The sequence below is a fragment of the Hylobates moloch genome, unplaced genomic scaffold (genome assembly GCF_009828535.3).
Source record: "Hylobates moloch isolate HMO894 unplaced genomic scaffold, HMol_V3 SCAFFOLD_8, whole genome shotgun sequence".
Taxonomy (NCBI): domain Eukaryota; kingdom Metazoa; phylum Chordata; class Mammalia; order Primates; family Hylobatidae; genus Hylobates; species Hylobates moloch.
The window spans coordinates 26,296,318-26,440,139 of NW_026652283.1; the positions used below are offsets into that span (position 1 = coordinate 26,296,318).

Genomic DNA, 143,822 nt, shown 5'->3' on the forward strand with positions numbered 1-143,822 from the left:
TTTAGACAGAAAATGCAATTTAATATTTAGGATCCTGGTTGTGTGTTCCCATAGAATACCATCGCCCCATCAGAAGTTCAGAAGTGGACTAACCATCGAGTGATGGAGTGGCTGCGCTCCGTGGACTTGGCAGAATATGCCCCCAATCTCAGAGGCAGTGGTGTTCATGGTGGGCTCATGGTAAAGTTTTGATTTAATTTAAAATTGACTTACTTTGCTTCCTTTAGTCTAGTGAGTAGGATATTATCAATTTTTGCTCATCATAATCCTAAAGTCATCTGACTCAACCCTCCTGCCCTATTTCTAGTAAATCTTTACTTTCAGAGTATTCGTATTGATATCTTATAACTCTAGATTGAATTTAAAGCCGCTTCTCTTTTATTGTCCTCTTTCACGTTGAATAACATGTAGCTGCTTTCTCTCGTATGATCGTGTTTGAAAACCCCTGCAAGGATGCAGATTGTATTTCTGCACATTGATGTTGCATAAGGAGTTGGCTGCCATAGACAGCACCCCAGAGAGGCAGAGCCCTACTATCGGGATGCCTGAAGCCTGGATTTCAGGACCAGCTCTATCACTCACTAACTTGGGCAAAATGGAGAAAAGATATGTAAATTAAAGATCAAAGTCCATACTGTGTCTACCTCACCAGGCTGTTGAGAGGATCATTGGAGATAATCTAAGAGAAAGAGCTTTGCAAATTATAAAGCACAATACAAACATGTATGATTTGTGGTGACTTTTGACAAGCTTATTTTTTTTAACAGGTTCTAGAGCCTCGTTTTAATGTGGAAACAATGGCTCAGTTATTGAACATCCCACCCAATAAGACTTTGCTGCGAAGACATTTGGCCACTCATTTCAACCTTCTGATTGGGGCTGAGGCACAGCACCAGAAGCGAGATGCCATGGAGCTGCCGGATTATGTACTTCTAACAGCTACTGCCAAAGTGAAGGTTGGTTTAGGCTCATACGGTTTAATAATTGCTTGGCGCAAAGGCAACATTTTGTCTGTTACCTGGTTATTCTGTTTTCTGGGGTTTACTAAGTTTTGTGGATGGGTTCCTTACCAGCAGATGCAGGAATCCTCAGCGCTTAGTTGTCTTGGGAGAAAGATGTTGGCCAAGAGACAGTTCATAGATAGCAGAGAGCTTTATTGAAGGGAAATAGGGAGCAAAGAGCTCATTGTAAGAAAAAAAAAAAAAAAAAAGTACAGGGGCTGATCCTGCAGGGAAAACAGCAGGGTCGCAGTAACAATGTTTATTTAAAGGGACAGTACACTCCAAAAACCGAGGCACAGCGGGCCGCTGAAAGAGAATGAGCCCAAGAGTTCTGCGTTGGGTTTTTATGATGTCCAATTTTTTCTTGAAGCTCTCACCTCTGTGTTAAGTCTCAGCCTTTTTTATCTCGTTTTCCAGCTCCTGCCTTAAGTCCTTGCCTTTTCCCTGCCTAGTTGCCATCCCAGGCTTGTGGGACCCTCCATTACTATAGTTGGTGCGCATGTGTGGGCCCGGTGTTGGCTGTAATTCTGCCTAAAGGCTGCATTGCTCATTCCCGCCGCCCCAGGAAGGTTGTATAACAGTCAAATCTATACGTACTGTGCCTGCGTTTCTCTTAGGAATTCTCCTTTGACCTCTTCCCCTCTTTATCAGCATGCAGCTAGCTACATTCTGGCAGGTGAACTGCAGAGTGAGTGATTACTGGGCGTCTAAAAGGGGAGTTCCTTTCTCCATAGGTATTTCCCCTCCTCTCTGCTCAAATGGAGCATGATGTTTTGGGTGGTTTCTGGGGTGCGAGATTTTCCAGACCTGTCTTTTCTCAGGGGCTTTCCCTCATGTCTAGCTATCTGCCCACTCTAAAGTTGAAGGAACAGTTGACCCTTGAAGAACATGAGTTTGAATTGCACAGGTCCACTCCTACTCGGATTTTTGTTTTTTTCAAGCAAATGTGGAGGGATGCAAAACCCACACATAGGGAGGCCCGACTTTTTAGGTACACGGGTACTGCCAGACTTGAGTATGTACAGATTTTGGTATACATGGGGGTCTTGGAACTAATGCTCTGTGTATACTGAGGGACAACTGAGTATATATCTTTTAAAAGTATAATAATTAAGAGAATGCACCCGGATAGCTCAGTCAGTAGAGCATCAGACTTTTAATCCGAGGGTCCGAGGTTCATGTCCCTTTTTGAGTGCTCTCTCTTAGGTGGGCATGGTGGCTCATGCCTGTAGTCCCAGTGCATTGGGAGGCCAAGGCAGGAGGATCACCTGAGTCCAGTAGTTCAAGGCTGCAATGAGCTATGATTGAGCTATGAGCATGCCACTGCGCTCCAGCCTGGGCAACAGAGCAAGATTCTGTCTCTAAAAATAATAGTAATGATGTAATCAAATTATTCTTGCCATATTTTGTTTATCACAGTGACTATTCAGCTATTTGGCATGAATAAGAAGAGTAAGATTAATTTCCTGAGATTCATAACAAGGGTCATTTATCATCGCATCATTTATATGCCTAGGATGCCCTTTCGTTTTTATCCAAATTTAAACATCCAGATACTTTTCTCTCTACCATGGGGTAAATAATTAAATTATACATATAGGAGGGAGGGGGCAATGCAAAATACATGTTATCAGGCCTTGATTATACGAATTTTATCAAATCCTTTGGATGTTTTTGTTTGCTTTTCTTTTAAAGCCAAAGAAACTTGCCTTTAGCAATTTTGGGAATTTGAGAAAGAAGAAACAGGAAGATGGTGAAGAATATGTTTGTCCAATGGAATTGGGACAGGCATCAGGAAGTGCATCTAAGAAAGGATTTAAACCTGGTTTGGATATGCGCCTGTATGAGGAAGATGATTTGGACCGGTTAGAGCAGGTAAATCCAACACTATATACCTTTTTTCAAGTGCTTCCATCATTCAGACACTAAATGGGAACTTTGTATACTGTGTCTGATCGAGGACATTTCCTTCAAATAACTAAAAATACAGATAATAATAAAATAATAGTGAACACTTAGAGATCACTTATATCTTCCAGCTACCATCCTAAGCACTTAATGCATACTATGTTTATGGTAACCTTAAGACATGGACAGCATTGTTCTTCTCATTTTGGAGATAAGGAAACTGAGGCACAGAGAGCTAAGTAACTTGCCCAAGATCCCCAACCCGTCTCTTTGGCTCCAAAGCCTGTGATATTTACCTATATTTTGCCATCTCTGTATTAAAACATGTTAGGAATGGACAGGTTATTCTACCTAGCCTTTTCAGATTAAAGTCGTGGGACCGCATATTTCCCCTCTAATCAACAATGCTTTGCTACTGTTAGCAAAGGCATTAGACTAGCTGTGTCAGTAAAGTGTCTCTTCTAATTTTTCACTTCCGGTTGCAGTGGTGAAAGGAGATTATCACCAGAAGTGTTCTGTTGCTCTTATCCCATTCAGTGCTATTTGCATTATTTCTTCTTAGACTTTTGTTCCTCTTGCTGCACGTTCCCTGAAATTGTGAAAACACTTATGTCATGTTTTGGTTTGTTCTTTGCAGATGGAAGATTCAGAAGGGACAGTGAGACAGATAGGTGCATTCTCTGAAGGCATCAACAATCTGACGGTGAGTTTGTGAAATGAATTGAAAATGTTATTCTATAAATGTCTTTTATAACAACCCCAAAGGACCACATGTCTCTTGGAGAATGTGTAGTTCTGAGCTCTTGGCTCTCAGCGTGACTCCCTGTCTCCTTGTTTTCCAGCACATGTTAAAAGAAGATGACATGTTTAAAGATTTTGCTGCCCATTCCCCCAGTGCCAGCATTACAGATGAAGACTCAAACGTTTGACCGTAGCACCTGGATGAACATCAGGAGTGCTTAGTCTTTCTCCTACTTGCTTTTCCAAACACTCACAGTATATACAACAGGCAGCGGATTGTCTATTGTTTGTTGTTCCAACTTCTGCTGTCGAGAAGTTTAAACAGAAAGCAGGAGTAATGTGCCGATTCTGAAGTCGCCACAAAAAATAAGACACTGGTGAATGAGAGTATAATTGTTTTTCTTCTATTTAATGTAAAAATCTGTGATATATTATATTTAAAGTGTTGCATTTAAGATGAGTATTTTACTGGAGGGTTTCCATTCACATCCGCAGTATGGAGGACTTGGGGGACAGTAACCAGGATGTGAATGATTTTGTTACATCAGTGTTCACTGTAGCCACCTAAGTAGGACATTATATGATTTCAGAATCAATATGTGGAACTTCTTTAAGCATTCAGTGTGCCCACTAAATGCCAGCCACACCTCCACTTGCCTCTTATTGTCTTATTTTTATATATTTTTCTAAATATATGTATATATACAGTACATAGAAAATAGAACTTTTATTTTGTGACCTAAGGACGATGGTGAAAAGATCACGTTTTCAAAACAATCTGGTGATCAGAATGTTCATATACCAGCTGGTTTCTGAAAAGGTCAGAATGATCTTTCTCCATACTGACTTTTAACAATGTTGATCATTGAGGCTAAATTAATATATATGACATATTCCTTTTTGATGACACCACAAAATTGTTGAACAGTTTAAGAATTTCAACCTTAATCTTGGATCCCTTTACCTCATATGGAAGAACTTGAGGGACATTAGTATACTTTTTTTAAGATGGAGTCTCGCTCTTTCGCCCAGGTTGGAGTGCCATGGCATGATCTTGGCTCACTGCAACCTCCACCTCCTGGGTTCAAGCCATTCTTCTGCTTCAGCCCCAGGTAGGTGGGACTCCAGGCATGCACCACCATGCCTGGCTAATTTTTGTGTTTTTAGTAGAGACGGGGTTTCACCATATTGGCCAGGCTGGGACTCGAACTCCTGACCTTGTGATCTGCCCGCCTCAGCCTCCCAAAGTACTGGGATTACAGGCATGAGCCAGCACGCCCAGCCTGTTATTTTTTATTTTTTATTTTTTAGTGACAGAGTCTCGTTCTGTTGCCCATGCTGGAGTGCAGTGGCGTGATCATAGCTCACTGCAGCCTTGAATTCCTAGGCTCCAGTGATCCTCTCACCTCAGCTTCCCTGATAGCTAGGATTACAGGTGTGTGGCCTCCCACCCCACCCCACCCTTCACACCTGGCTGATTTTTCAAAAATTTTTTTTGTAGAAACAGGGTCTCACCATGTTTTCCAGCCTGGTCTCAAACTCCTGTCCTCAAGTGATCCTCCCGCCTCAACCTTTCAAAGTGCTGGGATTACAGGTGTGAGCCACTCTGCCTGGCCTACCACTAACTTGAATACATTCAGAATCACCTCCTCTCCCCAAAATTTGTAGAAATAGTTTTTGAGGAGACCAAAAGCAAAGCAGAAACCTTGACAGTATTGTTTCTTTTCTCTTTGTTAGCTATGTCGTTACATCAAAATACTAAGTCTGCCTAAACATATTCATTGTACATTTCTCAGGCTATCAATGAATGGAGGTTTTTAAAAAGTTGAATATTTGTCTGAACATTGTATTTCAAAGTTCAAAAAAATAGAGGCTGCAAAATTCATTTTATAATGGCTATTTTGTGATGATAAGATGTAGTTCATGTTTTTCTGTAGCACTGGGCCCAAATAGTCTTTGTAAAGAAAATCGCTGCAGCAAAAACTGTTACTGTGTTTATTATATTTGTAGAAGTATTAGAAAAACATTCTATTTTTTATTCAGTGCTACATAATTACCCATGGTAGCCAACCCTACAAAAGACAGGTTTTCACAAATTGAGGTGGAGGTGGGCAGTTCAGTATCTGCCATTGGACTTGATTATAAACCGTATTTGAATATCAGTGGTATTATCTTTTAAGTTGTCAGCAGGTTACCAAGCTATTCATTAAAGAACTTGTAATCTCAAATTACTATTTATTCATAACAATTGATTTGATGCTAATAATAATTTTCTTTAAACTGTACCATTCATTATGTGATAACTGTATTGAACTTACTTTATTTGGATTTTATTTTAATGTGACTAGATGTCACCACTTGAAAAAATCAATTTGTTCTTAGAACCTGGTTGAAAATACCAGGAGACTGTTACAGATGCCAATTTTTTTTTTTTCTGTTACCCAGGCTGGAGTGCAGTGGTGCGATCTCAGCTCACTGCAAGCTCTGCCTCCTGGGTTCACGCCATTCTCCCGCCTCAGCTTCCCGAGTAGCTGGGACTACAGGTGCCTGCCACCATGCCTGGCTAATTTTGTTTTTGTATTTTTAGTAGAGACGGGGTTTCACCGTGTTAGCCAAGAAGGTCTCAATCTCCTGACCTTGTGATCTGCCCGCCTCGGTCTCCCAAAGTGCTGGGATTACAGGCTTGAGCCACCATGCCTGGCCCAAATATTTTCTATTCAGGATGGTATAACCTAACTGATAGTATGTGATAAGGTTAAATTTTTTTATGATGTATTTTATTTACAAAATATCATACACTGCTGGTGTTATCATATGAAAGGAAATAAAGTCAATTGATAATTGCCTCATTTTTATTGCTCTTATTTCATTTTCCATTGTTCATAGTAACAGGCTTTGTTTCTGATACAGAAAATAATACAATCTCCTTATAAACTGCCATAAATATGTTTGAATGGAGTTTATAACATGTATCAACAGATAGGAATTTGAGGCCTTTGTTTGAGAAGCTTTTGTAGAAAAAGCAACTGAGCTGGGGAATGCAGAATCATGGCAGAAGGTAAAAGAAACAAACAAACAAAAAAGAAAATAGGAAAAGCAAATGGAAATGACTCACCTACATATTGGAAGAAGTTAGTTGTAGAAAGAGGTGTATGGATATTTAAAAAACTAACACAGGGCTGGGTGCAGTGGCTCATGCCTATAATCCCAGCACTTCGGGAGGCCGAGGCGGGAGGATTGCTTGAACCTAGGAGATCGGGACCAGCCTGGGCAACGTGGTGAAACCCCACCTCTACAAAAAATACACAAAAGTTAGCCAGGTGTGGTGGTGTACACTTGTAGCCCCAGCTACTCAAGAGGCTGAGGTGAGATCACCTGAGCCCTGGGAGGTTGAAGCTGCAGTGAGCCATGATTGCACCACTGCACTCCAGCCTGGGTAGCAGAGTGAGATCCTATCTCAAAAAACAACAGCAAAAAGAACTAACGTGATATGTTTGCTTCAACTAAAACTTGGAAAGAGGAAACATGTTGGAAGAGATGACCAAAGATTAAAAGTAGAGTGAATATAACCTAGATAGAACAGATGTTTTGTGTGGAATTTAGTATCTTAACTTAATAAACCAGCAGGAACTGTATGAACACAACACACCCAACTGACAAACAGAGAGAACTAACATGTTTATTTAGCTGTATGTATATATGCTTAACTACACCCGAGGAAGCTGTAGAGTTAGAAAAACATGAACCATTAACAGATGTGACCTCCTTGCAGAACTTTTACTTTGAAAAAGAAGTACTTCTGAACCAGAGTCACATGTTTGATAATTTGGATACAGAGAAAATGGGGCAGAAAGCATCACAACAGTTGGCTCTGAAGGACAGCAAAGAGGTGCCCGTCGTCTGTGAAGTGGTCAGTGAAGCTATAGTCCATGCAGCTCAGAAACTGAAGGAGTACCTTGGATTTGAATATCCTCCAAGTAAACTCTGCCCAGCTGCAAATACTCTGAATGAGATCTTCTTAATCCATTTCATCGCTTTCTGCCAAGAAAAGGGAGTTGATGAGTGGCTGACCACCACCAAGATGACCAAGCATCAAGCCTTCCTGTTTGGTGCAGACTGGATTTGGACCTTTTGGGGATCTGACAAGCAAATAAAGCTTCAGCTGGCAGTACAGACTCTGCAGATGTCTTCACCTCCTTCTGTGGAATCTAAGCCTTGTGACCTTTCCAATCCAGAATCAAGGGTAGAGGAGTCTTCCTGGAAGAAAAGTAGATTTGATAAGCTGGAAGAATTCTGTAAGTTAATAGGAGAGGATTGCCTGGGTCTGTTTCTCATCTTTGGTATGCCAGGAAAGCCTAAAGACATCAGGGGAGTTGTCCTGGACAGTGTCAAAAGTCAGATGGTGAGGAGCCATCTGCCAGGAGGGAAGGCTGTGGCTCAGTTTGTCCTGGAAACTGAAGATTGTGTCTTCATCAAAGAGCTGCTCAGAAACTGTCTGAGTAAGAAAGACGGGCTGAGAGAGGTGGGCAAGGTTTATATTAGCATTCTGTGACTTGGATATGTATTATGTGACTGGCCTGTAAGAGGAAAAGAAAAAAAGATTCTAATAAGCGAGCTTACCTATTTGCAGCATTCCAGCATGGGACTTTTTTTCATTTGTTTTCCCTTTGATTGAAAATGATTACTGGGATCAAAGTACATTCATGTCACAATTACAGAGAGAGAGAAGAAGAAAACCCTGGCTCTACCTATGATTTAAAAACAGTTCAGGAAAAGTTATAATTTAGTTTAATATTTCATTCACTTATTCAACAATAAAAATGGAAGAGAGATAATGAAGTCACATTTAAAGTTTGATTTGCAAAAAAAAGAAGTGTCTTTGTTTGAAATAATAAGTCTAGCACTCAAAAGTATAAAATGTGTTTTTGCATCTGTTGGTGGGAGATGGGTAGGGTAAAGTATTGGGTAAGGCTACAGAGCAGGTTTAATTACATTTGTAATACCAGTTTCAAGCCAGGCACAGTGGCTTACGCCTGTGGTCTCAGCCACTCAGGAGGCTGAGGTGGGAGGATCACTTGAGCCCAGGAGTTTAAGGCTACAGTGAGCTGTGATTGCACCACTGTATTCTAGCCTGGGGAGCAGAGTGAATCCTCATCTTTAAAAAAACAAACAAAAAAAAAAATAACAGTTTCGGTTCAGGACTCCTGAGCAAAACTCACAGTGTTCTTTTCCTCTAACACTTACCTTATTCCGTCTTCTCCCTAGCTGCTGTCTCTGCACTAAGAGGACTTTGATGGGATTTACTTTGAGATTCACTTTACTGTTAGCTCTGCCTATGATTTAAAAACAGTGACCTATAAAACTATTCTTTTAATAATACTTGTTTAGCCTTTGCAGTAAGAAAGGTGTATTCACATATAATAACCATTTTTGCTTAAAAGCCAGTGTGGAATTACAACAGTACAAAGAGGAATCGCCATTATTTATTGTACTTGTAAGTCAAGTCAGATGTTTTGCATATATTAGCGTGATTTGCATGTGTCCTCCATGACTCTAAGAGGTTTCTATTTGCCAAATCAAAGAGGCGAGATAACTCATAAATCCATTCAGTGGCTCGTAACAAAAAGGTAAAGTCTGCCCAGTTACAAAGCCCATATTCTACAGTCGTGTAAAGAAAATTCCCTGTAAGCCTATAAATTATGTTAAGTAAAAATCAATTGAAAAAAAAAAGAAGAAGAAAAGAAAATTATTTGGCCAGGAAAGGTAGCTGTGATCCCAACACTTTGGGAGTCTGAGGCAGGAGGATTGCTTGAGCCCAGGAATTCAAGACCAGCCTGGGCAACATGGTGAAACCCCATCTCTACAAAAAATACAAAAAGTCATGGTGATGTGTGCCTGTAGTCCCAGCTACTTGGGAGGCTGAGGTGGGGGGATTGCTTGGGTCCAGGAGTTCAAGGCTGCAGTGAGTCGTGATCGCGCCACTGCACTCCAGCCTAGGCAACAGAGCAAGACCGCATCTCAATAAATACATAAAAAGAAAATTCTCTGATTTTAAACTACTGGAATTGCCGAGACAACAAAAATGTTCACCTGCAAAAATGCTAGCTAGTTGCTGTTGCTCATTTTTCCTCCATTTCCTGGCCTTAATCTGTGGCTACTTTTCCTGTTGTTGAACCGCCTGTTCACTGATATGCAGCCATTAGAACATGGGCTGAATCCTTTCAACTGCATCCAACCTCTTAAAATCGTTTCTGTTTCTGACAGTCTTCTTATGGCCTTGGCCCTTTCTGTGCTTCGGAATTTAGGGCATGTTCCTGTGAGGCTAAATTAAGACATGTGAGCACAATGTGGCGTCATGCAGGTATTCCAAAGTAAGAAATACATTTGTTGCTGTGATCTGTGTAACTGAAGCATGTTGCAGTGCACTCTGAGAGTTTGTCCTACATCGGTTTGTAAACTGCTGACTGCAAGCCACCAAATTGATATCATGACCATCAATAGGTCACAATGCAGAGTTGTAAATACTTTGTCATGGTAGAAGGACTGAGAGCTTTCAATTTTAGTTGAGGACAAACCTGCTTAAAATCGCAGCTCTTTTATTTACACTTATCCAACCAAACCTCTGTGCTGGTTATTCTCAGTTCAACCTCCACATCTACTCCCCACCTTGTCTGCCTTCTTCTGAGTTCTGACTGCATCACTCTGGCTTCCATCCAGTGGAGAGCACGAGATCAGAAAGGGGACAGATCTGGAATGTATTAGCCCAACTCTCCCTGCCTCACTACGACACTTGGTTCCAGACAGCTCCTGTCCAGCTGGCCCTTCTCTGAGACTCCAGCTCCCTCCCCTTCCCCTCTCAGGCCATTGTCCCTTCCAGGGTGCTTCATCATTCTTTGTTAGTTCCTTGCACCCTGCCCCCACCCTGTAGATGTCCTTTTTCCTCAGGTAGACTTGAGGGTGCCATTTGATTTCTTCTGGAGCCCTAATGCCTCCTGATTTTCCTATCTAAAAACTGGAGATGACAATACCCACCTCATAGAACTGCTATTCGTTAAAAAATTAAGAATAGTCGGCCAAGCGTGGTGGCTCACACCTGTAATCCCAGAACTTTGGGAGGCTGAGGCAGGCGGATCACGAGGTCAGGAGTTCAAGACTAACCTGATCAACATGGTGAAACCCCATCTCTACTAAAAATACAAAAATTAGCCATGGCACGTGCCTGTAATCCCAGCTACTCAGGAGGCTGAGGCAGGAGAATCGCTTGAACCCAGGAAGCGGAGGTTGGAGTGAGCTAAGATGGCACCACTGTACTCCAGCCTGGGTGACAAAGAGAGACTCCGTCTCAAAAAAAAAAAAAAAAAAATCAAAAGTGCTTAGTACAATAATCCAAATCCACTCTTTGATTCTTTATCCAGCCCAGTAAACGGATCCACAGTGAATTTAAAGGCGTGTCCTTAACTTCAATCTAGATTTAGGCTTAAGAGCATGCCCTGTTTTCTTTCCATTGAGCCTGGTGTTCTTCAAATTAAAATACGCCTTGCAATATTGGGGAACAGCAACCCCCAAATCCCTTCTCTTCAACTTTATCTCCCAAAGAATTCCTGGGGGAAAGCGGGGAAGGGAGCATTCATAATCCCCATGATGCCTGCAGCTTCAGGAAAGAAGAAAATGATGTATATTCTCTTCAGCCTCAAGAAATGGCTTTGTTTTCCCTCCTATCAATGTTTATTCACCCCCATAGCCCTCTCCTTGAGGAACTTGGAATAGGAAGAACATCTCTGTGGCCTTGTAGTTGTCCTTCATTAGAAACTGGTATGAAAGAGTGTTTAATAAAATGGAGTATTGATATATACAATTACTTGTCAATTAAAAATGAGTTTTTTAAAAGAAGGTGAGTATTGGCAGAGATGTCTGTTTCCTCTTTTTGGTAGTGAAGTCTCCAATAGCATAGAGTCAAGCTCAGCTTTTGCAATTTGGGTTAATATATTGCAAAAAAAAAAAAAAAAAGGCTTAAAAGTGTAAAAATGGAAGATAGATTAATTCAAACATAATTGCTGAGTGCCTATTACATGCTGGGCTTGTTCTGTGCCCTGCCAATCCAGCAGTACAAAGAACAAAGTTCCTAGTCTCAGGGAGTTTCTATCTTAAAGGTGGAAGACAGACAAACACGTGCAGATGTTTAAATGCATATTTTCAAAACATCTCACGCCTGTAGTAATCCCAGCACTTTGGGAGGCTGAGGCCGGCGGATCACTTGAGTTCAGGAATTTGGAACCAGCCTGGGCAACATGATGAAACCCTGTCTCTACTAAAAATACAAAAATTAGCCCGGTGTGGTGGTGTGTGCCTGTAGTCCCAGCTACTTGGGAGGCTGAGGTGGGAAGATCGCTTGAGCCCAGGTGGAGGAGGTTACAGTGAGCCCAGATCCAGCCACTGCACTCCAGCCTGGGCACAGAGTGAGACCCTGTCTCAAATAATAACAATCAATTTTAAATAACATCAGGAGTAATGTAAAGAAAAAGCATGATCAGAGACTAAAGACTGTTAGGAGGTGCTGTTTTATATTGGGTGGTGAAGGAAGGCCTCAGCGAGGAGAGGGCAATTAGCTAGAGATCTGAAGGAAGACACTGAGCATCAGTGCAGACATTTGGGAAAGGGTGTACTAGGCACAAAGAACTGCAAATGCGAAGGACCTGGAATGGGAGTAGATGTGAATGTGGATAGCAAAGGAGGCTGACGTGGACGGAGCAGAGTGAGCTGGAGGCGAGAGGTGGGAGATGTGTTTGCAGAAGTAGCCAGCAAACTGATCAAGCTGGTCAAACTTGTAAGCTGAAGTAAGGACTCAACTATTCTGAGTGATGGGGGAGAGAAATGTCTTGACTGACCTGTACCTTGAAAGCCTCACTTGAAGCCAGGCATGGTGGCTCAAACCTGTAATCCCAGCACTTTGGGAGGCCAAGGTGGGTGAATCACTTGAGGGCAGGAATTCAAGACCAGCCTGGCCAACATGGTGAAACCCCGTCTCACACAAAAATTAGCCTGGCTTGGTGGCAGATGCTTGTAATTTCAGCCAATCGGGAGACTGAGGCAGGAGACTCGCTTGAACCCAGGAGGCGGAGGTTGCAGTGAGCCAGGATCGTGCCGCTGCACTCCAGCCTGGGTGACAGAGCAAGACTCTGTCTCAAATAAACAAACAAACAAACCCTCACTTGATTGCTGAGGGGAGACTTGATGGTAGAAGAAAAAGAGGAGAAACAGAACCCAGGTAAGCAGCTAGGAAGCTGTAGTCATCTAGATGAGAGAAAAAGGTGGCCTGGACCACACTCGTACAGGAGGAGGTATGAAGAGGTCAGATTTAGAATGTAGTTGAAGGTAAAGTGTACAGCATTTGCTGATGATTGGATGTGGGGTTTGAAACATGTAACAATTAGATGCTGTATTTCCAAATGTCTTGAATAATAAGAATATACGCAAGGACAGAAATAAATTCGTCTTTGACTTTCCTTTATCCAAAGAAATCAGAAGATGGAGAAAAGCATTTTAGAGAAACAGCACCAGGTTACGTGATTGCCAGGCGTGCACTGCATGACTGGGTGCCTCACTGAGGAAAAAGTAACTCAACATGGGCAAAGCAGATCCCAAGAGGCAAAAATGTCATTATACGCATTCTTTATGCACACTTGTCAGAAGGAGCACAAGAAACAGCACCCAGATGCTTCTGTCCTCTTCTCAGAGTGTTCCAAAAAGTGCCAGAGAGGTAGAGGACTGGGTCTGCTAAAAACAAAAATTTGAAGACTTGGCAAACTCGGGCAAAAGACCCATTATGAAAGAGAAATGAAAACCTATATCCCTCCAGAAAGAGAGGCAAACAACAACAACAACAACGACAACAACAACAAAGCCCAAGAGGCCTCCTTTGGCTTTTTTCTTGTGTTCTGAGTATTGCCCCCAAATCAAAAGAAAATATCCTGGCCTATACATTGGTGGTTTTGCAAAGAAACTGGGAGAGAGGTGGAATGACACTGTTGCAGATGACAAGCAGCCTTATGAAAACAAGGCTGCGAAGCTGAAGGAAAAATATGAAAAGGATATTGCAGCAGACTGAGCTAAAGGAAAGCCCATGTAGCAACAAAGGGAATTGCCAAGGCTGAAAAAAAAAAAAAAAAAAGAAAAAAAAGAAAAGAAAAAGAAGAGGAGGATGAGGAAGGAGAAGAAGATGATGATAAACAAGTTGGTTGTAGCAGTTTTTTTCTTGTCTATAAAGCATTTAACAACCACTGTATACAACTCACTCCTTTTAAAGAAAAAACAATTGAAATGTAAGGCTGTGTAAGATTTGTTTTTAAACATTACAGTGTCTTTTTTGTACAAGTAACAGACTACTGAATGTCTCTTTAGATTGCCCTGTCCTGGTGATATTTTTAATAGACACTAACCTTGCCTGGTATAGAATGGGGGTTGTAATTGGCATGGAAATTTAAAGCAGGTTCTTGCTGGGGCACAGCACAGATTAGTTATATAGGAGGATAGTTTTTTTATCTTCGTTTTTCTCTGATGCAGCTTATACGATATAGTTGTTATTCTGCTAACTGAATACCACTCCATAATTGAAAAAAAAAGTTGCAGCTGTTTTGTTGACATTCTGAATACTTCTAAGCAAATACAATTTTTTTAATTAAAAAAGCATTTTAGCCCTTTGCCTTCAGTAAACTGGGCATGAATAGGCCCAGGTGGCATCTTTTAAAGTGTTAAGCAATAACGGTTCCCCCATTCAATGCTTCTGGGAGGTTATAGCACTCAGTCAATTAATGTTTCCTTGGTGTATAGCGACCCCTGTCTGCAGGAATGCTGTGTGGCGCACACTCTCAAGGAGGTGATGTAAAGAATAATGCAACTTGGAATCAGATGTGGATTTGAGTTTCAATGCTCATAAGAGCAGAGTCAAGTGGCTCAACTCTTTGCTTCCTTATTTGTAAAAGGAGAATGTATTCAATTACAATCGTGCATTGCTTAATGGGGATATGTTCTGAGAAATGCATTGTTAGGCAATTTCATTGTTTTGTGAACATAATAAAGTGTACTTACACAGACCTAGACAGTACAGCCAACTACACACCTAGGCTATGTGGCATAGCTCCTAGGCTACAAGCCTGTACAGCATGTTACTTTACCGATACTGTAGGCAACTGGAACACAATAGTAAATATTTGTGTATCTAAATATATCTAAACACAAAAAAAGGTACAGTAAAAATAAGGTATAAAAGGTAAAAAACGGTACACTTATATGGGGCACTTACAACGAATGGGGCTTGCAGGACTGGAAGTTGCTCTGGGTGAGTCAGTGAGTGGTGAGTGAATGCGAAGGCCTAGGACATTACTATATGCTACTGTAGACTTCACAAACACTGTTCACTTAGGCTGTGCTAAATTTATAAAACAATAAAGTAATTGTGCTATGGTATCACAATAGCCACAATGTCACTAGGGAATAGGAATATTTCCGCTCCATTACAGTCTTATGGGACCACCATCATATATGCACAGTGGTTGACTGAAACGTCTTTATGTGGCACATGACTGTAACTCAAAGGAGACAAAATATTGTGAAAATATTTTATATACTGAAGTGTAAGCTTACCAAAATTTCAGAGAACCCAGTATAAATTGTAAGTACTCATGTTATAAACAGCTGAAAGCCACAAGTCAGACTCACCATGTTTTTTTCCTAAGTGAAAATTAAAATGTGAAGCTTTTGTTGATTTTAAAAATACTGATACTCATTTAATTTTTTCAAGCTGTATGCTTGGGGTAAAAATTCAAGTACAGAAATAGAGAAAGTGAAGTCTTCAGGAGTGTCTGCTCCATCCTCATATGCACTGCCTCAAATTTGCTATTGACTCTTCCAGAGTTTGTATTGCAAAAATAAAAATAAAAATATAATATACAAATGAGATTATATAATCCATAAATGCCTCACAACCTGCATTTTAAAAAACTTAACAATATATTGTAGACAATTTTCTATGCTAATAGATTTATATCCACTTCATCCTCGTTAAGGCTGACACCAGTGGTTTTCCATCTTGCCTCAATATTAGATTCACTTGAAGAACTTAAACAAAAAACAAAACAAAACCCTAGTGCTCCAAACACACCTAGACCAATTAATCAGCGTCTCAGAGGGAGTCTAGATAATTTTTTTTTAAATCTCCTGAGGTTATTCTAATGTTTAACCAGGATTGGGGCCCGTGTATCTTAAGTAGTGATGCAGGATTTTTCTCGGCTCCTTTGCTGGACTCCCAGCAGGGGGCGCGCTGTCTACTAGGCCAACCACACTCAGCGCCTCGTGGGAGGCAGCGCATGAGTGAGTGAGTCCAGGGTCCAGCCTGCCACTTGGCCACCACAGGAGAAAGCTTTGTGCAGAGCCTGCAGCCAGACCAGTGGTGTCACCCTGAGGGGAATGCAGTGGCACCCAGGCAAGGATGCCTGAGACCCCAAAGCCCCAGAGGGGGTGTTAGTGTGCTAATTAGCTTTTTTAGTTCTGCCATCCACAGCCCGATGGACGGCAGCATGTTAGCAGCTCGGTTGGCCCCTGGCCCCCTCACATGGGGTGGCTGTCCTCTGCTGACCAGGGCAAAGGGTCAGTGTGACAGCCTTTCTGGGTATCCACACTTGGATCTCAAGTTCTTGTCTGGCATCCAAGAAAAATTAGGTCACCCTTGACAATTGAACGATAGTGAAGGCAGAAAATTTTATTGAGTGATGAAAAAGCTCTCAGCCGAGAGGGGGGCTGGAGATGGGATGGGAAGGGCTGTTCATCTTCCCCTGAGGTCAGGAGGTCTCTTCCCTGAAGTTAGGCCATCTCCCACCTCTGCCAACTGAGTCTGGGGTCTTTACAGGCACAGGATGGCGGTGGGGTGGACGGTAGGTAATACTGGAAAAGGCAACATTTGATTGGTTAAAATACATTATTCAGCAAGAACCAATCAGGAGAGAGTGGGCAAACAGGAATAGAAGTTCTCACTCTGGTCCATGGGCTTCAGGCTGTTTTTGGCTTGAAGGTCAGGTTTCACTGGAGACCCACCCCTGTCTGCCTAGGATTTCTCTGCCTCCTGCCTCTATTAGTAGTACGCTGCATTATATGAATACACCATAATAGATTTAACCAATACTGTTTTGATGAACACTTAGGTTGCAAGGTCTCTGTACCTATTCCTTATATTTGCATATTGTCTACCATACTTGTGAATAGACATACTTTGTTCATCTACTATAAAACAAGTTAGTTTTGAAGGCCGGGTGTGGTGGTTCCCGCCTATAATCCTAGCACTTTGGGAGGCTGAGGCGGGCGGATCACTTGAGGTCAGGAGTTCAAGAGCAGCCTGGCCAACATGGTGAAACCCTGTCTCTACTAAAAACACAAAAATTAGCTGGGCATGGTGGCACATGCCTTTAATCTCAGCTACTCGGGAGGCTGAGGCAGGAGAACCACTTGAACCTGGGAGGTGGAGGTTGCAGTGAGCTGAGTTTGTGCCACTGCACTCCAGCCTGGGTGACAGAGCAAGACTCCTTCTCAAAAAAAAAAAAAAAAAAAAAAGTTAGTTTTGATTAAAAGTAGCTTTTTAATACAAAGGACAAATGCTTGAGGTGATGGATACCCCATTTACCCTGATGTGATTATTATACATTTTATGTCTGTAACTATACATATCATATACCCCATAAATATATATACTTACTATGTATCCATAAAGATAAAAAATTAAAAAGTAGCTTTTATTGAATTAATCCAGGTTTAAATATAATAAAAACTCATTGTAAGACAGCTCAATATTTAAAATTGTTCTACAAGGACCAGCTACATAATTTGTAGGTTCCAGTGCAAACTGAAGATGCAGGACTCCTTGTTAAAAAAAAGTATTAAGAATTTTAAGACAGCCGTTAACTCGTCATTTAGCATTAGGTATATCTCCTAATGCTGTCCCTCCCGCCTCCCCCCACCCCACAACAGTCCCTGGAGTGTGATGTTCCCCTTCCTGTGTCCATGAGTTCTCATTGTTCAATTCCCACCTATGAGTGAGAACATGCGGTGTTTGGTTTTTTGTCCTTGCACATTGTGCACATGTACCCTAAAACCTAAAGTACAATAAAAATAAAAATAAATAAATAAATAAATAAATAAAAAGAATTTAAAGACAGCAACAGCAAAGCATTAAGCCAAGCGCAGGCCCTTCTAAGTGCACTTTGTATGTCTATGAAGCCAGCCTAGCTTCTATGATGTGTTAGATCACATGGTCATAAAGTTTGAAGAAAATTTTTGTTTGTTGGTTGGTTTGTTTGAGACAGGGTCTCACTCTGTCACCCAGGCTGGAGTGCAGTGGCACTAGCTCGGCTTTCTGCAACCTCTGCCTCCTGGGCTCAAGTGATCCTCCCAACTCAGCCTCCCCAGTAGCTGGGACTACAGGCACACATCACCGTGCCTGGCTAATTTTTGTATTTTTTGTATAGACAGGCTCTTGCTGTGTTGCCCAGACTGGTCTTAAACTCCTGAGCTCAAGTGATTCCCCCATCTCAGCCTCCCAAAATGCTGAGAGTACAGGAGTGAGCCACTGCACCCAGCAAAGAAAATATTTTTATCATGAGTGAATGATTACCCCTCTAAGATCCTTGCCAACTGAAAAATTATGTAATCTTAGTAACCCCTATGCGCAAGATAGTACATGCTTTACTCTTTACACTGCACGAGACAGATATTTTTGCTGGTTGATAGCATTAATAGCATTACAAACGAATTTTTAACTTTTACTATAGAATGAAACTTACTGTACTTGATGCCAGGGAAAACAATAAGTATTTTTCTGGCTCCTCTAGCTCTGGTCATCTATCCACTTTAGTTTTAGGGAGAGAGTACAACAAATGATAGAACACACAGCAAGGTAGAATGGGGACTTATGTCTTTAATATCTTGCTCAGAAATTAAGAAATATTGTTAGAGTAGGTAGCTAGTCATGAATGACCAGGGCAGGAGAGGGCTCCCCTTACTTACACACACACACACACACACCCCAGGAATTTCAGGCGACCATCAGGTGACGGTCAGGTGGTTATTAGCTGTCTTTCTAAAACAATAATTGGTTGCAGCCAGCACCAGGGAAAAGCAGTCTCCCAATAGATACAAAGAACCTGAAACTAGTGATCAGCAACTTTCCAGTAAGATCTCAGGAGCTGGGTGAGTGTGCGCAAGCGTGCACATTAAGAGGCAAAATGGCAGAATTTAACTGGTATTTGATCTTCTAGGGACGTTCAACTGGTAATGGAAGAACGCCTCAAGTAAGCATGTAGACAACTCCAGTAAACACACTATGCATGCTCCCCTCCCAAGTCCTGGCAAGCCACTGTGCATGCAGACAGCCCACCCCAAGGGAAAAATCAGGGGAGAAGGGACACAGACCCCAGAAGTATACCAACGTATAAAACCCTAAGTCAAAGGTCAAATGGGGTACTTGACTTTCAAGTCGCCCACTTGGCCCTCTTCCCAGTGTATTTCCTTTCTTTTGTTCCTGCTGTGAAGCTTTTTAATAAACTTTCACTCCTGCTCTAAAAGTCGCTTCAGTCTCTTCCTCTGCCTTATGTTCCTCGATCAAATTCTTTCTTCTGAGGAGGCAAGAACTGAGGTTGCCGCAGACCTGTACAGATTTGCCGCTGGTAACAGTATGAATATGATCATACTCCTTTTGTGCCTAAATTTCTATGGGATAGGACTTGCACTTTACTAAAATATACAAACTCACAAGAAAAACAGGCTGTTGCATTGACCCCACGCTTAATGCCAATGCCCACCATTTATATTTATGCCTTTAATCACGACTGTCCTTAGAAAAATATTATTGTTCTCATTTTCCTTGAAACTGAAACTCAGAAAGATAAGGTAGATTTGCCCAAAATCATAAAGAACCAGAGCCTGGATTCAAACCTCACCTCCATCTGATTAAAAAGGCCATGCTTTTGATCTTAAAAATAGTCCAAGGAGAGGCGAGAACTCCATTGGAATATGGCGGCAGAAGGTGATGTGATGCGTCTACCAGCCAAGGATTGCCAGCAACCATTAGAAGCTAGGAGAGAGGCAGGGAACGCATTCTCCCTCAGAACCTCCAGAAGGAACCAACCCTGCCAACACCTGGATTTTGGACTTTCCAGACTCCAGGACTGTGAGAGAGGAAATTTCTGTTCTTTTAAGTCACCCAGTTTATGGTACTTTGTTCCAATCCCCTAGGAAACTCATACATCATGCTTCTATTTTGGAACAATAACAGGATGGCAAAAGTCCAGAAAAGATGAAGATGATGAATATTACAAATACTTGTCCATCTCATGCTATTTATCCCCCTCCCATACCTTACTGATTGATGTCCATGGCACACTCAATGTTCACAGCTAGAATATTCTTGGACACCTGCATACCTCTGCTCTACTGGTTGTATGCTTACCAAGACTCGGTTTTGTTTATTTCTAGTTGTTTTTACTGTTATAATTTTGTCACTTTGAGACAAAATAGGGAAATAGGCCAGACCCATGCCTGTAATCCCGACACTTTGGGAGGCCAAGGCAGGAGGATCACATGAGGCCAAGCGTTTGAGACCAGCCTGGGCAACATAGCAAGACCCCCAACTCTACAAAAAACTTAAAAATAGAAAAAATAGGCCAGGTGCAGTAGCTCACGCCTGTAGTCCTATCACTTTTTGGGGAGTCCAAGGCAGGAGGATTGCTTGAACCCAAGAGTTTGAGACCAACCCTGGCAACACAGTGAGACCTCATCTCTAGAAAAACAATTTTTTTTTAATTAGCTGGGTGTGGTGGTGCGTGCCTGTAGCCTCAGCTACTTGAGAGGCTGAGGTAGGAGGATCACTTGAGCCTGGGAGGTCAAGGCTGCAGTGGGCCACGGTCCTGCTACCATATTCCAGCCTAGCAACAGAGCAAGACTCTGTCTCAAAAATAATAATATTAATTAATTAATTAATTAAAATAATTTTTAAGATAATGAGAAAATAGAGAATTTATTTTAATTTATTTTATTTTTGAGACGGAGTTTTGCTCTTATTGCCCAGGCTGGAGTGCAATGGCGCGATCTCGGCTCATCGCAACCTCTGCCTCCCGGGTTCAAGCGATTCTTCTCCCGAGTGGCTGGGATTACAGGCATGTGCCACCACACCCGGCTAATTTTGTATTTTTAGTAGAGACCAGGTTTCTCCATGTTGGTCAGGCTGGTCTCAAACTCCTGACCTCAGGTGATCCACCCGCCTCGGGCTCCCAAAGTGCTGGGATTACAGGCGCGAGCCACCGCGCCCGGCCGAGAATTGTTTTATTAAGGCTTGTATGTTAATTCATCCTAACGTAGAAAATAAGAGTGTTCATTAAAGGTTTATTTTCTAGGTCCTGATGAGTTCTGACTTTCTGTATTTCTAACCTGATCTAACAACAAGCTAACCATATATAGCTAAAAGTTATAGGCTATGTACACGCGGTGTTCACTGTATGCCAATGCTGTACACAAATATTTGTCTATGCTAACTTGTCTAAGATCATACATCCCAGAAGTGGTGAAGTCAAGTTTGAAACCCAAGCACTCTGGCTCGGGATACTGCTTCTCTCCCCTTAGCGCATATTACTGGCATTAGTTGAAGATTTCTTTAATCCAAGTAAATGTAGAAAAGCAGCAATTATAAATAACAGGAGTCCCTCGGGTAGACCGCCTGACTCTTGGATCAACTGAGGTTCCACCCAGACCACGCCCGCCTTCAGTGTGCCGCAGCCCCCATCCCTACGGTCTTTATCTGCAATTCTCTACGAACTGATTCACTCGATTTTTAAGGATTTTTTTGTTTTCTTTTCATTACTTCTTTCAGTTTGGGGGAATCTTCCCGCACATTTGACTCGGCTCTGGGTGCGTAGACCACCGTGTTTCCTCTTTCTCCAGCCTAGGGCGGTGCCAGCCCAGGGAGCCTGCGCTCAGCGGCCCCAGGCCCGCCCCTGACACTGAACGGCGCTTGTCCCCTCCGGCTTGCCGTCCTCGCAGCCATGGCGGCCGCCGCGCTCCCGGCATGGCTGTCTCTGCAGTCGAGGGCAAGGATTCTGCGTGCATTCTCCACCGCCGTGTACCCGGCCACTCCGGCCCCGACACCTCGCCTGCGTGAGTGTCTGTCTCGTCTTCTCCGGGCTTTGGGGGAGCTGTAAGAGCGGAATACCGGCCCCATGAAGGGTGCCGCGGTGGCTGAGCCAGCGCCGCCCGGGGGAGGCCAGTGCGTCCGCTGCCAGGCCCGTCTGGTAGGAAAGCCGTGGACGTAGGTCTGTGCTCTGCGCCCGCGTTGCCCGGCTTCTAGCCTCCTGTTTCTGCCCTGGGTGCTCTGGGAGTTTGCTCAGAAAGCTTACATCCCCCTTCCCCGTGACCTGCTCCTGTGTTGCCCCCGTCCACAGCCCCTGGCACAGGTTACTGGTGCTCTGTGTTGTTTATCGGGCATCGGCAATACTGAACCATGGATTTCCCCAAACAGTAAGAGAGTCATACGGCTGGGCTAGGACAAATTGCTGCTCTGAATTCCAGGCCACCAAATGGGCGGCCTTCATTCAACAGGCGTTGATGACCTCCATTTAACAGAGATTATAGGGATGCTTGATAGCGTGTTTACTCCGGAGGAATCTAGTGGAAAATACAGATTTATTAGCAGAGAAGTGCTATGTAGAGTGAGAGGCGCTGTGATAGAAGTGTGGCTAGAGTGACGGGAGCGTTGAGGAGGACCTGGCGTGAGTCTAATCAATCACCGGATCCTACCTGTGCTACTTCCTGTTATATCTCTAATTTACTCTCATACTACCAACTGTCTGGTTCAGGTGACCATCTCATTTCTACAAGTTTCTTTTCCGTTTCGTGTTTCCCCTCTTGCTCTCCTACATTGAATTCTCACAACAGCCAAATGAAGTTTTCAAAATTTAGATCTTGTCTTGCTGCTCCCATGTTCAAGATCTACAAATGGTTTCCCATTGTTTTCAGATAAACTGTAAATTCATTAATCCTTTATACTGGCTCTTCATGGGTCTAATAATTGTCTATTTTTAAATTTTCATTCTTTCATTCTTGGAATACTTAACTCCTATTGTATACTATGCAGTGTTCTAGACACTCACCGGAGATACGGCAAGGTGGGGAAGTCAATAGTATAAACAACCAAACAACTAAATAAGATGTCAGATAGGGTTTAATGCTATGAAGAAAAATAAAGCAGAGTATTGAGAACGATGGATTTGGGGGGAGTAGTGGCCACAGGGTAGTCAGGAAAGATCTTTCTGAGGAAGTCACATTTGAACAGGGCCCCAAGCCATGCAGAGATCTGGGGAAAGAGCCTTTGGGGTATGGGGAACTATAAGTGCAAAGGCCAAAAGTTGAGAACAATCTGAGGGGTGTGATCAAGGAACGGGAAGAAGGACAATGTGGCAGGAGCTAAGTGTGAGTAGAGGAGAGTGGTAGTATAAGACGTCAGAGAGTTAAGTAATGATCTGATTCTCAAGAGTTTGTAGACACTTCATTTGGATTTTTGGCTTGGGTTTTATATCGGAAGGCTTGGAACAGGGAACTGATATAATGTGATTTACATTTTTAAAAGATCACTGGCTGCTTTACTGGGGTAAGAGTGGAAGCCAAAGATCTGTTTGGAGGCTGTTGCAGTAATCCAAATGAGGTGATGGTGACTTGGATAGTAATAGTGGATTGTATTTGCGATGTATTTTGAAGGTAAAGTTCATAGGATTTACTGATGGATTTGATGTGGGGCTTGAGGACAAGTCTCGAAAAAATCCTGTTACATTTTTGTCCTGAGCAATTGGATGAATGATGATTCCATGTACACGAGTTGGGAAGACTGGAAGAAGAAAATCAAAAGCCCTGCCAAGGGGCTGAGTGTGGTGGCTCATTCCTGTAATCCCAGCACTGTGGGAGGTGGAGGCCTGCAGATCCCTTGAGCCCAGGAGTTTGAGACCAGCCTGGGCAACATGGCGGAACCTCGTATCTACTGAAAATACAAGAAATTAGCCAGGCTTGTTGGCGCATGCCTGTAGTTCCAGCTACTCCAGAGGCTGAAGTGGGAGAATCACCTGAGCCTGGGAAGCCGATTACAGTGAGCCGTAATCGCACCACTGCCCTCCGGCCTGGGTGACAGGAGTGAGACCCTATCTCAAAAGAAAAAAAGCTCTGCCAAGGATGCATTATAGTTAAGAAGCCTGTTAAGTGTCTTCAGCCTCTTTTCTCTCTGTCTCTCTCTGTTCTGTTCTTAAATTTCAGCCATAGTGAATTTGTTCACTTTGATTTTCCATGTGCTCTCACTCTGTCAGAACACTGTTTCTCACTTTCTTGTCTTCATGGCTACTCCTGCTCATCTTTCAGGTTTTAGCTTAAAGTTCACTTTCTCAGGGAGATTTTCCCCAACTGTATTAGGGTTTTCCAGAGACACAGAACGCAGATGTAGGATAGGATAGATGTAGATGTAGATGTATAGACATATGATGGGATTTTTTAGGGGAATTGACTCACCCCACAATAGGCTGTCTGCAAGCTGGAAGCCCGTGTCAGTCCAAGTCCAGAAGCCTCAGAACCACGGAAGCCATGTAATTTTCAGGCCAAGACTGAAGGCCTAAGAACTCAGGGGGCTGCTTGTGCAAGTTCCTGGAGTCCAAAGGCTGGAGCACCTGGAGTTCTGATGTCCAAGGGCAGGGAAAGAGTGTCCCAGGTCCAGAAGAGAGAGAGAGAGAGAATATATTCTTCTTTCATCTGCCTTTTTGTTCTCTCTGTGCCCTCAGCTGATTTGATGCCCACCCACATTGAGAGCAGGTATTCATCACTCAGTCCACTGAATCACATGCCTGTCTCTCCTGGAAACATCCTCACAGACATGCCCAGAAATAATGCTTTACCACCTGTCTATGTATTCCTCAATCCAGGCAAATTGACACAAAGTTAACTATCATGGCTGGGCACAGTGATTCACCCCTGTAATCCCAGCACTTTGGGAGGCCGAGGTGGGTGGATTGCTGGAGCTCAAGAGCTTGAGACCAGCCTGGCAACATGGCGAAACACCGTCTCTACAAGAATTAGCCGGGTGTGCTCATACCTTTAGTCCTAGCTACTTGGGGTGCTGAGGTGGAAGGATTGGCTTGAACCTGGTAGTTGGAGGCTGCAGTAAGCCGAGATTGCACCACTGCACTCGAGAGTGAGATGACCTTGTCTCAAAAAAAAAAAAAAAAAAAAAGAAAAAATTCACCATCGCACAAACTAATTGACTAGGTTTCGTTCCCTGCTGTATGTATTCATAATATTTATCATTGTTTATTGAAATTATTTGTTAAAAAGTTGTTTTACTTGACAGACTTTGTAAGAGTCATTTTTTAGATGATGAATTCACTGTATCAGCAATTCAAATAACTATAGGATTTTCCTTACTGGGGCTAGGCTTGGTGGCTCACACCTGCCCACTGCACTTCGGGAGGCTGAGGCAGGCGGATCACTTCAGGTCAGCAGTTTGAGACCAGCCTGGCCAACATGGTGAAACTCCGTCTCTACTAAAAGTACAAAAATTAGCCAAGTGTGGTGGGGTGTACCGGTAGTCGCAGCTACTCAGGAGGCTGAGGCAGGAGAATCACTTGAACTCCAGAGGTAGAGGTTGCAGTGAGCTGAGATCACACCACTGCAATCCAACCTGGGTGAGACGCCGAGACTCCCTCTGTTTCCAGTTTTTAGTCTTCATTAAGATGATTTTGGTCCCTGAGCTTACCAAAAAAAAAAAAAAAGATTGTCTCATTGTTATGTTACTGAATACCTTAAATTGTGTTAGAATAATGGGATCATGATTGATCTTGAACAACTAACTTGACATGATAAAATTCTCTTTAACTTTTGTGTTATCTTTTATGTACAGCGGAAAGAACATCCGGAAATGAAAGGCCACCAAGAAGAAAGGTAAAAAGTTCATATACTCTACTATCTTAATGGTGTCTGGAGTTCTAAAATGAGGCAGATATTCATTATAAGGCAGAAGGGTGTTGCTAGAGAAGACTTCACAAGGTCATGTTTACTGGGTGGTTAGTCTTTGTTTTTTGTCAGTACCCAGAGAATAGATCATCTTTGAGAGGTTGACTTATTGAGGAACTCCCAGGAAACAAGTGTATAAACCAGAATATGGAACAATTTCTAATGCTATCTTAAGTCCTGCAGCCTGGGACTTATGCATTAATATAACTAGTTTGTTTATTTATTTATTATTATTTATTTGAGATAGAGTTTCCCTCTTGTTGCCCATGCTGGAGTGCAGTGGTGCAGTCTCGGCTCACTGGTACCTCTGCCTCCCGGGTTCAAGTGGTTCTCCTGCCTCAGCCTCCCAAGTAGCTGGGACTACAGGCACGCGCCTCTATGCCTGGCTAATTTTTTGTATTTTTAGTAGAGAGGTGTTTTCACCATATTGGTCAGGCTGGTCTTGAACTCCTGACCTCAGGTGATCCACCCGCCTCAGTGCTGGGATTACAGGTGTGAGCCACTGCGCCTGGCCTCCCAAAGTGCTGGGATTACAGGCGTGAGCCACTGCACCTGGCCGTATTCTAACTAGTTTGGTCTCACCCTGTGGACATTTGGATTCCTTACTTCTAGGGAGGAATCTAAACTATAAGGTCAGTTGGTGAGCATAGTGTCAGAACAAAGACACATTAGTTGGAAGTTAAATGGTATCAAATTACAGTCATTTAAGAGCAGTCATTTCCTCAGGACTATTACCTGCTTTTAGGGTATCGACTACACTGGTTTTGATATTGCGTAGGTGGGGCATGGCTGAATTTTGCCACTATAAACCCTATTTTTGTATGTGGGCCATCCCCTCATATTTGATGCCATTAAAAATAAATGTTAATGTGATTGACTAAGCTATCAAGTACTAGTTTTTCTCTGGGCCTAGGAGACATAGAATTTTTCATTATGTATTTATTCAATCAGCTTAACCCTAATTATTATTTTTTCCTTTTCTTTTTACTTCCAAGTACTTAATGCTCCCTCATGTACTACTGACTTCCATCGAAGAAGTTTGAAAAATTATTTCAGAATGTATTGTTAATTCACCCTTTCATAAGCAAAATGTAAAAATTTTGCTAAAAGTCTAGTTAAAGAAATTTTTAGTGAAGAAAATGTGATATTAAAGGGGATCCTTGCCAGAGGGTTTGAAGAAACAGTGCAGAGATATTTAGGTAGATTTAGTGTTGTTTTTTCAATTTGGACAGCAGCAGCATTGTGGGAAGTCAGATTTTACATACGTTGCAATTTTGCTTCTATTGTAATTGTAGCTTTTCGCTTTAAAATTAAAATTCTTTAAAAATTAAAGAATGTGTTTATATTTAAAATACTAAACGATTTTATATTTCTTAGGCATTACCTCCTAGGACAGAGAAAATGGCTGTTGACCAGGACTGGCCTAGTGTTTACCCAGTTGCAGCACCATTTAAACCCTCTGCAGTACCTCTTCCTGTTCGAATGGGTTATCCAGTAAAAAAGGGCACGCCCATGGCAAAGGAGGGAAATCTAGAACTTTTAAAGGTAAGACAAATTGCTGATTCATTGGCTCAGACTTATGTAGAAATAAATGCTGGTCTTCTCCCCTATTTCCACTCTCTTATGCTTCACGGTTCAGTATATAGCAGCTTACTATATTTTAATTTAAATTTTCAAAATAGTATAATAGGTTTATTATTATACAACACCAGATAATAATAGGTGTTGTATTTTGATTATCAATGGTAAAGAATACTCAAAGAATCCTAGGCATTTAATAATGTAATTAGTTGGCTGGGCGTGGTGGCTCACGCCTGTAATCCTGGCACTTTGGGAGGCCGAGGTAGGCAGATCACTTGAGGTCAGGAGTTCAAGACCAACCTGGCCAACATGGTAAAACCCCATCTCTACTAAAAACACACAAAAAATTAGCCAGACGTGGTGGTGGGCACCTGTAATCCCAGCTACTTGGGAGGCTGAGAAAGGAGAATTGCTTGAACCCAGGAGGCGGAGGTTGCAGTGAACCGAGATGGCGCCACTGCACTCCAGCCTGGGCGGTAGAGTGAGACTCTGTCTCAGGAAAAAAAAAAAAAAATGTAATTAGTCAATCTTGTGGCTTCTCTTGTGACCTTTTTCTGTTGTATCTCTTCTTTTTGGAGACAGGGGTCACTATGTTGCCCAAGCTGGTCACGAACTCCTGGGCTCAAGAGATATGCCTGCTTCAGCATCCCAAAGTGCTGGGATTACAGGTGTGAGCCACCACACCCAGCCTATCATATCTTTTCTATATTGCATCTTTCCAGTAGAATTAAGAAAAATGAAATAATTTGAGATTAAGAATTGGGAGGTGAAACTTCCAGTTTAAAAAGAGGAATTTAAATTTTTTCTGTCCATAAAGGTAAAATATTATTTAGTATTATTATTATAGTCTACCAAATTTAACTTTATTGCTTGAAGCAAAATAGGTTAAGGCGAATGCTTTGTTTGATAGCATGTATAATTATTTATCATGAGTGTTTTAAAGAAAATATAAATGCTTAGTCTGGGAATGCATATCTTAGATGGTTTCTTAAACACAGTGAAAGTTATACAAAGGACAATGAACTGTTTTCCATTAGATGAGAGTCTTTGAAAAACAAAAGTTTGCTAAAAGGTGATGAGAACAGGGAGAATGGGTACTCTGTTGCTGGAGACAGGGGTAAATGCAATTTGGAAATGGGAATGTGAAGACACAAGAAAGCATACATCAAGGAAAACAAATGTTTTCTTTGAATAAAAGAAGATAATTTTGTTAGACTGGATTAAGAAAATGTGGCACATATACACCATGGAATACTATGCAGCCATAAAAAATGATGAGTTCATGTCCTTTGTAGGGACATGGATGAAACTGGAAAACATCATTCTCAGTAAACTATCGCAAGGACAAAAAACCAAACACCGCATGTTCTCACTCATAGGTGGGAATTGAACAGTGAGAACTCATGGACACAGGAAGGGGAATTTTGTTTAAAGAGGTCTTTGGAGAATCACTGGGTGAGAGATTAGCGGTATATTTGCAATAATGCTAATGGTTGTAAATGACATTTTAATAAACATAAAAATCCAAACATTTAATGCATGCCATTTATTTGTAGTAATGGTGTCATTGAATAAGCTTATTAACTGAGCTAATATATGCAAAGTGCATAGAACTGTGCCTATGTAAGTCCATGCAAATTGTCTATTGTTTTTTCCTTTTATGATTTTTGAGTTTTATATGTTCATGTTTCAAAAATAAAAGTCTATCACTGATCTGTTAGAAGTAGCCCCTCAATACTAGGGTTTATAATTTTTAAAATGTATAAAAAGGAAAAAACCAAAAAGTACAGTAAATGAAGCTGCACACCCCCAAATCCCAGTTTTCAGTGCCTGTTTTCTCTTGATTAAAACGATGGTTTCTGGCCAGGTGTGGTGGCTCACACCTGTAATCCCAGCACTTTGGGAAGCCAAGGCAGGCAGATCACTTGAAGTCAGGAGTTGGAGACCAGCCTGGCCAACATAGCGAAACCCCATCTCTACTAAAACTTCAAAAAAATTAGCCAAGTGTAGTGGCGCATGCCTGTAATCCCAGCTACTCAGGAGGCTGAGGCAGGAGAATCACTTGAACCCAGGGGGCAGAGGTTGCAGTGAGCCGAGATCGTGCCACTGCGACAGAGCGAGACTCTGTCTCAAAAACAAAAAACATTGTTTTCTGATCAGCCCTCAAGATACTTGGCATAATTCGTGGAGTAACTTTTGGCTTGTTTAAATTTTCTTTCCAAATGAGCCTTTAAGCTCTTTCAGATGTTTAAAAATTATTCAAGAAATGACCTAATAAATGCTAATTATTTATTTGAAGGAATCAAATCTCTGACCTTTCCTGAATTTTCATTCACACTATGAATGATTCAGTAGCCTTTTAATGTGTCATCATAAGTATATTCCTAACTTCATTAAACTATCCAGTTAAGATTTGCTAGCTTCACTTATTAGTTCATAAAATGTTTATTATGTACAAAGTTGAAATACTGTCATGCTATGCAGTCCAGGGGAATTGGGATGATTAAACAATGATCCATATCCTGGCCGGGCATAGTGGCTCACACCTATAATCCCAGCACTTTGGGATACCAAGGTGGGCAGGTCACCTGAGGCCAGGAGTTTGAGACCAGCCTAGGCAACATGGTGAAACCCCGTCTCTACTAAAAATACAAAAATTAGCCGGGCATAATGGCACATGCCTGTAATCCCAGCTACTTGGGAGGCTGAGGGAGGAGAATTGCTTGAGCCTGGGAGGCAGAGGTTGCAGTGAGCTGAGATTGTGCCACTGCACTCCAGCCTGGGTGACAGAGCGAGACCCTGTCTCAAAAAAAAAAAGAAAAACAAAACAAAAAAGAGATCCATGTCCTTAAGTCCTTTCAGTTTTATAAAGGAAATATACATGTATACCTGTAGATTTGTGGCAGGAAGAATACTATAAAAATGATGTTTAGTTTTTTTCATTATGATTGTCATTATAAGATGCTTGGTAAAAGACAAAAGATTTATATTATCTGAAGACAAATCCAGGTGCCACTGTAAATTACTTGGTGCTGAATCTATATTTTAAGAAATGTATTTCTTGAATTGACAACATCTGTGACAGAAAATCAATATTGTAAAAAAACAGATTTTATTTACTACATGTTTTATTGGGCCTGTGATTTAGTTTTATGAGAAGATTATCTTTTTCATGTTTTTAAGACATTTAGCTAATTTATCCTTTAAATTTCTCTATTTAAGATTCCCAATTTTCTGCATTTGACTCCTGTAGCAATTAAAAGGCACTGTGAAGCCCTTAAAGGTAAGTGGTTATTTTCTTATATGAATTTTATATTGACTTTGAACATAAATTTAAGAATCTCTGTTCTGATATACTGTATAGCCTTATATTCAAGTTGTTTTCAGTGAATTGTTACAGGTCAAGTCTGCAAATTGTTTTTGCTAACCACTACAAGGTATTAGGAATAATAATTAGAAACCATGATCCTTGTTCACAGGTAAGTTAGGGACTTACTGTTGAGTTTTAGAAAACAGTAAGTTTTCTTTAAGGCTGAGTGTGGTGGCTCACACTTGTAATCCTAGCACTTTGGAAGGCCGAGGCGGGCAGATCACCTGAGGTTAGAATTTTGAGACCAGCCTGGCCAACATAGTGAAACCCTGTCTCTACTAAAAATACAAAAAAATTAGCCCTGCATGGTGGCAAGCACCTATAATCCCAGCTACTCTGGAGGCTGAGGCAGGAGAATTGCTTGAACTCAGGAGGCGGAGGTTGTGGTGAGTTTAAATCATGCCATTGCACTTCAGCCTGGGCAACAAGAGAGAAACTCCATCTCAAAAAAAAAAAAAAGAAAGAAAGAAAACAAACATACATATAAGAAGACTGAAGTAAATGTTGCAGATACTTCACAGAGAATTATCTTGAAGAAATTATTTAAAATTTTAAAAAATTAGTGACACATGCACGTGGTAAATCAAATAGTAAAAGAGCTTATGATGAAAAAGCACTAGCCTTATGTGCTTTCTTTACCATCCCCAGCCCCTCATTTATGTATGTATATATGCTTATATTTATAATAAATACTCTATAGTATATATATTTATTTATATATGCTTACATACTCTCTGTAGTGTGTATGTGTATTTATAAAATAACAGAAGTAATCACTGGAATATGATTACACCTTCAGTTCTGGATTTATTGATTTTGAAAACCTATTGATTTCTAGGTATAAACATAGATTTCATGTACTTACTACTTCTTCTCCTTTCTACATGCATGGAGGTAAAGGCAAATAACATTTTTTAACTCATGGTTCTGTGTATGCTTTTATAATTATGTACATATTCTAATTTAAGTTCTGATTGGTAGTTATGATTAGATTTATTCAGGAGTTGATATCTTTGGATAAAGTCTTAATATACTCATGCTGATTTCAAGGTGTTGTATATTACATGCTCAGTATACTTATTAAGGCTTTTCAGGAAAGAATATGAAACCTAGAAACACTTCACAAGTATCCTGATTATGTTGGGAAGGAGATGTGGAATAGTAAACATAATTATGATTAAATTTGAGCTTTTGAAAGGGCCTTCCATTTAAAAATGTAAGGAAGACCATATAAAGAGGTCCTAAAACATAGGAATAATAACCTTACTCTTGAAATGAGGGAGGAAAAATCTGTTGCCTTTTATTTATTTTGTCTTCTACTTTAGGACATTGGGCTGCTTTTCTATCCCTTTAGAGTATGTGTTTCTCTATGCATTTGTGCTTGGAATTAGACTAAAACTGATCACTTCCAAATTTGTGTCCCAGGCTGGGCATGGTGTCTCACACCTGTAATGCTCGCACTTTGGGAGTCTGAGGTGGGTGGATTGCTTGAGCTCGGGAGTTCAAGACCAGCCTGAGCAATGTGGTGAAATCCCATCTCTACAAAAAAACGCAAAAAAATTAGCCGGGTGTGGTGGCACGTGCCTGTAGTCCCGGCTACTCGGGGGCCTGAGACGAGAGGATTGGAACCCAGGAGGTTGAGGCGGCAGTGAGCTCAGATCACGCCATTGCACTCCAGCCTGGGTAACAAAGTGAGACCCTGTCTCAAAAAATAAAATAAAATAAAATAAAATAACAAGTTTGTGTCCCGTTTGGCACAAATCATGTATTAGTATTTGATCATCTGTAAAGCCAGTTAACAAATGGCATTGCACTGTGAAAAATTCCATGTTTCTTCTTTTTAAATGTGACAGGGCATGGTAGCTCATGCTTTTAATTCCACAGCACAGCACTCTGAGAGGCCAAGGAGAAAGGATTGCTTGATCCCAGGAGTTTGAGACCATCCTGAGCAACATAATGAGATCATGTCTCTACAAAAATATTAAAAAATTAGCTGGGGTGTGATGGCGCATGCCTGTGGTCCCAGCTACTCTAGGCTGAGGTGGATGACAGAGTGAGACCATGTTGCAAAAAAACGTAAAAATAAAAAAGTTTTAAAAAAGTAAATGAAAGGCTTTCATACAGCACATTCAGAAGAGTGGCATTATATTTTATAGTATTTAAATGAGTGTCTTAATCTGTCCTTAATTATCCCTTTACACTTGCTGCTGGCCTCCGGATTTAGATTGCATCTTCCGTGTAACTCAAAGGCTTTTCAAGTACTTCTCAGTTTTCTTTCAAAATAGGTCAGTTCAGATTTTATATCTAACTTGCAAATGGAAAATCTGAAGCACAGGAAAGTTAGGTAATTTACCAAAACTTTAATAATCAGTGGCAGAAGTTAAATACAAACCAAGGTGTTCCAAAGTCTCGTCTATTGCTCTACCTATCAGATGAGTAAAGGCTAATAGGAGTCTATTATGTATTTTCCATTTGGCTGTCTTTTTTTAGACATATAATTTAGGTAATTTAATTTTAAAACTGTAATTATCATTTGATGATTGAAATGACTTATTCACAGTTTAAAAAAAAAAAAGTAAAAGAAAAGAGAGTCAGTGCAAACCCAAGAGCTCACAAAATTCCCCAAACTAGTCTCTCTTATAAAGTGCTTGGCAGTGATGCATCTTATAGTGCAGGATGTTGGAATAAGTTCATGATGGGAATGAAATTCAGCCTCAACAATCTTGCTCTGTTTGTGTTTTTTTCAATGTTACAATGATGTTAATTGCAAAGATACTTCTTTCCCCTCAAAATGACCGGGTAGTGATCTTTTAAACAGTGTTCAAGGAATGGAGTGAACTGTATTTAATTTGTTACCGTATTTAGTCCCAGATATCAGAGAGTCTTTGTAATCCAGAGTGACATTTTGCAGACTGATTTTAAAGCCTAAATGAGAGCAAAATATTGTTCCTATTATAAGAAAATTGTTAGCCCAAGGAAATGTTATTGGCAAAATAGTTCTCACTGTCTCTTATATTATCACCTAGAAGAGCTCCCACATCTGCCTGTGATTATGACCAGCCTCTTCTGCAGTTGTGCTTGTTTGGAAGAAGCATGGATCTATGCAGTCTAATATGTTTGACCCAAGAAACCAGTTACTTTTAGCTGTTCTTAGAGTGAGGCTGTTTAAGAAATGAGATTTCCATTGTGGACAGCCTTATAGTGCCAGAAGTTTTCATCTCAAGCTGAAAGTTCTCTGCCATGCTAACTTGATTGAAACAGGGCAAGATGAAATCAGCTCTGATACCTGGGGGAGGCTGGGAGCTACTCTTTTCCTTTAAGTTTTTTTTTTCCCATTCGGGGCCTGAGTTTATACTTCTGTGTTATGAAAATAGAGAGGCATGTTCACAGTGCTTGGAGCTCCTGTTGTGGCCTAGGTCTCAGACCCAATCCCACTTCCTCTCTATGCTGTCTTGCCCAAATATGAGGACAAGGCTTTCTTCTTTCCGTTTAACCCCATTGGCACATAGAAGTCACACAGAAGAAATATCAGTTCTTATAGGAATCCATTTAAGGGCTTAGGCTTTTGTACCTGTTTGAGTTGAGGTTCTATTCAGCCAAATTTCTAGACGACTGTTGACTCCATCTTAATTTCTTCTTAGGGCTATTTGAGAGCTTTCAGTTCCTTTCAGCTGATCTTTAGTAACCTTTAGTAATTAATATTATCTGTTACTTTTTTGAAAACAGTAATGCTGTGGGCACTATGAACTGTTTGCTTTTATGGTATGGAGGAAGTAAACTGTCCAATAACAGATATGTGCAAAGCTTATAATAAGCTTCCATCAAGGCACAGTTCCCTTTTAACTGAAAATAACACTACCACCAAACCTGAAATATCCAAAGAATTCTCTAATTAAATTGCTTAATTTAGGATGTACCTAATAGGAAAAGGGATAAGGGATGATAGTATATATATGTAAAGTGCAGAAGAGAATCTGTTCTTTGGTGTGACCTGGCGATGATCTCAGTAATTTGGTATTGTCTAGTAGTATGCATTACAATGAGAATTTACTTGCAAAAGTGTAATTGAAATTATTTCTTTTATTCTCAGATTTTTGCACTGAGTGGCCAGCCGCACTGGACAGTGATGAGAAATGTGAGAAGCATTTTCCAATTGAAATTGACAGCACTGATTATGTTTCATCAGGACCATCTGTTCGGAACCCCAGAGCACGAGTAGTAGTCTTAAGAGTAAGGGTTTTTTTCGTTTTTTTGTTTTAAATAAGAATCATTCTAATACATTATTTAAAGATGTCTTTGGTGGCTGGCACAGTGGCCCATGCCTATAATCCTAGCACTTTGGGAGGCCAAGGTGGGAGAATTGCTTGAGCCCAGGAATTTGACACCAGCCTGGGCAACATAGCAAGAACTTATCTCTAAAAATAAAGAAAGAAATTGATATGTGTGATTATAAAACTGTAATATTTATCACAGAAATTTTGGAAAATACAAGTTTTAAATTATACGCCAGGCACGGTGGCTCATGCCTGTAATCCCAGCACTTTGGAAGGCCGAGTCAGGCGGATCACCTGAGGTTAGGAGTTCGAGACCAGCCTGGCCAACATGGTGAAACTCTGTTGCTACTAAAAATACAAAAATTAGCCGGGCGTGGTGGTGGGCACCTGTAATTCCAGCTACTCAGGAGGCTGAGGCAGGAGAATTGCTTGAACCCGGGAGGCAGAGGTTACAGTGAGCCGAGATCGTGCCACTGCACTCCAACCTGGGTGACAGAGCGAGATTCCATCTTGAAAAAAAAAAAAATTATAAAATTGCCCGTAAATCTACCATTTGTAACCACTGTTAACTATAGCAGCTCATTTTAGTATATAGTCACACCCTGCCTTTGTGTATATTAATGGGATGATACTGTATGTGTTCAGCAGTCTCTTTCTTACTTAACAAGAATTAAACATTTCCCAATAATATTAAACGTTCTTTAATTTTAATTTGAATTTTTTTTGAGATGGTATCTGACAGACAGAGAGTAGTGGCACTAACATAGCTCAATGTGGCCTCCAATTTCTGGGTTCAATTGATTGTCCTGCCTCAGCCTCCAAAGTGGCTGGGACTACAGGTGTGAGACACTGTGCCCAGCCCATTTTCCTAAATTTTTTGTAGATACAGGGCCTCACTTTGTTGCCCAGCTGTTCTTGAACTCCTGGGCTCAAGTGATCTTCCCACTTCTGCCCCCCAAAGCACTGGATTTATAGGTGTGAGCCACTGCACCCAACCTAATTTAATTTTAATGGCTACGTAGAATAACGTGTAAATGAGAGACTGTTATGTACCAAGACAGTCTTTGAATCTGCGGGTATAATGTTGATCACTTCAAACTTAGCCTTTTTTCTGAGACTGAAGTGTGATACATAAATAATTTCATAATATGGATGTACCATAATTTAAGTTATCTGTATTATGGAACCTTTAGGCTTTTTAATGGTTTTCTTTGTTAGAAAAATGTTTTAATGAATGTTCTTAGGTATTAATATTTGTATGTATTTCTAATGATATTCCTAAGATAACTTCCTGAAAGGAGAACTATGAGGTCAAAGGATATAGCTCTTGAAGTTTGTTGACATATATTGTAAAATTCCTGCAGGAAATGTAAAAAAAATATAACACCAGCAGATTGTGAGAAGGCCTGCTTTCCTGTGCTCTCACCAACCTACATATTACCTGTCAACTAGATAGGTAAAAAATTGTCTTATATTTAAAATTTGTATGTCTTTGAGTACTAGTGAGGTTGAGGATTTATTCCTTTGCAAAACATGTATTTTTGGTCATTTGCCCGTTTTGATGGTGTATTAATTCCTTGTATACTTTTTTTTTTTTTTTGAGACAGGGTCTTACCCTGTCACCCAGGCTGAAGTGCAGTGGTGCCATCTCGGCTCACTGCAATCTCTGCCTTCCGGGCTCAGGTGATTCTCCCATCTCAGTCTCCTGAGCAGTAGCTGGAACTGCAGGCGTGTGCCACCATGCCTGGCTAATTTTTTTTGTATTTTTTGTAGAGACAGGGTTTTGCCATGGTGCCCAGGCTGATCTCAAATTCCTGGACCCAGGCGATCTGCCTGCCTCGAGCTCCCAAAGTGCTGGGATTACAGATGTGAGCCACTGCTACCGGGCCATTGTTTCTTTTTAATGATGGCTTTATTGAGACATAGTTCACTTGCTATAGAATTCCCCCCTTAACCATCCTCAAGCCCCTTTTAGCCACTAATCTACTTTTTGTCTCTGTGGATTTACCTATTCTTGACGTGTTATAGAAATGGAACCATGCAATATGTTTTCTTTCACTTAGTGTAATGTTTTCAATAGGTTTCATCCATTGTAGCATGTGTTATTTTATCATTTCTTTTTATTGCCAAATATTTTATTTTATGAATATACCACATTTTATTCATTCATTAATTGGTGGACATTTGGGTTGTGTCTACTTTTTGGCTGTTATGAATAATGCTGTTGAACATTCATGTACAAGTTTTTGTGTAGATACGTGTTTTCCATTCTCTTGGGTATATACCTAGCAGTGGAATGACTGAGTTGCATGGCACCTCCATATTTAACATTTTGAGGAACTGCCAAACTGTTTTTCAAAGTGGCTTCACTATTTTACAATTTCACCAGCAAGTCTGAGGCTTTCTGTTTCTCCACATCCTCACTGATCATTGTTACTACCTGTCCTTTAGTTTTAGCCATTCTGATGGGTATGAAGTATCTTATTGTAGTTTTGATTTGTGTCTCCCTAATAACCATCTTTTCATGTGCTTGTTGACTATTTGTATATGTTTGGAGAAATGTCTGTTCAAATCCTTTGCCCATTTTTTAATTGAGTTGTTTATCTTTCAATCGTTGAGTTGTAAGTGTATTTTATATATTCTGGACACCAGTCCCTTCTCAGATATGTGATTTGCAAACATTTTCTTCATTCTTTGGGTTGTCCTCTTACTTTCTGGATGGTTTTTTTTTTTTTTTTTGAGACGGAGTCTCGCTTTGTCGCCCAGGCTGGAGTGCAGTGGCGGAATCTCGGCTCACTGCAAGCTCCACCTCCCAGGTTCACGGCATTCTCCTGCCTCAGCCTCCTGAGTAGCTGGGACTACAGGCACCCGCCACCATGCCCGGCTAATTTTTTGTATTTTTAGTAGAGACGGGGTTTCACCGTGTTAGCCAGGATGGTTTCCATCTCCTGACCTTGTGATCCACTTGCCTCGGCCTCCCAAAGTGCTGGAATTACAGGCGTGAGCCACCACACCTGGCCTGATGGTGTCTTTTTTTAAGCACAGAAGTTTTAATTTTGATGAAGTCCAATTTATGTAAGTCATGTGCTGCATAATGATGTTTTGGTCAGTGATAAACACATACACAACAGTGATCCCAAGAGATTATAATACTGTATTTTCACTGCACTTTTTCTATGTTTAGATATGTTTAAATACACAAATACAATTGTGTTACAATTGTTACAGTATTTAGTACAGTAACATGCTACACAGGCTTGTAGGCCAGGAGCAATTGACTACACCATGTAGTCTAGGTGTGTAGTAGGCTGTACCACCTAGGATTGTGTAAGTACACAATGATGTTTGTACATGACAAAATCACCTAGCCATGTCTTTGTCAAAAAATATTGTTAAGTGGCGCATGACTGTATTTTTCTTTTTGTCTCTTGTGCTTTTGGTGTCATATGTAAGAAATCATTGTCTTATTCAAGGTCATAAAGATTCACTCTTGTGTTTTCTCCTAAGAGTTTTATAGTTTTAGCCCTTACCTTTAGACCTATGTCCTATTGTTTGTTAATTATCATACAGTTGTTCCTCAGTATCTGTTTGGGATTGGTTCCAGGACCGCTTGCAGATACTTAGATCTGTGGTTGCCCAAGTCCCTGATGTAAAACGGCATAGTATTTGAATATTGAATATAACCTAGTACATCCTCCTGTATACTATAAGTCATTTCTAGATTACTTATAATGCCTAATACAATGTAAATGCTATGTAAATAGTTGTTATACTGTATTTTAAGAATATGCATTTTAAAAATTGTATTGTTATTTTTTCTGAATATTTTCAATCCACAGTTGGTTGAATCCACAAATGTGGAACCCGTGGAGACAAAGGGCTATCTGGATATGGTGTGAAGCCAGGGTCCATCTTCATTCTTTTGCATTCCTTTTGCATGTTGATCCAGTACCATTTTTGAAAAGACTATTCTTTCCCCATTGAATGGTCTTGGCACCCTTGTCAAAAGTCATGTAGTTATCTTTTAACTTTTCACTTGGCTACTTTACCAAATTCTCTTTTTTAAATTTTTTATTATGAAAATTTTCAAATATATGGACAAGTAGAAAGAGGCTAATATAATAAACACCCATACACATGGCATCTTGGTTTAGTAATTAATATTTTGACAAATTTGCTTCATACACACATATACACATCTAAGTACCTTAACATTTCTGACACCTAATGTTTCACACTAAAATACTTCAGTGTGTTATCTCTAAGAATTAAGGAGATGTTTCATATTTAATCCCAACACTATTAACACATGTAACAAAATTGTCAGTAATTCCCAAATATCATCTAAAATATCTACTCCACACTCAAATTTCCCCTATTGCCTTACAGAATGGTATTTTTTAAGCTCTTTTATTGAAACCAGAATCCCGTCAAAGACCATTGTATTTGGTAATGATGTATCTTATGTCATCTGGAATGGCAAACAACCCCACCTCCCTCCCTTCTTCCTGATGAATTTGACTTGTTAAAGAGACAGGTATTTTATCCTGTAACATTTCCTACCTTCTGAATTTGCCCCATTGCATCTGGATGTCATTTACCTTATTTCTTTATCTCCTGTATTTCACATAACCTGAGTGTTATATTTAAAGAACTGATAAGATTCCAGTTAAATATATTTGGCAAGAATACTTTATAGATATTGCTATGTATTTTATGTTGCATCAGGGGCACGTAAAGTCTGGTGGCCTCATTCTCGGTATGCTGAAATTGAGCACTTGGCTAAGAAGCTGACAACCTAATCATTCCTTTGTGAAGATTTTTGTTTTGCTTTTCCCTTGAACAAGTAATCTGTGGGTGGATATCAAGTAAAATCATTATTCTTTTTGATCCTTGAAGTATATCTGTCTTAACTTTGGCCAGTGGGAACTCTTTTAAGTTGGTTCCTGTGTCCTTTTGTTACAATCCTTTAGCATTTGAAAGTTTCCTTGTATTTTGACACAAGATGGTTCAGGCTCATTTTTATAAATTTCTTATCCCGGACCTGGAATCAGCCATTTTTCAAGGAGCCCTAATACCTGCCAGTGGACAATGGTGTTTACAGACCATAATCTGGATGCTAGGACTTCTCAGCTGATTCTTTCAGAAATTGCTCAAGAAATAATCGATAAATAATGGTAGTTTTAATTCCGCTTTTCAAGTATCCGTAGCTTGTTTTTTCTTTTTGTCTTTTGCATTAGATAAAATTTCTGAAATCATATTTCTGTAGTCCCTTACGCTGTTCCATACTTTAATTGTCTGTGCCTCTAGTGTTTAACCTCAAGTATGAGATAGGATTTCAATGAGATAACAGTGTTTATTATGTTAATGGTGTATCCTATTCTTAGATTACTAGCATTTATGAAATTACCTGCTTTGAATTATTGAAGTCATAAATTACATCAATAGGTTTTCAATATACTGATGCATTTCTGAACCCTGGTCAGTTCATAGTGTATCATTCTTTTATTCTACTGCTGATTTGCTATGCTAGAATTTTACTTAGGATCATTTGTCCGGATGCCATATTGCTTTGGAGAAACACGAGATCCCTGCTGTTACTCACCTGGACCATGCCACGTGCCATTGCACTTCCAAGTGTCTGCCCTAGGAACTTCTAATTTAGTATTTGAAGCCACTGTTTGTTTCCTTTGTCAAAGAAATCTTGGTACACATGGCATATCTTTTTCACACAGCGGTCATGGAGCAGTTTACCTGATACACTTTTTTTAATTAAACTTTTTATTTTAGAATAGTTTTTAATTTACAGAAAGGTTCCAAGAATAATAGAGAATTCCTATGTATTTCAGACCCAAGTTCCCCTGTTGTAAACATCTTAAAATATACTATAGTATGTTTGTCACAACTAGTGAATTAATATTGATACTGAATCAATATTGAATTTATTGTTATTAAAGTCCCTACTTTGTTCAGATTTTCTTAGCTTTTTTCTAATACCCTTTTTCTATTCCAGAATCCCATCCAGTTTACTATATTACGTTGAGTCGTCATAACTTCTCAGGTTTCTCTTGGGTGTGATGTTTCTCAGACTTGACTTGTTTTTGATGACCTTAACAGTTTTGAGAAGTACTAGTTGTATATTTGGTAGAATGTCTTTCAACCTGTTGTGTGTTTGGAGAGAAAAACCCCAGAAAAAAGTGCCGTTCTCGTCACATCATATCAAGGGTATAGGCTATTAAGATGATTTGTTTTGTTTGTTTTTTTGCGACAGGGTCTCATTCTGTCACTCAGGCTGGAGTGCAGTGGCACAAGCACAGCTCACTGCAGCCTCGACCTTCCCAGGCTCTGGTGATCCTCCCACCTTTGTCTCCCCAGTAGCTGGGACTACAAGCACAAGCCACCACGGCTAGCTAGTTTTTGTATTTTTTTGTAGAGATGAGTTTTTGCCATGTTGCCAGGGGTTTTTGCCATGTTGCCAGGGCTGGTCTCGAACTCCTGGGCTCAAGTGATACTCTCACCTCAGCCTCCTAAAGTGCTGGGATTACAGGCAGTGAGCCACTGTGCCGGCCATGATTTGTCAGTGATGATGCTAATCTTCATCACCTGGCTGAGGTAGTACTTGTTCATTTTCTTCACCATAAAATTATACTTCCTCCCCTCTTTCCCATACTGTTCTCTTTAGAAGAAAGTTACTATGCAGAGCCCACACTTAAGGATCAGGAGGTTTGCTCCACTTCTTTGAGAAAGAAGTGTCACATAAATTATATACAGTCCTTTTATATGGCAAATTTGTTCGTTCTCCCCTATTTAATCATTTATTTATATCAGTATGGACTCATGGATATTTATTTTACACTATGTGTGATAATCCAATAAAACATTATTTTTTTGCTCAAATTGTTCTGAGTTTAACCATTGGGAACTCTTTCCACTGGCTCTTCTGTTCCTTTGCCATGCCCCCATCATTTGTTTTTAAGCAATTTCTTATTTTCTGGCACTACAAAATGCTCTGGGCTCTTTCCCTGTCCCATTCCTAGAATCAGCATTTCTCCAAGGAGCCCTGACTGATGTGCTTTTGATTTGTTTGGAGGGTGACTACTATCTCTTTGAGGTGCCTCCTGGGACCCTCAAAATATTAACTTTTATACTCTGTATAGCCTGTATTTTAAGCCAGAACATTCGAAGTACACTGAAGAAATGTGTTGAAAATCTATGCAACCATTTTTGCATTACGTACTAGCAAATAAACCATCTTTAATTTCTAGATTTTTCCGTTTTCCTCAGTGATACTGTTGATTGATTTGTAGTTTTCTTTCTTTGCTAGGTTTCAGTATCAGAGTTGTACCAATTTTTTTCTTTTTTTCTTTTTTTTTTTTTGAGACAGAGTCTCGCTCTGTCGCCCAGGCTGGAGTGCAGTGGTGCAATCTCGGCTCACTGCAAGCTCCGCCTCCCGGGTTCACGCCATTCTCCTGCCTCAGACTCTCCGAGTAGCTGGGACTACAGGCGCCCACCACCACGCCCGGCTAATTTTTTGTATTTTTCGTAGAGGCGGGGTTTCACCGTGGTCTCGATCTCCTGACCTTGTGATCTGCCCACCTCGGCCTCCCAAAGTGCTGGGATTACAAGCGTGAGCCACCGGTGCCTGGCCACCAATTTTTTTCTTAATTTAATATAACTTTATTTTTTGAGACAGGGTCTCACTCTGTTGCCCAGGCTGGAGTCCAGTGGCACGATCTTGGCTTACTGCAACCTCTGCCTCCATGGTTCAAGTGATTCTCCTGCTTCAGCCTCCCAAGTAGCTGGGATTATAGGAATGCTCCACCACACCCAGCTAATTTTTGTATTTTTAGTAGAGACGGGGTTTCACCATGTTGGCCAGGCTGGTCTCGAACACCTGACCTCAAGCGTTCTGCCCTCCTTGGCCTCCCAAAGTGCTGGGATTACAGGTGTGAGCCACCGCACCTGGCCTGTACCATCTTTATAAAGTGAATTATGAAGCTTTCCAATCTTTTTTATTTTGTAGAGCAGTTTAAATATCACAACAATATACTAAGTTCTTAGATTGAAGCTGTTTTTAAATCACAAAGACAGTATATGTTTACTGTATAAAATTTCAAAAATCCCAATAAAAGAAAAAAAAGAATCGAAAGTTCAGCCATGCTTTTACCATTCCACAGGTTCATATTTTTAAGAACATATTAAATGTTACCTATTTTTCATAATAATGGTAACAACCACAACCAACAGTTGTTGAGCTCTGTTGTGTGTTGAAAAATCTCTGAACTGAGAGTCAGAAAACCTAGATCCTAATTTACGTTATTCACCTCAAGTTTTGTGGGCCTCCGTCTTCAGTCCTAGAATTGACATCCGATGTCCCTACTGGTTCTAAGTTTGCTTATTTTATTTCACACAAAAATAATCTCATTGCTTTATTTGAAGGATGGCACCAGATTTCATTTCTTATATCATGCTTTTCCTCTTGTCCTCTCTGTGCCTTGTGCTAGCCTGTGATGCCTTCATTGCTCCCTTCTACCCCTTCTGCTGACTTCATGTCTGCCCTGCTAGACTCTGCACTCCACCTGCTGGCTGTTGAGGCTCAGTGGTGGTGTCCTGGATGTGCCGTGTAGTTCAAGGGTAAACGTAGGTCAAACAGGTGGACTAAAGTACATGCAGTCCAGCATGATTAAAGCAATATTGTAAAGGTAGTCAACTGTTAGAAACTACTATTGGACATACTGAAATTTTTTAATTCACAGAAAAAAAAAATTTTGATAGTCATAAAAGTTTAGGATTAAAAACAACTTATATATAACTTTACTTCAAAAGTGCTTTATTCTATTAATCTCATTTATTTCTGACAAAAATTCTGGAATTAAGTGTTCCTGAGGAAACTGAGTCTCAGGGAGGTAACATGATTTGTTTAAGGTAACATATTAAATGGCAAATCTACAAATCAAACCAATTCTTGTCTTTTATGTAATACCAGCATTCTTTAACTAACCACATCGTACTTGCATATAGAGAAAATATTTCACAAGTTTAGACATTTCCAAATTTATGTAGCTCTTTTCGTGTTAAAATGTAGGCATTTGAAGATATATACATATAACCAACACCTTCTGTGATTTGAAATATCAGTGTTATTTTGGGGATAATGTTAACAATATTATATTGATTCTTTGAAATGTTGCAACTGAGGGCAAAATATCTAAGTACTTTGAATTTTGATAAAAGACAGTGAATGCCACTCAGCCCAGGTTAAAGTATTAGCCCAGATTAAAGACTACAATGTTGCAGTGCCTTTGAGTGCTACCAGGTGGCGTGAGTGCACCACACAACTGTTCCTGAAATATTTATGATTTTTGGCATAAACTCCGTATAGTTATTGAACATTAAAATGTTAATGTTAATGTGAGTTTTCAATTAATGTGAATGTGATCTTACATTACGTTGTTACCGTAATGATCAGCTTTGCTGCCTTTTTTGGACCACTTCTTATATAAAAAGCTAGAATACTTTAAGCTTTTGAAACTTTTAAATTTATTGTTAAACATTATTATGATTTCATTGAAGGGAGGTTTAAAAAAGGCAAAATCACAACATTCTCAGTATTCTAATGTAAAAACTATTCATTTTTCTCTCCTTATTCCCTCTTTATACATGCATATGTACATATATTTGTGTATTCGTAATCGTAATAAAGGTATATTTTATTTTTTGTAAAAAATTTTTCATATTGGTTTTAATCAGAGTATAAAATGGCTTATTTTATTTATCAAGTCAGTAACCTGGTAGTTGATACATTCTCTTTCCAGAAAACTGTGGTGATTCACATTGTCTACTTGAGAGTTAATTGTCAGTATTCATATTACTTGAGTTGTTTTTAAAAGTGCATTCATATTTATGTTTTCTCTACTTCAAATACAAAAATACACAGTGCTTTAAAAAACAATATATCCTCCCTTTAAAAAATTTATGTATTGGTTCAGCAAATATTTGTTGCATGCATTTTAAGTGTTAAGCCATTGCCAAGAACGAGATAGCATCATTCTTGCCCTCAAGGGTTTCAGATCAGTGGGAAAAAGATGGGAAAATAAATAGGCTACTATACTATGATGTCTTCAGGGAAGCGTACAGAGTTATTGAAGCTACAGAAAACCAAATAGATTTCAAAATCCTATTGAGCTTTTTTCTTCTTGATACAGTTACAGCTCTTTTTTATTCTTAATGCTCTCCATAGAAGATTAACCTATACTTTACCTTATTTAACTGTATTCTGGTGTGTAACCTAACCTATCTTCTTTTTTTTTTTGAGGCAGAGTTTTGCTCTTGTTGCCCAGGCTGGAGTGCAATGGCGCGATTTTGGCTCACCACAACCTCTGCCTCCTGGATTCAAGTGATTCTCTTGCCTCAGTCTCCTGAGTAGCTGGGATTACAGGCATGCGCCACCACATCTGAGTAATTTTGTATTTTTAGTAGAGATGGGTAACTCCATGTTGGTCAGGCTGGTCTCGAACTCCCGACCTCAGGTGATCCGCCCGCCTCGGCCTCCCAAAGTACTGGCATTATAGGCATGAGCCGCCGTGCGTGGCCTATCTTCTTGTATGAAACATATTCATCTCTAGATAATACCTTTAGCCCATGCCCTTATTCTCTGCAAATTAAAAAGTGTGTTCATTTGTTCTAGCACTTCCCAAAATACATCTAAGGAAGACTAGTGTTATGAACCATCATCCCTTGAAAAGTGGAATCTGAGGTCAAATAAATTTGAGAATCATTGCATATTAACCCTGCATTTTGAAATTTCAAGAGGCTTATTAGCATATTATCTGTTCTAAAAAATGCTACCTTAAAAAAACCAATTTACCTCGGCATTTCCTAAACATTTTCAACAGAAAGAGCCTTTTAAAGAAATTCTTCTTAGCCTGTGGGACTAGTGTTAACATTTTGAGAAACGTTGAGCTAAATGAATTTTTCAAGTGTTTTGGATCCTTCCCTGGTGCTGTATTCCAGCTTCCATGAGATATCTGTAGCTTTTGAAAAAAGCTTGTTGCAATGGTACAAGTCTCATAATTGCATGGTAGAACTTGTTGTCATGATAGAAATTTCTTAAAGCCCTTGTTTTATCTATTTATTTCTATATTCCAACTTTACTAACGCCAATTGAGTTTAATTCTATTAGTGCTACTCATAAGCACCATAATTTCTTTTTTTTTTTTTTTTTTTTTTGAGACGGAGTCTCGCTCTGTCACCCAGGCTGGAGTGCAGTGGCGCAATCTCGGCTCACTGCAAGCTCCGCCTCCCAGGTTCACGCCATTCTCCTGCCTCAGCCTCTCTGAGTAGCTGGGACTACAGGCGCCCGCCACCACGCCCGGCTAATTTTTTGTATTTTTAGTAGAGACGGGGTTTCACCGTGGTCTCGATCTCCTGACCTCGTGATCCGCCCGCCTCGGCCTCCCAAAGTGCTGGGATTACAAGCGTGAGCCACCGCGCCCGGCCAATAATTTCATTTATTTACCAGATATGTCATTAGTTCTTTCAGGGAAGGCGTTAATGCCCAGAACTTTCAAAGAACTTCAAACAGTGTGTTGCCTTCCCTTTTTCTGTTTCCATGAGTAAGATCAGGGTTTATAATATGTCCCAACTGCTTGCTCTGTATAGAAAGGAGTTTGGAAAGCTTTCTTTTTAGTGGATTTAATGTTAATAGGAATAACATTGCTATCTTTTTTTCACGAAACAATTATATGAAATTATTTTTTCAAATAACTTTTCTTATTTTTAAGGTAAAGCTTTCCAGTTTGAATTTAGATGACCACGCAAAGAAGAAATTAATTAAACTTGTAGGAGAGCGATACTGCAAGACCACAGATGTGCTTACCATCAAAACAGATAGGTAATGGGAAAAAAGCTCAGCCGACTGGTCACATGTATTTCCCCATTGTCCTCCAATTCCTTGGCAGTCCTTTTTAAAGAAACTATTGAAGATGGGGGAGGGGGTAGCCTTTTCTTATTAAGCAGAGTTCTCTAATTCGTATTTTTAATATCCTCACACTAGCCTACTATTGCTGTGATCTTTATGCAGAGGCATGCTTAGCTAATTTAATGTTATTTTTAACCTTGATTTTAATATTTCCATGTATATAAAACTCAAGAGAGAGATTAGAAGAAAAAAGTGTGATTTGCTAGTGATTAATGCTTAAGCAGGCTTTTACACATTCAAAGCATATAAAAATCTTGTAGTTCAAAAGTAAAATTGTTAAATGATCTATGGATCTATGTGGAAATTGATCAAGGCACATTTGTAAATAATCAAAATCTCAGAGCCAGGACAGATGTTTATAAAGGCAATATTAAATTTATCATATATGAATTTATAAATTGGGTCATTTTTATTTGAAGTAAAGAAAGGTTATTGGTATGTTTTCACTAAATGGCTATTTTATTTTTAGAATTATACTTTAGCTGTTTCCAAATTATGTCAAAATATAAAAGACCCACTTTTAGAGATAAGTAAGTGGGCCGATCTCCTGTCTTCCTGCCCATCCCTGTTTGAAAGCATTTGGAGGTGTCAATATCGACTAGGTCTCATAATTTGCAGTGGTGGGAAGAAGGAGCCTGACACACATGCAGAGATTGCAACAGTGTGGAGGCAGAAAAAGCTTGGGACCATGGTTTGTGATTATTACCATATGGGAGAAAGTAGATTTGAAATACATTAGGAATAGTCCTTTTACTATCTTTAGATAATGTTGGCTTTTCTAGTTCATGCAACTTTAAAAAATGCCTTTAAAATGTTATTGTTTGAAGTTCTGTGAGTATCCAGTAATGTTGCTTTTTTTCTTTTTTTAGCTAGTTTTACAAGTGTTAGTGTGTGGGTATGTTTTATGGTAACTAGAGTAGAGGACTTAAATAACTTTAAGTACAGAATAAGCAGTATAGTTGAAGTTATTTGTCGTATGATGGTTTTATTTGATAGTTAAAGAAATTGGAAGTAATTGTATCTTTTTGTATATTATTTTATTATCCTTAAAGCTCAGTGTGTCATCTCATGTATGTAGAAGTTTTACCTAATTTTAAGTTATTAGTTCCATTTTAAATACAGCAGCAACATCACAGCATTGAATAGTGTAACTCATTTTTAAAAGAATCAGTGTAACTCATTTTTAAAAGAATCAGCTCTAGGAAAACGAAGATTAATATCTATCATCTTTCTGTATCTACTTCTTATTTTTATTTTTAAATTTTTTTAGAGATTGAGTCTCACTCTGTCACCTAGGCTGGAGGTCAGTGGCACAGTCATAGTTCACTGAAGCCTTGAACTCCTGGGCTTATGCAGTCTCCTGCCTCAGTTTCCCAGGTAGCTAGGACTACAGGTGCGCACCACCATGCCTGGCTAATTTTTTAATTTTTGTAGAAACAGGGTTTTGCTGTGTTGACCAGGCTGGTCTCAAACTTCTAGCCTCAAGCAACCCTCCCGCCTTGCCCTCCGGGATTACAGGCATGAGCTACCATGCCTAGCCCTATGTCTACTTTTTAGATGAACTCATCAGATATGTTCATGCTATCTGGCAGATTCTTGGCACTGAGGGGGTGAAGGGAACTTATACTGGACACAATCATAGTAAAAGTAGCGTAAAGCTATTGTGATATACAGATAACTGCATTACTAATGAAAACAAAGAGATACTCGAAATTAAGTTAAAATAACACCGGTATTTAGCTTCCTCAAGTAATGAACTACAAAGACTATTTTTATTCCAAAAACAGTTTTGCTAAAGCAGAAAAGGAATACCTGAAAACATTATCTTCTGTATTTAGTATATTGCATATTTTGCAAATTATTCTGTATACTGAGTTTTTAGAATTTTGACTTCTCCCGCTTTCTCTTTAATAGGTGCCCTTTAAGGAGGCAGAATTATGATTATGCGATGTATCTACTAACAGTGTTATACCATGAGTCTTGGGTAAGTGTGTATGAATATTTAATGATTTTGTCATTGTAATTTAGGTGATGTTAACCTTTCAAAATACTCTGTGTGGCAAGTACTCAATTGAGTATTTTGTGAACTGCTAAATAATCTAAGTATGTATGAAATGTCATAGGTAGCTTCTACTGACTTTAAAAGTAAAGGTCTTGAAATAGGATTATTCAGTTCATCTCAGGACCTTGCTAAAATCATATTCCTAAAATGCCTTGAAACTTCAGAGTTTCTGACTTTGTTTTTGTTTTTTTTTTTTTTTTTTGACTTTGGGTGAAAGTTGTCAGCTATGAAGAGAATAATAATTATCTGTATAATTTGAGAATTTATAATTCATCCTCTTTAAATAAACTGCAGAGCAAAACTTTATAGAAAGGTATTTTAAATGTTTATTGAAATTTTTATTTAACACATAACATTTTGTGTGAAGATTTGACTGTTATACATTAGGTACAACTAAGGGCAATTAATTATAGCTTGAGTATTCTTTATCCAAAATGCTTGGGACCAGAAGTGTTTCAGACTTTAGATTTTTTCAGGTTTTGGAATATTTGCATATTAATATATAGCTATCTTGGGGATGGGACCCAGGTCTAAACAGGAAATTCATTTATGTTTCACATACACTTTATACACATAGCCTAAAGGTAATTTTACACAATATTTTCAGTAATTGTGTGCATGAAAATTTTGACCATGCTCCATCACATGAGATCAGGTGTAAATTTTCCATTTGTGTGTCATGTCAGTGTTCAAAAAGTTTTGGATTTTCAAGCATTTCAGATTTGGGATTTTCAGATTAGTAATGCTAAACCTGTATTTAAATAATATTAAAAACACTCAAGTCCGAATTTATGGAGTTTTCATATAAGTATGTACATGTATAAGGAAGATTTCACTATGCTTCAGCAGCAGCTCATCTGATTTGAAGTTGGTAGCCAATATGTTTAGGTAACTCAAAGTTTGAAACAGTAATTTTTAAAAATTTAAATAATTTTAGGTATGCATTTAAATTTTTTATGCCTTCCCCAACACAGGGGACTCAATAGCATTTCATACTAGAAACATTCAAAGGAATAAAGATAGCTGGAGAAGAGGGTCATGTTCTTTAGAAAGGACTTCATGTGTCAGTGTCTACAGAAACAGTGAAAAAAGGAAAAAGAAGTAAAGAAAAATTGAAAAAATAAAAGTTTTCATATGGAAGAGGGCTTACATTTGTTTTTAATGACTCTTAGAGATACGACAAGGTAGAAATAATAGTAAGATAGAGACAGACTTCGGTTTACTGAGAACTTTATTTTTATTTTTATTTTTATTTTTGAAAATGTCTCACTGTTGTCCAGGCTGGAGTGCAGTGGTGCGACCTTGGCTCACCACAACCTCCGCCTCCCAGGCTCAAGTGATTCTTCTGTCTCAGCCTCCCGAGTAGCCAGGATTACAGGCGTGCACCACTACCGCCTGGCTAATTTTTGTATATTTAGTAGAGACAAGGTTTTGCCATGTTGGCCAGGCTGGTCTCGAACTCCTAACCTCAGGTGATCCACCTGCCTTGGCCTCCCAAAGTACTGGGATTACAGTTGTGAGCCACCATGTCCAGCCCTCCCAAAGGGGAACTTTCTAAGAGAGCCATCATAAGATGCAATGAGCTACTTCAATAGGTAGAAAACATTCCATCCATTGGCCACTTGGTGAAGATAGGCAAAAAATATGTATACTCCTTGAATAGGTAGTTAAATTCCATGGCCTTTGGAACCTCCTTTCAGCCCGAGTTACTGTGATTCTGTGAATACATGCAGCTGTTCTCTAAACTGCTCACAGCATTTCCTTCATATTATGATAAAAGAGTTTTAACACGAGGATGAATGGAAAGTGAAAGAAAAAAACTTGGTTGTGAGATTAGTAAGAGACAAAAAGTAGCTGGTAAGCTCTTCTTTTCTTTGCAATTATTTCCATTATTATAATTTATCTGGATTTTCTAGTTCTGGCTTTAAGAGCAACATCGGAATAGCAGTTAATCTGTCTTTCCTACACAATTGATTTTAGAAATGCTGCTGGCTTAAGATAATTAAGTTTCCTTTTGAACCAGCAACATGGCTGAATTAGCCACAGCTTTATGGCTGTTGCTGCTTTAAGATTTAATAACTAACAATAAATACAACCCGTTTTGACTCTCTTATTTTGCCAGTATCTATTAGAATGAATTTGCCCAGAAGGAAATGATAGGCATAAATTCAGCGGAAGTTGATTTATAGGATTCTTTCTGTGGTTCTGTGACTTAGAATCCAAACAGGGTTGCATTCTGGATTCACACAGAAGCCTTTGATCTTTAGTGCTGATTACTTTGATGCCAGGGTAAGTAGCCACATACAACTGTCCAAACAAGTATACTTGAAGAATTCTGTGTTACTGTTGTTTCTTGGTCCTTTCTAAACAAGTACCATCAGTGAAGAAGATTTTGAATACAGATGAGCCGTGAAATTTTGCAGAGCTGCTAGAAAAGAATTTTTATTGAATTGAAATTCATTTTCCCTCACCAACATGGAATTCATACTTGAAATTGATGTTATCACCTGTTATTTAATCAAATAGAGAGCCTCTTTTTAATCCATTGCTTGATTTTTTATAGGCTAGCTTCTGAGCATTTTATACCCAAATAGATACTTCCTTTGGCTTTTTTTTTTCTTCTTTGAGTCAGGGTCTTGTTTTGTTGTCCAGGCTGGAGTGCAGTGGTGCGATCATGGCTCACTGCAGCCTTGGCCTCCTGGGTTCAAGTGACCCTCCCACCTCAGCCTCCTGAATAGCTGGGACTACAGGCGCATGCCACCATGCCCAGCTAATTTTTGCCTTTTTTTTTGTAGAGACAGGATTTCACCGTGTTGCCCAGGTTGATCTTGAACTCCTGGGCTCAGGTATTCCATTCACCTTGGCCTCCCAAAGTGCTGGGATTATAGGCATGAGCCACTGCGCCCTGCCTTCCCTTGGCTTTTTAACCTTCCCCTAGAGGTTACCTCTAAGTAGCACTGAGGGGAAAGTAGCTGCTACTTTTATGTAGCTCGTAGTACTGAAATCCCTCTGGAGAAGTGATCACCTGGACTCCGGTAGAAGGATATTACTGTCGTATACTATTCAAAACAGTGTAACTATAGAAGTGTCAAAGTAGATTGCAGTAAGCACAGACATCGCAAAGCATAAGCTTCAGGCATAAAGGCTTAGTAATGCCTCAAAGAATAATTATTTCAGTGCTGGGAAGGTGATAAGAGACACATATTCACTGGACCATTCATTTATCCTTCAGCAGTTTAAAGAAGCAAGGAGGCTGGGAGCACTTTGGGAGGCCGAGGCAGGCAGATTGCCCGAGCTCAGGAGTTCGATACCACCCTGGGCAACATGATGAAACCCCGTCTCTACTAAAAATACAAAAAATTAGCCAGGCGTGGGGGTGGGCGCCTGTAGTCCGAGCTACTCGGGAGACTGAGGCACTAGAATCACTTGAACCCGGGAGTCGGAGGTTGCAGTGAGCCAAGATCGCACCACCGCATTCCAGTCTGGGCGACAGAGTGAGACTCTGTCTCAAAAAAATAATAATAATAATAATTAAAAAATAAATTAAGAAGCAAGGAGAGTTGTAGATATTTGGTTTCCTATTTTAGTATTACGTATTGTTAGCATTGGAATGAATTTTTAACCTTTGGAGCCAGACAGACATGGGTTTGAATTCCAGGGCCATTACTTAGTACCTGTGTAATAGCCTCTGACTATTTAACCTCTGAGGTTCAGTTTTTTCCTAAGGATTTTTGGATGGATCAGGGAGAATTTGCGTAAAGTGTCTGGCAAACAGTGGGCTCTCCATAAGCGTCTATAAATAATGTTGATATTAATAATAATAAAATGAGTAAAGATTTTTTTCTTAGAATTTTAAATTCATGGTTTCCCAATTTCTATTAATATATATAGCTTATATTTAATTTGGCGGAGTTTGTACAAGTAAAGTCAGATCTATACTCTTTATGGTGTGTCTCCTACTCACAATTTGACATAATTGACGATAATACAACTTCCTTAATTTTAACTTTTTAGTGATTTTTTAAAAATTGAAACCTTCCACAAATGATTAGGTTAAGAAATGATTGAATCAATTTGCAAAGCGACTTGCACAAAAGATAAACACAAATACTGGGGAAGAGAAAAAAACAGTTGCTTTAGAAAAGTTAGAGATCTGAAATCAAATTTCAGAGATTCATGGATGATTTTGATACTGAATTACTAATGGTTGCTTTTTTACATTTTAAAATTTCAGCTGTCTTATATGGACTTCATGATAGTCTTATTGTCAGAACTATATCTAGCTTTGTGATAAAATGATTCTGAAAAGTCATGTAACAAAAATTTCTAATTTAGCCAAGCAGTGTTGCACTCCTATAGTCCCAGTTTCTCTGGAGGCTGGGGCAGGAGGATCTGTTGAGCCCAGGAATTCGAGTCCAGCTTGGGCAAATAGCAAGACCCCCACCTCTAAAAATGAAAATTAAAAATTTCTAAGTTGGAGAATTTTATACTTACTAAGAGTTCGTTTTAAAGGGGACATTATTACAGATATTTCTGATAAAAATGAATACTTTTGCAGAGCCATAATCACCGTTTAATCTGTCGGATTTATGAGTTCATTTTGATTGTGTATGCCTACACACCTGCATTTCCCCTGGAGAATGCTTGAGCAATGTTTGCTATGTTGTTTGTTCTCTTTTGCATTCAACAACTATTTAGTTGTTGTGTACAAGATATGTTGCTAGGTGCCACTATCAAAATGAATGACCCCCTGCCTTAGGTACCTTGATTTCTGGAGGGAAACTGTTGGTTATAATATAGTCTGTTGAGCTTAATGGAAGTAGGAACACAGTGCCGTGAGAGCCACAGACAAGGGTTAACTCCCCCTGAAAACGTCACAGGAATGATGATGGGTTTTAGAAGATGTATAGGAGTATGCAGTACAGAGTGAGTGAAGAACTTTCTAGGCCTTGTGGGTTTAAAGAGCAGGCAGAAGTTTGGTGTAGCCAGGGTATAGAACTAACAGGGCCAAGAAAGAAGGTGAGGCTGGCAGTAAGTCAGAGACAGGCTGTGAAGCTCGTCGTAGTGCTTATTTGCAAATTGTAGATTTGTAACCAGAGGGCAACACTGAGCTGATACAGTATTTTACTAATTATTTGAAAAAGTGCTTTTCACTATTTTTGTTTTATTTTATTTTGGGGGCTTGTGTGTGTGTGTTTTCCTAGATAATTTTAGAAGTTTATTTTCTCTTTGGAGACTCAGTATTGCTTTATCACCCAGGCTGGAGTGCAGTAGCGCAATCATAGCTCACTGCATGCAGCCTCTACCTCCCAGGCTCAGATGATCCTCCCACCTCAGCCTCCCAAGTAGCTGGGACCACAGGCAAGTGTCACCATGCGGAGCTAATTTTTTTATTTTTTGTAGAGGTGAAGTCTTGCTCTGTTCACCACACTGTTTTCGAACTCCTGGGCTCAGGTGATCCTCCTGCCTCTGCCTCCCAAAGTGCTGGAATTACAAGTGTGAGCCACCACATCCAGCCCCACTCTCACTGTTTCACTGTTCATGAAAGAGTAAACCATCCCGTGTCAAATGTCAAGTGCACTTTCATTAAAAATGGCAAATGTTGGCTGGGCACAGTGGCTCACGCCTGTAATCCTAGCACTTTGGGAGGCCGAGGTGGGTGGATCACCTGAGGTCAGGAGTTTGAGACCAGCCTTGCCAACATGGTGAAACCCCGTCTCTACTAAAAATATACAAATTAGCCAGGTGTGGTGGCGGGCACCTGTAATACCAGCTACTTGGGAGGCTGAGGCAGGAGAATGGCTTGAATCTGGGAGACGGAGGTTGCAGTGAGCCGAGATGGCGCCACTGCACTCCAGCCTGGGCAACAAGAGTGAAACTCCATCTCAAAATAAGTAAATAAAATAAAATGGCAAATGTTTATTAATTGTCTATTTGCTTGGGTTGCTGGATATGAAAGTTAATAAATCGTGGGGAAACCAGCGTCTCCAGCTGAAGAACACTCTAGTGGGAGCTAGGAGGTATAATAATAAATATCACAAAAGTGTTAAGGTTGTCTTAGTTTGAGCTATCATAACAAATTACCATAGATTGAGTGGCTTAAACGACAGAAATTTATTTCTCACAGTTCTAGAGGCTGGGGAGTTGGATCAGGGTGCCAGCATGGTTGGATTAGGGTAAGGGCCCTCCTTCTGGTTTGCAGATGGCTGTCGTCTTACTGTGTCCTCACTTGGTGGAGAACAGAGAGAGAGGAAGGAAATTCCCTCCTGTCTCTATCATATTAAGGGTTGGGATTCCAATATCTGAATTTGGTGGGGGGACACAAACATTTGGTCTGTAGCACGGGTTGTATAATTTACCATTTCATTTTTAATTCTTCTCTACTTCTTCATTTCTTATATATCTTTCAAGACTTCGACCTGCTTTGAGGCTGTTACTCTTTGTCTGACTTCTGCTTTGTATAGATAGCAAGTTATTATGTCTTATTTTATTTTCTATGCTGGTCACTAGAACACCTGACTGCAGTTAGTTGTCTTAGTCATGGATTGTTCCATGTATGTTTTGTTTTTCTAATTTTAGGGCCTCATTAGCAGGGATCTGATCTATTGTAGTTTGTACTTCAAACTGTCTAGGTCAGTGCTAGGTAAGAATACTAAATGTTTCATAGCAGCTATTGAGGCTGGGCGCGGTGGCTCACACCTGTAATCCCAGCAGTTTGGGAGGCTGAGGCAGGCGGATCACTTGAGGCCTGGAGTTCAAGACCAGCCTGGCCAACACAGCAAAACCTCATCTCTACTAAAAATACATTAAAAAAAATTAGGAAGTATTTAAAAAAGTATTCAAATTCTACATTACTTTGTAAGTTCTCCGCAAATACTTGCTTTGTGAGTTCAGTTCATGATGCAAATTTACAGTTGACAATATTAATAGAATCTATATTCTAAAAAAAAACTGGCTCTTCTTGGCAAGATGCATCTCTTTAACATGAAGCATATGTTTTTATTTAACACTTTATGCATATACTTACTAATGTTACAGTGTTCGTTAAACAACTAACTACACACATGCATTGAACTCCCATGAGTCCGAGCATTATTGGTTGGCCAGTAGTGGTAAAGTGTAACTACATGCCACAGTTTTACTTGATTTCAGACAAATACATCTGGCCTTTGTTCTAAAAAATGGACCTGTGATGTTGCTCTGAGAGTTAACTGGGTCTGTGTCTCTGACTTTCTTTTTCTTAGCTTTGTGCTGCTTCAGTGATCACCTTGCATTAACATAAAAAGGAGACCAAAAAGGGGGTAAAGTAGTTGTTCCATCTCTCCCCCACAACACACAGTGAGGCGGGGTCTCGCTCTGTCGCCCAGACTGGAGTGCAGTGGCGTGATCTCGGCTCACTGCAGACTCTGCCTCCCAGGCTCAAGTGATCCTCCCGCCTCAGCCTCCCAAGTAGGACTACAGGCGTGCCACCACACCCAGCATGTTCCATCTTTTAAAAGTGCTTCAAAATACTTTGTCTTTTTTCTTTTTTTTTTTTTTTAACGCAAAGCATTTAATGCAGCCATCCATTTTAAATTAGGGCTAACTTTGAAGGTCAGGAATCAAACAGCTTATCTTATTAAAGCCTTTTCATTTTATACACTGAGAAATTAAGATTTAGAGGAAAGGTCAGGTACTTTGCCCAAGGTTACGGAGCTTTTTAGTGGAGGAACTCAGACCTGACTTGCAGCTTCCGTGTATCATATTCTTTCCATGGTATCATATTATTTAGTTTTATTCAACTTTGACTTTCAAAATGTTATGAAATAAGAGATGAAATCAAATCTGACTTTAACTGCTAGTTTACTCTCCTTTCAAAATGAACAACTGACTAATTGAAAATTCATCTATCTCCATAACCTGTTTTCAGCTGGGGGTTGTATCAGTGCCACCTGGGAAGCTTTTTTTTTTATTTTTTAATTATACTTTAAGTTTTAGGGTACATGTGCACAACGTGCAGGTTAGTTACATATTTATACATGTACCATGTTGGTGTGCTGCACCCATTAACTCGTCATTTAACATTAGGTATATCTCCTAATGCTGTCCCTCCCCCCTCCCCCTGCCCACAACAGGCCCCAGTGTGTGATGTTCCCCTTCCTGTGTCCATGTGTTCTCATTGTTCAATTCCCACCTATGAGTGAGAACATGCAGTGTTTGGTTTTTTGTCCTTGCAATAGTTTGCTGAGAATGATGGTTTCCAGCTTCATCCATGTCCCTACAAAGGACATGAACTCATCATTTTTTATGGCTGTGTAGTATTCCATGGTGTATATGTGCCACATTTTCTTAATCCAGTCTATCATTGTTGGACATTTGGCTTCGTTCCAAGTCTTTGCTATTGTGAATAGTGCCACAATAAACATATGTGTGCATGTGTCTTTATAGCAGCATGATGTATTAGGAAGCATTTAAAACTACAGATGCTTAGCCCCTGCAGAATCAGAATCCCTAGCTGTGAGACCCAGGTTTTGATAGTTTTAAAAGCTCTACAGGTGATTCTGGTGCTGAGCTCTGATTGTGAATAATTTCTCCAGTCTTTGAATGTTGTAAATAAGGAAACTGATTAGGTTGGCTTGTCTTTTTTAAGACAGTTTTTGTACATGTAAGTTTGAGTATCCCTAATTTGAAAATCTGGTATCTGAAATGCTCCAAAATCTGTAACTTTTGAGCACCGACATGATGCTCAAAAGAGCATTTCACATTTCAGATTTGGAATGTTCAACCAGTCAGTATAATGCAGATATTCTAAAATCCTTTAAAAAATCGAAATCTGAAACACTTCTGATCCTAAGCATTTGGGATAAGGGATACTCAACCTATTTATCTAATATCAGAGCTTGAGGGTAAGGGGTGGTAATTAGAATGAAAGGGGCAGGCAAGAAAATGGAGGGATTCTTCTGTTGTACATAAATAGGAATTTAGACTTGATGTGATAGACAATAGGCAGTGTTCTAGATCCCTGAATGGGATGGTGCTACACAGAAGGTGACAAGCTCATACCTCTTTGCCTTCAGGCAAGACTTCGTTTTATTATATACTTAAAAGACCTTTAAGAAAAGCTTACGTTCTTCTTCCCCACCCAGTGGCTGAAGTAATAAATTTGAGAGTTACAGTTTTCTTCCCTCTCTCCTGATACCAAATAAGTTACCAAGTCTTTCGGTTTTCGCTTTTAAATGCCGGTTAAAGCCGTTTCCCCCTTTTTATCCCTACTGCTACAGTCTAGTATAAGTTTTCATCATCATTTACCTGAAAACTACAATAGGCTTCTAATTGATTTCCCTGTCTCATCCACCTTCTATATTACTGTTAGAGTAACTGTTCAAAAAAACAAGTCTCTTGTACCATATTCCTTTACAAAATCCTTCAGTGGTTTCCCGTTACTTAGGATAGAGTCTGAACTCCTTAGCATGCCATTCACAGCAATTTGCCACCTCATTACCAGCACTCAGGAAATATACATTATATAGCCTATACCTTAGCCATAATGAACATAATGGGTTCTTTCATAACTTTGCATATGTTATTCTCTTTGCTTATAATTCTTTTTTCAAATTGATCAGCCTTGCAAATTCATATGAATCTTTTAATACACCTCAATTGTAACCTCTCTGTTTCCTGCCCATCCGTTTTCCCTCCTCTAGTTAACATTCCTTTTATTACTTTTCTGGTAATTGCCTGTATACGTGTCTGCTCACCCCATTAGACTGTGAGATCACTGAGGACAAGGAGTGTATATTCATTCATCTTTATATTTTCAGCATCTAGTACAGTGTCTGGCAAATTTGCATTCAGTAAATTTTTTTAAAACTTAATTGAATTGAATTCCTTGACATAGTTAAAAATTTAGCTTTGGTAGCTGAAAGAATTGACAATAATTCTTTTTTCACTTTTTATGAATATTTGCCTCTTCGTATTTTTTATGATTTTCAAATTGCTTAGGATTTTAAAAAATGGTCAAACTGTTTTCTCTCATACAGCACAAGGCCTTACTTGTAATCATGAGAAGTGGAATATTACTGTGATTCATGTCCTAGGCAAAGAGAGTTGTAAATAAGAAGGTAGGAGGTGACAGGCTTGTGTGCTCAGTGGAGCAGATATTTCTTTGCCTTCTGTTATAGCAGAATACATTGACCCTTGCATGAATTAGCTATTATGTTTTTCTTTGTATTAAATTCATACAAGGAAAAAAAAAAGATGTGAGGTTCAAGTTATGTTATTGTATTTTTTGTTACTCCTTTTATCATGCCTCGAGGTTCCTTAGAACATGTTGTTCTAACACAAACAAGCAATGTGGTTTTGGGCAAATTACTCAGTTGCTCTGGGCTTCAGTTTCCTGATCTGTAAAACAGATGATAATAGTACTGACTCCTAGGTTTGTTGTGAGAATTAAATGAGTTAATACGTGTAAGGCACTTAGAATAGTGCCTGGCATGTAGTGAGTGTTCCAACAGCTTTTCAGCCTCAGCCCATGCCACTTCTTCTCATTGGCCTTCATTCATTTCCTCGATTGTGTTAAGCCCTTTCCGGCTTCAAGGCCTTTGTGGATGCTTCTCCTCTACGGGGATCACAATATTCATCGGACTGGCTCACAGTCAACTTCAAGTCTCTCATTAGACTGAATGTTCCCAGAGAACACTATGCCTGGCAGAGTAGTTGTGCAATAAATATTTATTGAATAAATGAGTAAATGAATAATCAAGCCAACTGGAAAAGAGAACAGGATCACATGGAATGGAAAATTGCTTCTTCAGGAGTTGGGATCAGGGCAGATTCTCATTGCAGGGAGGAAGGAAAAGAAAAGGGGTATGCATGTGTGTGTGTGTGATACATATTTATAAATTAAATGGTGAAATTGTAAATATTTCATGGTCAAAGCATTAAAATAGGAGTCAACAAATTAATTGAATTCTTTGCCTAAGTGATGATCAATTTGAGCTTAAAATGGTATTTTTAATTGCCCCCAGTAATTTGAGTATGCTGTTGTTTGTGCTTTAAAATTAATATATTCCAACTACACTTCAATAAAATAAACTTTTTGTGTGTGACAAGGTCTGGCCCTGTCACCCAGGCTGGAGTGCAGTGGTGTGATCTCGGCTCACAGCAACCTCAGTCTCCCGGGCTTGAGCAATCCTCCCACTTTAGCCTTCTGACTACAAAAAAAGAAACTGAAACAGCTAACGACTTCAATGCTGGGTGTGGTTTTAGAAGCTAACATTTTGATAGTAGCAGCCAGGCACGGTGGTACCCATCTCTAATTCCACCTACTTGAGAGGTGAGGTGGGAGAATCACTTGAGGCCAGGAGTTCGAGGCCAGCATGGGCAAGATAGTGAGACTCCACCTCTTTCAAAAGGAATTGATAGTGAACTATAAGTCAGGGCACAAAATTGTAAATAAAATGTAATCATAGCAGGGTTTTAAAAAACTGATTTAAGATATACACCAAGTGTTACCAGTGTTAATGGGCCATCTTTGGGTAACAGAATTATGGATGATTTTTTTTTCTTCTACTTTTTAGTAATTTCCATCTTTTCTATGAAGGTGTATTTAAAATTGCAGCCTGCTGATACTGTATCAGAATTCAATTCTGGATTATTATTCCATTAGTATTAATGTCCTATTTTTAATATGACACTGAACTTTTGCTAAAAGACCCGGAGGTTAAAAGTGTTAAGGAAACTGTTACCAAAAAAAAGCCATTTTAAGTCACACATACATAAACATTTCAAAATTGTTATTTTTAATTAAACATCTTGGAAAGATACTGCTTATTTGCAAATAGTATGGAGTCAGTGACCAAGATATAAAGACCTCTTGTTTCTGTGTATTTTATCTAATTTTGTAAATATCACTATATGATTTTGTGAGTGGGAATAATATAGTGAAACATTTGGACAGTTGTGTATTTATATTTAGTTTCGAAGTTTTAGTTTACTGCTTCGTAGTGGTGGTGGAGTACATGTCATGTACACATTGAAGCCATTCTGCAGGTTTGTGGAACCCCTTACTCCCAATACTTCTCCCCAAATCCTTGGCATAGGTACATAGGTTTTAGAGGTAGGGAAATGTGGGTTTGAAACCCACTCCTCTTTGAAGTTGTGTTATTAACAACAACATTTATGTAATGTTTACTATGAGCCAGGTCCTCTAAGTACATGGATATTCCTTACCTCTTTTAATCTTTAGAACAGCCCTGTGAAGTCAGTTCTTAGAGAGATACAAGTTCAAGGAACTCACCTATTACAGTAATAAATGATGAAAGTTAGGATTTAAACTGAGGTCTGGGAAATACCAAAGCTCACGGTAAATACCATCTTATACTAACTTCCTGGATGACCTTGAGCAAAACTTAGCTGCCTCAACCCTGCATCTGTAATTTAGAAACCCAAAAAGCTTTAGAAATTGTTAGTCTTTCCATAACTTATTCGGTGACAAACATGTGACCTGAATAGATGAGAGGCTATTTATATTTTTTGTTCATTCCATTTAGTGTGAATATTCATGTATGTTGCATTAAAAATTATGTGTTGGATTAGGTGATGCTGCTATAGACCCCTCTCTAGAGGTGTTAAAAAATATATGATATATGCACCATAATTCACTTTCTAAAATACAAAAATTTCTGAAATCTGAAATCTCTCAATAGATTGTGGACCTCTGTTTAACTTCCATAATACTCAGTTTTCTTATCTATGTAATTCTTAAAATCTATCCCAGTAAATCTTAACAAGAATTATATGTAGTAGTATACATAAGCATTTGAGATACCTGATATATAATTAAGTATTCAATTTGTTGGGATTGTTACTGTCATTATCTTGGAATTCTTATTCAGCTGTGCAGTTTGGATCCTAAAGCTAGACCATGTAGAAAATGTGAATTTGGCTGGGCACAGTGGCTCACACCTGTAATCCTAACATTTTAGGAGGCCAAGGCAGGTGGATCACTTGAGCCCAGGAGTTTGAGAACAGCCTGGGCAACATGGCAAAACCCCATCTCTACAAAAAAATGCAAACATTAGCAGGGCGTGGTGGTACTCTCTGGTAGTCCCAGCTACTCCGGAGGCTGAGGCAAGGAGATCGCGTGAGCTTAGGAAGTTGAGGCTGCAGTAAGCCAAGATAGTGCCACTGCACTCCAGCCTAAGTGACAGAGGGAGACCCTATCTCAAAAAAGAAAAAAGAAGGCCAGGCGCGGTGGCTCATGCCCGTAATCCCAGCACTTTGAGAGGCCGAGACTGGCAGATCACCCGAGGTCAGGAGTTCAAGACCAGCCTGGCCAACATGGTGAAATCCCGTCTCTACTAAAAATACAAAAATTAGCTGGGCATGGTAGTGGGCGCCTGTAATCCCAGCTACTCGGGAGGCTGAGGCAGGAGAATTGCTTGAACCCAGGAGGCGGAGGTTGCAGTGAGACGAGATCGTGCCACTGTACTCCAGCCTGGGTGACAAGAGTGAGACTCCATCCCCCCCCGCCAAAAAAAAGAAAGAAAAGAAAAAAGAAAATGTGAATTTTGTTTAGTTCGCAACTGAGGCTGAACACTGCATTGTTTTCAGTACAGGATAGGAAGCCAGGCCTTTTACAGAATGTAGTTTGTTTTCCTTGCTAGTGACTTTAAACCATAGTGATTTTCTTCTATAAATGTACATTATTCCATAGTGCAGGGTTTCCTATCCTTTTTGTCAGTTCCCGGGGTCCTGGTCCAGCCCATGCTGAAGTCCGAGGGGCGTGGGTGGATGAGCACAAAGAACACTTGGGGGGCTGTAGGCAGGTGAAAGATAGTTTTATTCAGCAGCAGCTCAAATTAACAGCTTTCTTACACTAGCTCTCTTACGAACAGCTTTTCTTACACTGTCCACCTTTATCTCGGTGGTTTGCTCCGGCTGTGTGGCTCCCGCGACCCCCATGCCTGCAGCTTCACAGAAGGCTCTCCCCTGCCTTCAGGGTCAGCAGCTTAACCCTTTATCTGGGCATGCGCAAGCCGAGTTGTGTCCTGGCTCCCTCCTGTCCAGATGGACAGCTTTGGCTGTCTCTCTTTCTCTGGGCACCAGTGCCTGCACAAGAGCCATGCTGAGCGAAGCTGAGCCCCAAGAGCGCCTGTACAACGGTAGCAGGGCAGTTATACCTTTTACAGACAACAGTGGCTCAGAGCCAAGGATGAACTTACACAAACAGGTTATATAACAAGTGGGGGTGTGCGCCTGCACGCCAAACTCGCTGAGTCATGCAGGCCTGGATATCCACCTTGGCCTACCTCCATGTACCTTTTCAATGTGATTACACACTTAGAAAATTATTTACTGGTCAGGTGCGGTGGCTTACACCCTTTAATCCCAGCACCTTGAGGGGCTGGGGCAGGAGGATTGCTCTAGGCCAGGAGTTTAAGACCAGCCTTAGGCAACATAGCAAGACCCTGTCTCCACAAAAATTTAAAATTAGCTGGGCATGGTAGCATGCACCTTAGTCATAGTCCAGCTAATCAGGAGGGTCCTTTGAGTACAGGAGTTGAGGTTGGCGGTAGGTCAGCTTTGATCACACCTGAGATGAATGAAGGAGGAGGGTGCTTCATTCTGCTGCCAGTATTCGAGGCTCACCTGGCTACAAGGGCTGAGGGAAATCACTATCTTGGCACACCTGTAATACATCTTGGCAAACCAGTGTATAATTATATACACCAAATGTAAGGGGAAGAGACATGAAATGTGGGAATTATTAGTGGATTTACTTTGATTAATTCCTCTGCGTAAGCATCTATTGTGAAGCTGTTAAGAAAATTCAGATAAAATGTGTGAAACTTAAAAATACTAAATAGTTAAGTCTCTTAATTGCCTGTCTTCTAGCAGTCAGGCAGTTGAGTCAGGAATGAGATGGAGTGACTGTTTTACTTAACACTTTATAAAATGTATTTGTCGGTTTTTTAGATTAAGTATATTTTACCCTATAAGTTTGAATTGTGAAAAAACTATGACATTGTCTTGAAACCTTTAAAACATTTCTAAGAGTAGATAGAACCAATAATGTAATTAATTTAGGACATTTATTTTTTAAGGGGCTGACATTTACTCCTTTCTCAAGTATTACAGTAAAAATTAGGTGGGGTAGGATAATTTTGCCAATTTTTTTTTAATGCACAAATTCAGAGTTTGTTAGAAATTATTTGCAGCAGAGTTGTGGGGGAGAGGCATAATAAGTTGTTGCAGGCTGGTCTAAAGGTAGTGAGTTATCTCAGTTGATTGTTCACAGTCAGTTACAGATTGAATTCCTTGTTCTGCTCTTAGCCCGTTCTCACTACTTGACTAGCCTAAAAAATAATAATAATAAAATAAAAAGAAGTTGTTTCACATTATGCCTTCCCTGCCAAGCCTAAAACCTCCCGACCAGATTTTTTTTAAAAAAGGACAGAGAGTTGGTTCTCAACTGGATATTTCTAGAACATACGATGAGACGCTGTCCACAGCCATAAATTTATTACAGGGAGGTGGGGCAAACATGCAGGAATTTTAAGTGCAAATATACCCCACTTGGCTCAGGAATTTGGGGGCCAGGGAAGACATCTTGCATCTTACTGATTTCCCTTGAAGAAATGGTACCCAGTTTGAAGGATTCAAAGCAGAATTTCTTCTCCTAAGTCTCTTCTTTTCGCCTTGGTGATCTGAGCAGGGTTTGCTGACTTGGTGATGTCCCCAGTGGCTTGTTTGTGATCTGTGGGGCTCCTCTTTACCCTTGGAGGAACACATCTCCAATGCTTTCTTTTCATAGGCACTTGTAGTGGGGATAGGGGTGGGAGGGTGGCACGGGTGGAAACCTTACCTGCTTCTTGGTGCCTACTCAGCTCTGCAGAGCCTTGGAGATGTCTACTCAAGCTGGGATCTCTTTGAAGGAGATTTTGTAGAGGTAGAATAGTATTTCTGACAGCCTCACAAATATACTCATCTTTTAATATTTTGCCACCTTTAGAAGTTGTTATTCAGAATAGTAGATGATTCCATAGCAGCCTGTAGCTCAGAATATTATTATGTGTTAATTTGGAAAAAAATGTGACTAGTATTCAGCACTTCTTTGAACCAGGGCATATTACTTATTAGCTGTGTCGCTTGATTTTTCACAGACTGTTACATCTCCATTTAAATCGTAAATCTGAATTACGCTATATTACTGTAAAGCCTACCAGTGTTCCCTAGAATAGCATGGTAATAATTTTTGTAAGAAAAAACAAGTAGTACCAAAACATTGTTCACATTATGGGAACAGAAAGATAATAACAAAATAAAATTCCAGGATAGGCTGGGCACGGTGGCTTACGCCTGTAATCCCTACACTTTGGGAAGCCAAGGCAGGTGGATCATTTGAAGTCAGGAGTTTGGACAACATGGTGAAACTCCATCTCTACTAAAAATACAAAAATTAGCTGGGCGTGGTGGTAGGCGCCTGTAATTCCAGCTACTCAGGAGGCTGAGGCAGGAGAATCGCTTGAACCCGGGAGGTGGAGGTTGCAGTGAGCCGAGATCGCCCCACTGTACTCCAGCCTGGGCAAGAGAGCAAGACTCTGTCTTGGGGGGGAACAAAGAAAATTCCAGGATATATGAAGTCATTATGACTAAAAACCATGTATTATGTACATCATATTCTTAATTTTATTATAATAATTAGTCTGCCTCATCATCCCACAAGCATATCACAGAAATACATACAGTCTCCTCTCAGCTCTCATTATTTTTAATAATGATCTCCTTGGTACTAAAGAAGTTGAAGATTATAACTCAGAAATGCAAAATGTTGGGCCAGGCACAGTGGCTCACCTGTGTAATCCCAGGACTTTGAGAGGCCGTGGCAGAATAATCACTTGAGCCCAGGAGTTTGAGACCAGCCTGGGCAACATGGCAAAACGCCATCTCTACAAAAAAATACAAAAATTAGCTGGGCATGGTGGTGGGCGCCTGTAGTCCCAGCTACTAAGGAGCCTGAGGTGGGAGAATCACCTGAGACTGCAAGGTTGAGCCTGCTGTGAGCTGTGATTGCGCCACTGCACTCCAGCCTGGGTGACAGAGTGAGACCCGTCTCAAAAAAAAAAAAAAAAAAAAAAAAAGTGAAATGTTGATGTATTAGGGTTTAGAGAATAGCTGCAAAAAGTTATTTTCTGTATCTGCTGGAAAACAGCATATCTTTGTAAGTACAGATTGCAAGGCAGACAGATTGTAATTATGTGGATAGAGTAGCGAGTGGTAACAGAGCTTGACAGACCAGTGTTCACGTGACAGAGTGTGCAGCCCTCAAGCGCAGGTGCAAGTGGCTAACAGTGCGGGGTTAAGGGGCCAAAGTGCACAGACAAGGTGTTGGCCAGGGCCTCTCCACATTTTGCAAACTTCTCTTCCCTTAAAAAGGAAAAAAAAAAAAAGAAGAAGAAAGAAAGAAAGAAACATTTGATATTTCTCAGAATTCAGAACTCATTTTTTTTGTTTTGTTTTGTTTCAGAATACTGAAGAATGGGAAAAAAGTAAGACTGAAGCAGACATGGAAGAATATGTATGGGAAAATAGCTCATCAAAAAGAAATATCATGGAAACACTTCTCCAGATTAAAGCTGCTGAGAAAAATATGGAAATAAATAAAGAAGAGCTCCTTGGTACTAAAGAAGTTGAAGAGTACAAAAAGTCTGTTGTTAGTATTAAAAATGAAGAGGAAAATGAAAATTCCATTTCTCAGTACAAAGAATCTGTGAAGAGACTATTAAATGTGACATGAATTATGGAGTAGAAAAATCTGCTTGATTTATTAATTTTATGACGTGATCAGTATCTAATTTGATATAAAATTGAAAATGTTAAAAAAATCATTGTTTTTCCTCAGAGTTAAAATTATTTCCCTCATACTAATGCTTAATGGCAATGATTACTCCAGAGTTTTTTTATTTTTACACTGGGGCAATAGACTAGGAGATCTCTAATTTCTTCTTGGTCTAAAGTGTTTTGATTTTATTTCTACATAATAGCTTTGGTATTCATGTATATACATGCATTTAATTGTGATTTTATCACCTTCCCCATTTCTTTCCCCACAAGCTGGCATTTCAGTAGTTGCTTTTGAATAAAGGTTTTGGTTACCTGGGAAGATAAGCCCAGAACCCATTTCCTTGACTTGCAGTTCGGGGCTCTGTTCACATGACTGCTGTCTAGCTGATGCATTTTTCACATTTGTCAATTCTGGTTAGAAACAGGTCCTCAGGAGTATTCTCTAACCTGATATTTACTAAAAAGATACATTGACTCGACTTTGTTTAGCATCCTACTTTCTAGATGTGGGGCTCATTTTGCCAGGGCCAAGCTACCAGAAAAGTAGAAGTGGAGATTACCTGGTATGTATCCCTCTGGGTGCCCCAGTTAGAGCTGCCGCAGCTCAGGAAAAAGATGAGGGATAAGGACCTTGAATGTAATTGGAGTAAGTGACAAAATAAGAACTACCCTGGGAAACCCTGCATTCAATGTAGCTCTCAATTCAGTATTTTTAAGTACACCTGTCAGCTGTTTCTTAACACTTTGAGGGTTGTGATTAATTTAAAATCAAAATAAAGGAATTACTGAGTTTATTTGCCTAATAGACTTATTTTGCCTAGAAGAATTAGAGAGTATAAATGAAAGCCAAAATGGAATTTCACAACGATTTCCTAAACAATTTGTGTGAAATGAAGGTATGATCTGGTGTGATTGAGGCCAGGAGTCTGTAGGTTATGAAGGACAATATGGCCTTGAGTACAAAAAGGAGAGAAAGAGGCATGTCGCACCCTGCTGGGGCACCCTACACTACTTATCATTTTAATCCTAGGCCTCACTTATGAACGAACTCAAAAGGGGCTAGACTGAGCCAAATTGGTAAGTAGTGGATGAAAAGCAGTATAGATAAAAACCAAAATTTTAGATCATGTTTAGAGCATATTTCAAGAAACATACCAGTACATTCAGAGACTCATTCAGAGTTAAGAAAAACTCACATTCCTAACAGGATGGAAGAAGGAAACATTTTGAAAACAGTAGAAGCTGAGAAGAGATGATGACTTGGGAACATGTAAAGGAGTGGTAGCTTAGGGTGGTTTATCCTGTGTAACAATACAGTGCAGATGAAAGCAGAGAGGAGGATGTGTAGTAAAGGATTTGACCTTACCCAGAGGTCTGGCCTTTGCCCTTGGCTTCTGGGAGGTAATCTGTATCGTACCTGATAGGACTGTCTTTGTTTAGCAGGGTAGCTGGCCCCAAAAGATCTCAGGATGGGACCAACATGCCAGAAAAACCTACCATGTGATTTAGGACAGGGGCTTTCAGTCACATGGTATTAGTCCACCTGGCAGCCGAGATGACTCAGCAGACAATCAGCAAACATACCTACAGAATGGAGTCCAGTAAAATCTTTGGGCCGGTCGCAGTGGCTCATGCCTATAATCCCAGCACTTTGGGAGGCCGAGGCGGGTGGATCACAAGGTCAGGAGATTGAGACCATCCTGGCTAACACAGTGAAACCCCCTCTCTACTAAAAATACACAAAATTAGCCAGGCATGGTGGCGGGCGCCTGTAGTCCCAGCTACTCGGGAGGCTGAGGCAAGAGAAAGGCGTGAACCCAGAAGGCAGAGCTTGCAGTGAGCTGAGATCGTGCCACTGGACTCCAGCCTGGGTGACAGAGAGAGACTCCGTCTCAAAAAAAAAAAAATCTTTTGAACGCGGAGGCTTGAGTAAGCTTCTCGGGTTAGCAATACTCCATGCATATTGTCACACACTGATACTAGGAGAGTAATGTGTCCTGACTCCTAGGGGAGAGCACTAGAAACTAAACATTTGAATGCTTCTGGGCCTCAACTTACATACTTCTTCTGTTGGGCGACTTCAAGGTATCCTTCCCTGTAATAAACTGTAATTGTGAGAATAATAGCTTTCATTCAGTTCTGAGTTCTAGTGAATTATTGAACCTGAGGGTTGTTTAGGGAATCCCCCACAAACTTACAGTTGGTGTCAGAAGTAGGATGGCCTTGTAGAGGACTCTACCCTCTTTTGCAGTTTGGCCAACTCCAAGTAACCTGAAGACTCTTAAACAATTGTTGAGCCTAATGGCAAAATCGTAGAGCTGACGGATTAATACAAAACTGCCTCAAAAACAAAACAGTTGGACCGGGTGCAGTGGCTCATGCCTGTAATCACAGCATTTTGGGAGGCTGCGGTGGGAGGATGGCTTGAGGTCAGAAGTTTGAGACCAGCCTAGGCAACATAGCAAGACCGTGTCTCTACTTTAAAAATGTATATATACATATATATCTGTATGTATATATAACAGTTATTACTGTAATTTTAGCAAAATTAAGCAGCACTATTTGTCATTAATCAGATCCTTGTCCTTTAAAATCTGCCAGTTGACTGAATATATGCAATTGGAACATTATATTCATCTTTATAATGAAAATGCTAGGGGACACTTTGCTATATTAATGCAGTCATTTCTGACTTTAAACTTAAATTCTATAGCCCAGAAGTTGCTTAAACACATAGGCAACTAAGATGTAGATCAGATCTCTTTTCTTAATTGTAGGGTGCTTTAATTCTTTTGCATATTTTTGCAATATTGGTGTTTCATAATACTAAACAGTTACAGACTTTTTTTTTTTTTCTTTTTGAGAAGCTGGACGCAGTGGCTCATGCCTGTAATCCCAGCGCTTTGGGAGGCCAAGGTGGGAGTATTGCTTGAGGCCAGGAGTGGGACACCAGTCTGGGCAACAAAGTGAAACACTGTCTCTACATAAGATAAAAATTACCCAGGCATGGTGGCACACGCCTAGCAACTTGGGAGGCTGAAGTGGGAGAATTGCTTGAGACCAGGAGTTCAAGGCTGCAGGGAACTATGATCACTCTACTGCATTGTAGCCTGGGTGACAGAACAAGAACTTGTCTCCAAAAAATGAAAAGGAAAAGGAAAAAAAGAAAAAGAAACAAACAAACTGGACCCTGGGGTCCAGTCAATAACTAAGGCTAAGGTTGTGACACCCACCTAGGAAGTAACCATGAAATCTTTCCAACGTTGTCACTTTTTTTTTTTTGAGACACGGTCTGCTCTACTCCAGCCCAGGCTGGAGTCTGGAGTGCAGTGGCACATTCTTGGCTCACTGCAGCCTCAACCTCCCGGGCTCAACTGATCCTCCCACCTCAACCTCCTAAGTAGCTGGGACCTCCAGCTACTCCCAACCTCCCGAGTAGCATGCCACCATGCCTGGTTAATTTTTTTATTTTTGTAGAAATGGGCTCTTGCTATGTTGCCTGGGTTGGTCTGATTGTTTCTTAATAAAATTTAAAATTTTATTCGGAAGTTCTCTTTCGTCTCTGGCTCCCAGTAAGAAAGTAGTCTCTAGTCTCAGTTGTTTTACTTCTTAACTGATTCTGGTCTGTTGTCTCTCCAGTCCAAATTTACTCAATTTATCTAACAGTCAGAAGGGCTGAAGAAGAAAAGGAATTTGTTTTCTTAGAAGGTAAATATACTTTTCCCAAATTAAGGTCATTTATATGAAATGATCAGCTTTAAGTAATGAGTAAAATTCTGAGAAGCCCCAAGGGGAAAAAAACCCTTTTTAATTCTAGCAGCCCTAGTCTACTGGAAAACCTCTAAGCAATTCACGTATACTTAATGATTTTCGGCCTGGCGTGGTGGCTCATGCCTGTAATCCCAGCACTTTGGGAGGCTGAGACGGCAGATCACCTGAGGTCAGGAGTTCAAGACCAGCCTGGCCAACATGGTGAAACCCCGTCTCTACTAAAAAATGCAAAAATTATCCAAGCGTGGTGGCAGGAGCCTTAACCCCAGCTACTTGGGAGGCAGAGGCAGGAGAACCGTTTGAACCTAGGAGGCAGAGGTTGCAGTGAGGCAAGATCAAGCCATTGCACTCAAACCTGGGGGACAAGAGCGAGACTTCTCTCAAAAGAAAAAATAATGATTTTCTAAATGTATGTACAAAAATGTATAAAGACAGCTTACTGAATTATTTCTGTAAATATAATTTTAGGGTAATATAAATCTTGCCCCCCCCCCGCCCCCTGCTTCAAATAGCATGGTGTTTTTTCCCCCTAATGTATTAGGGAAGAAATTGATAAAATTTATGACACCTACTAATTTTATGAATTATGACGTTAAGGTAAATTGATTTTTTTTTTTTTTTTTGAGACAGAGTCTTACTCTGTTGCCCAGGCAGGAGTGCAGTGGCATGATCTTGGCTCACTGCAACCTCCGCCTCCTGGGCAACTTCAACCTCCCAGGCTTAAGCAATCCTCCCAACATAGCCTTCCAAGTAGCTAGGACTACAGGTGTGTGTCACAATGCCTGGCTAATTTTTTGATTATGTATTTATTTATTTAAGGCAAGGCCTCACTCTGTTGCCCAGGCTGGAGTGAAGTGGCACCTTCATGGCTCGCTGCAGCCTCGACCTCCAGAGCTCAAGTGATCCTCCCACCTCAGCCTCCCAAGTAGCTGGAACTACGGGGACACACCACGACACCCCATTAAATTTTTTTTCTTTCTTTTTTTTTTTTTGAGATGGAGTCTCACTCTGCCACCCAGGCTGGAGTACAGTGGCTAGATCTCGGCTCACTGCAACCTCCACTTCCCAGGTTCAAGGAATTCTCCGGCCTCAGCCTCCCGAGTAGCTGGGACTACAGGCGCATGCCACCACGCCTGGCTAGTTTTTTGTATTTTTTAGTAGAGAGGGGATTTCACTGTGTTAGCCAGGATGGTCTCAATCTCCTGACCTCAGGTGATCCACCCGCCTCAGACTCCCAAAGTGCTGGGATTATAGGCATGAGCCACCGCATCTGGCCAATTTTTGTATTGTTTTGTAGAGACGGGGTCTTGCCATGTTGCCCAGGCTGGTCTCAAGCTCCTGGGTTCAAGTGATCCTCCTGCCTCAGCCTCCCATAGTGCTTGGATTACAGGTATGAGCCACCATGCCTGGCCTTTTGATTAAATTTTAAAATCAGACTTTTAACTGTGGTTAGTATTCAACTGCAAGAGATTTTATATTTTTCTTTTGTATTAAAAGAAATAGTCATTCTCTTTTTCCACCCAGTATTAATACCAGGGAAAGAAAAGGAAATATAAACCACTGGACTTAGAAAATTTGGGTTTTCTTTTTCTTTCGAAATTAAATGTTTTATTTTTATGGATTTAGGGGTACAAGTGCAGTTGGGTTACATGGATATATTGCATAGTGGTGAAATCTGGACATTTAGTGTACCCACAGACTGTCTGTTTTAACATATGAGGAAACAGTACTGTAAGTATTATAAATAGGATTTCCCCTTATTTATTTTATTTTATTTTTTTCGACAGAGTCTCGCTGTTGCCCAGGCTACAGTGTAGTGGCGCAATCTCAGCTCGTCGCAACCTCTACCTCTCAGGTTCAAGTGATTCTCCTACCTTACCCTCCTCAGTAGCTGGGATTACAGGCACGTGCCACCATGCCCTGCTGATTTTTGTATTGTTAGTAGAGACAGGGTTTTGCCAGGTTGGCCAGGCTGGTCTCGAATTCCTGACCTCAGGTGATCCTCCCGCCTCGGCCTCCCAAAGTGCTGGGATTACCGGCGTGAGCCACTGTGCCCAGCCCCTTATTTATTCTTTATGCTTATTAGCTGTCTTTTAATATCTGTTCTCACGTTAAAAACCAGTTTCAGGAATGAGATGAGGGGCCTAAAAAGCTTAAGTTTATTAGAGACTTGAACTACAGTATTCCACACTTAAGAGTCTTCTAAGATTTAAGGGGTAAATCTGGTGTAAGATTTGGACAGAACTGAAACACCTGGAGCTAATCTTTACACCTGGGAAAACAGAATGTATACAAGTGAGGGATGTAACTAAAACTAAAACTCCCGAGCTTTATTCAACAGAAATCAACATGAAAAGCTCAAAGAGCTCCGTAGCACAATTACTGAAAGGAAGATGAAGACGGGTTGGGATTGAGACGGATTAATCAATTGAAAGTAGAAAGCTAGATTAAGATCAGGAAGCATTTGCTTATGGGTTAGTAACTGTTAGTCACTGTGTTCTTTTGCTCAAATTACTACATGATTGCATTACTGTACGTGACAATAATTTGGCCTTGACTGGGAGGCCAATATGATGATATTGTGCTGTTTTCTTCCTGGTATTGTTTTTTCATGCTTTTTGGGAAAACATAGGCTCTTAGTCTAACAGTGATTTTGAGCATGGACTTGAACCAGACTACCTGTGTTTAATTAAGTCCTGACTTCACTGCTTAATACTTGTGTGTCTTTAGGGAAGATGCTTAACTTCTCTTCACCTCAGTTGCCTCGTCTGTAAAATGTGATAATAATAGTATCATGGTTAATAGCAGTACACCCACCTCTCAGGGTTGGAAGGATTCAGTGAGTTCATGCCCCCAAAGCACTCGAACAGTGTCTCTCACTCAGTAACAACTGTTAAGGATCAGAATTTTGCAACTCTGGCAGAGGGAACACTACTCAAAAAATAGAAATAACAACAAAAAAAGCAGTTATGTTTATCAAGCATTAGCCTTTTTTTTTTTTTCCCACAGATTGGTAGGAGTGAGCATCCTATTTTTTCTTTTGAAACAGAGTCTGGCTCTGTTGCCCAGGCTGGAGTGCAGTGGTGCAATCACGGCTCACTGCAGCTTTGCCCTCCTGGGCTCAAGCAGTCCTCTCACCTCAGCTTCCTGAGTAGCTGGGACCACAGGTGCATCATATTGCCCCATGTGCTATTTTTTTTAATTTTTAATTTTATAGAGACAGGGTCTCACTATGTTGCCCAGGCTGGTCTCGAACTCCTGGGCTCAAGCAATTCTTCTGCCTTGGCCTCCCAAAGTTTTGGGATTACAGGCATGAACCACCACGCCCAGCCTAATTTTTTTTTTTTTAACCAAACTGCCTTTTCTTACACAAAACTAAAAATGAGATCCTTGAAAGCATATAATCTTGCTACAGTTTTTACTATGAAGAGTTCTCCTTCATATGGTTATGGTTTTTAAGGTGCTAGGATCCTGATTTTCTCTGTCCTAGTTTATACTGGCCCTGCTGCTTTCCACAGCATCCAGATGCCAGGATGACTATACAACAGCCGAGAAAGATGACAGAGGTGCAAAGGGCCACAGAAACCAGCCAAGTCTTTGAAGTCACAGATACCTCATCTTCATTCGCAGATGTGTGGTTTCTGCTATTGTATCCTTTGGTTTTGTTCGGTAATTGTTTGCTACTGTTGAGTCGGGGTGGAATCGGCATATGAGAAAGTTTTGTGTCTATGGGTACAAAGAAAGGAGAAATAGTCTTATTATCTGGATTGCTGATGAAATCAGTACTTGGTGACACCTTATTTATCTTTGTGGTAATGGAGTCATTCCGGGAAGTAAATCTTGCCCAAAAATCTGTGGTTAATTCCTTAGAATAACCGGTACTGTTTGTGTTTTCAACCAAATCTTGATGCGTGGTTGAGGATGGAGCCTCTGTGGATGGCAGCATACCATTTATCATGGTGGTTTGTTTATCTAAATTCATAGCTTTTAGAACCCTTAGTCTGTCCCATCTATTGGATGAAGAACGAGTATTTAGATACGTGGGAGATTGTTCAAAAACCAGCAAATCCGGATCCATACCTGAAAAATAAATAAGGCATCATTCATTTTATTTTTACTTTCAAAGCAAAAACCTTAAAGAACAGTTTGGAGAAGGGGTTGGCTTTTGCCAGTATGAGTTATTGAACTAAGCTAAATTCATGTTCTACTACCACATACTTCTCAAAGGCTTCCAAACATACTGGCTACATTTGAATTTATCTTAACTTTCTAAAACACTTTTTTTTTAAATGAACAAATCTGACTACACCCAAGGAGAAGGCTTTGTGTCTGTCAGGGTTTTTGTACAATAGTGAGTGTTACTTTGAGAGCTGTAGAAACAGTAACGATTTGAGACACAATATAGCGTTTATTATTTACTTATTTATTTATTTATTTATTTTTTGAGACAGGGTCTTGCCCTATCACTCAGGCTGGAGTGCAGTGGTATGGTCTCGGCTCACTGCAACCCCTGCCTCCCGGGTTCAAGCAATCCTCTCACCTCAGTCTCCGGAGTAGCTGGGATTACAGGTGTGTGCCACCACACCCAGCTAATTTTTGTGGTTTTTTTTTGTAGAGATGGAGTTTTGCCATGTTGCCCAGGCTGGTCTCAGACTTGTGAGCTCAAGTGATCCGCCGGCCTCGGCCTACCAAAGTACTGGGGTTATAGGCAGGAGCCACTGCACCCAGCAATATAGCATCTTTAAATCAAGTTAAGCAAAATACGGCCTGAGAAGGGTGACTATAAGCAAAATCATGAGCAAAGCCTTAAGTCTCATCCCTTTTCGACCTCTGAGGGTCTTGCTTTGTCTTTAGTATTTTCTCCCTTGTATACTAACTCCTTTCCCTTTAACTTCAGACATGAACAAATACTGCTTTGTCTTTATAGGAGAAGAGAAAAAACTCTCAGCAGCTTTCCAATGGTCCCTGCTGGTGATCTCTCTCTCTCTCTCTCTCTGCGCAAACATGCCAGCATCCTTTGCTTCTGAGGTAGTCAATTGTTTCCTTACTTCCTGATCACTCACGTCACCTTGCTTTGGCTTCTCTCTTGTCCTTGATACTGCCGGCCACCTTCTTGAATTATTCCATGACTCCCTGGACCCCGGACCCCCTTGGCATTTTCTCCCAGACTACCTGCCTCTCATTTTTACTTTCTTTTGCTGGTTGTCTTGTACAATCTCACTGGTTGTGTGGTTTCCATAATCTTCAGTCCTTGGTTTTCAGCTGTATTTTCTCTTCACTGCCCCCTCCCCTCTAACACACACTAAGAGATTGTACTCAACTGGCACCACTACATCAATGGTATTGAAACCCATATCAGTATGTTTTCCCCTCTTTCTTGAGCTCTGATCTCATTTATCCAGTCTTCTATTGGAGGTTTCCATCTGGACCTCTTATATCATCTCTTAATATGCCCAAAGCCAAAATCATTACCTCTGCCTCCTTGTCTCGTTCATTGGCATCATCATTCTTCCATCACCCACACTGAAATCTACACTGTAAGGTGATTTTTTTTTTTTTTAAGAGACAGCTGTTACTCAGGCTGGAGTGTGATAGTGCAATCATAACTAACTGTAACCTTGAACTCCTGGGCTCAAGTGATCCTCCCACCTCAGCCTCATGAGTACCTGGGACCAACCACAGGCACACACCACCTTGCCTGGCTAATTATTTTTGTAGAGATGGGGGTCTCTCTGTGTTGTTCAGGTTGGTCTCGAACTCCTGGGCTCAAGTGATCCTCCTGCCTGAGCCTCCCAAAGTGCTAGAATTACAGGCGTGAGCCACTGCACTTGGCCTGCAAAGTGATTTTGACTCCACTCACTTCATTTCCTTTTATTTAAAAGGTGATGAAGTCCTTATTCAATCTTCCCAATGCTCTGGTAATTATCCCTTCTCTTCATTTCAACTACAGTCACTTTGTGCACACTTTAATGCTTCCCTGACTAGATTTTCTAATCTGTACCTGCATGTAATTTTCCTGGACTAGGACAAATAGATATCACTTCACATGTTTTTTCATTAAATGCCCTTGTTCTCTGTTTCTGACAAAGTCAAATCAAAACTCTACTCTGTCCACGGCCTTTACGATACCTGTCCCTACCTTATCTTAGCCATATTTTCATTGCAACTACATGTCTCCTTATTGTGGCCAGATCTGTTTGCTTACTCTCCTGTGGCATAATATAGAACTCATTATCTTCTTCTGCCTGCCTTCTTCCATGAACCTCCTCTCGATACACTGACTTTCACTAGCCTCCCCTTTGAAACTTCGCACTGAGGCAGCTTCACATATTTTTGTATTTAGTTGTGTCTTAACACTAATTGTAAGATTTGTCACATCATCTAGATTATAAAGGAACTTGAGGGCAGAGATACGGCTGTGACCTTCCACAGTGTTGATTCTAGCCTGGAGCATCAGGTGTTCAATACATACAAATTGATAAAGAAATTTATCTCCTTTGCATTTTGATGGCAAAAATCTCTTCTTTTATGGTCACTAATTTACACCCTGAGATTACATAAATGGGCACAAAACACTTACATTTCTAAAATAAAATACACTGGTTATCTTGGGACCAATGATATGCTAATGTATGTCAGCACATGGTGGTAAGTTTCCCTGAACCTGACATCCCTCTTTTCCGAATCCTGTTTGCAGTGTCCATGGCCCTCAAAACTGCCATTTAGTATTTTCTTTATCTCCTAGTGGTACCCTCAGCCACCGCAGGACCTTTTTTTTTTTTTTGAGGCAGAGTCTTGCTCTGTCACCATGCTGGAGTGCAGTGCCGTGATCTCGGCTCACTGCAATCTCCGCCTCCCAGGTTCAAGCGATTCTCCTGCCTCAGCCTCCTGAGTAGCTGGGACTACAGGCGTGTGCCACCACGCACAGCTAATTTTTGTAATTTGGTAGAGACAGGGTTTCACCATGTTGGCCAGGATGGTCTCGATCTCTTGACCTCGTGATCTGCTCACCTTGGCCTCCCAAAGTGCTGGAATTACAGGCATGAGCCACCACGCCCGGCCGAGAAACGCTTCCTTTGGCTTTGCTAAGAGTTCTTGAGATTCATGAAATATAGTGGGTAAGCTCTTGTTCAATCATGTATGATTTATAATCTGGAGTGAACTCTTTGCTGAACACATCAAACTAAAGAGAATTTTCTTTCAGTTTTCTCTCCTAGATATCCAAAATTTTTCCAAAGTTCACTGGAAAATAATGATTTTAGGGACTCACATATAGCTATTGCCAGCCAGTTTCTCAGCTATATGCCTCTACTAGAATATTGCCAGCATTCTTTAAAAGTCTTGAAATATGTAGTCATTACCGTCTGTTATGTTGTACAAAATGGCACTGGTTCCAGGCTCTAATATGCAGCTCTCCAGTGTTGGGCAGTGAACATGGAGGCAGTTGATATTGTCATGAATAGGATTGTGGTAGAAGACAGCCAGGTTACAGGAAACTGAAAGGGAAACAAGCGAAGTACATCTGTGGATGGTCTCAATTTCCACCAGTTTAATGAACTCTGAGTAACTTATATTTGTTTCAGGAATACTGGATTAACAGTATTTTTCAGGGCAATGTGCAGACATTTTGCAGAACGTTTATAAACTATTGTAACTGCTTCTGTGAATATGGAAAATACTTTTTTTTATTTTTTGAGACAGGGTCTTGCTCTGTCACTCAGGCTGGAGTACAGTGGTGCGATTACAGCTCACTGCAGCCTAGACCTCCTGGGTCCAAGCAATCCTTCCACCTCAGTCTCCCAAATAGCTGGGACTAGAGGCACACATCACCATGCTGGGCTAATTTTTGTATTTTTTGTAGAGGCAGGGTTTCACCATGTTGCCCAGGCTGGTCTCAAACTCCGGAGCTCAAGGGATCTGCCTTCCCCAAAGCTGGAATTACAGGGAGGAGCCACCACACCCAGCCAGAAAATGCCTTTTTAAAAGAAAATACTGATTTTCTCAAAGTAATCTTTCATACTTTCCATCCCACACAGGATATTTGGAATCATTCATTATTTCCTGGTCCCAGAATTTTGTGTTCATGAAAAGTTAGATTAGCTACAAAAACCTCTGGGGGCCCAGCGTGGTGGCTCATTCCTGTAACCCCACCGCTTTGGGAGGTCGGAGGGTTGGGGGGCCGATCACCTGAGGTCGGGAGTTCGAGACCAGCCTGACCAACATGGAGAAACCCCATCTCTACTAAAAATACAAAATTAGCCAGGTGTGGTGGCGCATTCCTGTAATCCCAGCTACTCGAGAGGCTGAGGCAGGAGAATTGCTTGAACCCGGGAGGTTGCAGTGAGCCGAGATTGCGCCATTGCACTCCAGACTGAGCAACGAGAGCGAAACTCTGTCTCAAAAAACAAACAAAAACAACAACAACAAAAAACCCTGGGGATTTATATATCAGGTTTCTAGGCACAGTGTCCTCTCAGAATACTAAGCGGCTGGGGGTCACCAGAGAAAGAAATAGGAAAATACAGGGACAAATGCTGTAAAGAAGAAGAGGGAGTAGTGGGAAGGGCAAAAGAGTAATACCTGAGCGGCTCAGATGGTGGAAAGGCCACAGGCTGTGTGAGCATCACCTTGCCCTGACTGCAGCTGTGCACTCTCCCCACATGGAAAACCACATCCAAGGAAAAGCCTAATCAGTGTCATTTAAAGAGGCAGGGACTGGACAGGCAGGGATGCTAGCAGGTAGAATTCTAGCAGGTGGGGACACACTACTGGCTCATGCTGTCTTTCCTTTTCTACGCAAATTTGCTTTTTAAAACATGTTCTTTGGCCAGGCACAGTGGCTCACACCTGTAATCCCAGCACTTTGGGAGGCCAAGGTGGCCGATCACTTGAGGTCAGGAGTTCGAGACCAGCCTGGCCAACATGGCGAAATGTCATCTCTACTAAAAAAAAAAAATACAAAAATTGACTGGGCATGGTGGCATGCAGCTGTAACCCCAGCTACTCAGGAGGCTGAGGCATGAAAATCACTTGAACCCAAGAGGCAGAAGTTGCAGTGAGCTGAGATCACGCCACTGCACTTCAGCCTGGGCAACAGAATAAGACTCTGTCTCAAAAAAAAAAAAAAAAAAAAGAAAAGAAAAAGAAAATAGTTCTCTGACAGAGGAAGAGAAGACTTAAAAAGAAAAAAGTTTCCTTAGTTCTGGAAAACCTGAAGCAGATTTGTGTAATGCAAATCTTCAGTCTACCCTCACGAAAGTGCAACATAGATTTTACTTCTGCTGCAGTGCAGTAGAGACCATGTGATATGAAATTGGCCAAAAGGTATCAACTTTTTTTTTTTTTTCAGTCACCCAGACTGGAGTGAAGTGGCGCAATCTTGGCTCAATGCAACTTCCGCCTCTTGGGTTCAAGTGATTCTCCTGCCTTAGCCTCCCGAGTAGCTGGGATTACAGGCGTGCACTACCACGCCTGGTTAATTTTTGTATTTTTAGTGGAGACAGATTTCACCATGTTGTCCAGGCTGGTCTCAAACTCCTAACCTCAAGTGATCTGCCTGCCTCGGCCTCCCAAAGTGATGGGATTACAGGCATGAGCTACCTGCCGCCAAGGTATCAACTTCTTTAATAAAATAAGATTACAGAGGGCTAGTGTCTGATTACCAGACCTCAAAGCATGCCTAAAGCTGTGGATCTGCTGCTAGCAGAACCTGTACTGCTTCTGTGTAAGGTGAACTGTGAGGAGTTGCATCTCCATCATTACTTCTAGGACAACCTCATGTTGCTGCACTCTATTTTTCCAGGAGAAAGAATAAGACAAAAATTAGTAAATAATACATTGCTAATACATTACATATTACAAATACATTCCCTGAGAACTGTGCTGTAAAGTTTAAGGGAAAGAAAAACTATTCAAACTTAAGACTTTAAAATTTCTGATGAGCAAGTAGTTGATTCTGTAGAGGACAATTTTGAAACATGTTTTACATTCCTTGTATACATTCGGCATCCCAGCTCTGAGCAGGATTGTGGCATTTTAAAGTGATGTCTTCCGGCTAATAACTGGAATGTGCTTCCTGTTCTTTCTTGTTCTGAAGGAAGAAAGCCACAACTGAGAAGTTACACGGGCTTTAAAATCATGGGATTGCCCTATATGCTTACAGTATCCCCGACAGTCCAAAGGCCAAGGCTTCTCTGCTGTGGAGTCAGGTAAATTCATGCTACGGGAAAATTCAAGGAAGTGTCCTGCCCCTCTGCTCTCTCCCCTCAGTGAGGCCTTATGGGAGTTAAAAGCATCTGGAAGGTGGAAATCTGGATTGGCTAACTTTTCAAAAAGATTTCCTCTTATTAAATTATTGTAGCTCCAATTTTCATCTCAAAAATCTTACATACATAATCTTACATACACAAAAATCTTACATACGTAATTGGGCAAGAGGCATTGGAAGTTAACAAGTTGATATGAAACCATGGAAAGAAAGTGTGGAACAACCAAGGGAATTATTTTAAAGTGCTGTATTGCTTTTGCTGTTTATTTTTAAGTAGCATTAAAATCTTGGAAAAATGAAAAAGAAATGAAAGAAGTCTTTAGGCAATTATAACTTGAAATCCTGCAATAATAAAATAAACATTCCTAATTGCAGGTCTTGATCATATTATATGGATGAAGTCTACACGCAGATTCCATATGACAGACAAACCATCTATGAGGAATATTTGGAAATATGATTTTGGGGCGGGTATTTGACATATATCTCCCTATTTCTTTCAAAACATGAATCGCACTCTAAATTGTTTTTTAATACATTCCGCATTTGGTAAACCTAAGTCAGCACATTTTAGTTTAGGGGTGTGTGTGTGTGTGTGTGTGTGTGTGAAACAGTCTTGCTCTGTTGCCCACGCTGGAGTGCACTGGTGCGACCTCAGCTCACTGCAACTTCTGCCTCCCGGGTTCAAGCAATTCTCCTAACTCGGCCTCCCGAGTAGCTGGGATTACAGGTGCTCACCACCACCCCTGGCTAATTTTTGTATTTTTAGTAGAGAGGTGGTTTCACCATGTTGGCTGCGTTGGTCTCCAACTCCTGACCTCGGGTGATCCACCCACCTCGGCCTCCCAAAATTCTGAGATTACAGGCATGAGCCACCGCACCTGGCCCAGCACATTAAAAAAAATTTGATATGATACTAATATCACCAAAATGTATTTTGAAAGGGAAATTATAATAAATATTTGACTGGGTGCAGTGGTTCACATCTGTAATCCCAGCACTTTGGGAGGCTGAGGCAGGAGGATCACTTGAGTCCAGGAGTTCGAGACCAGCTCAGGCAACATAGTGAGACTCTGTCTCTAAAAATTTAAAATAAAATGAGAAATAAATAAATATTTTTAAAATCATATATATTTTGAGCTGTAAAAATATTGTAAATTAACCTTGGGGGAAATATTTTCATTTAGCATTTTGGTGAAGAAAAGAGGATTCTGTTTCCTGTAGGTGCTATCAAATTCTGGATCATTATTAAATCTGTAAATAGAGCCTGCTCTGGCCCAGACTGTGAAATCAGTTTCACCGGCTCTCTTTCCTCTCCCTCTCTCTCCCACACCCTAGGGCATCTTCTCTAGTCCTTTACAACTGTTTACTGGCCTCTGCCTAGGGCTCCTCACCTAGGGCTTCATCCTTGGAAGTTTCTTCTTATTTTTGCCCAAGCATATCATGAATACTTACCATCCTTCCGGAGACAGCAGCTCCTACTGCACTCCTGGCCAGTGCTTTCAGAATAATACTTCAAGAACTGGGCTCCCAGCTTCTGAGACTCCTCCAGATTGATTAGAAGACCTGGGAAGCGACGGATCCAGCAGTCTCTGTAAAAAATTGTGGGTGAGCAGAGAGAGTCTGATGTCCACCCCATGCTTAGGAGCAATATCATGTTCACTGCTACCACTGCCACATGCATTTTTCCTGTATGAAGGAAGACTCGAAGATAAGTCTGATTTCCAGACAGAAGCTGAACACTGGAGTTTAGGACAGTCTCTGGAATGTCAGAGGTGTTGTTAAGGGAGAGCTTCCTTGCAGCTTTTCTGGCAAAATAAGACCACTCTTTTGACTGCACATTGATTTTTCTTTTCTTTCTTCCTGAGCCCCAGGTGAACATTTGATTTGCTGGCATTCTTTCTGAACACTTTCCAGGCTATTTCAATCCCCTGTCCCTTAGCATCTTAAGATGTGCATTCTCTTTTCTGCTTTTCTTCTTTCTCTGAAAGTGAATAGTCACAGACACCTTTTGCTAAGTAAATATAAAGACAAGTGGAAACCTTAGTCAAGAGGCTTTCTGAGGGAAACAATAAGTTAGTCACTTGACGTCAGATAAAGGAAGTATCCATTTCATCAAAAACAAGACATGATTTTGTGAGGGCACTTCTGTTTGATTTTTAAAGAACTTGTGATTGCAGATTGTCTTTTAAAAAATCATCTCTATTTCTTTGAATTTAAGTTCTGACATTCAGGTTCACTAAAAAAATTTTTTTTGCACTGGTTTGGGTTTTCATTCTTACTTAAAAAAAAAACCTTGGCCAGGCACAGTGGCTCACACCTGTAATCTCAACACTTTGGGTGGCTGAGGTGGGAGATTGCTTGAACCTGGGAGGTAGAGGTTGCAGTGAGCCAAGATGACACTACTGCACTCCAGCTTGGGTGACAGAGTGAGACCCTGTCTCAGAAAAACCAAACCAAACAAACAAACAAAAAACACTAGGAAAATGGTGAAATGTTTTTAAATTTCTAAATAGTAATAAAATCATTTCAACTGCAATGCCCAAACATTTGAAAAGGCAGTGAAAACGGACTGTTGCTTTTGTGAAAGTTGTGGGTTTCATATCCTGTGACATCCAAGGTGACAAATTAGCTCAAAGCATAAAACTGTTGCTTTTTTGTATCCAATTTTATATGAAGCATTAGTGATAATCAGCTTTTGGCACAAAGCACTCTACTGTTTCTTTTAAAAAAGAGAAACTTTCTAATCTGTGATCTGTATTTCTTTTATACCTTTTTATACAATGACTCATTCACCTTTTTGACACAAAAATCATTAGCATTCTTTGAACATTCATCTCTTCATCTGTTTCCTAATAATAGTCAATCCAGTTATTACATATCTTTTGATTTTTAGAAACATATGATAATAATTGATAATGAAAAGGAAAGTAGTTAAGACTGAATAGCTTTAAATATGAAACACTTCATTTTCTTCTGAGCAAAAATTATATTATGCACTAACTCCTAACCTTGCCTAAGCCACACAGAATACACAAAATGATAAATATTTCATTCTAATGAACTTCTTATAGAAAGCAAATTTCAGTTGCTTACCTGCAAAGACTCAGACGATTCCATCTGTTTGAAGGGATAGGGAAGAGAGGTTTTATAATGGCAAAGGAAGGAAGGGAAAGGATGAGTAACAAAAAATTACTCTCGATATTTTATGAGATTCTGTGGCTATTTCTCTTAGAAAATGCCCTCGAGACATAAACAGGAAGGTCTACTCTCTGATCTTATAATCTTCAAGTCTTTGAGTCATATTAAGTATAGGTTCTTTTGTGTGCTATATAATTCTTTGAAGTTCTCGTATTCCTTTCAGGGATAATGGAACAAGCCACAATTGTTTAACCCTTTTGCTGTCAGATTATATTTAAATAAAGATCAAAGTTTCATTTTAAAGGATCTACAAGTCTTGGCCAGGCGGGGTGGCTAATGCCTGTAATCCCAGCACTGTGGGAGGCTGAGGCAGGAGGACTGCTTGAGCCTAGGAGTTTGAGACCAGCCTGGGCAACACAGGGAGACAGGGTCTCTACTAAATAAGTAAATACATAAATAAAGCCCTGCAGGGGCTGGTGCTATTAAGAAACAAAAAACAAACAAACAAAAAAAGGATCTACAAGTCTCAATGTAAAAGCATGCTTTAAATTTTTTAAAACTGTTTTTGGAGATTGCATAAAGTCTGGAAATGGATAACTTCTTGGGGCCAAGTATTTTAAAAAGAAATGGTAGAAACTGGAATGCAGAGGTAGAGGGAGGCATCCATAACAATCTCAAAACTTGTCCCTGTGCGCTGAAATTGCAGAAACCAGGAAGCAATGCAACTGAATCAAAAGTTGTTATAAGGCCTTGTTATCAAATACCCAGAACCACTACACTGTTGCAATGTGGAATACATTATATTTCTTTCCAATAGGGTGCTCTTGCTCTGCAGAGGGGTTCACAAATGTGATTGGTACTTTGAAAGTCACGACAGCCTGATTCAGTAGCTGTTGAGTGGAGAGTGACATTCTTATTTTTACAAGAGTCCCAGGTGATTTCCTAAGATGTCTGGGAAACACTGATACAGATAGATGAGCGAAATAAATGGAAGTTTTACCTAAACAAGGATGCTCAACCTAATTAACTAGAACCATTTTAAGACCATATACTACTTCTATCTCATTTAAATCACTACATAAGCTTTGATGAAAGGAAGACACTTCAGTTTTGCTTGTTAAAAAACAGAAATAGGCCAGGCATGTTGGCTCACGGCTGTAATCCCAGCACTTTGGGAGGCTGAGATGGGCGGATCACTAGAGGTCAGGAGTTTGAGACAAATGTGGCCAATATGGTGAAACCTCATCTCTACTAAAAATACAAAAATTAGCTGGGTGTGGTGGTGCACGCCTGTAATCCCAGCTACTCAGGAAGTTGAGGCAAGAGAATCACTTGAACCTGGGCAGCGGAGGTTGCAGTGAGACGAGATTGCACCACTGCACTCCAGCCTGGGAGACACAGCAAGGCTCCGTCTCAAAAAAAAAAACAAAAAACAAAAAACAGAAATAAAGTTGTTTTAGGAATATTGAGGAACTGAAAAAATAAAGAGAAATAATTTTTAAATGGTAGTGAAGTAATAGCATAGCTTTAGTAAATTCAAGACATTTGGGAAACAGTCACTATTTCACCTTTAATTATTTATTTATTTATTTTTTGAGACTGAGTCTCACCCTGTTGCCCAGGCTTGAGGGCAGTGATGCAATCTTGGCACACTGCAACCTCCGCCTCCCAGGTTCAAGCTATTCTCCCATCTCAGCCTCCCGAGTAGCTGGGATTACAAACATGCAGCACCATGCCTGGCTAATTTTTGTATTTTTTAATAGAGATGGGGTTTCACCATGTTGGCCAGGCTGGTCTTAAACTCCTGACCTTAAGTGATCTGCCCACCTCAGCCTCCCAACGTGCTGGGGTTACAAGTGTGAGCCACCGTGCCTGGTCACCTTTATTTTAAAATTGCAAGTTGTTTTATTTACTTATGTTTCCATTTCATTTGCTGATAAAATTAATAAAAATTATTTTTTAAAAAATGGTACCTGAAAATTTTAAATGTTTTTTCTTTAAAAATGTTTTTGCTTCTATTAAATTGACATATGTTCACTTTAATAATTCAAATCATATAGAAAAATACAAAAAGAAACTATTCAAGCAGTTACCATCTTAATAAACATCTTTCTGGATATTGTTATTTAAAAAAACAGATGAACTGTCAAAATACAAAATTACAACAAATTTAGTTTAAAGATCTTAATTGGCTTTTATTTGTGATTCCAGAATAGGGCAACACCTCATTCTATAAAATCCAATAAACTGAGCAGAGGAGGTGGCTTTGTTGATGGAAAAGAGCTGAGGAAAGCAGAAATAGAAAATAAAAAGCAGGGGCCAGGCGTGGTGGCTCACGCCTGTAATCCCAGCACTTTGGGAGGCTGAGGCGGGTGGATCACGAGGTCAGGAGATCGAGACCATGCTGGCTAACATGGTGAAACCCCGTGTCTACTAAAAATACAAAAAAATTACCTGGGTGTGGTGGCGGGCGCCTGTAGTCCCAGCTACTCAGGAGGGTGAGGCAGGAGAACAGCATGAACCCGGGAGGCAGAGCTTGCAGTGAGCCGAGATTGCGCCACTGCACTCCAGCCTGGGCGACAAAGTGAGACTCCTGTCTCAAAATAAATAAATAAATAAATAAATAAATAGATTACTTTCCTTGTAAAAGTTAAAGCAGAGGGCACTGCCTTATCGTGCTGGTTAAAAGCAGCCTGTCTGGGGATTTGGTTATTATCTCTCTCCCGAGTTTTTCAACGATCAGATACAGATCTTGGTTCTGGCCTGGTGGCATCATGGAGCATCACCCTGAGTAACTCCATTTTGGTTTCATCTGTTGGGGCTAGTGCAGCAGCTCAGTTCAAACCAATGGTCTTGGCTGGTGCGGTGGCTCACACCTATAATCCCAACACTTTGTAAGGTTGAAGAGAGAGAATTGCTTTGAGCCCAGAAGTTTTGATACCAGCCTGGAAAACATAGGGAGAGGCTGTCTCTACAAAATTTTAAAAAATTAGCCAGGTTGAGGTGGGGCCCATGAGGTTGAGGCTGCAGTGAACTGTGGTTGTGCCACTGCACTCCAACTTGGGCAACAGAGCAAGACCGTGTCTCAAATAAATAATAAACAAACCAATGGTCTATACGTTTTATTTATTTTTTAATTTTTTTTTGTAGAGACGAGGTCTCACTATGTTGCCCAGGCTGGCCTCAAACTCCTGGCTTGTGCAATCCTCCCACCTTGGCCTCCCAAAGTGCTGGGATTACAGGAATCAGTCACCGCACTGGCCTCCTATAAATTTTATTTTACAATATATAGGTTTACATACATGGAATCATACTGTTCCAAAATCTGTTTTTTTTTTAAAACTTAATGTAAAAGTATATTTTTCAGCCAGTCATGGTGGCTCACGCCTGTAATCCCAGCACTTTGGGAGGCTGAGGTGGGCGGATTACCTGAGGTTGGGAGTTCAAGACCAGCCTGGCCAACATGGTGAAAGCCCGTTTCTACTAAAAACACAAAAATTAGCCAGGCATGGTGGCAGACACCTGTAATCCCAGCTACTTGGGAGGCTGAGACAGGAGAATGGCTTGAACCCAGGAGGCCGAGGTTGCAGTGAGCTGAGATCACACCACTGCACTCCAGCCTGGGCAACAAGAGCGAGACTCTGTCTCAAAAAAAAAAAAAGTATATTTTTCAGTGATCCTAAAGAAAGATCTACACAAAAACTTCTAATGGCTCTTTGGCATTTCATTCTACCATACCAAAATTTACTCTGCACTTCAGCTTCCTCAGCTGTAAAATATAAAAACAGTACTGTAATCCATGTAAAGCACTTACAACAGTGCCTGGCACACACTAAACGCTCAATACATATTAGCTACTATTATTATACATTATGTTGTTTTCCAATTTTTTGTTATTGAAAGCAATACTGTGATAAAGATCTTGTACTAAGATTTTTTTCTACTTGCTATTTCAAAAGGGATATTTTCCATACATTCTTTAAAAAATGACCTACCTCAGCCAGGTGTGGTGGCTCATGCCTGTAATCCCAGCACTTTGGGAGGCTGAGGAGGAAGCATCACTTGTGCCCAGGAGTTCAAGACCAGCCTGGGCAACATGGTGAAAACCCGTCCCCACAAAAAATGTAAGAATTAACCAGGCATAGTGGCGCATGCCTGTAATCTCAGCTACTTGGGAGGCTGAGGTGGGAGGAGCACTTGAACCTGGGAGGCCCCTGGGAGGAGCACTTGAACCTGGGAGGCTTCATTGAGCCGTAATAGTGTCACCGCACTCCAGCCTGAATGGCAGAGTGAGACCCTGTCTAAAAAAATAAAAAATAAAAATTACCTAACTCTATTTGACCATTACTCTTTTGTAAAACTGTTTTACAGATAGTACCACAAAGCTGGTTTTTATTATTGAATGATCAGTCAATAACAGATCTATAAAATTATACCTCCAGTTATATAAAGCAACATTTTCAGGAAGCCTAGGAATAATTTTAGGTCTTTTTAAAATAAAGGAATTTATATTGCTCTGACTTTGCATTTCTAGCTTAACAGAAAACTTACTATGTAATTTATTAAAATGATTTGATCATTTAAGATGCTCCCAATCCTAAATAATGTTATTATCATATTGGGAGCCAAAAAAACCTCACAAGATCAATGCCCTGTATTGTGAGACTAATACCCCAGACTCCCTGCCAACCTCATCTTACCCTGATAATGTTACTGTGCTTGAATTGCCTTTCTAATGCACATCATTCTTTGAGCATGATTTTTTTGGTCTGTTTTAAAAAGGCAAGAAAATACCAGTCTGAGGCATATCTATGACGGCTGGGAAACAAAAGCATCCATTGGTGAAAGATTCAAGAGAAAGAGGAGAGACTGAGAGCCTGTTCTTTGTGGCTGACCCACTGAATCTGGCATTGTTGCCGGTTGAGGCACAGAAAAATCGTGGGTCCAAGCTTCTTTGATACAGGGGACGCCTCCCAGCAAAATTCCCCAGCCTGATGCTTAATACAGGATGTTACACTCTACCATTCCAAAGAAGCTGCTAAATCCATGATCACCCACTCCATCTCCTGCTCCAAAGCTTATCGTGTCTCACTGCACCCTCATAGAGAATGAAAGTGTGAAGGGTTGATGTGAAAATGGAGTTTTATCAGTAACGATTTAAAGGCCAGGTGAAGCAAGGTGAAGAGATGAATGTTTTTTATAGAATCCAAGAAAACAACTGAGTTAAGTCATAGATCCGTTTTTATTTCCTTCATTTTTTTCCAGGGAGGCCAGAATCTACTAGAACATTTTCTATGTCTTTTATTTTTTAGTTCCTTATTCCTAGCATTATTATAAAGAAAATAGGCCAGGCACAGTAGCGCTTTGAGAGGCCAAGGCAGCAGGATCACTTGGGGTGGCAGGATCCCTTGGGCCCAGGAGTTTGAGGTCTGTTCTGGGCAAGGTAGCAAGACCCTATCTCTATGGAAAAAAAAAATGGATTTTTTTGCCGGGCACGGAGGCTCACGCCTATAATCCCAGCACTTTGGGAGGCCGAGATGGGTGGATCACGTGAGGAGTTCGAGACCAGCCTGACCAACATGGTGAAACCCCGTCTCTACTAAAAATACAAAATTAGCCGGAAGTGGTGGCTCATGCCTGTAATCCCAGCTACTCCGGAGGCTGAGGCAGAAGAATCGCTTTAACCTGGGAGGCAGAGGTTGCAGAAAGCTGAGATCGCACCATTGCACTCCAGCCTGGGCAACAAGAGGGAAACTCTGTCTCAAAAAAAAAAATGCATTTTTTTTCTAAAAAATAAAAAGACAAACCTCCTTTCCAAAGTCATAATAATAAACAAAGTAAAAGATGACAACATCACCTGTCTGTGAAGCAGCTAAATTACATAGTAAGAACCACAAATGTAACCAAACTATGTTGACAGGATCTCATGTTTCACCTTTGACTTTCTTTAGTTCTCTGGTTTTTAACCCTTTCCCCTCCCTAACATAAAACGTTAGCATGGTAGGATGTATCTTCTTTAAATAGGGGAAATGTACTTATGAAGAAGATATTATTTAACAACCTGTCATTCAAGAAGAAAGCTGAAGTTTGTAATACAAAAAAAAAAAAAAATCCAAACACATATTCTTTCCAAGTTAAGGACTGTTTATCATAGGTAGTTCTCAAACCTTGGTTTGGGGGAAGTTTTCAAGGTTTTCTGTTTTTGTTTTGTAAGATAATAGTGAACACACCCTCTGCTTCCTCCCAATCCTTCTCCCTTCTCCTACCCAAAGATAACCCTAACAATATATTTCTCCCTCCACCCCCTTCCTGGGATGAATTTCATTCAACACAAAAAGTCCTTCTTATTATTATTTGGGGTGGTCCTTCTAATTGCAATGTTCAGTGAGAGAACATAGGAAACAAGTGGTCTCTCTTTTCCGAGACGGAGTCTCGCTCTGTCGCCCAGGCTGGAGTACAGTGGCGCGATCTCGGCTCACTGCAACCTCCGCCTCCCAGGTTCCAGCAATTCTCCTGCCTCAGCCTCTCGAGTAGCTGGGATCGCAGGCGCGGGCCACCACGCCCGGCTAATTTTCGTATTTTTAGTAGAGACTGGGTTTCACCATGTTGGCCAGGGTGCTCTCGAACTCCTGACCTCGTGATCTGCCCACCTGGGCCTCCCAAAGTCATGGGATTACAGGCGTGAGCCACCGCGCTCAGCCAAACTGCACGTGTGGTCTCTCTTAATAGTCCTCAGATGATGAGGGCAGGGTAGGTGGAGAAAGGGGGTGAAAAGAAAAGCTACCTCTTGCAGACATTTATGAGCCGATTTGGCAGATCTTTTGCGCCAGGATAACATTCCGTAATGGCTAGTCCAACCAGACTGAAGTAGAAAAGCAAGGGCTCATAGAAAACATGGTTTAAAACCAGAACCCACGTGATGTAACTTTATTTAGTCAGGCTGCGTTTTCATCTTTCTTTTAATAACTTAGGGAGCATAACGGGCCCCAGTGGCAAATGCAAGCTCCCCTGCCTCCCAACCCGATTCCTCTGAGAACCTGCTGCCATCTGCCTGGACCTCCTGTAAGATGGCTCCTACGCGACCACCCTACCAGAGAATCAGCTGTACGTGCCACCAACATGTCCACAGATCGCCTGCGTGCCTCAGCCCACTGACACTCGATGCCGGACTGGGCCAGAAGGACGACCCCATATTTGATGCCTTTTTGTCTCCCTGGACCAGAGACTCCCTCCTTCCCTTTCCTCCCACGCTCATTTCTTTTTCTTTAGCCCGTGTAAAGCAGCGTGGGAGAGAAAACTAATTTCTTCTCCCTGGGGTACCCCGGAGCATCGCTGCAGCCCCCGGCAGGCGGCGGAGCGGGCGCGTCCGGGGCGTGCGGAGAGGCTGCGGGGACGCGCGCCCTCCGCCTCCCGCAGCTGCGCGTCAGCAGCCGAGGCGCCCAAGCCCGCAGCCTCCGGGGCCTCCCCGAGAGCCGGATCCAGCCGGCAGGTCAGGCCGGCGGCTGGGGTCCCGCGGGCGGAAGTGAGAAGGGCAGCGGGGGAGGAGGCTGGGGGCTGGAATTCCCTTCCCGCCTGGCGTCGCCTGAGAGAGCCCGCGCGAGGACGCCCGGCGCGCTCCGCCGGCCCTTTTTTGGCGCTGAGGGAAAAGAGAAGGGCAGGGCCGCCGCCTCGCGGGAGCGGGCCCCGGGAGGAGTGGCCGCTGGAGAGGCCGGGCGAGCGCAGGCGGCCCTCACCTCGCCGCTCCTCCCGGGCCGCCATCCCTCGGCGCCTCGCCCGGAACCGGCGCGAGCGTGGGGGCGGGGAGGCCGGCACGCAGATCTGGCGGTGAGCGCTGCTGCCCCGGGGCCCCCAGCCATGTCGGCCGAGGAGATGGTGCAGATCCGCCTGGAGGACCGCTGCTACCCGGTGAGCAAGAGGAAGCTCATCGAGCAGAGCGACTACTTCCGCGCCCTCTACCGCTCCGGCATGCGCGAGGCCCTGAGCCAGGAGGCCGGCGGCCCGGAGGTGCAGCAGCTGCGCGGCCTCAGCGCGCTGGGCCTGCGGCTGGTGCTGGACTTCATCAACGCCGGCGGGGCCCGCGAAGGCTGGCTCCTGGGCCCGCGCGGGGAAAAGGGCGGCGGGGTGGACGAGGACGAGGAGATGGATGAGGTGAGCCTGCTGTCCGAGCTGGTGGAGGCGGCCTCCTTCCTGCAGGTCACGTCCCTGCTGCAGCTGCTGCTGTCCCAGGTGCGGCTCAACAACTGCCTGGAGATGTACCGCCTGGCGCAGGTGTACGGGCTGCCCGACCTGCAGGAGGCCTGCCTGCGCTTCATGGTCGTCCACTTCCACGAGGTGCTGTGCAAGCCCCAGTTCCACCTCCTGGGGTCTCCTCCCCAAGCTCCAGGGGATGTCAGCCTGAAGCAGAGGCTGAGGGAGGCCCGGATGACTGGGACTCCTGTCCTCGTGGCCCTCGGGGACTTCCTGGGGGGACCCCTGGCCCCTCACCCCTACCAGGGGGAGCCCCCGTCCATGCTCAGGTACGAGGAGATGACTGAGCGTTGGTTCCCGCTGGCCAACAACCTTCCTCCCGACCTGGTCAATGTCAGGGGCTATGGGTCTGCCATCCTGGACAACTACCTCTTCATAGTGGGCGGGTACAGGATCACTAGCCAGGAGATCTCCGCTGCGCATTCCTACAACCCCAGCACCAATGAGTGGCTCCAGGTGGCCTCCATGAACCAGAAGAGGTAAGCACTCCGGCAGAGTGCCGCTGCCTTCTCATTCATTCACTTGTTCATTAGTTCATTGCCCCAGTGTTTACTGAGCCAGTAAATAGGGGAGGGTGTGCTGAGGTGGAAATGACATCTTCAGGAATGTTGTTGGCCTTGGCGCTGGCAAAGTTCCCAATGAACTAAGAAATTGCGAAGAGGAAGTCCCCAGTGAGGTCAAGTAGTGGAGTGGTTTTTTGGCAGGTATTGTGCTTTTAGGTGAAACTGCTTTCTTTGCCTCTGTTCTTGTGAAAAAAGATGTTGTGGTTTCCTACAAGAATACTTTAAAAGAAAATTGCTCCTTAATTTTTAAAAAATTTATCTTAGTTTTTAGGATTTGATCCTGATGATAATGACACACTGGACAGTAACCTGTAACACTGACTTTGGGAGATTTTTTTCTGTTGTCAGTGACTGTGACAACAGAGTCTTCCACACTGTGAAACCCATCATGATCAAGAGATAATCACTGGAAATGTATTAACATTTGCAATAGGGGTTGCTTTTCTTATTTTTTATCCTCTCTTTTGCTTCCTTCCCTGGACAGCCATCGTCATGACCCAAAGCTTGAGCCTGGAAGTGTTCAATTACAGAATTGGAATATTTTCATTTACCCAACCTTCTCCCACTCCCATTCTGCAAATCTCTCCTGCCTCCAACATGGGTGACTTGAAGAAAGGAAGAGGAGGAGCTTGAGGAGTGGGATGAGAGGGGAGAAGGGAAAGGAACCAGAGAAGGAATATGAAAACAAGAGCAAAGAGCATATACAGGAAGAGATGGTAGGAAATAAAGACGGTAGCGCCCTGGAGGCCTCAGGGTCACTCAGAAGCAGGGAAAAGAATCAATGTAACTCAAGAAAGGATGAGAATACCCTTTCTTCCCATCCACATGTTTCCATCTCAATCCTCACAGGGTCCTGGTCCTGAAGTGTGGAGCAAGGAGTTGGGGAGCTCACAGCTAGGCAAAGAAAGTCTTAACAGTTAACAGAGAATCCTTTATGTATCTATTTATTTGACTCGAGGGTCCTCCTCGGCTAGGGATTATTTGGGGGAAATAACTGGCTTTATTTCTCCTATAATATGAAATTCATTTTGAAAAGTATGCTTTTTCCCCTGATAATACGTAGTTACAGAAAACTAGAAAATGGAAAAGAATGAAGAAGCAAAAAGATGATTATTCCTACTCGCTCTTCCTAGAGGCAGTAACCAGGTTGGCATATTTCCTGCCAGCCCATTTTTAATGCATTACTTACACCATTGAGATGATACCATATTTAAAATTTGGTATCAGAAGTGTTATTTTAAAACAAATTCTATGCACTGTAATTGAAACAACAAAGGAACATTGTGTGGCCATGGGTGGTGGTCTGATTAGGGGTGGGCGGCCGTGAGTTCTCTCACTCCTCTTGCATGCCTCCAGCTACACATCATTCGGTGCTCACCAGGCCATCCTTAGTGCCACAGTTCCTCACACTTCTTTCTTCCCTTCATACATCCTTGGTAGTCTTTGTCTTTTTTTCTAGGAAGGCCCTTTTCATCCCCTTAAAAAAAAAAAAAAAGCATTCAAGTAATGCATGAGTGCATGCTTCTTAGAAAAACTGCAAATTACACACAAAACTGTAGAGTAAAAACAGTAAATGTCTGCCCTCAGGGTACAGAAAAAAAAGTGTCAGTGTATCAACAGACTTTTGTTATCTTTAGATATTATAAATGTATAAACACTTATATTGTAAATTATATGTATACTTATATAAATACAGTTAACCCTTAAACAATGTGGGGGCCAGGGACACCAACCCCTGCACAGTCAAAAATCTGCATATAACTTTTGACTCTCCCAAAAACTTAACTACTAAATAGCCTGTTTACCAGACGCCTTACCAATAACATAATCAATTAATACATTTTGTATATGCATTATATACTTTATTCTAACAATAAAGTATGCTATAGAAAAGAAAATGTTATTAAGAAACTAAGGAAGAGAAAATTAAGCGGAAGTGGATCATCCTTATCATCTTGACGTTGAGTAGGCTGAGGAGGAAAAGGAAGTAGAGGAAGGGTTGGTTTTGCTGTCTCGGGGTGGCAGAGGCAGAAGAAAATCTGAATGTAAGTGGACCCTCGCAGTTCAAACCCGTGTTATTAAAGGGTCAGCTGTAGAAGTATGTTGATAGTGGTTAACAATAGGGGAAAAGTGTTTTATGTATATTAATGTGCACGGGGGTGTATCACCTTACACATTTTTGCCCGGCGCGGTGGCTCACGTCTGTAATCCCAGCACTTTGGGAGGCCGAGGCGGGCGGATCACCTGAGGTCGGGAGTTTGAGACCAGCCTGGCCAACATGGAGAAACCCTGACTCTACTAAAAATACAAAATTAGCCGGGCATGGTGGCGCATGCCTGTAATCCCAGTTACCCGGAAGGCTGAGGCAGGAGAATCTCTTGAACCAGGGAGGTGGAGGTTGCAGTGAGCTAAGATCACGCCATTGCACTCCAGCCTGGGCAACAAGAGCGACACTCTATCTCAAAAAACAAAACAAAACAAACAAACAAAACACCTTACACTTTTTAAAATTCTAAAATTGTCTAGGTTGTACTAATTATTGTGGCACTTGATATTTCCATTTAACCATATCTGAGACTTTTTTTCTGTGTCAACAAATGTAGATCTACCTCACGCTTTTTAATGGCTGTGTGGCATTCCAGCCTATGGATGTACCATAATGTAATTAGCCTTTCCCTTATTTATAACATTTAAGTCACTTCCATTTGCATTGGATGTTTCAATAAGCATTGCCATATTGAACATCCTGGTAGATGCGTGCATGTATCTTAGTAGCCATATGTGAGTTAGTTTCATATGTCAAATTCGTGGAATCCCTGGATAGGTAGGGCAAAGTGTATGCATGTTTTTTTTTTTGAGACGGAGTCTCGTTCTGTTGCCCAGGCTGGAGTGCAGTGACGCTATTTCGGCTCGCTGCAAGCTCTGCCTCCCAGGTTACGCCATTCTCCTGCCTCAGTTTCCCAAGTAGCTGGGACTACAGGTTCCCGCCACCATGCCTGGCTAATTTTTTTTTGCATTTTTAGTAGAGACGGGGTTTCCTCTTGTTAGCCAGGATGGTCTCGATCTCCTGACCTCGTGATCCACCTGCCTCAGCCTCCCAAAGTGTTGGGATTACAGGCGTGAGCCACCACGCCCAGCTGTGTATGCATGTTTTAAGTTTTGTTGAAGCTGGGTGCAGTGGTTCAGGCTTGTAGTCCCAGCTACTTGGGAGGCTTAGGCAGGAGGATCGCTTGAGCCCAGGAGCTGGAGGCTGCAGTGCACTCTCATCAGGCCTGTGAATAGCCATTGCACTCCAGCCTGAGCAACATAGTGAGACCTCATCTCTATAAACAGTTAAATAAATCAATAGATTTTGGTTGTTCCTGCCAAATTGCCCATGAAAAAAATTGTCTGATTTCCTCTTCCATCAAAAGTGTTTGTGCTTGCCAGTTCCCTATACTCTTGCCAAGATAGAATATTATCATCTTTTTTTCCCCAAACCCGATGGGCAAAAACACTAGTGTGATTTTTCCCAATTAGAAGAGAGATTATTCTTTTTATATGTTGGTTAGCCATTTGTATTTCTTTTGTAAATGGTCTTTGCCAGTTTTCTAAAAATTGGCTTATTTTCTTCACATTCATTTGAGAAGTTCTATGTGTGAATACTGATATTAATCTCTTGTCTGTTATGTAATGTAATGTGCATGTTTTCCCATGCTGTTATTTTTTCTGCAGTGTTCAAAAATAAGATCCCAAAGAGACTGGGTAGGTGAAATTGTTGCATAGAGGGGTAGGTAGGAGTTATGATGAAGCTGAGAGCTATGGCCCCACCAAAAGAGGGCTCCACCTCTCAACCACAGCTGGTTGCTTCCACGTGGAAGGGACGAAATGTTGCCAGACATCCAAATATCCCCTTATTTTGTCTTTTTTAAAGAGATGGGGTCTTGCTTTCTCACCCAGGCTGGTGTACAGTGGTGTGATCATAACTTACTGCAGCCTTCAACTCTTGGGCTCAAGCAATCCTCCTGCTTCAGCCTCCCCAGTAGCTGGGACTACAGGCATGCAACACCGTGCTTGGTTAATTTTTTAAAATTAAATTTTTTTTTTTGTAGAAATGGGGGCTATGTTACCCAGACTGGTCTTGAACTCCTGGCCTCAGATGATCCTCCCACTGTGGCCTCCCAAAGTGCTAAGATTACATGCCACCATGCCTGACCCTCCATTATATCTTCTAATTGATTATTGATGCTGTATTGGAAATTGTACCCTTCTTTACCTCCCTCTGCTTTGACTCAGGTATGATATATCTCCTAGGAGTTCCTTCCTGAACTCTGGCTTGGACTGAGTGTTCCATCTCTGCTCCTCTAGCATCTCATGCACATTCCCCCACTTGAATTGAAATTCTCTGTTTGTTGTCTGTCTGCCTTCCAATCAGGAACTAGGACTTACTCAATGCTTATGTATAGCCCTACTCCTAAGAAGATGTCCAATAATAATAGGTGCTTAAAATACGTGTTTTCTTTAAAAAAAATTATGGAATATATTTTTACATTATTGTAATAAAAGTTAATGTATAAATTTATATTTCACTTTATTTGTAACACTATAGTGAACATTTTTACCTTGGTAACAGTCATTATATTTATTTAGAGTAGCTGAGAAATAATGAGAGACATCATTTAATTGAACACTTAACTCTGCAGTAGGTACTGTTCCCGCTGCTCTGCATGTATTATCTAACTTATTCTTCACAAGGGCTGTTAGGCAGGTTCCCATTCTAAAGAGACAGGAAGTGAGGCACAGAGAAGTAAATTGCTCAAGGATGTGTAATAAGTACAGCAACCAAAATGTAAATATCCATTGAGTAGTTATAACCACTTACATTGTTTATAAGTTTTGGCTTTTAGACTTGCAGGGACCATCTTCATGCACATTTCCCCCCTTCTTTAAAAAAAAATATTTCCTTCTAAAAAATAGAGCACAGATCTTTTGTGGTACAGTGCTACTTTTCAAAATTTCATCATGTGTGCCTCAGCTCCACCACAGCCTTTAAGCCCAGCATTCATCTAGTCACTATTGGATATACAGAAACTGATGACACAATTGCTGCCCTCAAGAAGTTTAAAATTGAGTTTAGATGATGAGACAAGTAAAAATGAAACCTAGCATGGAGTTTTTCCTAGATGAGGCATCCAATACAGGTTATGCATGCACTGGAAGAAATTTGGAACCTTGAGAAAGAAAACCAGATTTTGGCCTCTGGCTATGCAGAATTTCACATCTACTTTGATTCACCTTTGTCGGAGACTGCTTTGGGATGTATCAGTATTTTACTTTGATAAAGGGGTCAAATATAGAGCAGTTCACTTTTCCCAGGGACTGAATAGTGCGGTGATCTAGAATCTTAAATAGCGGGAACTCTAGGATTGAGTGATTTTTTTTTTTTTTTTTTTTGGAGACGGAGTCTCGCTCTGTCCCCCAGGCTGGAGTGCAGTGGCGCGATCTCGGCTTACTGCAAGCTCCACCTCCTGTGTTCACGCCATTCTCCTGCCTCAGCCTCCTGAGCAACTGGGACTACAGGCGCCTGCCACCACGCCTGGCTAATTTTTTTTTGTATTTTTGGTAGAGATGGGGTTTCACCATGTTAGCCAGGATGGTCTCGATCTCCTGACCGCGTGATCCACCCACCTTGGCCTCCCAAAGTGCTGGGATTGCAGACATGAGCCACCGCGCCCGGCCAACTGAGAGATTTTATAAAGCCTTTTGCACTCTGGAGAAGATAGTGGGTGCTATATGACCATCGGGGGTAAAAAAGAAATGTTTTGCTCTGTAGGCCATGTGTACAACACTGCCTGATGGTCTGAATGTGGGTTTGATCTCACAAATTGTCAGGATGTAACTCTTCACATGTAAACGCTTGTGAGACCTCCTGGCGCGGTGGCTCACACCTGTAATCCCAGCACTTTGGGAGGCTGAGGCAGGCGGATCACCTGAGGTCAGAGGTTCGAGACCAGCCTGGCCAACATGGTGAAACCCTGTCTCTACTAAAAATTCAAAAATTAGCCGGGCATGGTGGTGGGCACTTGTAGTCCTAGCTACTTGAGAGGCTGAGGCAGGAAAATTGCTTGAACCCAGGATGGAGAGGTTGTGGTGAGCCAAGATTGCACCACTGTGCTCCAGCCTGGGCAACAGAGTGAGACTTTGTCTCAAAAAAAAAAACAAACATTTGTGAGATTGAGGATGCTTGCTTTCCCTTTAATCAGTGATTACTTGCAGGAACTGACCACTGTTGCAGCAGTTTGTTCATGAAGGTTCTCCATTTCCAAAGCTTTCTCTAGTCTTTTCCATTGCCCTGCACTTTAGCTCTGAAAATGGAGTTGGAGTGAGTCCTCCTATTCCATGTGTGAATACAGCAAGGCTGAGAGAGAGACTTTAATAAACAAGTGTCTCCTGGCAGAGATGGAATTGCAGTTGCCAGCCTTAGCGTTTGCTGAGCTGTCCCTTCTCCTCTCAGCCAATGTTTACCATTTTTGGAGCATTTCTGTGGTTGATGTTGTAGTAGAGCCTGGGAATAGTGCAAGAAAGAAAACTGTATGTCTATTCACACTCTCCTGCCACCCCCACCCCCCCATTTAATTTTGGCCAACAGTTTAAATTGCTTTTTGCATCTTTGCTTTTGGAGTTTTTTAGAGCTGGGCATAGGTAGCAACAATGACTACCTCTATTTTCTAACCTTTCCGCTTCTCCCCTTCCTAGTCCCTAGGGGAAGTTAATGCATAGGGACATGGCAGAAGGCAAGTAGATGAAGGGGAAAGAGGAGACAAAAGGACCTGGATGGCCCACAGACTTAATCACTCGTATTCTGAGTGGTTGAGAAAGGACTTTTGAAAGGATCTTGGCATTTTGTTCTAATTTTTACTCTGGTGGTAAGCAAACTTCTTTCTCTACATAGGGGGTCATAATGATGGTTTTCATTTCTTGAGCTCTTACTCTGGGGCAGGTATTGTAGTCACAACTTGAGGTGTCACTTCATATTAATGCTCACAACATCTCTGTGAGGTAGATGTTATTAATCCCATTTCCTTAAAGTGGAAACTGAGGCTCAGTGAGTTTAATTACCTTCGACATAATCACAGGGCTAGACTCGAAGCCACCCAGACCTCTGTGTCATCTTGCCTTCCTATGGTTGTATGTAGCTACTGTTAATCCTTGAGATCTGCGTGCTGGTGTTTAGCATGTTTCATGTTACTTAGCTTTTAGGGATTTAAAGAGCTTTTTAAGCCATGCACGGTGGCCTAGCTACTTGGGAGGCTGAGTCAGGAGGATCGCTTGAGGCTGGGAGTTCAAGGCTGCATTGAGCCATGATCAGGCCACTGCATTCCAGCCTGGGCAATGAAACGAGACCCTGTCTCTTAAAAAGCTCTCCTTTTAAAAAAATTTTTTCTTATAAGTGACCTTGAAATTCAATTGTGGTTTTATCCAATTTTCTCACTTAAAACAGAAATTCTAATGATAATATTTTTATTTATTGCAAGTAACAAGTATATAGCTATGATAGATGACTTGTTACTTGGTCTTGAAATTCTTCTTTTTACCTCCTGAACATAGTATGTTAATATTAAGAAAACACTGTAGAGAGGATAATTTTGAAAAGTGGTTGATAGCTTGAATTTACACCTTTACCATTCAGGAGGTGAAGAGTGGAAGAATTATTTTCAGAAAGTTGGAAATGAAGCAGTAAGTGATGAGAATTTGTGGATGAGAGAGCATAAAACATCGCAGTCAGTGACTGTTGCAGTTGACAAATGAGAAACCAACCCTCCCAAAGTTAAGAAAAACTTAGACTTAGGACACCCAGAGAAGCGTTCCCTAGAATGCCAATGGAGAATGACTTATCTCTGCAAGTGCTGTCCTTTTCAGCTGTTACTGCATGCCAGATATTGTGCCCTTCTTATCCCTACTTAACAGATGGGAAAACTGAGGAACAGATCAACAGATCAGTAATTTGTTTAAGGTCAGACAGCAGTTGATGTGTGATGTCTGAGATTTCCCTGTGTAAGCCTGGACTCATAACCTTTAGCAGTATGCCTCTTTATTAAATGGTCTGTTTTTAGGTGGCAATTTCATCTTAAAACAAATTCAGCATTAAAAAGTGTTTCTCTTCAAGTGAATTTGAGCGTGTTGGGGTCTGGAGAGATGGAATCATTTACTTTAACTGCCTATTCATTGGCCTCAAAAAGAAGCCCCTTACATGTTTGCTTAGGACAAATGATTATGCTGGATAAATACTAAAAACTGTTTTGATCTTACAAAATTTACTATCTGTGTACCTTTGGGGAGCAAAAACAAATTGCGGCTAGGAAAATTTAGTGCTTGTTTACAAGCTTTATTTCCTTTGGTTCCCCAAATTTGCACACACAGAGAGGGCATCATGGTTGGATTTTAAGGACCATTGGCAGCAAGAAAGGTAAGCAGCAGGAATCAGGGACCCCCCAGTACCTGCCACCCTGACGTCTGTTGGCACAAAAAAATGGGCTGGCTGGCTGGCTTTAAGGGACAAGACGAGGCTCTTGATGAAGAGTACTCTATTCATGGTCTGATTGGAAAAACAAACTAAAACACATTTAGATATAAACATGATAGGAACCTTTAAAAAATCTTAACTGTTTAGTAGGTGCCTATTACCAACCTAGTTTCCAAAGTATAATGCATCAGTTTTATTGAACACTTTTTAGGGGATCAAGCATGGGCTTCTTGTTTACTGCTTCTTCTTAATCTACTCCCTTATATGATGTTTTTGTGTGTGCATAGCTTCTACCTCCATTCTTTCTTAGTATATTATTATTTTTGAAGACATCATTGTGTTGGAGTTAGATGTGGTCTTGAAATTCACTTGGTCTAGCACCTTTATTTCAAACACTAGAAAACAGAAATTTGAATTATAGTATTTTATCTCTGTGTAGTAGTTTCTGATAGACTGTTTGATTTAATCATCTCTACCACCTCGTGATGGCTGTTATCCCCATTTTACAGATGAAGAAGTGAGGTGGTTGGACCAGGGTCAGATAGCTGGTTATCAGCAGAGCTGGGACTAGAAGCGAGGTCTTCTGATTTGTGCTCAGGTCTTTTTCTGTTGCATCATGCTGCTGCTCATCCTCTTGTAAACTTGTGACTGTTGCACACCTCACAGCAGACTGACCCACCACTCCCAAGAGTTTATCCTTCCTGGCTTTCAAAGGGCTGATTAATCCTTGTGTGCTATATTGAAACAAATTAATTTTGTGTTACTTTTCAGTTCAAAAATCATAAGACTTATTTAGTGTCTGAAGCTGATGAGCAGCGTTTAAATATTTACTGAATATAGAGCTGGAAACCATTGTCCATCTCTTTTTCAAGTTACTTAATTTTATGAAAGATGAGCATTTGTCGATGGAAGTATTTAACATATGTAAAGACCCTAAGAAAGCTGGATCAAAATATTTAGAGGCTGGTTGTAGCGTCTTATACCTATAACCCTAGCACTTTGGGAGGCTGAAGCAAGAGGATCACTTGAGGCCAGGAGTTCAAGATCAGCTTGGACAACATAGTGAGATGCCATCTCCACAAAAAAATGTTTATAAAAAATTAGCTGAGTATAGCTGAGTATGGTGGTACATACCTGCAGTCCAAGCTACTCGAGAGGCTGAGGCAGGAGAGTCTCTTGAGCCCAGGAGTTCAGGGCTGCAGTGAGCTATGACTATGCCACTGCAGTGAGCTATGACTGTGCCGCTGCAGTGAGCTATGACTGTGCCGCTGCAGTGAGCTATGACTGTGCCGCTGCAGTGAGCTATGACTGTGCCGCTGCAGTGAGCTGTGACTGTGCCGCTGCAGTGAGCTGTGACTGTGCCGCTGCAGTGAGCTGTGACTGTGCCGCTGCAGTGAGCTGTGACTGTGCCGCTGCAGTGAGCTATGACTGTGCCACTGCAGTCCAGCCTGGGTGACAGAGCAAGACCCTGTTTCATAAATAAATAAATAAATACAAACTGTGAATTTGTTCAGTGCTGACCTCTCCCCATCTTATATGTTGTGAAGCAGTATGTTAGATGCCCTTGGAGGGGGGAGGCAGGACCAGTGTCCTGCTCAGGTATACTGGTTGTGCAAGGATCTCCTGACCTACCCTTTAGCAGTCACCCCTCGCACCTGCCTATCTGTCTCGACAGCACCAGTGTGTCCCTAAGATGAAACCATACTACTCAGTAGGAAGAATGAAATAACCATTCTGAGAGGTGAAAGACGACGGGGTGAGGTGGGTGCCTTCCCCTCTTACCCTTGTGCCTGCCCCTGAAAGAAAGTATGGAGTTTAGTTTATACACATTGTCTTTGGTTGCTGGACTAAGGCTGAACAAGACTAATAACTTGTTGTATTGAATGGCTTACCTTTGTTAGCTAGTGTTTGGACAGTGTGCTATTCCTGTGGAATCTTGGGGACAGGAGTGAGATTCGAGAAGCCATCCTTTCCTCCTCTGTCCTCAGGCGGAATGGCCCCCAACTGGGAGAGCGAATTTTCTTCAGATGTCCAGGAGAGTCTAGTAGTTCATGCGATCGTTACACTTCTCATTGATCAGAACTAACTCTGTGGGCCTTTGTGTCTCTCTTTCAGGTCTAACTTCAAACTTGTGGCTGTTAATTCAAAACTCTATGCCATCGGAGGGCAGGCCGTTTCTAACGTCGAGTGTTACAACCCTGAGCAGGATGCGTGGAATTTTGTGGCGCCCTTACCCAATCCTCTGGCTGAGTTCTCTGCCTGTGAGTGTAAGGGAAAAATTTATGTCATTGGAGGATACACTACCAGAGGTGAGTGAAGGGACCAAGTAGGTGGTCTGCCCATGTATAGGCGTCAGCAGTCTGGGAAGGGCAAGAGGGTGTCAGAGGAAGCCCTGACATATCCGAGTGTCATGTTATGCTTTAATAGTGTACACTTACACATCTGGAAGGAAGAGAGTCCCGTATGGCAGGGATGATTGGGACAGGAGGGATCTTCTGATAACTTTGTGTGAGCATGAAAATCGAATGGGGAAGGGAGAGCTGTGAAAAAAAAAAGGTTCTCTCTCTTTTTTTTGCTTCTGGAAACCAAGCTTTTTGGTCAACCGTCTTGTGATTTGGCTGGGCCTGGTTTGTGGGGGTCGCTGTCTGAGGTTGGGCAGGTCTTTGAAGATTATCAGGGAACTCCCATCCTTATCCCAAACACACACCAAACCTGCCCCCATCCACCATTATGGAATTTAGTACCAGAGCATCCTTGCAGATTAGTTCTCATGTTCTCTCTTTGTGAGCACACACACATCAGGTAGAGGTTCCAGAAACCCGGCTTTAGGACACCGTTCACATATCACAGGAGGAGCAAGAACATGAATACAAGAGAGCTCTTTCCTGACCAGCAGTGGGAGGTGGTTGGTTGTACTATCTATTTGTTTATTTATTTATTTATTTTTTGAGATGGAGTCTCCCTCTGTCACCCAGGCTGAAGTGCAGTGGTGTGATCTCGGCTCACTGCTATCTCTGCCTCCTGGGTTCAAGCAGTCCTCCTGCCTCAGCCTCCCAAGTAGCTGGGATTACAGGCATGCACCACCATACCCAGCTAATTTTTGTATTTTTAGTAGAGATGGGGTTTCACCATGTTGGCCAGGCTAGTCTGTAACTCCTGACCTCAGATGATCCACCTGCCTCAGCCTCCCAAAGTGCTGGGATTACAGGTGTGAGCCACCACACCCGGCCTGGTTCCACTATTTATTAAAGTGTATATATGTGTTTTTCACTTTTTTGGTAGGCGTTTTATAGTTAATAATTCGGAAATAAAAAAATTTCTCCACAAGTTACTTATTTTTTGTGGAGACGAGGTCTCCCTGTGTTGCCTAGGCTGGTCTTGAATTCCTGGGCTAAGTGATTGTTCTGCCTTGGCCTCTCAAAGTGCTGGGATTACAGGCATAAGCCACCATGCCCTGCTTGCCAGCAAGTTTTATACTGCTCTTCTTGGTAGGGAATTGTCTCAGGTTGCAGTGATAGAGAACAATGTAGTTGTTTGCAGGATACAGTGGCTCATGCCTGTAATCCAGCACTTTGGGAGGCTGAGGCAGGAGTATTGCTTGAGGCTGAGAGTTCCAGACAGGCCTGGGCAACATAGCAAGACCCCTTCTCTAAAAATGAAAAAAATTAGCTGGATGTGGTGTCATGTACCTGTAGTCCCAGTTGCTTGGGAGGCTGACGCAGGAGGATTGCTTGAGCCTGGGAGTTCAAGACAGGCCTGGGCAACATAGCAAGACCCCTTCTCTAAAAATGAAAATAAAAAAAATTAGCTGGATGTGGTGGCATGTACCTTTAGTCCCAGTTACTTGGGAGGCTGAGACAGGAGGATTGCTTGAGCCAGGGGTTTGAGCCTGCAGTGAGCTATGACTGCCCCACTGCACCCCAGGCTGGGTGACAGAGTGAGACCCAGTCTCTAAAATAAAAAAAAAAAAAAAAAAAAAGAAAAGAAAAAATAAAACCGTGGTTGGGGGAAGACAGACAATCGGGGACAGTCAAGCAGAGGGGTGCTGTTCCTTTCCTCCACTCTCCAAAGCAGATGTCTCCAAGTTACCTCTTAGCCAAGGAAGTCTATTTCTGCATTTGGTCTATGTGACTCTATGGCGCCCAGGACTTACAGAAAAGGTGTAACCTGGCTCTTAGGACTTTAAGCCACGTTGTAGCAGTAGAGTTGCCATTTTATTTGACATGGTGAAATAAACTACCACTCCTTTGTGGTACCATATGGGCAGGACAGAGCTCTTCAGCCCTGGCCAACAAGCCCGAAGAAGACCCTGTGAGGCCGCAGCAGCCATGGGAACTTCCCAAAGGACAGAAATCCACATGCTAACGTAGCATCCAGATAGGTGACAGAAACTCCTTCCACCATATCCAAATGTGTCCTGTTTTGGGGATTTATGTTAGGAAGAAGTTAAAATGTAAAGTATTTGATGAACATCTGATTTATTTATTTTTAGAGTAAGTCGAAACATTAATTCAGTGGGGAAGATGGTGGGAGGTGTGTTAGTTTCCTGTGGCTGCCATAACAAATTAGTACACACTTGGTGGCCTAAAACAACAGAAATGTATTTTCGTATAGTTCTGGCGACCAGAAGTCAGAAGTCAAGGTGTCAGCAGGGCTGTGCTCCTTCTGAGGGCTTTAGGGGAGGAGTCCTTGCTCCTTCTAGTCTCTGGTAGCTCGGGGCTCCTTGGCTGGTGGCTCCATGACGCCCCTGCCTCCGTCTTCACACTGCCTTCTCCTGTGTGTGTGTCTGTGGCTTCTCCTTTCTGTCTAAGGACAGTTGCTGCTGTTGGATTTAGGCCCCATCTGGGTAATCCGGAAGATCTTGTCTTAAGGTTTTTAACTTAATTACATCTGCAAAGACCCCCTTTCTTTTTCTTTTTTCCCTTGAGATGGAGTCTCACTCTATTGCCCAGGCTATAGTGTAGTGGCACAGTTGCAGGCTCAACCTCCTGGGTTCAGGCAATCTCCCACCTCGGCCTCCCAAAGTGCTGAGATTACAGGCATGAGCCACTGTGCCTGGCCCAAAGATCCTTTTTTTGAATAAAATAACCACTCACAGGTTCTGGGGATTAGGAAATTGACATATCTTGTTAGGGACCACCATGCAAACCACTGAAGCGATGTGTATATTTATGTATTTAAGGAGAGGCAAGACAAAGAGAAGTGACCTTTTTTTTTTCCCCACTCCCAAGTTTTTGTTATTTGTCGAGCTATTCCCAATGTCCCTCTCTGGTGACTCTCCACTGAAGATAGTTTTCAACTTTTTCTTTACATACAATTGAAAAAAAAAAGAGACTTACTAGTCATTTCTTTGACCTTCAACATTGGTTGTCAGGTTATAGTGATTAACTTTATAGGTTTAGACTAAGCCATGGGCCCCTCAGTACCCCAGGAGTTTGTGTAGTAATCCCCATCTCTCGTGTGTGTGTGGGTGTGTGTGTGTGTGTGTGTGTGTATGTGTATGTGTGTGTGTCTTTTCTTCTAGGAAAGTAAATACTCCCAGTTATTTACCTATGAGCAATTCTAAGAATTCTGATTCCTCTCTAGGTTGAGTAACACAGACTGCATCTTGTGGGCTGACATAACGCACATATGTGCTTTGACTTCTCTTGTAACCAAGAGCTGTTCAACACTGACAGGCGGCACTGTAACCCAAAGAGTAGAGTTCCTAGTTTTTCCATGACCCTGGCTGAACAAATGTTCTTTAGATTTGACCTAGAAAACCCTTCTTGTGTGTTTTGTAGCCTCACAAGCCACTGCTAATGTACCTTCTTCACTTGGGCCACCCACCGTGATTTCTGTCCTGGATTCCCTGAGCCAAATACCCATGATGGGATGGTTCAGTGATGTGGATGGATAGCTATTTGTGTAAGGGCCAAAAACTAGTTTTCTAAGATGGGAGAGCTGGGCAGTTACTTATACTCTGAAGCCTTTCCCTTTCTCTGCTGGGGCTTTCCCAGCACTTCCTAATAGTTCCCTGTATTTCAGATAAGTCATGATGATTGTTAGGAAAAAAAGAAAAAAGAAAGTTAGTTTTTAGCCTCCTGACTTCTTAAGTCAAGTGAGACTTTTAAAATTTAGTAAATAATAGCTCATTATTTTTATGGTAGCCATTTGATCATTTTAATTCTTTAGCAGCACTGAAGAAATGCAAAGAAGTTCAATAGAGAGTAATAGCTATAAAGGGAAGAAGGGTGATATGTGAAACTTCAGAATCAACTTTAAATGTAAAAACAAAAAGATCATTCCACCAACTCAAGCCACCTCTTCATGGTCTGAGCCCTTGTTGAGTGAGGAGAGAAAACATTTACAGAACACCTGGAAAGGCCTTCGGGCCTGGAGCTGAGAACTACGTGGAAGCCTCACTAGAATGAGTTCTTTATATATCAGGTGGACAGCCAGGTTACTAAGGAGCACTTTTTGATAAATTAGTGACCAAAATCCCCTTGGGCCATCTCCTAAAATGATCTTTATCATAATAGGTACAGTAAAAAGAAAGAAGGAGAGGTATTAATGTGGGTGGAAATCAGAAGGACAGATTCCTAATTCTGAGATTTCTCTAGGTATCAGGACATGTGCGCGCATAGGACTTTGCTCTCTTAGGAGATACTTCAGTTTTTACCAGCTGTGGCTGTGGAGGGTGCTCTTTAAGCATTGCTAACTACGAGTGGGTCCCTCTCAGAAGGAAGGACTGTAAGAGGTATGAAACTTCTGAGAAAATGAGCTGTCTTCTCTTACCAAGCGTCTGCAGCCGTCAAAATGCTGTAGGCTTTAGTCGTCTGCCAGTTCCCAAGCTGAGCTGTCTCCTTCATGGATAGGATTTGTTTGTTTAGAAACAACAACAGCAAAGTTCATTCTGTTTATAACTCAGAGCATTTGTTTTTTCTGCTGAGGCTAAACTAAAATACTTATTTATTCTTTCCTAGAGGAGAAAAGAAAAAGAACAATTAAAAACAAGAAAAACAAAACTAGATATTCTAAATTTCACAAGCGTTTTTCAAAAAGAGACTAGGCCATATTTTTCCTTAAAGAAAATTACTTTTTTTTTGAGAGACCAGGATCTCACTCTGTCACCCTGGCTGGAATGCAGTGACATGATCACAGCTCACTGCAGCCCCACCCTCCCATGCTAAAGTGATCCTCCCACCTCAGCCTTCCAAGTAGCAGCTGGTACCATAGGTGCACATCACCATGCCTGGCCAATTTTTAAATTTTTTTTAGAGACAGGGGTCTCACCATGTTGCCCAGGCTGGTCTCGAACCCCTGGGCTCAAGTGATCCTCCTGCTTCAGCCACCCAAAGAGGTGGGATTACAGGCATGAGACACCATGCTTGGCCGAAAATCATTATTAATTAAAAATGTCAGAGCAACCTTTTATCTAGACTTTGATCTTATCTATACTACAACTGTCATCTTGTGAGGGACATGGGAAATGGGAAAAGGGAGAGGGGAGGACCTTTGTTAGTGTCTCTCTGGTGATATAATTGGGAAACTAAGGCTAGGCATGGTAAAGACCCTGTCTTTACAAATAAAAAAAAAAAAACTGGAAAACTGAATTGCCAAGTGATTCTGTGGCTTGTTAGAAGGCCGCAGGTGAGACTTTGCTGCATTTCTCCTGACTTGTAACGTTGTGTCCTTTTCACTAGACAGCCTCTGGAGATCCTGTGTTGCTACTTGTCATGTTTCTTAGGATCAGCTGTCAAGAATAATCTATTTCCTGCCCAGCCTGGCTTCCTGTATTAAGTAGTCGGTAATTCTGTAGCTATTGATGAGGGTTCTGAGGCACTTACTTTTTTTACGCTGACCTGGTGGTTCAAAGGTGTGGGGATACCAGGGAGGAGGGGCTGTGTGAAAGTCAGAGCTGCGCTTTTTCCTGGTTTTGTCCAATCTGAGCCTCCCAAGGAAGAGACGTTTGGGAGTGGGAGGTGAGTGCGGATGGATCTAAATATATCTCTTCCCAGCCATTTTGAAAACGGTTTTTCTAACTTGTGCTTTTTCTGAAAGAGTTTTTTCTCTTTGTTACCAAGTTATGCAGGCAGAGGTAGACATTTCTGTACAGACTTGCCTAGTGGTGTTAGTGGAGGCCGTGTCATCACTTGTCTGTCTTTCTTTCAGACCGGAACATGAACATTTTGCAGTACTGCCCCTCTTCCGACATCTGGACGCTCTTTGAAACATGTGACGTCCACATTCGCAAGCAGCAGATGGTGTCTGTGGAAGAGACCATCTACATCGTGGGTGGGTGTCTCCACGAGCTAGGGCCGAACCGCAGGAGCAGCCAGAGCGAGGACATGCTCACCGTGCAGTCCTACAACACCGTAACCCGCCAGTGGCTCTACCTCAAGGAGAACACGTCCAAATCGGGGCTTAACTTGACTTGTGCGCTCCACAACGACGGCATCTACATCATGAGCAGAGACGTCACCCTGTCGACCAGCTTGGAACACCGAGTGTTCCTCAAGTACAACATCTTTTCAGATAGTTGGGAAGCATTTAGGCGTTTTCCAGCTTTTGGACATAACTTGCTGGTTTCTTCTCTTTATCTGCCCAATAAAGCAGAAACATGACTGAATTGAATTAGTAGATGAAAGAAACCTGGTTCAAGATTTTTTTAAAAATGTGGTGTCCCATTCCAAGGGAGACCGATTCCTAAAGGGTAAAGAAGGGTTAAACTAGGGCACGTATATACAGTAGCAGCTGTAAATAAGCTTACTTGAACTTAATTACTTGAAAACTGGTGGAAAAAAGAGACCAACTTTGTTATTTTTTAAATTATTGATTTTTAAATTATGGGAGCAAATCCATCTCCAAACATGATACTCTTGGGCCAATGACGGATCATCAAAATGTAGATTCATTGTGTCTGTGTGGTAAAGGGCCAAAGTCAATAATTGGAACAAATGGTAAAGATGATTTTAAAATCTGTTGTATTTAGGTCCCTTGCCATATCATTAGCACCTTAAGTGAGAGGTTTTCTTTTTCTTATCAATGTACTTGACAAGCATTCATATTAACATATTCATTCTCTCTTCTCCATCACCCATACCCACACATACATCTAGTATGTTTAAAATAGGGTTCTGTGTTCAGATATTTTGTTTGCACACTACTTTTTAGAAAACTTACGATGATGGAGCCCTACAGTGAATACTTACGAGTGTTCGGTCCTCCCCAAAACTTGCATAAAAATATTCTTAGCTATTTTTCCAGCCTTTTTTGCAGTTACAAATGCTGGATAAATAGACTGATATAACCTCTTATTTATGTGGCAGATTGCATATTTATGTGGACACATAGGTTGCACTGCTAGGCATTCTGCATTGTTGTAAAGAGGATATATTATTTAGAAAAATGGATATATGAATATTTTTAAAAATTGAGTCTTAAATTTAAATGGGAAGGGAAGAAAACACCAAATAAGAAAAAAATTTGCCTTTAAGAGTTACTTTTGTTGAATGTATTTGACTTAGTTCTTATTTTAAGGCTAAAAAAACTTTGTCATATTTAAGTCGGCAGCTTTCTAATTTAATCTTAGCTTTGTAATTCATGTTTTGCTTTTGTGGACTAAGGTAAGAACAGCATTTAAATACTTGTGCTGGAGTGAGGGGAAGAAGCTGTTGCAGAAGTGGAATGGTTTCTGGTGGTATTTCTGAAGTTAGGTAAAGTGCTTTACTTGCCTTGGTTGTTAATTGAAATAGAATTCAGCTCAAGCAGTTGTTTTCACTGAGTGAGTTAACAATAAAAGCTTCTGCCAATCATAGATCAACATTCCTCAAAAATATATATACTCATACTTATGGAAATTTTATTTTGATTGAAAACACTGAAATTATCTGATATTTTGTAATGGAATCAGTTAAACTGTGAGCTGGATTCCATCTTTCTGCAGTAAGAGCGGGCAGAACCCTTTCAGATAGCATGTGCCTCACTTTAAGAAAGTCCTGTGGGGGAAAAAAAAACCGTCAGAGCAAATTCACACATTCAACAAACACTTATGAGTGCCTGGAGTATGCCGTCCACTGTGCAGATGTAGGACAGGGGCTGATCACTTAGAGTTCTTCAGTTTATTAGAGGAGTCACTACAGGGTTTCTTTACATGGCCGCTAGTATACTTAAAATAAGGGTCCAGTTATAAAAAGCCTATTTGCACAACTTTTTGGGAATACTTCTATTAACTAAAATGAGGTAAGCCATTACTTTGGACATAGAAACAGATCTTCGTATCTTGTCACCAAATAATCTTACCTCTAGTCTACTTACAACTTTGTAAGGGTTTCTAAGCTGTGCCCATTTATTCCCAAATATTAAGCCCTTAAAAAAATAAAGCCTCTGAACCAAAATCTTCCCAGGAATAGTACTTAATAGATTTTAATGTTAATTTATATTCATTATAGAATTGAATTTCCAGTGACCTGTAATTTCATTACATATATTTTAAAATCTATTTATTTTAGATGGTGTTAAGTTTTTGTTGCTGAAGAGCTTAACTTTTTAAAGGCTTAGTCCTATACATTTAGAAGTTGAATTAGTACTGGACAAACAGTTGGAGATTAGTTTGCAAATAAGCACATCATATCAAATACAATATTCCAGCCAACCAGTTAATTCTCTTCCTGGCTACATTCACTGGGTCTATTTGCCTAATGTTGACAATTAGATTCTTGGACCAAGTGGAGGTGTACTCTGATCCACAAAGCTCTTTTATAAGCCAGGTTTGGGGTGTGTGTGTGTGTGTGTGTGTGTGTGTGTGTGTGTGTGTGTGTATGTGTGTGTATGTTTGCATATTATAGCTCTCTTTAAGACAGACATCTAACAAGATTGTGTTATTCTGGGCTGCCAGGAGTACTTAGGAAAGGTGGAATGTGCAATAGGAACAGGTCTGTGCATTTTGTGACATCGTCCTTCCTGCTGTGCACATCAGCTGTGTTGACATTTTGAGGGTAGTTTTAATTTAGCTCTGTTCTCTTGTTGGTGCCAGTATTACACTGAAGATTACCTATGATAGAGGCAATGTTGCTTTGAAAGTCTCCCTTCAGGTGGAGGTTGCAGTGAGCCGAGATCGTGCCATTGCACTCCAGCCTGGGCGACAGTGCAAGACTGTCTCCAAAAAAAAAAAAAAAAAAGAAAGAAAAAAGAAAATCCCCTTTCATCCCCCAGGACTGTCCTTCACTCTTTGACTCTATTTTCTTCCCAATTCTCTAAATCCTTTATCATTTTTTCCTGAGATGCTTCTGAGGGATGCTGACCTCTCACTATGGGGAAAAGGGTTGCTTGGAGGACCTGGGGTGGCAGCCCCCCAACCAGAAGCACCCTATTTTATAGAGAGCAGTCTGAATGGTAGTCCTGTGCGTGGGTTGTTAGAAGATTGGTTCTTCCTGTTATTCTCTCTGGCTTTCCTTTCAACCCCCTTATTTTCAGAGGCATCTCCCCTTAGCATCCTTTAAAAGGTTTTCTGATGAATGTGTAAAAGAGTTGATTATTTCGACAGTATTGGTTAAGTCACAACGACGAAGTGCTGAGAAGGTTATGGGTACCAGGAAGAAATAAACAGAAGTCTTAAGATTAGAATGAGAACCAAAGAGAATTTAACCCTGCCATTTTTTTTTAACGCCAAGATCCTAAGTAATTCCAAATGCCTTAGCTATCAGTGAAAGCTACACACCATTGAGATGGGCAAAATTCTTTCTCTACAAAGGGAGTAATCAAGTAAATACCTGTTCTCTTTCAATGGACTGTTGCTTATTGAGCATTGTGGATGGTGTGTTTTCAGATTTCCAGGTGAAGTTCTGACCCTACCTGTTTGGCCAAAGACGTAAATTGAGAGGAAAGGCCTTGGTCTTCCTGATCAACCAGCATTTAACGAACAGTGGCTTAATGCAGATCACTCAAGAGGCAGCATAGCAGTGTAAAAGGAATATAAATAGGTGTTGGATGCCTTTTTCTTAGACCAGGAGTGGGGAATACATAACACCTGTGCTACCGCTCTTTTAAGGAGGCATTATGAATGAGTGCAGCATTCCTGTCCTCTGTGCCAGGATTTGGTCTTAGAATCTATGTCGGATTGGTGCTTCCAGACACCTATTCCCAATCCATCAGAGTGAAATGAAGGCTATTTGCCATCCCTGCCTTAGACAGAGGAGTGAAGGAATTAAGTGGGTAGACACCAACCAAAATGACTTTGAAAGCAGTGAGCTGATTGAGCTCCAGTTCTGTGGTTACCAGAAATACTGAGTGTCTGTCATGTGCAAGACAATGCTAAGAACTGAGAATACAGACATAAATAAGTCACGGCCCATGACCTTGAGGACCTTATGGCCTTATAAAGAGGTTCACTGTAATTGTCTTCACCGGGGCATCTTTCTCAAAGATGCCCACTTTTGTCTGGCACATTGGAGCTCGGTGGTCTGGTGGTCCCTTCGGTCTTGGCCCTATCTGTCCTTTGTTTTTGTGATTTACCAACAATCATCACGAACCAGTTTTGTTTTTTTAAATTTGAACATCACATCTTGTGTTTTAGTTTTTTGCTCGATGATTTTTTCTCACTCCTTTTCAGTCTTCTCTGTACTTCATTTTTGTGAAAAAATGAAAATCATATATAATCTGCTTTATTTAAAAATGCTCACTAAGCACTGCAGACTTTGGAGTTAGAGGCTCAGCAGCTTGTTCCAGTGAAAAGGAGGAGTGAAGCTAGGGAAGTTAGTATCTAAGAGGGGCCAGCTGATTGCGTGTGCATTTATACCTAGGCCTTTAAAACATTCCCATAAAAAGTATTAATAAAGAAATTTCCGTTCCACACTAGTACTGATGAAAGGGCGATTGATTTTGCCTTGTGATGATTATCAAAGGATAGTTTTTCATTCTTAGATTTTATTCACATAAGAGGTTTTTTTTAAATTTTCTCTGTTAACTTAGGAACACATAAATTCACACCAACTGACACGTTGCTGACGTCTGCACTTGACCATTTTTATTCCTACAGGAAGCATTAAATATAAAAGATGGTCAATTTTGAAGAGCAAAGGGTGCTGAAATGACTTGTACGGTTGGCTGGTGCTTTCTCAAATGGATTGCCATAGTTCTTCACTAGTAAAGAAAAGGACAATGTGATTTACATTATTGTCATTTTTTCTATTAAAAAAAACCCTTAAGAATGGGGCACTTTAGCTCTCCCTGCCATGTTTTCATATCTAGTAGTCATTTTAGGGAAAGTGATAATCTGTAGAATGAATAGTTATGTTTTGATATGACATACTTTCTTTGTTAAAAGGTTGTATTAAGTCTTCAATTTCAAGTGTAGCTTAAAAGTGTAAACATGTGATTCATTTGAATACAAGAATGCCTATGAAGTACTCACTATAACAGCATTCCTTTTGTGTTTAGAACTATAGAAGAAAATGTCTTCAAATAAAGTAGTTCTCAGTCACTTTTTGTTATCTAAGTTCTATGTATCAGTTACGTATGCAGGGCTGTGCCAGGACTGGGAGGAAATGGGTGAAGCGACTGGGGAGCCTGAGGTGGGAGGATTGCTTGGGGCCAGGAATTTGACACCAGCCTGGGCAACAGTGAAATCCTGTCTCTACAAAAAATAAAAATAGGCTGGGCGCGGTGGCTCACGCCTGTAATCCCAGCACTTTGGGAGGCCGAGGCGGGTGGATCACGAGGTCAGGAGATCGAGACCATCCTGGCTAACAAGGTGAAACCCCGTCTCTACTAAAAATACAAAAAATTAGCCGGGCGTGTTGGCGGGCGCCTGTAGTCCCAGCTACTCGGGAGGCTGAGGCAGGAGAATGGCGTGAACCCCGGGGGGCGGAGCCTGCAGTGAGCCGAGATCTCGCCACTGCACTCCAGCCTGGGCGACAGCGAGACTCCGTCTTAAAAAAAAAATAAAAAATAAAAAAAAAAAATAAAAGAAATTAGCCGATACTGTGGTGCATGCCTCTAGTCCCAGCTACTTGGGAGGCTGAGGTGGGAGGATTGCTTGGGCCCAAGAGTTTGAGGCTGCAGTGAGCTCTGATTGCACCACTGCACTCCAGCCTGGGCAAACAGTGCAAGACCCTAACTTAAGAAAAATCGAATGAATGGACAACCATTTCTTACACACTCAGGACACACTGATGGAGGAGAAGGAGGATGGCTGACCCAGCAGAGCGACACCTGAATCTAACTGAGCACTTGTTTTTTTTTTTGCCAGGAATTATTCTAAGCATTTTTTATTTAAATTATTTAATCCTCACGTGAATCCCATGTGGTAAATACAAATATCCCCCGCTTTACAGTTGAGGAAACTGAGGCACTGTAGGTTACAAATTGCCATTTGAAAAAGAGGAGAAGGGAAAACCACATACAGTGGTCACTGGTCTAAAGGGTATCCTTTCTCTTGCTGGTGGAGGAGTGGGTTTCCGAGTGAGCCAGTCTGGGAGCCTCTGGTCCTGCTTTGCAGCAGCACGTTCCATGGCTGACCTGCTTGGGGGCGACGTGGCAGCCTCTTCCTGTGGGCGTGGTTACAGGAGGTGTGTGGAGGGGAGCCTGAACACTTCTGTCGAGGCCAGGGATCTTAGGCTCCTGTTTGTAGGCCATCAACATTTCCTTGCCAATAAAACTTTAAAAACCCGTTTGAGGCTGGGCATGGTGGCTCACACCTTTAATCCTAGTACTTTGGGAGGCTGAGGTGGAAGGATTGCTTGAGCCCAGTGAAAGAGGCTGGGCAAGGATCAGACTACACCAGTCGCGGTCAAGAGATCTTTATTGGAGGTATCGAGCAGAGAAGGAAGAGGAGAGAGAGCAGAAGGAAGAGAAGAGAGGAGAAGAGAAGAGAGAGAGCTGCTGGTGTGCTGGGTTTTATATCCCTTGGGCCTACGTGGGGCGGGCCCAAGGGAAGGCGGGAGATGCTTCCTTCTGATTGGCCCTCCTTTGGCGGGTTCAGACAGTGCCCGGTCAAGGAGGGGAGAAGAACCTGGAACCGGCGCCATTAAGGTAGCCCGTTACCTAACATTCCTCCCTTTTTTATTTTTTAAGAAGTGGGGAAATGGGCGTTGTAGTTCGTCTGGCTACTTCCTGCTGAACAGGGGTGTTGTGGGGGAGGGGTAAGGGAGGACTGTGAGGGTTGTGGACAGGGCACAGTAGGAGTATAAGGCCAAGTAGTAGGGCGCTATATATGAACACCTCCTCCGGTGTGAAGTCTATGCCAAAGCCGTGAGCCAGCCGAGGGGCAGGGAGGGGTCTGCGATGAGCCAGCTGTCCATGCGGAGGTCGTCTAGGAACTGGTGGAACCGAGACATTAGGCGTTGGACCTAGGTTTAGCCCAGAAGGAAAAGAGAATGATAGTTATTTAGGGTGTTTGGCAGACTCCACCCTGGAAATGGTTGGATGAGGGGTTGTTATGGTAGATCTTATCTGACTGGTGTCGGCTGACTGGCGTATTGGTCGTTGACGTATCAGAAGGGTGTGAGGCCGTCTCTGGAGTCCTCTGCGTCTTCACAGGTTGCTAAGAGTTGGTAATGTCTGAGGAGAAGCTGGTTAAAGGTTTGGTTAGAGATGGAAACGATGAAGTTAGTAGTGGGGGCAGAGGAGTTATTGGCAGGCATTGACTCGGATAAGGCGACTGCAGCAAGAGGGGGCTTTGACTGTGAAAAGGTAATAGGGCTGTGAAGGGGGTTCGCTGCTGGAGGAAGGTGAAAAGATGTGGGAGGCGGTAAGAGGATGTCTGTTAAGGTTTGCACATAGAAGTGGAACCTGAAGGGGGTTTGCGTGTTCTCCTGTTGGTAGTGTAGGTTTCTTTGACGGTGAACAGGTAGTAGGGTTGTGGGGAGAGTCTATGTTTCTGGAATGGGGGGAAGAGAAGGTGTTTTAGAGATGCGGTTGGGTTTTCATGTTTTTCTTGTACGATTTCATAAGTTTTTCAAAGTTGACTGCCTTTTGGGCTGCTTTATGCAGCCCGGTTATTAAACAGGTGGCGAAGTGGTCCCGGGCAGCGACGCCAATTTGGGTATTGTAATCTCAGTTAGGCTCTTGCTCAGGGACTGCTTGCGCCCCTATGGGCAGGGCTGGGGTTGTTTGGTGGACCTCGTCTGCATAAGTGTGGGCTTGCTCCCAGACTCGCCGGCGCTCCTCAGGGAGAAGGGTGTTAGAGAGGATCATGTAAATATCGTGAAAGGTGAGGCTGTTAGCTTGGAGAAGATACTGGAATTCTTTGATATATGAAGCGGGGTTGGAGGTATAGGAGCCTAAGCGTTTTTCGATTTGTGAAAGATCAGCCATGGAAAAGGGGACATGGACGCGAACGATGCCTTCTGCCCCTGCTACTTCTCACAGAGGAGTGACGACAGGGAGGTGAGATCTGGAGCGAGTAGTAGGAGGGCTGAAAAGTGGAGGAAAGGAAGTAGGAGAGGTTGGAGAGAATGGGGAAGGAAGGCCCGGGTTGGCGGAAGGAGGCGAGGCTGCCGCCGGGGGCGGGGCCCTTGTGGGCTGGGTGGCAGCCGGGGGGAAGCGCTGTGGATGGTGATATGGCGGGGGCTCATCAGTGGGATCAAAGTCAGGAGCGGAAGGAATGAGGGGGGTTGGGGAGGGTGACAGTTTGAGGGCCTTTAGGAGGAAAAACCCGTGGAGGTACGGGATCTCTGCCCATTTTCCTGTTCGCTCACAATAGTTATAGAGAACCTGGAGGATACCAGGATCGAGGGACCCATAAGGGGGCCCCTTGTTTTGGTTATCTAAGGGGTAAGTGGGCCAGTCTTGTGTGCAGTATTTAATTAGACGTTTTGGTTTGAGGTCGGCCGCCAAGCCTAGGGCTGACAAATTGTTTAGGAGGCATCGTAGGGGAGAGTCGGCCGGCAGGGATGCGGAGTCTCCCATTGCAGGGCTATGAGAGGATATGCAGTGAGGGCTAAGTAGGGCGTCCCCTAATAGCCGAACACTGCGACATGACTCAGAGCTTCCTGTTCAGTCGTCATCAAAGCGAAAGGACTGAGGGGCCGACTATGGCCGAGGACCGTGGGCCACCTGGTACCAGGATTTTTGAGACGAGAAAGAGAAGGGGTCCCAGGCCGGAGACGCGAGGAGGAGAGGGAGAAAACTCCGTTCCCTGCAGGCCGAGTCTAGAGTAAGATTTACGGCGGCCGAGAGCGGGCAGCTGAGACAGGAGTTGGTCGGCTGGTGTTGGACACCATGAGGGGAGACTTACCGAGATGAGGCCGGTGTTGGGTGGAGAGGTCGGCGAACAGGAAAATGGGCGAAGACCGGCCGGGGTCTGGACCTAGCCCGAAGAGGGATCGGGATCCCACAGAAGGGTGGGGTGTTCCCGATCCGAGTCACGGCACCAATGAAAGAGGCCGGGCAAGGATCAGACTACACCGGTCGCGGTCAAGAGATCTTTATGGGAGGTATCGAGCGGAGAAGGAAGAGAAGAGAGAGAGGAGAAGAGAGGAGAAGAGAAGAGAGAGAGCTGCTGGTGTGCTGGGTTTTATATCTCTTGGGCCTACGTGTGGCGGGCCCAAGGGAAGGCGGGAGATGCTTCCTTCTGACTGGCCCTCCTTTGGGGGGTTCAGACAGTGCCCGGTCAAGGAGGGGAGAAGAACCCAGAACCGGCGCCATTAAGGTACCCCTGTTACCTAACACCCAGGAGTTCAAGGACAGCCTGGGCAATACAATGAGACCCTGTTTCTATTAAAAAAATAAAAACTCAGATGCTGGTAAATCCGATCTCCGGCAACTCCATAGGATAAAGGCCCAGATTTAGAGGAGCCCAGTTTCTTTAACTTAGAGCCCATCTTTATGATGTCTGTCTCTTAGCCACGGGCTTCCTGCCCATGCCTCCACCTTCAGTTTGATGGTGTCAATCTCTCTCTTAGCTTTCGGGTAATCTGAAACCATAGGGGTCTGCCGTTCCCAGACTATATTCCAGGGAATGCTGCATTAGTAGAAATGATTACCTCTGTGTGGCAGGAGGTGTTTGGGAAATAAATACCCATCCTATTTCCTCTTCTTCTTCTTCTTTTTCTCCTTCTCCTCCTCTTCCTCTCCCTCCTTCTCTTTTTTTGGAGACAGGGTCTTGCTTTGTCACCCAGGCTGGAGTGCAGTGGCATGATCTCCACTCACTGCATCCTTGGCCACCTGGGCTCAAGTGATCTTCCCACCTCAGCCTCCTGAGTAGCTGGGACCACAGGCATGTGCCACCACACCCAGCTATTTAAAAAAAAAATTTATTTTTATAGAGATGGGGTCTTGCTATGTTGCTTAGGCTGGTCTCAAAAAACGATTCTCCCACCTTGGCCTCCCAAAGTGCTGGGATTTACAGATGTGAACCACTGTGCTAGGGCCCCCACTCTATTAATTTGCCTCCTCTAGGAGCCCACTCTTACTATATTTCTGGCTGTTCATGCCCCTTTAACTAAGGCAGAGAACCTGGCTCCTATAGTTCTGCCAGGCTCATGTTGTCTGATCCTCTGCAGTCTGCTGGCTGTAGACAAAAGGGTGAAAGGCATGGACTGTAGAGCAAAACTTTGCTTCCCAATTCTGCTACTTTCTTTCTTTCTTTTTTTTCCCCTGAGACGGAGTCTTGCTCTGTTGCCCAGGCTGGGGTGCAGTGGTGTGATCTCAGTTCACTGCAACCTCCACCTCCCGGGTTCAAGTGATTCTCCTGCCTCAGCCTTCCAAGTAGCTAGGATTACAGGCGTGTGCCACCATGCCCATCTAATTTTTGTATTTTTAGTAGAGATGGGGTTTCACCATGTTAGCCAGGCTGATCTCGAACTGGCTGGTCTCAAACTCCTGACCTCGTGATCCGCCTGCCTTGGCCTCCCAAAGTGCCGGGATTACAGGCGTGAGCCACTGGGCCTGGGAATTCTGCTACTTTCTAGCTGTAGCTTTGGTTAGGCTACTTTGTCTCCCCAGGCCTCAGTTTCTTTATCTGTAAAGTAGGGATAACAATAGTATCCACTCTGTGAAATTGTTGCAAAAAATCGTATGAGAAAATTCATGTGATGTGTTCAGAATGGCATCTGGCACATAACACATAATGAATGCGAGCTGTTATTATTACCAAAGCTGTTTCCTTTATACCTTCAAATGGGCCAGCTTGGCTGGAAGCTTATGCCTTTCCTAAAATATCTTAGCAAAGCCATTAAGAGGTAGCTAACAAATTCCAGATCCTGGTACGTGTCTTTCACTTCTCCTAAAGGAGCCGACTTGAATGGTCTGAGGCCCAAGAGACAGCAGCATAATCAGTTGCTTTGCTTTCCACATAAGGTCAGGGATGAGAGGATTCTGTCTACCCCATTCCTTCCCTTGATTTAGCTGGTTCCATATTGCAGCTTTAGATATTTGCAACATCCCATCCCAAGTACTGAACGCTTTATTAAGACTTGTTTGAACCAGCCCAGGTAATGTGTCCATTTCTGAGGTAACTACTGTGCCCAGGGGCATGGAGGAGAATCTCCAGTTCAATCACGTGGAATGAAGTCATCTCAGATAATAGGGGTCTGCTTACTAGAAGAAAGGGGTGTTGACTGCTGACTTGCGAAAGGAACAGCTAGATAACCTGTTGGTCAAGCAAAGCCAAGTTTGTTGTGCTTACTGTGGTCAGGGAGGACATCACCTTGAAAAAGAATTAGTAGTGCCTCAGAAGGGGAATGTCAGGTTTTGGGGCCTAGGCTGGGTGATTTTGAAGTAGGTCTCAAGACTGGGCAGAGTTTCTGATACAAGAACTTTGGGCATAGGACTTTGTGGGCACAGTGCAGTGAGAGTCCCACAGCTAATCTTGAGAGCTTGTTTGGAGGTTCCAGCAGGGGAGTGCAGCTACTCATACACCCTTGACCCAAGACTGGTCCTCCTCTATTGGGGATGGTCGTCCTCTTTGAGCGTGGAGTTTTGGGAGGGACGCACATGGAGCAGTGAGGGAGGAAGGGGTCACCCATCTACCTGCCAGATCAGCTGAGTCAACCCTGGCGATCAGTGGGGTGAGAGTTGTCACAGGCAGATCACCCTCACATCCCCGAAGCTGGCCTTGATGGGGAAGCTGTTAGTCTTGGTAAGTAAGCTAGCTGGTTGGTTTATAGTGTTATGGAAGATAAGCCTTCTGAAAATACTTGTTCCTGGATACAGCTTCAGCTGTCTCTCTCTCAGGGCACACATATTTGTCTCATAGAACAGTTCTTATGTGCTTGTCTTATTCCTCTTCTAGACTATAGTTTCCTTGATGATAGAGTGTTTCATTAATCTTTTTATCACTCTGTGTCAGGACATACACCAGAGCCATGCATGTAACACAGCAGATTCTGGAAGTATTTGTTAAATTGGAAAGGTTTTGAAGCCTCCTTGGGTTTTCTGAAAATATATAGATTTTTGGTTTATGTAGCCCTAAAATTTCCTTATAGGAAAAAATAGTGTTTTCTTGATGAACAACGGTTATTAGGAAAATAGTGTACTTTTCTCTTCTGCCAATGTACATAATGCATCACACAGATGGGAGAAGTTTCAGCTTCTGGCTGTGGCTGGAAAGGAAGTTCGCCCACAGACAGTAGCAAGGCAAACGCCTAGGAGTTCAGGGGCCCCACAGGCAAATGGGAATGGAGCCCCATCGCTTCATTATTTTCTCATTACTAGAATCAATATTAGGGCTTGAGTGATATTATTGTCACTCGTAGAACTGTTTTTTTTTTTTTTCTAAAATCTGAATTGAATGGCACAAATACACAGTTATCAGAATCTGAATGCCAGCGGGAAAGAGACGTAGAAAAGGTAGGGGATGTTGTTGTCAGAAAGTGTGGTCTGACCCCCATGTGGGCCTGTGAAGGGTTCCTGAGGAAGTCCGGGGCAGAGATTCCTCTCCTCAGTCTACTTTCAGCCCTGGTGGATTTCGAGGTAGTGCTTGGCAGGAAGACAAGAAGTCAGAGGCAAGAGATCTAGAAAGAGGCACTGTAATAACAAGTGTTCTGTGGCTGGTGGTGACTTTTCTTATACAATCTGGTGTGTACCTATATGTTTGTCTGCTGGTTTTATTTATTTATTTGAGACAGAGTCTTGCTTGGTTGCCCAGGCAGAAGTGAGTAGCGTGATCTCAACTCACTGCAACCTCTGCCTCCCAGGTTTAAGCAATTCTCATCCCTCAGCCTCTTGAGTAGTTGGGATTACAGGTGTGCACCACCAAGGCCGGCTAATTTTTGTATTTTTAGTAGAGATGGGGTTTCACCATGTTGGCCAGGCTGGTCTTGAACTCCTGGCCTCAAGCGATCTGCCCGCCTCAGCCTCCCTAAGTGCTGAGATTACAGGCGTGAGCCACCACACCTGGCTGTCCGCTAATTTTTCCAACGCTTCTGCAATTGAAGCAATGTCTTTTTGGAAGTCAAGAGGGCACTGCATTAGTTTCCTAGGGCTGCTATAACAAAGTACCACAAACTGGGTGGCTGAAAACCACAGACATGCATGGTCTCACAGTTCTGGAGGCCGGAAGTCCAGGATCAAGGTGTCCACAGGGCCATGCTTCCTCAGAGGCCTGAGGGGAATCCTTCCTTACCTCGCCCTGGCTTCTGCTTTGCTGGCCTCTGGCATTCCTTGGCTTGTCTCTGCTTTCGTCATCACATGGTGTTCTCCCTGCGTGTCTCTGTCCTCACATGGAAATCAATCTTCTTATGGACGCCTGTTATATTGGATTAAAGGCCCACCTTACTCAGTTATTACCTCATTTTAACTAAACTAGTGACATTTGCAACAACCCTATTTCCAAATAAGGCCACTATCTGAGGTACGTGGGTTTAGGACTTCAGCATATATTTTTTTTTTTTAATTTTTTTTTTTTTTTTAAGGAGGTAGGGAGCACCATTCAGCTCAAAACAGGTATTAAATCTTGTCTGAAGAACCTTTTAAAATGTGCTGTTTGCTTCACATGCCATTCATTGAGAAGGGGCCCATTGCCTGAAATGAAGTTTGCTTTCAGTTGCCTACCTTCCCCACCTCCCCACATCCCCATGATGTATGTCATTTTAATGCCTAATAATGTCATTTTAATAATTACAAGTCTGAAAGAACAGGATAGGTAAATCCTATACCGTTAGCCATACTTTGACAAGATCGGGCACGTTCAGGGTGGTATGGCCGTAGACCATTAGCCATACCTTGATTTCAACTTTAATGAAAAAACACGGCACCTTTCTTAGCTGAGTGCATGAGTTAGCAGGTACAGATGTTAAATGGTGTCTATGATTTCAGTGCTGTCAATGTTCAGTGTCCCATGGAGGCTAATTTCTGTCACCTTCCAGTACCTGAAAGGTACCCACCAGTCAGAATTTTTTTTAAAACCAACAGACACTGACTCTAGCTGATAAAGAAAGAAAGAAAGAAAGGAAGGAAGGAAGAAAAAAAAAGGAAAGAAGGAAGGAAGGAAGGAAGAGAAGGAAGGAAGGAAGGGAAGGAAAGAAAAGTTACTAAAAAGATAGGATTTAACTCAATCTTTAATAGGAAATGAAAGAAACAGAAACGATGGCAGCTCTGGCAGTTGGGAACTCAAGGACAATCTCTTCAGGGCTCCACCAATGGGACAGAAACTCCAACCCACTTTAGGTCTCGTGCCGGGAGCCCTGAATGGAAATGGAAGGAGTGAGCACCCTGATTGTCCTGCTGGGGTCTCATGTCCAGCCCTAGGCTGGGGATGGGATGGGGCCCCTTGGGAAGTCTCACCAAGACTGTACCCATTGAAGGAGGGGGATTCTTTAGAGCAAAGCCAAGCGTTCAGTGGTAGAGTCAAGACAGTGTTGTTCTAATCCCAGGAATCACCTGATTCCTTTGTCTTATGTTTCTTTTTTCTTTTTTGAGACAGAGAGAGACTCTGTTGGCCACACAGTGGCATGATCTTGGCTTACTGAAGCCTGCACCTCCCAGGTTCAAGCGATTCTCCTGCCTCAGCCTCCTGAGTAGCCGGGACTACAGGTGCATGACACCATGCCCTGTTAATTTTTGTATTTTTAGTAAAGATGGCGTTTCGCCTTGTTGGCCAGGCTGCCTGGCCTCAAGTGATTCCCCCCAACTCGGCCTCTCAAAATGTTGGTATTACAGGTGTGAGCCACCGTGCCTGGCTTCTTGGCTTTTTTTTTTTTCTTTGGCTTTTGTTTCTGAGGATCAGAGTCATCCTAAGCCTTCTGGTCTGGGCAGGTTCTCATGGTAAAAGGGAAGTCTCCAGGGGCCTGCTCTGTGACTATTTTACGAAAATAACACAAACAGACCCAAGGCCAGGGCTCACATTATGGCATATTAGACAGCATACAAAGGCTGCTTATTTATTTAGTTCTCTTATCTGATAGCCATTAAGGGGAGAAAGAACAGATGGGGAACATTCATTAGCACTGTTTATTATTATCTTCATGGACTATTTCACAGCCCAAACTGTGGCAACTCCATAATCTTTCTGAGGCATTGATTTGGAACACGCTTTATTTTAACCAAGGCAGCCTAATTGTGAGAGAACATTCTGCATTTTTTCCCATCTAGTTATTGCCCACAGCAATGCCATCTATGTTACCCTGGATTCCAGCCATCTCATGACTTTTGTGGGCCCTCGGCATTTTTGCCTTCATGGGTCCTTTCCTTGGTAAAACAAGATTAAAAATCATATTTTACGACTCTGTATAATGACCAGTATAATCCAGGCTGGACTCATTATTACCCATTCATTATTGTTATACTCATGTTTTTCTTCTTTTTTATATTTTTAGAGACAGGGTCTCGCTCTTTTGCCCAGGCTGGAGTGTAATGACATGATCATGGCTCACTGCAGCCTGGACCTCCTCAACTCAAGGTATCCTCCTGCCTCAGCCTCCCAAGTAGCTGGGACTTCAGGCCTGTGCCAAAACATCTGACTAACTTTTGATTTTTTTGTAGAGATGGGGGTGCTCTCACTGTGTCGCCCAGGCTGTTCTCAAACTCCTAGACTCAAGCAATCCTCCCACCTTGGCCTCCCAAAATGGTGCTGGGATTACAGGCATAAGCCCCCACACCCAGCCCTTTCTTCTGGTTTTAAAATAAAGTACAATGAAAACATTTTTAAGGATCTTCAAAAGTATTACAATGCTTCACCTGTGTGCCTTGAGGATATGGCCCTGCACTCAGTCCATCCTAGACGTGCACGCCCTTGTCCTATGCCTAGCGCTGTTCTGGAATGATCCAGAATGCTATCCCCAGATATCCCTTTCTGAGAATTCTGGAGTCAAATGGCCTGGATGCAAATACCAGTTTTATTCTCACTAGCTAGTGACCTGTGTTTAACCCTGCAGACCTCAGTTTCTTCATTTGTGGCATGCTGGTAATAATGCCAGCTTCCTTATTGGTTTCTTGTGAGGATTACCAGAGAAAATGTCTGTAAACACTTCCCACTGGATCTCACATGCGCTAGATGTTCCATATGTGATAGCTGCATATATTGCTTCTGATCACTACTCCTAGGTCATCAAGGTCATAACCTCACAGAAGGTGCCCCTGAAAGAAATCCAGTTATTTAGTGACTTGCTCCCCTTCCCCATTATCTGGCACGTCTGCAGAAGGGGCTTTGGTTAGGGAGTGCAGGCAGGTCACAAGTAGTCACTGCTATTTAAAAAAACAAAAACAAAAACAAAAAAAAACTTGGCCGGGTGCGGTGGCACATGCCTGTAATCCCAGCATTTTGGGAGGCCAAGGTAGGCGGATCACCTGAGGTTAGGAGTTTGAGACCAGCCTGGCCAACGTGGTGAAACTCTGTCTCTACTAAAAATACAAAAACTCGCCAGGCATGGTGGCAGGCGCCTATAATCCCAGCTACTCAGAAGGCTGAGGCAGGAGAATCGCTTGAACCCGAAGGCAGAGGTTCCAGTGAGCTGAGATCGCAACCACTGTACTCCAGCCTGGGCGACAAGAGCAAAACTCCGTCTCAAACAAACAAACAAACAACAACAACAAAACAAAATCATACACAGAGAAGTAGGGAAGGACTTCCAGATCGCATTTGCTTTGGAAGAGATGCTTGGAAGGAAGAGATCTGAAGCAGTTAAATGGAAGGTCATGTATTTCCTAGGATTGTTGGTGCCATTGTTGGGTTCTGGATTTGGGTGTGGACACCAAGCTGTCCTGTCACAGCGTAGCCAGCACTGCTGCTGTGAATGCCTGTGATGGAGAGGGAACGCTGTATTCTGGCTCTCTGTGCCTCCGGGCTGGTGGGAAAACGGCCAGACCCTCCACTGCAGCAGATTCATGCAGGGTGATTCGGAGCCACTAAAATGTAAAGAAAGACTATTTGTTTTCCCAGCTCAGTTTTCAGAGAGGTGAGTAGGTGTTTTCTAGTAGTGCTGATGTTTATTTGTTCTGAAGTCTTTTCTGCTCTGTTGTGGGTCTCAAGCTTCACCGATCTTCAGAGGCAGCTTTGTAAAATGAAGTGGGGTTTTAATGTTTCATACTCCTGGATTTGTTGCATCGCTTCAAAATATTTTCCACCATGGTGCCTGCTCAAAGGTCTCTGTAAAGCATGGTGGTTATTGTCTTTCTGGCACAATTGCCCTTCTGTTTCCTTCTGAAGTTTGTAAACTTACTCGGGCTCTACTGTGTAAGGAGCAGGGTCAATCTTACTAGCAGAAGGCTGAAATGAAACGGCAGCTGCTGTGAATGCTGTGTAGAGTAAAACCTGGCACCACACACTCACTGTCCTGCCTAGATCCAAATGCATTCAGCACTCAGAAAACCCCCAGTGAAGAAAATTTCAATGCTGAAAGAGAAGACTGGAGAACATTACCATAGAATCAGGTTTGTCTGCATGTGCCAGATACCCTAAAATAACCGTATGTTATGTAAGATAGAAGTTAATTTTTCTCTGAGGACAAAGCAGCTTGGAGGGTAAGCAGTGCAGAGCCAGGACAGCCAGTGATGGCTGCAGCTGGCTCATTCCAACTTGAGAGAGTGGGTTATTTGCACCTCCTCTCAGTCCTATGTCCAATGATATAACACTGGTAACTTGAAATTGGTGTGGCTGGGTGCAGTGGCTCATGCTTGTAATCCCAGCACTTTGGGAGGCCAATGCAGAAGGATCGTTTGAGCCCAGGAGTTTGAGACCAGCCTGGGAAATATAGTGAGACTTTGTCTCTAAAAAGACAAAAACAAAAAGAAAGAAAGAAACAAAGAATAAAAAAAGGAAAAAAGAAATTGGCCATGGTGGAGGATTTTACTTCACTGACATTGGCAAATGCTGCAAATCAGGGCTTTGCCCTCCAGAGAGCTGGTGGTTTACCACTTATCAGCACGCCACTGGGTCTAGGTCTCTAATGGGGTTTAGGAACCCCAAGCTCTTTCTATTCTACTGCCCCACCATCCTAATATGTGACTGTCATTCTTACTGTCATTTCACAGTTTAGAGTTGATGCAAGAGTTCCAGCCATTAAATGACACATTCCAGATGGCAAGAAGGAATCGAAATATAAGGAGACAAATATTGAACACCAGCGGTATTTTCAGATCTCTTGGAAGCTGATATACAGCATTTCTGTGGCAAATACTTAGCTACACGGCTTTGCTTAGCTATAAGGGAGGCTGGGAAATGCCATCTTTATTAGGGGATCCACATGTCAAGCTAAAAGCTAGGGGTCTGTGGTAGACAGAGCTCTACGATATTCCCGGTGATCTTTACTTTGTGTAATCTCCTTCTCTTGAGTAGGAGGCAGAACTTGCGAATGTGACAAAATATCACTCCTGTGATTATGTTATATATCAAATCAGTTGATCTTAAGATATGGAGATTATCTAGGTAGGCTTGACCTTTAAAAAAGACCCTTAAATCTAGATCTAGAGTCAGAGATGGAGGAAGTCAGAGATTAGGAGCATGAGAATGAGTGGACGTGCCATTGCTGGCTTGAAGGTGGAGGGGCCATGTGGCAAGGAGTGTGGGTACCTCTAGGAGCTGAGAATGACCCCACCGACAGCCAACAGGGAAACGAGGGTCTCAGTTTCACAACCACAGGGAACCGAATCTTGACAATGACAAAAACGCTAAATGTAAAAGTGGATTTTTCTCTGAAGTCTGCAGACAAGAACTCAGGCTGGCCAACATCTTGATTTTAGCCTTGAGATGCTCCGAGCAGAGAACTCAGTCATGCCATGCCAGACTTCTGACCTACAGAACTGTGCATTAACTAATGGGTATTGTATTAAAGTGCTAAGTTTGTGGTAAATTGTTACACTGCAAATGAAAACAGATACAGGATCTATTACTAAGGAAAAAAGGAAAAACGGATATTAGAGTATATACCTTGCAGTCTTTGAGTCATCAATGCAGTAAAACCCCCAAACATGTTAAATTGGAAGGAAACAGAGTTTGGTGAGCCTGACCTCCATGCAGGCATCTGTGGCCATGCTCAAGTTCTTGGAACTTTTTTTTTTTTTTTTGAGACGGAGTCTTGCTCTGTCACCCAGTCTGAAGTGCAGTGGCGCAATCTCGGCTCACTGCAACCTCTGCCTCTCGGATTCAAGCAATTCTCCTGCCTCAGCCTCCCAAGTAGCTGGGATTATAGGTTTGTGCCACCACGCCTGGCTAATTTTTGTATTTTTAGTAAAGATGGGGTCTCACCATATCGGCCAGGCTGGTCTCGAACTCCTAACCTCAAGTGATCAACCCGCCTCAGCCTCCCAAAGTGCTGGGATTACAGGCGTGAGCCACTGTGCCTGGCCCCTGGGCTACATTCTTATCTAGAGGCCTGACTGGGGAAGAACCTACTTCTAACATCAGGCAGGTTGTTGGCAGAATTTATTTCCTTATGATCGTAGGACTGAAAATCCCAGCTTCCTGTTGCCTTAGCTGTGAGAGACCATCCTCGGCCCCTTGCCACATGGGGCTCCCAACATAGCTATGGAGAGAGTCTCTAGCATGAATCTTAGCCAGTCAGAATCTTATATAATGTAACATAATCAGAAGTGATGTCCCATCACTTTTGTCATTTCTATTGGTTAGAAGAAAATCACAGGTCCCACTCACATTCAATGGAAAGAAATTATACAAGGGTATAAATACCATCATTGGGAGTCACCTAGGGTCTGTCTGCCACACAGACTGTAATTTATATATATATAAAAAATTATTTTTAATTGACACATAATTATATTAATACATATTTATGGGATACAGAGTGATATTTTAATGCGTGTATACAATGTGTAATGATCAAATCAGGGTAATTAGCATATTCATCCCCTTAAACATTTCTCATTTCTTTGTGTTGGAGACATTCAAAATCCTTTCTTCTAGTTATTTGAAAACATACAACAAGTTATTGTTAACTATAGTCATCCTTTAGTGCAATAAAATACCAGAACTTATTCCTCCTATCTAGCTGTAATTTCCTATCCTTTAACCAACCTCTCCTTATTCTCCTTTCCTTCTTACCCTTTCCAGCCTCTGGTAACCACAATTCTACTCTCTATTTCTATGGGATCAACTTTTTTAGCTTCCAGATAGGAATGAGAATGTGTGGTATCTTTCTGTGCCTGGCTTGTTTCACTTGACACGATGTCCTCCAGGCTCATCCACATAGAGAAGGAAGACAGGATTTCCTTTTTCATGACTAAATAGGATTCCATTGTGTATATATACTGTGTTTATTTTATCCAGTTGTCTGCTGCTGGACACTCACAAACCTCAATTATTTTTCTCATGTTGATGATCAATCTCAGCCAACTATGAGACTTCATTTCCTGTTTCCCCATTTCCCCTTGTGAGGTGTGGTCATGTGACCTAGGTGTGGCAATGATAACTAAGCAGAAGTATCCTGGGAGGTTTCTAGGAAATCTTTTGGGCTCTCCTGATCAAAGGGAAGAAACACAGTTCGTACCTTTCTTTCTTCTTTTTAAAGCTTTGAATGTGTAAGTCATAACTGAAACTACAATAGCACATGATCATGAGAAGTCAAAAGAATCACAGAGATATCCGCATTAGGACTGGTGATCTGCTTAATGAACACTTGTAATCCCTGCAGCTGGATTTCCTGGTGTATGAGAATAATTAATTTTTCTGTGCTTAAGCCATTATAACAAGGTTTGTATCACTTGCAGTCAAAAGCATTCCTAATGAATAAAATTGGCTGTCATTTTTCTGCCCCCAGCTTTGGGGAATTATATTTCTGACAAGAGTAGACAATTTTGAGGAGATCTGCTGAGCCTGGGATCTCTATTCTCTGAGTGATCATTTTTTGCATGTGACCTTGCCCTGGCCATAGCTGATTGAAGCAGGATGCATTCTTTACCAAAGCTGGGCCAATCAGATTCTCTTTTGCATTTAAACCGAGAGATCTTTACCAAAGCTGGGCCAATCAGATTCTCTTTTGCATTTAAACTGAGATACATAAGAACAGGCTCTTGGAAGCTCAGTCACATTAATTCCAGAGCTTTGAAGTAAAAGCTTGTAAACTTGTGTAACTCAGGTCCTGGAGCTAAGTTCCAGCTCTTCCTGGGACCTGGCTGTTCAGTTTTTCACCAGATTGCATCAGCGGCATCTGTATCTTCATAATCAGTTTTTCCCTTGTTTAATCAAGGTAGATTCTGTAATAAGGAGTATCAACTAGGAAACATGACATTTACAGAGCCCTTTATGATCTGGCCTTTGTCTTCCTTCAGCAGCAAATTCTGTACTCATCTTCAACCACAGCACTATTTTCTCAGCAAAGTCTTCCTTGATGCCAACAGGACAAGAGAGCTGGAGTTCCCTCCCTACACCGGCACATCACCCACTACTGTCTGACTTAGTAGGCACAGGTAGACACTGTGTCTTTTGCATTTTTGTCTTTCCAGAACCTAGCACAAAGTCTGGCACCTTGTAGGCACTCAGTAAATGCTTTTTGAATGAATAAAGACAGAGATGGGAGTTTCTGACTGAAGTAATAGTGTAAACATAATCACAGAGAATGAAAGTACATGGGATTCTATGTTCCTGAAGGGCAGGGACCATGTCTTATTTAGCCTAGCACAATATTTGGCACATGGTAGGTATATTAGGCTGTTGTTGCATTGCTATAAAGAAATACCTGAGGTCAGGTAATTTATAAATAAAGAGGTGGTTGTTTTTTTCTTCTTTTTGGAGACAGGGCTGTTGCCCATGTTGGAGTGCAGTGGCATGATCTTGGCTCACAGCAACCTCTGCCTGTGCTCAAGTGATCCTCCTACCTCAGCCTCCTGAGTAGCTGGGACCACAGGTGTGAGCCACCATGCCCGGCTAATTATTTTGTAAATATTTTTTGTAGAGATGAGGTTTTGCCATGTTTCCCAGGCTGGTCTTGAACTCCTGAGCTCAAGCAATCTGCTTCCCTTGGCCTCCCAGATTGCTAGGATTACAGGTGTGAGCCACCATACTTGGTTAAGAAAAGAGGTTTTATTGGCTTGTGTTCCTGCAGGCTGTACAGGAAGCATAGCAGCATCTGCTTCTGGGGAGGCCTCTGGAAGTTTCCAATTGTGGTGGAAGGTGAAGTGGGAGCTGGCACATCACGTGGCAAAAGCAGGAACATAAAGGTGGGGGAGGTGCCATGCACTTTTAAACAACCAGATCTGGTGAGAACTTACTATTGCAAGGACAGCATCAGAGGAGTGGTGCTAAATTATCCGAGAAATCTACCTCCATGATCCAATCACCTCCCACCAGGCCCCACCTCCAATTTTGGGGATTAGATTTCAACATGAGGTTTGGGTAGGGCAAATATCCAAACTATATTAGTAGGCATTTGTTAAAAGTCTTTTGGACTGAACTGCACTGTGAATTGCTGAGAGAATGCCAAGTGTCTCTCTGGGGCTGGGGCGTAAGAGTTGTGTGTGTATCTATGTGAGTGTGGAGGAGGTGGCGGTGGGTGGGGAGTGTAGTGGAGATGAGATGAAAGGCAAACTAGACCCTACTGTGTGAGGCTTTGCACACTAGATGAGGGTTCTTGGCATTTGTTTGATAAACAACAAATAAGTCAAAGTATTTTATTCATAGATGTAATGGGGCCAGAAGTGGGCAGCTTCTTAAATAGTTCAGGAAATAAAAAGTGACCCAAGTAAGGAGGCAGCAGTAGAATTAGAAAGGAGCCCTGGCTCTCACGAACATATGGTTAAATTTTTAAATATTTTATGAGCCGGATGTTAAACTTTTGGTAGCTTGAAATTGGCCATAGTGGGAATATTTACACCACGGAAATTGGCAAACACTGCAAATGAAAGCTTTAAAGAAATTAGTTTTATGGGAAACCGTTTGACCAGTAAACCACTGAGAAAGATTTCAGAGAGAGACATTTGGATGAAACTGATAGGCCCTGATGATTGGTTGGGATGAATCTGGGGTTGAAAAGTTCTTAAAGATGGTTCTGAAATTTTTTATCTGAGATTTTAACTCTGAGTGACTTGCAGGATGAAGATGTCACTCAGTGGAAACATCAGGAGACTAGGTTTTGGGGAAAAGATGATGTATGTGATTTGCTACATGAATTTGGGGGTGTGACAGGATATGCATGTGGCTTGTCCAAAAAAAGAAATTGAAGCCTGTGTTTGATGCTCAGACCAGTCAGACCTGGAGTATAGACTTGAAATCAGCTGCCTACCCTCCCCTCCCCTCCTCTCTCCTCCCCTCCCCTCCCCTTTTCTCCTCTCCCCTCCCCTCCTTCTTCTTCCCTCCCTTCCTTTTGTCTTGCTCTGTCACCCAGGCTGGAATGTAGTGGTACAATCACAGCTCACTGCAGCCTAGAACTTCCAGGCTCAAGAGATCTTCCTACCTCATCCTCTTGAGTGGGTGGGACTATAGGTGTGTACTACTATGCTTGGCTAATTTTTAAATTTTTTGTAGAGATGGGGGTTGGTGGGGATGTCTTGCTATGTTGCTCAGGCTGGTTTCGAACTCCTGGCCTTAAGTGATCCTCCCATCTCAGCCTTCCGAAGTGCTGGGATTATAGGTATGAGCCACCATGCTTGGCCATGATTAACTTTCTTACATTTGCTTTTAAATGTTAAGACGGAGCATCAAACAGGGATTCCAGGAAGGCATGATCTGGAATAGGTATTCAAGAACCCCAAATTACTATCCATAGTGTAGAGGAGAGGCCACACAATTCCCATGCACTTCACTCCTCTCTCACCCTCTTATTGCCAGTGAATTCTCTCCCGCTCCTAAAGTTCAAAACTACCAGCCCCAACTTGGCAGCAACTCGGGAGACAGGGCAACAGCAGCCAGGGTGGCAGCAGCTGTAACCTCTTGCAAATCACCTCCTCTGAGTCTAAATTTCACAAACACATAATTCAACAGTTGCTAAAAACACTCATTGCTTCTTGGCATCTAAAGAAGGCATTTCAGGACTCCTCAATTTTAATTAACTATCTCAAATATTAAAGCACAATGCTGACTTTGAGGAAGCATTTTTACAGTTGTAGAAGAAAGCATCGGGTGTGAGGGGAAGACCTTCACAGAAACACAAGCTATTCTGGATACGTGACCATTTATGAATATGTCCTGCTTCATTTAGTTATTGTCACGTTCCCAACTACACCAATTATGTTCAGGGTCAGGTACCAGCCCACGCTGCAGTCTGGAGGGAGTGAGTGGATGAGCAGGAAGAACATTCGGGGGCCATAGGCAGGTGAAAGATGGTTTTATTCAGCAGCAGCTGTCATCAACAGCTTTCTCACACTGTCTGCCTGTCTCGGCTGCTTAGTCCGGCTCCTACAGCTGTGCAGCTGGCTCTCCCTTGCCTTCAGGGTCAGCAGCTTAACTCTCTCTGGGCACAAGTGAGCCAAGCTGTGTCCTGGCTCTCCTCTGTCCATCTCCAAAGACGAACAGCTTTGACACTCTCTCTTTCTCTGGTGCCAGCATGCCTGCACAGTGTCAACAGGGCAATTATACCTTTTACAGACAATAGTGGCTTAGGGCCAAGGAATGGCCTTCCCATCTTATGGCTACATGGCTGTGATAACAAGTGGAGTTATACGCCTGTGCTCTAAACTCGCTGAGTCACTCAGGATGTTTACCTCAGCCTATCCTTGACCAAAGCACAGCCATGTTTCTTACAGTTATTAATTAACCTGAAAAGGGGAGACAATTGACTAACTTTGAGTAGGCATGTTCGAAAAGAGGTGGATTGCTAACGTGCAGTATTTTGTCCATAGGATCAAATATTTAAGGAAAATACTTCTTCTTTTCTGATATAGTGATAGGTTTTTCTTCGCATCAGGGCAAGGATATTTACCCCCAAGATCAAAAAAGAATGGCCCTACCTTGATTACTTACTACTCTCCGTGGAGAAGTATAATTCTTTTGTGTACTACAAACATTTAATTAGTGGCCCTTTTTGGAATGCTCAGTTTGCACTCCGGTGTTACTTATCAACTTTTTCTGGCCTTGCCACTACAGTTGCTCCTAATGCCTAACTCCTTAATGATGTGATCATCTTCCCAATCAGATGTATTGGAAAGGGCAGCACATCTCAGATGGTAACGTGAATGCAGTTCACCTGGGCATCTTGTCACCTGCAGATTTTCATTCAGTCGGTCGGGAGAGAGCCCGTGGTTCCTCTTTTCTAACAAGCTCCTAGTTAATGCAGTTACTGCTGATCACAGAGCCATGCTCTTGAGTAGCAAGGTATAGTGGAGGAATGACAGGCAGCATTAAGAGGGAAGATTACCGTTCAGAGAGCCGCAAACCACCCGGGAAAATAATATACCAATATACCAGGAAGAGGTGAGAAGTGTGTATATGTGATGATGTATTTATTCATATTAATATATATGTGTGAACATATGAACTATCTCTGCTTAAAATGGCATTCTTCTATAGATGTTTTGCAAAAAAGGAGGTATGGCCAGGCACTGTGGCTCACGCCTGTAATCCCAGCACTTTGGGAGGCCGAGGCGGGTGTAAGAATTAAAGAAAGAGGAGAGAAACGTGAAGGGTGGCTTGCCAGTTCACAAGGACAGGTTTATTTTAGGAAACAAATCTGAGAGGGACTTCTGGCCGAGTTAGGTCAGAGCCACACTCTCTTATATACTAAGAGTTGTTAAGGATTTAGGGTGGGAGAGTTTATCAGAGGCTTGGACTGCGTCTGTGTCTGTTGTGCTTATCTGGGAGGGAGAGTTGTGTGTCTGTTCCCATATGGCTTTTTGCAGCTGCAGGCATACCCCGGAGTCTGCTTTTAGCTTCCCTATTTTAGCGCACCTGAAGGGAAAGGAGTGTGCTTATTAAGGCCCACTGTTTTACTGGGGCCCATTGTAGGAGGGTGAAGATTGGTAGTTACCCAAGTAACTTTCCCCCCACCTCCCTTTGTGCCTGAGCTGTCTTATCTGTGTTTTACTGTCTGCTGTTTCTGGCTGCTTATAGTTAGAAGAGAAGTGATTTCCTTGAAATGCATGAGGCTAGAAAGGGAGCTGGAACTTAAAGTGGTGGTGTTTGTCCGAGATGACGGTGCTGCTGCTGTCAGTGGGCAGATCACTTGAGGTCAGGAGTTTGAGACCAGCCTGGCCAACATGGTGAAACCCCATCTCTAATAAAAATACAAAAATTAGCTGGGTGTGATGGCGCGTACCTGTAATCAGCTACTTGGGAGGCTGAGGCAGGAGAATTGCTTGAACATGGGAGATGGAGGTTGTGGTGAGCCGAGATCGTGCCACTGCACTCCAACCTGGGTGACAGAGCGAGACTCTGTCTCAAAAAAAAAAAAAAAAAAAAGAGGTATGAAGCTATTTAGGATGTTTTATAGATAATCTTAAATATTTGGTGTGCTGTTGCTTAAAATGAGTGAATATATACAAAATGCCTAGTGCTGTGATGGGTTTAAGTACAATGTGTTAGTTATATTTATTATTATAGTTTTATGCTGCTTCTAGGATTCAAAGGTCGAGGAATTAGAATAGAAAGGTGTTCCTTGGAGAAAGAAATTGTTCATGATTGGAAAAAGGACAGTCGTGGAGATAGTCACCAGGAAGTGGAACAAATCAAGAGCTACCCATGTCTTTTACCACACAATAGCCATATCAACTGGAGGAGGGACTGTCAATACCATCTTTCCAGAAGTGCACAGGTTATGGAATAGCTGCAGCATGAGAGGCTGTCATTGCTTCTTGCCTCAGTCACATTTGCAGCCTGAGACTCTCCTGACCACGGGAAAAACAAAACAAAACAAAAGGAACACAGGAAAAAAAAAGTTAAATTTCCCTTTTAAAAATAGATAAAGTAAAACCAGCATTAGGTTTAGCAATAATCAGCAGTAACTGAATTTTAGGGAGAAAGGCAGTGAATTATAGCAATATGAAAAAGCACTCTTCATCCAAAATCAGATTTGTTAATTCTAATTTTTTATAAAGAAAGGTTATTTTTACAAAACAGTATAATTGAGATTGTGTATTACAAACTAAATTTTTATACCACGATTTTATTGTTCTCTCATCCCATTTGAGTTGTAAAGTCTTGTTTTTCAGTGGAGTTTATAGTCTTTAATTAAAGCTGGTAGAACTTACTTTATAAATGTAAATGTTTATCAGTTGCTGGGGAAAGCTTACTACTATTCAGCAAAACTGTTACTATACAAAGCACTACCATCCACCTAGTGGTAAAAATCCAGATTGCAAGCATTGCGTCTAAGTTGAGAGGCTCCAAACCGCGTTTGAGGAGTCCGCCAGATTCCAGCCTACCTAACCACAGGGGCCACGTGTGGTCATCTGCGGCTCTCATTCCTTTGGGGGGGGGTTCAGTGCACCCAGAGACACATGGGCTGCTCATGCACTGCTTTTGAGGCTGGAGTTAATGCACTCCTGAAAAAGCACACTCTTCACTCTCTTCCTAATTCATTAATACGTGTTAGACCTGTCTGTATGTGGGCGAAAAATAGCTAATACTCTAATTACTATAACTATATTCAAAATTATGTAGTAAATGCTTTCTCAAGTTTGTGAATAGAATGGAAGTAATGAAATAAGTATTTAAAAGGTCTGTTACTACTGATAAGAGCTTATCTAAATTGAAGTGACAAAGACCATAGTAAAAGTGATGACTAGGAGGAGGCTCAGAGAATGTTCTACACTGTTTAAATTCTTACTTATTGCTTCCCCTTGGGAGGCAGTGTAATATAATGGAAAAGCACTGGCAATGCACAAACTTGGTTGTGGGGCTTTGGGAAGCCCTCTGAGCCTCAGTTTCTTTACCTTTAAAATGGGGCGATAACTTGGAACACATACTATCATGAGATTAAATAATATATGAAAAGTAATTAATACTGTGTGATCACAGAGCCTGATTTACGGAGTAGAGGCAAAAGTCATAAGTTTTTCCTTAGTTTCTGTATATTTGTGAGGCGTTCAGCACCTCCAGGAACACAGGATCCTCCACCACCACCTGGGCTCATGAGCTCAGCATTGAGTCAGAGGAAAGGAGGTCTCTTTCTGATTCATGGTTCCACTTCCTGAGGTTCCTTAGTCATCTGAACTGGTCCAGACGAGGCTGCCCCTACTGAGAAACGTTCATGTTCTGTTTTGAGTCGGGTTACATTATTTACTGATAGTCTTGCCTGGATGTAAATGGTGTTTGTGTATTGGTACACGATGTGGCCAAGGTAACACATATGTTCTTCTGAAGCTGGCTTTCATTTTTTTGGAGAAAGTTATGAATAGCCGCAGAGAACTGGAAACTGTCTTTCAGCTTGGTGGAACAGCGGAAGTCGGCAATAGGTGGAGTGGAAGCTGACTAACTTGCAGGGTAACCTCTGGGGAGGGTTACATAACCTCTGGGTTTGCCACCTGTACTGCGAAAGCCATGAACTGAGGGTTGCTCCCCTGCTCCTGGTGAGGGGTAACTGACAGAGTGGTTTCCACGCACTCTTATGAAACATTAGCATTTCAATCACAGTGATTGCCACATTTATGGCTGTTAGCACTATATGAGTATGGTGGTAAATAATTTGATTTATGTGAATTTAGCTTTATGATTTGAATGAAAAGAATACAGACTCACAAGAGTTAGAATTACTGGTTTCTTCTTTTTTTTTTTTTAAAGGTACACAATACTGTCCCTCTACTTATTAAATGAAAGATGATTAAGGCAGAACATTTGATATACAGATGCTCTTCAAGCTACAACGAGGTTATGTCCCAATAAGCCCATCATAAGTTGAAAACATTATAAATCAAAAATACATTTACCACACCTCACCTACTGAGCATCATAGCTTAGCCTGGCCTGCCTTAAATATGCTCAGAACACTTACATTAGCCTACAGTTGGGCAAAATCATCTAACACAAAGCCTATTTTATAATAAAGTGTTGAATATCTCATGTAATTTATTAAATTCTGTACCAGAAGCAGGAGACATAGATGGCCATTTTGTGGACAAGACAGGATGTGAAAACACAAAACACGGTATCCAAAAAATGCTGGCAACACAGTGCCCTGCAGAGACTCAGTTTTTGACCTTCGTGGTCGTGTGGCTGACTGGGAGCTGCGGCTCACTGCGCCTGCCCAGCATCGTGAGAGAGTGTGGTACCACATATCACTAAACTCGGAAAAGATCAAAATACAACACCAGAAATGGGATTTCTACTGAATGTGCATGGCTTTCATACCATTGTAAAGATGAAAAATCGTAAGTCGAACCATCCTAAGTTGGGGACTGTCTGTACATGGCATAATGAAAACAGTCACTCACAATCAGGCTATATGTCCTAGTGCTCCTAGGACAGTCTCAGTCCAAGTAGTGCCCCCTTTCTCTCTCAAGAGTGTCCCAGTTTGAATGATAGCTTATGTAGTCACTCTGCTACCATAGTTTCCCTTAGACTGCCTCACAGAGGTAACTGCTATGCACGTGTTGGCCAATGGTTATAAAATCCATTTTCCAACAATAAGGTCATAGCACAGTGAGGAAGCTCCTACACTGGGGAGCCGCATAAACCAGGTTCTGGAGTTTGACTGGGTCACTTACTAGCTCTGTGACTTTAAGCAAATAATTTTCTTAAAAAGATGCAATTATTTCCTTGTCACATCTTGTCAAATGCATCAAAATAATATGTGCTTATGATATATTCTAACAACAGTATAAAAAGGTACAAGCTGCTGCCCGCTGCACCCCTCCCCTACTCCCCAGAAGTAATCATCTTCTATTAGGCTGGTTATTTTACCTCTTTGCTCCTCCTTCTCTCAACTGAAAGATGAGGATTATAATACTCCTCACATAGCCTCATCTATACTGACCTTATGTGCCCGGCACAGGTCCTGAGGTATAGTCAATGCTAAAAAAAAGCTTATTAAATTAAGATTACTGGCATGTTCTTTAGTAGCCTGCTTCTTTTCACTTAGCAAGTATACAGAATGGTTTCTTAAACTCATTTGTAATAAACAAAAATCCCCCAGTAAATATGGAAATGTGAGTTTTCTGAGGGGCCTCTATTCAAATGTTCTTAAGCAAATATTACCAGGTTCAATAAGCATAGAAATGGAACCATCATCCCCCTGCTAGAAGCTGGTCCTTCCAGGTGGGGCTTGGGGCAGTCTGGGTGTGTGGGAGGCAGTGGGGTGGAACATTTGCACTGCTGTTTGTGGTGTACCTGTTCAGTTATAAACAGAGGGCTTTAGTTTCCATCTGGCTCCCTGCACTGGCACTAAAGTCACATTGAAAAGAAAAAGAGAGTAATGAAAAAGACATCTAAACTGCTCCTTGGGTAGGGTCAAAAAAAAATGTGGTCCAACGACCCCAGGTTCTAATGTGGTCAGAATGAGGCAGGAGAGGACGATTTCTGAAATACAAGAAGCCAAGGAGATGTATTTTGACCATGAAGATTAGTTCTTGTCAATTCTCGGTATGATGAGTGCTACTCACTCTGTAGTCAAAACAACCCGCTGAAACGGAGTATTGCTGACAAGAACGTCCTCCCTTTCCTGTCGCTTTATTTAGTTCCAGTCAGTTCCAGCTTGTTTTGTCACAGTCAGAGGCGAGGGAGATGCCTCAGTTATCCTCAATATCGTGGAAACTTTGGTTCACAGAATTCACTCTTTTTAGGTTCTTCCAGCCCTCTGTGTCTGCTGTCCCGGTCTCCACCCTGGCTGTTGTACTGGGCTTGAAAACTCTTTCCTAAGTTGGGTATCCAGGAGTTGAACTATGGTCACTCGAAGGCCCATCTCAGTTTTCACTGAATCCTATGCCTTTTTAGGCTCTTTGAAGTGGATTAAAATCCACTCCCCGCCTTACTCCCACTTGGGAGCGTGCAAAACAATAAACTCTAGCATTTCCCCCAGTTACAGAGCTGTTCTGGCACCAAACATATATCAATAGGAGATCACTCAAAAGACATTGTTGGCATGCTGTGAAAAGCAAAAGATTTACCTCTCTGACCACTAATAGGTTATAGGTTTGTGTTCCTTTCTCCAGGGATGACACCTTGACTCTTGAAAACATATTCTGTGTGTCATACATAGAGTGACATGCGGCAAACAAGTCTTAATTATCATACTCCAGGTCTGTTACTAAAATTCATCTAAAGATAATAAATATATGTACTTTTAACCACATAGACATTTGTTGTTTTTAACCATGTTAATGCCACACTTTAACATTTTTCCGTATTAGTTATCTGTATTTGTTATCTATTTCTATGTAACAAATTAACCCAAAACTTATCAGTTTAATAAACCGATATTTATTATTCATATACTTTCTGAGGGTCAGGAATCCAGGAACAACTTCACTGGGTGATATTGGCTCTGTCGCTTGTGTGGGTTCAGTCAAGGTGTTGGCTGGGGCTGCAGTCGTCTGAAAACTTGGCTGGGTTGGAGAGTCCACCCCTGAGCTCATTCACGTGGCTGTTGGCTGGGGGCTTCAGTTTTCCACCCTGTGGGCCTCTTCATAGAGCTGCTCATGACATGGCAGTTGGCTTCCTCCAGAATGAGTGACCCAAGAGTGAGGACAAAACAGAAGCCACAGTGATAGAACACGACTTCCACTGTATTCTATTGGTCACATAGACCAATTCTGGTACAAGGTAGAAGAAGACTATCTGAGGGTATAAATCATAGGTGCCACCTTGGAGGTTGGTGATCACAGTGCATCTTTTGGGTTCTTATGATTTACATCCCTTCCATAGGCAAAATACTCTTAACTCCTCATAAGTTCCCCAAAAGTCTCATCCCATTAGAGCATAAACTCGAGGTCTAGATTATTGTCATATATTCAGGCCTGGGTGCAGATGAGGCTTGTCAGGTGTAATTCTGTATGGACAGTTCCTTGAGTACCATTTCTTTCTATCCATACACCTGTGGGCTGCAAAGACAAGTTATTTGTCTCCCACACTCAACATACAGGCTTAGCTAGACATTGGATAACCACTATTGATATTCCTGCCCAAAGATGGGCAGAGTGGGAGGCACACAACGATCACTAGCAGGTCTGAAATCCATCTGGGCAAACTCAGAAGCTCCTTGATTGGGTCTCAGTCACACTGCTGAGTAGCAGTTATTCTATTCACTCCTGGCTCTGCCTTCTGGACTCTTGGTTCTCTCTGAGTCATCCTTTTTTCATGAAAACATCATGTGTTTGTGGCTGAGTAGTTTTCTCAACCTGTTTCTTATCTATATACATTTTGGGGTTCAGCAGCCTCTTTTCATTTTGTCCTTTTCTCTGTGCCTCTCAAAGCTGGGGGTGTTTCTGCTGATATCAATATCTTTTTTTTTTTTTTTTTTGAGACTGAGTCTTGCTCTGTCGCCAGGCTGGAGTGCAATGGCACGATCTCAGCTCACTGCAACCTCTGCCTCCCGGGTTCAAGTGATTCTCCTGCCTCAGCCTCCTGAGTAGCTGGGACTATAGGCGCATGCCACCATGCCCAACTAATCTTTGTATTTTTAGTAGAGATGGGGTTTCATCATGTTGGCCAGGATGGTCTCGATCTCTTGACCTCGTGATCTGCCCGCCTCAGCTTCCCAAAGTGCTGGGATTACAGGTGTAAGCCACCGTGGCCGGCCTTTTTTTTTTCTCGAGCCAGAGTCTTGCTATGTCATCCAGGCTGGAGTGCACTGGTGTGATCATGGCTTACTGCAGCCTTGACCTCTGGCTTTAAGTGGTAGTCACACCTCAGCCTCTCGAGTAGTTGGGACTACAGACACATGCCACCATGCCTGGCTAGTTTTTTTTTTTTTTTTCTTTTTTGTATTTTTGGTAGAGATGGGGTTTTGCCATGTTGCCCAGGCTGGTCTCGAACTCCTGGGCTCAAGTGATCCACCTACCTCAGCCTCCCAAAGTGCTGGAATTGTAGGCATGAGCAATCACACCTGGCCTGATATCATTCTTTTTTTTTTTTTGAGACGGAGTTTTGCTCTGTCACCCAGGCTGGAGTGCAGTGGCGCAGTCTCGGCTCACTGCAAGCTCCGCCTCCCGGGTTCACGCCATTCTCCTGCCTCAGCCTCTCCGAGTAGCTGGAACTACAGGTGCCCGCCACCACGCCCGGCTAATTTTTTGTATTTTTAGTAGAGACGGGGTTTCACCGTGGTCTCGATCTCCTGACCTCGTGATCCGCCCGCCTCGGCCTCCTAAAGTGCTGGGATTACAAGCATGAGCCTCCGCGCCCGGCGATATCATTCTTTTAAAAATTTCATAAGTCTTCTAAGAATCCTACTAAGGTTTACCCCAGTAGATAAAAAGGCATAGATCTCTTCAAGAGAAGCCTTTTTTCTTTTTAATTTAAAAACTATAAATTTCTTTGGAGGGACAATGTCCTCCACTTCTTAAAAGTTCTATTGTTTAAATGAATAAATCTGTGACTCAAATCCGTTAAATCTTTAGTGGGTCTTTGGTGTGAAGCATAATGTCTTCCTTGCAGTGTCCCGGTTTGATTTTTGCTTGCAAGCTCTTTCTAAAATTTATCAGCATTTGTCATGTGAAAGGGCTGAGAATTTTCAAAGCCATTGTATTTAGTGGTTTTAATGGTTTTCAGGCTTGTTCAGTTTAACAGTCTTTGATATCTCAGTCTTTTTGTTTGTTTGTTTGTTTTGAGACGGAGTCTCGCTCTGTTGCCCAGGCTGGAGTGCAGTGGCACAATCTCAGCTCACTGCAACCTCTGCCTCCTGGGGTCAAGTGATTCTCCTGCCTCAGCATCCCGAGTAGCTGAGATTACAGGCACCTGCCACCATGCCTGGCTAATTTTTATATTTTTAGTAGAGATGGGGTTTCATCATGTTGGCCAAGCTGGTCTCTAACTCCTGACCTCAAGTGATCTGCCTTCCTCAGCCTACCAAAATGCTGGGATTACAGGCACGAGCCACTGCGCCAGGCCTTATATATCAACCTTATCTCTTACAAGCAGTAAGAAGAAACCAGGCGGCACTTGACCACTCTGGCTGGAATTGTCCTCAGCCAGATCACCCAGTTTGCTGGGTACACTTTCTGCTCTCCACATAACTGCAGGTGACAGTGTTGCTAAACTTTTCTTCCACTTAATAATCAGGATCCCCCTTCTTCCAGTTTCCAATAAGATTTTCCTCAATTTCCTTTAAATCCTCTCCAACA

The 143,822-nt window shown here is 41.9% G+C and overlaps 5 protein-coding genes across 13 annotated transcripts in view; 4 read left to right on the forward strand and 1 right to left on the reverse strand.

Annotated features, from left to right (window-relative positions):
- The window catches only part of LOC116472806 (liprin-beta-1), a 160,724-nt gene extending 154,225 nt beyond the window's left edge, over positions 1 to 6,499 (forward strand). For 6 of the 9 annotated variants that reach the window (XM_032159899.2, XM_032159901.2, XM_032159900.2 and 3 more), the window contains 5 exons: positions 55 to 180; positions 768 to 956; positions 2,697 to 2,876; positions 3,547 to 3,612; positions 3,752 to 6,107. In XM_032159899.2, the coding sequence (XP_032015790.1) occupies positions 55 to 180; positions 768 to 956; positions 2,697 to 2,876; positions 3,547 to 3,612; positions 3,752 to 3,838 (648 nt within the window). In that variant the 3' untranslated portion in view covers positions 3,839 to 6,107. Of the gene's footprint in view, positions 1 to 54; positions 181 to 767; positions 957 to 2,696; positions 2,877 to 3,546; positions 3,613 to 3,751 lie in introns of all 9 variants that reach the window. The other 3 variants (XM_032159905.2, XM_032159906.2, XM_032159910.2) reach the window with 1 other exon arrangement.
- A 65-nt stretch (positions 6,500 to 6,564) lies between these two features.
- REP15 (RAB15 effector protein) lies at positions 6,565 to 8,520 on the forward strand. Its single transcript, XM_032159911.2, has one exon. It carries the CDS (start codon positions 7,285 to 7,287, stop codon positions 8,200 to 8,202), a length of 918 nt encoding a protein of 305 aa, XP_032015802.1. The 5' UTR covers positions 6,565 to 7,284; the 3' UTR covers positions 8,203 to 8,520.
- Positions 8,521 to 21,683: 13,163 nt separating this feature from the next.
- On the forward strand, positions 21,684 to 67,621 carry MRPS35 (mitochondrial ribosomal protein S35). Its single transcript, XM_032159913.2, has 8 exons — positions 21,684 to 21,839; positions 25,612 to 25,652; positions 27,102 to 27,269; positions 30,528 to 30,588; positions 34,766 to 34,905; positions 46,733 to 46,842; positions 48,844 to 48,913; positions 66,501 to 67,621. The coding sequence occupies exons 1-8, from the start codon at positions 21,728 to 21,730 to the stop codon at positions 66,768 to 66,770; spliced, it is 972 nt and encodes a 323-aa protein (XP_032015804.1). The 5' UTR covers positions 21,684 to 21,727; the 3' UTR covers positions 66,771 to 67,621.
- Positions 67,622 to 73,596: 5,975 nt separating this feature from the next.
- Positions 73,597 to 82,539, reverse strand: MANSC4 (MANSC domain containing 4). The gene is made up of 3 exons (XM_032159045.2): positions 82,311 to 82,539; positions 77,950 to 78,084; positions 73,597 to 74,668 (listed from the first exon to the last, which is right to left on the reverse strand). The coding sequence occupies exons 1-3, from the start codon at positions 82,537 to 82,539 to the stop codon at positions 74,052 to 74,054; spliced, it is 981 nt and encodes a 326-aa protein (XP_032014936.1). The 3' UTR covers positions 73,597 to 74,051.
- Positions 82,540 to 91,372: 8,833 nt separating this feature from the next.
- KLHL42 (kelch like family member 42) lies at positions 91,373 to 114,771 on the forward strand. The gene is made up of 3 exons (XM_032159914.2): positions 91,373 to 92,722; positions 103,425 to 103,618; positions 109,464 to 114,771. Exons 1-3 carry the CDS (start codon positions 91,851 to 91,853, stop codon positions 109,913 to 109,915), a joined length of 1,518 nt encoding a protein of 505 aa, XP_032015805.1. The 5' UTR covers positions 91,373 to 91,850; the 3' UTR covers positions 109,916 to 114,771.
- The last annotated feature ends 29,051 nt before the right edge of the window (positions 114,772 to 143,822 follow it).

Coding starts and splice junctions, on each gene's coding strand:
- MRPS35 (XM_032159913.2), top strand. CDS start 21,728: ATGGCGGCCGCCGCGCTCCCGGCATGGCTGTCTCTGCAGTCGAGGGCA. Junction 25,653..27,101: donor AAAGGCCACCAAGAAGAAAG/GTAAAAAGTTCA, acceptor TATATTTCTTAG/GCATTACCTCCTAGGACAGA. Junction 48,914..66,500: donor TGTTATACCATGAGTCTTGG/GTAAGTGTGTAT, acceptor GTTTTGTTTCAG/AATACTGAAGAATGGGAAAA.
- MANSC4 (XM_032159045.2), bottom strand. CDS start 82,539: ATGCATGTGGCAGTGGTAGCAGTGAACATGATATTGCTCCTAAGCATG. Junction 78,085..82,310: donor CTGCTGTCTCCGGAAGGATG/GTAAGTATTCAT, acceptor TTTCCCTTTCAG/TTTCCTGTAACCTGGCTGTC. Junction 74,669..77,949: donor TTTGTACAACATAACAGACG/GTAATGACTACA, acceptor TTTATTTTTCAG/GTATGGATCCGGATTTGCTG.
- KLHL42 (XM_032159914.2), top strand. CDS start 91,851: ATGTCGGCCGAGGAGATGGTGCAGATCCGCCTGGAGGACCGCTGCTAC. Junction 92,723..103,424: donor GCCTCCATGAACCAGAAGAG/GTAAGCACTCCG, acceptor TCTCTCTTTCAG/GTCTAACTTCAAACTTGTGG. Junction 103,619..109,463: donor TGGAGGATACACTACCAGAG/GTGAGTGAAGGG, acceptor TCTTTCTTTCAG/ACCGGAACATGAACATTTTG.
- REP15 (XM_032159911.2), top strand. CDS start 7,285: ATGAACACAACACACCCAACTGACAAACAGAGAGAACTAACATGTTTA.